The sequence below is a fragment of the Sinohyriopsis cumingii genome, chromosome 11 (genome assembly GCF_028554795.1).
Source record: "Sinohyriopsis cumingii isolate HCF-2022 chromosome 11, ASM2855479v2, whole genome shotgun sequence".
Lineage (NCBI taxonomy): Eukaryota > Metazoa > Mollusca > Bivalvia > Unionida > Unionidae > Sinohyriopsis > Sinohyriopsis cumingii.
The window spans coordinates 58,174,557-58,318,735 of record NC_142971.1 but is presented as its reverse complement, the minus strand read 5'-3'; the positions used below and the strand labels follow the sequence as shown (position 1 = coordinate 58,318,735).

At 37.0% G+C, this 144,179-nt stretch overlaps 2 protein-coding genes across 7 annotated transcripts in view; both read right to left on the bottom strand.

Moving 5' to 3' along the window:
- Nucleotides 1-30,431: 30,431 nt before the first annotated feature.
- Nucleotides 30,432-112,811, bottom strand: LOC149788519 (uncharacterized). 2 transcript variants are annotated; one of them, XM_089974524.1, is made up of 5 exons: nt 112,646-112,811; nt 68,875-68,970; nt 61,856-61,882; nt 37,524-37,630; nt 30,432-34,938 (listed from the first exon to the last, which is right to left on the bottom strand). In XM_089974524.1, the coding sequence occupies exons 1-5, from the start codon at nt 112,737-112,739 to the stop codon at nt 34,738-34,740; spliced, it is 525 nt and encodes a 174-aa protein (XP_089830650.1). In that variant the 5' UTR covers nt 112,740-112,811; the 3' UTR covers nt 30,432-34,737. The 2 variants fall into 2 exon arrangements, with proteins under 2 accessions (XP_089830650.1, XP_089830651.1); XM_089974525.1 differs by lacking the exon at nt 61,856-61,882 and having other exon boundaries at nt 32,877-34,938; nt 112,646-112,807.
- A 30,140-nt stretch (nt 112,812-142,951) lies between these two features.
- Nucleotides 142,952-144,179, bottom strand: part of LOC149788518 (uncharacterized) — a 47,254-nt gene continuing 46,026 nt past the window's right edge. For all 5 annotated transcript variants that reach the window (XM_089974521.1, XM_089974523.1, XM_089974520.1 and 2 more), the window contains one exon: nt 142,952-144,179. This exon is cut by the window's right edge and continues 456 nt beyond it. The gene's annotated coding sequence lies outside the window, so the exon portion shown is untranslated.

Genomic DNA, 144,179 nt, shown 5'->3' with positions numbered 1-144,179 from the left:
GGGTATCTCACCTTACTACTTTCCTCCCAAGTATCCGTATACACAAAAATGTCCACAAAGCTATCAACGCACACTTAGCCCTTTAGTAACCTGTTCATCAAGCGACAACATGTAGAGATCGCTCTTACCAATCCGAATGGCATCACCTTTAATTGGTACATCCCAAATTGTTTAATTGACGAAAATCAATAGAGAAGCGACTAGTACCGTCTTTTTTCTAACAAGGTCATCGGGAGATGAACATGGCGAATTAGACGGTTCATTCAGCCCCAAGTGTAGCATTTTGCTAACCTCTTCATCCACAGTCTCTCGCGCATTAACTGGAACTGGAGAACCCTTAATCCTAATTCGATCAGATGTACATAGCTTTATTTTTAGCTCTACTAGAGTCGTGCACTCTGGTCTATCGGTGAAAACATCAAAATACTTGCCTAGGAGCTATTTGATCTGTCTACATTGATCTGTGGGCAACTCTGCACTTAACTCACCTGATCTATCCCTTTACTTTCACTGTGTAAGGGATATTCCAGTGGAGGATCTATTTCAAGTTCTCCCATCACCGCATAATCTTCGATTACCACTGAACACACTACATTTAAAACCTCTTTTTCTATCGTGTCTTCGCGCCTTTCTATAGGGTGTATGGATTTGACAATGTCCACAGACATTCTTTAGAAAGGTGCACCGATCAAGGGCATTTGAACTAGGGGAACACGTGTAACTCTCCCCTTAAACACATTGTTCTAACATACGTCATAATACCGACAAAACCTATTAGTATCACTATTTACACTCTCTTGGTAGTCTTTCCCGTACGCAGATGATCTGCCATGTGTTATTCATGGGCTACCCTCAATACACAAGACCGGTATTTTTCAGGTACCACTAATTTGCAAATAATTCTTTCCCCCCTTGTGTAGTACACTCCCCATGAATCAACCAATTTCTTTCGACAAACTTCAAAGTACCCCCTCCTTTACAACGTTTAATGTAGTTATAGGCGATTGTCTCATTAATCGAACTCGTGGATGCGTCGCGCTCCTGCTCCAGGAGGAATTCATCACGCCACATTCCTTCGATTGATTCGGGGACAGTTAACTTCCGTAAAGCGTATTTCTGCCGCCGTTTTTGCGCTCGCGTCTTCACGGCTAGAGCTAGGGGTGTTTTAAAACCTTCCATAATCGGCAGACGAGACCCTTCAACGTTGCCGATTGTCAAATCGTAAATTGGATTATACATACAGAGCTCATCACCTGTTCCGATCAAGAAATTAGTTTCAATCCTAACTTTCAACAGGTACGCGATCGATCGTCTGAGCGAGTAGCATGCAGAGAGTCTCTGTCCCCAGCATTTGGTTATCCTTCACGAGACAACATTTGATAATCACACCTGTACAACTGGTATCACGTAAAACTGTGACCGCCTGACCGTTAACAGTACCTTTCACTGTTGGTACACGCGCTTCCGGGAACATACACGTACATAAGAAAGGAATATTTTCATGAAATCCATCGGAACCGTTCTTGCTGCCTTATTTATGGGACTATTTCTTTTAGGACACTTTGTGTATATATGGTCCCATTCGTTACATGCATAGCGTTGTACACTTTGAGTTCTTGTTTCTCTATCATATTCACCAATCTCAGATGGTTTCGCTGGCTGTCTATTGAGTCAAACCATTAGACTGATTCCCATACTTATCTTTCGAAACGAAGATTTGAGTTCCACCATGTGCTTCGGCGCAACAATCTGCCTGCTTAGCCATGTATTGAACATCTGTGAATTGGTTTAACTCCCGCCCTACTTTACTTAATTACTGATCTCTGAGCAAGAAATCCACTAAACCCTCAAACGTTTTGTCAACCTTAGCACATTCAATCCAGCGTTGGAAGTAATTATATATTAAAGCGATAAGGTTTCTCCCTTGTCAGGTTTACTTTACCTAAACATTTTCCGGAAACCTTACGCTGTCAATTCATACCGTTTTAGTAGTGTTTCCTTTAGAGCGTCGTAGTTAAACAAATAACTACTAGGAAGTCACAAGTATACATTGAGAGCTTTACCTTTTAACAAAGCACCGAGATGAAGAGCCCAATTATATCGCTTCCATTTCTGGTTATCGGCATACCGCTCGAACCGATGCAGATAACTATCCATGTTATCTTTTTCATCGTCAAAAAAGGTAATTTAGGGCCACTTAATTTGTTAGAAGCAGAATATTGTTCTCCTTTTCTAGCGTTTGCTTACTCTAATTGTCTTTCGTACTTTCTTTTTTCTAACTACAAAATCTCTAACCTTCCCTGTTTTTCTAATTCCCCTTCTAATACCAATCTTTCTTTTTTCGATTTTCCTTTTTCCTTTTTCAGTTGTTTCTTTACCGATCTTTCCCTTTCTAGTTGTTGTTCCCTTTCCAATCTATCCCTTTCTAATTGTTGTTCCCGTTCCAATCATTCCTTTTCCAATTCCCGTTTCTCCTTTTTGAGCTGGTGTTCCTTTCCAATCTTTCCTTTTCTAATTTCTTTTCTTTTGCCCGTTCATCCCTTTCTTTTGCATGTTTTTCACTTATGAATTTCCCAAGATTTGCCCCTTCATACCCCAGTTGTTTTCCCAATTCAGCTAGTTCCTTTAGCGAAGCCATGATTGTTTGGGTAAAAGAACTAAATACAGTGGTTTAGAGGTTGCAAACCACAATTAACAATATCTTAGAAAGCAATGCAACAAAAACTAAACAAATTTGTACATGTATGAAACCCCGCACCTACAAAAAAAAAAAAAAAAAAAAAAAACTCACTTGTCAAAAAGTCCACGACTTACAGCCTGCCTATGGTTTAAATATAATGTATTGGTAGTCCATTCAATCCAAAGCATCCCACTTCTGACACTAATTGAAACAGGATAGACCTGAATGGATGCTTGGATCAAAAGACAACACAATAAAATGTGATGAAAGATGGAAGTTTATTTATCATTCATGGATCCACTATGCGTACAGACATACGTATAGAGACATACGTACACACAGGCACCGACAGGTACAGACAGCATCAATAAAACCAAAATGGTCATAATAAAAGGTACGGAATTAAAGTCTATAGATGCATGCTTCTAAATTAAACCCCTAATAGCAATTTGTAACAAATCAAAAGTTCACAACGTTTCAAATCCGCATAGTAGTAAAAACATCATTTCACGATACGACATTAAAAACTGAATATGCTTCACATATCAAATACAATACAAATGCAAGTCTTACCCCTATGGCAAGGGATCAAAAATGGAGAATGTTCACTTCTTGACAAGATCCAAAGACCAGTGTGTCAGTTAGAAAACAAACTTGCCTTAAATCTACAGGAGTGTGAGTATTGGTAAGGGTAGAACATCCATGCATACCGTGCTTTTAGTGTCTCCTGCCGCAACCGATCAGCGACGAGATACATGCTAGTTCAGTTGCTAACCTAGAAAGACAATTATCCACCCTAGGTTACGTTGTAAGCAGGTGCGACGAAAATAATCAAATATTTCTAAGGTGAAACCAAGTTATTTCTTCCCTTATTATGTGACACATTTTAAACGAGCATGGGTTGTCACGTAAGCCGCAATGATGACATTTCCAAATTCGTCAGCTTCTACAAAGTTCAATTCTTTTTCGTAATTGACTAGGTTCAAATCCTCACGAAGGACATCCACGTGTTTCATGTATTTTGATTTGTCGTGAAGCATATGGAGGAGGCGGGAAGGTTCTGTCAAATACTCCGTCTTGGGTAAACACAGTCGTTGTGCCATTGTGCCCCACAAGCAGTACCGGATTTACCATTGTGCTTAGGTGTGCTGAAGCACAGAACCCCGTTGGCCAGGGGGCCCCATCTTCCTGGCCAAAAAAAATTCACGATGAATTTTTCAAATGTTTTTCAACCCATAACTTAACTAGCACAGGGCCTCATTTGTCCTAAATCCGGCACTGCCCACAAACAATGAAACATCCCTTTGACAAACGATCGCTTTCCTTCATTTTTCTCCACGTGGTTTAAAGTGGTGCCTTCCTGCTCCCAGTATTTCTCTTTGAATTTCTTTTGGTCTTTGGGAGTCTGGCACCAGGAAGGATAGCCGCTGGCTTCTTGTTTCAGTTTCGAAAAGGTATCCACGTAATCCGCACAAACGCATTTCTGAGTCTCGTCACCCTTATGGTATTTTTCTGTCTTGGGAAAGAAGTAAATTTCGTACAGTTCTAACAGTTGGTATCCGAAGTACAGAGCTTTAAACAATTCCACGCTCACCCACGTTCCCGTCAGGGCACGTTGGTAGTGAATGGGGGCGATATAGGGACAATGGGACTTATCATTAAAAACATGGTCCCGGCCCTTTGGGGACTATGTACATTTAACATGGGAAATACCAGCAAGGCATTATAGGGACAATGGGAATTTAAAATGGGAATATATTTTGGGCCTGTCTAGGGACAAGGGAAATGGAACAGGGGAATATAGTTTGGGCCTGTCTAGGGACAATGGAAATGGAACAGGGGAGAGGGATAGAATACAAACAATAGACAACAGACTTTTTAATACAAAAAAATAAGTAGGCATGAAAGGGAATCTCTTTTCGAGACCTATGAGTGGCCCTGAAAAGGGCCTTTGGGTTTTTTCTTGTTGTTGTTCTTCTTCTTCTATTTCCTCCAGTTCTTCATCCACCCCCTTATCTTTCCTAATAATCCCTTCTTCTTCTTCTTCTTTATTTCTGACTCTGGTAACCAATCAAGATGGCATAACGCTCTGAACTTGGTCTGTATCTTCATCCAATTCAGATTGAGCCTCTCAAACTCTGCCTGTTTCCTTTTGTTTTCCTGATCTTTTCTTTCTTTACTCCATGTCTCTTTAATCTTCTCTACTTCTTCCTCTATCACTTTTCTCATCAGATCTTCCCCTTTCTTCATCTTGTCCAACCCCCATTTTACATTCCTCCACTCCGTCCAGTACAATATCTTTTCTAGGAAGCACTGGACTTGGATGACATGATCCAGTGCTTCCTTCAAACTTCCCACTCTGACATAAGGTGGGTCAATGAAGCCTCTTGACGTATTGACTTCTTCTTCTATCATCCCTGCTATGAGATCTCTGGCTGCCTTTAGACCTTGAACTTGACTGGTTACCAAGTCTTTCATATCTCCATGCCTCCATTCCTTTTCTATTCTTTCTACAACATATTCTACATCCATTATCTAGAAATAGATGTCTCTCAATAGATTAAATAAAACTGATACTTGAGTCATTTTGTCTCGGTTATTCCGTAGAATGGTGCGAACGACGAACGTTGTGGGTTCTTATATAAAAAAGCGCGGACGTGAAGGAAAACACCCCCTACTTTTCTCTTCTCATATTATCTACTATCCACACTAACGTAATGAGACAGCAAAAACTTAACCATAATCTACTATCCACACACGGTAAGCAGTAAAATCAAACCCAAATCTGCTATCCACACACACACACCCTAAGCAGCAAAAAAGAAATCAAAATCTACTATTCACACACGTTAAGCAGCAAAATCAAACTCTAATATACTATTCACACAAACTTACGTCAGCCCTTACAAAACCCAATAATCTACTATCCACACAAACGTACGTGAGCGGTTACAAACACAAACACATACACTCACACTAGGAAAGGAGTGAGTGTTTATATTCACACTACTCCACATACACACATTGTCAAATCGATTACTATATCTTTTCTAGAGTATGGGGGTAGCCCTGAAAAGGGCTGTTTTTTTAACTCCACAGACACCTGTTAGTGGTTGCACCTCCCTGGCCTGGCACCGCACACGCATCTCATACTCCAGTCTCCTTTCACTCTTTTCGCTGGGAGTGCAGAGGCGGGATGAGTGGCTTCAGAATCCCAATCTTCTGTCTCTGGGATTCTGAAATTTCCTTGTTGTGGCTGTGATACAGCCATACCTCTCTCCTTTTCCTCCTCTTCTTTTTGTCTTTTCTCCTCCTCTTTCATCCTTCCTTCTTCCACTATAGCCTCTGCGGCCAGCTCATTCAGTATGAGCCTGGCATATTCCAGGTGCACATGAAGTTCAAGAAGTTTCGCTAGCCGTCTGCTCATTTTGCTGTGTTGATCAGTCAACAAGGGTAGCTAGACTGCTGAGCGGTTTTCAATTTATACGAAAAGCGCGGACTTGAAGGAAAACATCCCCCTAAGACCCAAAACTTATGTTACCTAGATCATGACCAAAAAACGCGCGGACCTAAAAGAAACACTCACTCACTTTTTTATACTACCCATCACTATTCTAAAAAATGTTGACAAGCCACTTAAAGAAAATACACACACACACACACACACACACACACACACACACACTTTCCAAGCAAGATAAACAATTCATGCGCTTATACACGCACTTCTATTTTTTAACTTATTATAGGCAATCGATTGTTATTTCTTTTCTAGCGGTTGGGGTAGCCCTGAAAAAGACTGTTTTTTTTTGTGTGTGAACTTGAAGCTATGGCAATCTTTTAGGTTCTAAGATTGCGGCATCCTCTGACGATAGGCTTTCTCCCAGGATAAGGTCTGCTTCTTTGGAAAGAGAAGAAGAACTCTTTGGTATCGATACGACAGTCGACAAAGCCTCTGTCAGGTTCAGGTTGCTGCTGCTACTGTTGTTGCTGTTACTGCTCTCTTTGCTGTTTCTGAAGTCTGTACTTCTCTGTCCATTCTTCTTTCTCCCTGTTAATTTCTTCTCTGAAGATCTCTTCTATCAGGTCTTCAGTGACTTTTAACACTCTAACATTCTCTATCTCTTCAGGCTTCGGTATCAGACTGGGATGAGAGCAGTATTGTTGCAGGAACAAGACAAGATGAAAATACATGTAGCCTATGCCAGTAGGGAGTTACTGACTATGGAACAAAATTACTCAGTGATTGAGAAAGAATGCTTAGCCGTGGTATGGGGGATTGGTAAATTTCATGTCTATCTTTTAGAGAGATTTCGTTCTATCAACCAATGTTGCATTTAAACAAAACTAAGGTCGCTAACGCCCGGATGATGGGTTGGGAGGTAACACTTCAACCATATCGTTTCCGAGTTAAGGCAATCAGAGGGGTCGAAAACGTAAGTGCGGATTATTTGAGTAGGATGCAAATAGAAAATCCGAATTACTGTGTAACCAGTGTAAATATTGTAAGACAGCATTAGTAGTTATATTCTTTTATTCTGTGGATAGCTAAAAAAAATGTGTACATTTTTCTCGGGGGTGGGGGGGAGGTATTGTCACAGAATATGCAAGAAATAAATTGGTTTCGTCCGAGAGCGATTTGATCATTTTCGTCGTACTTGTGTACAAAGTTTCTCATGGTGGATAATTGTTTTTATAGGAAAACAACTGAACTAGAATGTATCATCTTCTCAGATGGCTTGCGGCGAGAGACGCTAAAAGCTTATCCAGAACTCATTAGGATTTGTTTTCTAAATTCTAAGACTATTTTGGGATTTAGTTCGCATTGCTGTAAGTTCTATTTTTATATAATAATACAAAACTACAAAAAAAGACTTTCACTTTGTATTCTAGGGAAATAAACTATTTGCTGAATTTTACAAAACTTGTTGGTTTTCGCTTTTTTTTCTTTTCTTCTATTACTTTGTCTAAAACCGTGGACTCGTAATTCCCCATAAACCATTTTGACCCTATAAACCCATTTATATGTGAAACATATGGACCCATTTCAAATAAGTTTTTCCGTACTTGTCTCCAGAGGCACTTGTTCATGTCACTGCAACACTGCTACTACGTGTCCCCAGCTGAGGTTAGCCACTTGTAACGCGGTTATCATTTTAACCTATAGGTCTACTCACGTTTGACCCTATTCTCTCCCGCATATACATGTGTGTGTGTGTGTGTGTGTGTGTGTGTGTGTGTGCGCGCGCCAGCTAATTCGCAGTGTATAATTCTAGGACTCAGTATGCCAATGGTTTGGCACAAGGTTTGTTAAGTTTTTAATTTTTGTGTGGTTTTTTTTGGGGGGGGGGTGTAGGTGGGGGTTGTATTTTTTGTTATTTTGCTTCTTTATCGGCCCTTTCCAGGATTGTGAATATGGAATGGCACTCACGTGAATACCATACTATAGTTATTGGAGTGCAGGATTTTGAGTCTCAGGTTAAATTAATCAAGCAGATTTTCTCTGGTAGAACCATTTGTATAGATTGTTTATGTACTTTTGACCTTGCTTCTTATGGTTGACCTTGTTTGACCCGTACTTAAAGCACCCCTGTTGGCTGGGAACAGGTTATGCCTGAAGGGCCTCTTGCATCTCTTGATGATAGTCCTGGTACGGTGAGACAGGTTATTGATTGACAGGTTATTGATTGAGGTCCTTTACGAGTATTTCAGGACGGGTTCATTACTCCTAAGCTCGATTGGTGGTTCCCGTACTTTTAGTTGGAGTTCCTGACTACATGTGCCGTCGAGTGCACTGGTGCACATAGTTATAGCTTAGTTTTGTATTTGATATACTTTATAAAATTATAATGTTTATATATGACATCCAAAATCTATTTTCGAACGAAATAATGTCTTACATAATGCGAGAAGTGCGTTCTAGTCCGCGCCGCTCAGCACCCCACCCCCCATATGTTCCCTTGAGATTCCAAAAGAGGCTAAGGTCCTGTCGACATCTTCGCACTAGTCAGCTATATTTACCACATGTAAGTAACTCCTCAAAGAGCAGCCCTTGACGTTCTTGCAGTTTTTCAAATTTAATTATGATACTGATTACACGATTTTATATGAACTTTATTTAGCGGTGAAGAGACGAGAGAGTGAATGAGAGTTTACCATATCATTGTCAGTGTAACAGACATTAATATCGATAATTTATCGTTACAGGACGAATTTCAACCACATCATATGTATAATGTTTACGACACCAACGACAGGGGTATGATTAGATATATTAAAACAAAGAAGTTGTTGGAAATATTAGTAATACCCAATATCTGCAAATTGTCATTCGAGGAACTAATACTAATCGAGTTTGCTGCAAATTGTCATTCGAGGAACTAATACTAATCGAGTTTGTTGCAGATCTCACAGGTTTGCTTACGAAGTTTTCATGGACCTATCCCAAGTGGTTTTGTTATCAACCACAAAAATCGAATTAAGGTCGATAAGACACTTGAAACTTTGGAACGTGTTACTTCGAAAGAAAACACACAAGGTAATGTCGGAAAGATTAATAATTTTAGAAATCCTAGATCCGTTGTATCAACTAACTCAATCTCAGGTGAAGAAATGTCGATTCCCTTTATTACACCAGCTTCAAAATATTGTTTTGGCATTCAGTCACAATCGATCAAATTTATCGCCGATGGCATGTATAAATCAGCATTATCGAACAAAAACATAATGTAAGAATCTTCTTTCGTTAAGAATAACATGCTATTTAAACTATTTTCGACGTTGATATTCGTTAAGCAGAAATGGAGATATTTGTGTAAGGTTTCCTTGCCGTATTCGACAAATCTTTCCATGTCGAAGTATGTGATCAAGTTCTATACTGCTTAACAAAATCAAAACAATTCTCTTTCTACTTCAAAGCGAGCTACCACGTTATTATCACCACGAAACATATTTCTTACAGTCTCTTACAGATGAAAGGGATTTATAATATTAGCTCGAGTAACAAATATGTCCATATTTGATAATTAATACAAAATTAGAGTGCAAAGCACTCCACAGCAGAACTGTTCAGAGATCAATTTTCAGAATATCTTTTAGATTTTCTCTCGTCAAATAGCAGTGAGCCCATTTCAAAATAGTATCTCTATCATGTCTAACAAATATCTTGTTTGGTATTTCTCAAGCTCTGATACCAACTAACTTGTCAGTAGCATATCAAACGCCGAGTAAGGATCGTATTCGGCGAGAAAATTTACAAACTTTTTCTGTTTTTTTTTTTTATCACTCCTAAACAACTTGACAGCGTCGAATATTTAAGATTTTAGCATTGACTATTTTCGTCCGTCATTTTATTACAGTAAATTAGATAAAGGTCTTATCATATAAGATGTCTCAAATTTCTTGTTCGCCAAAAGACTGTTTGATTTTTACGCCGATATTGATCGTGATACAGCGGATCAGTCAGCGAATGAGAATTTGACAAATTCCAATAACGGGCAGCACGTAAAACACCAGGATTCGAAGAATCCCCAGTTTGATCTAGAAACATATATATTTCCTGTCCATGAGGATAAATGTATAGATGAGCCAGATATAGTACATCAAGACGAGCAAGTTTATTTAGCAGCAAAATCGCGGTAGACTGTCAAATATCACCTCGCTAAGAAGATAAAAATGTTTAATTTTACCGTCTCTGGGAGCTGTTAAGGCCGTTTATGAACCGTCGACAGTTAGAAGTTTATGGCCGCTGAAAAAATATAAAATTTGATTTTCTATTTTTTAAGATTTTTAACTTGAATGGAGAGTGCACACTAGCAACATCACCACAAAGACAATATTTCAAATCGTTGTGCAGGCCAGTGAAATGTAAGTCGGTCCTTTTGAAATACAACATTATTTATTATGACTTGATTGCCAGCTACTTAATTAAATATTTTCGATCTCACTGGTTGGTTCCCAACTATTAAAACTCTCTCCATAGCCTCTCCATTTGACCAAACTTTTCCTTCCTTTCCTTGTTATTACTTGCTCTATCCGCTCTATTCGTAGAAACGTCCAATAATTTTTTCTCCGTGATTATTATCCCGCGCTAAATCTTATAGCTTATACGTAACATGTATTGTTTTTAAAATTTTATCCACAACGAATACCTTTTTCGGACAAAGTAGGAGTGAATCCTTTTTCAGACGTTTTCTTCACTAATGAAATTCTGACTATATCACCCACGTTGAACTTTTGTCTTCTGTTCGTATTTTCGTTCGCCAGTATTTGATTTACAGCTTTATTTGTTAACATTCTAATTTGTTTTAATGTTTTGTGTTATTATAATCTGACATGATCTTTCGCAGATCATCGACGTATTTGTTAGTGTTTTGGGCTGTAAGTTGCTTGTAAAGCTTCTCTTTTAGCGTTTGATTAAATCTCTCGGCGACGACGACACTTTTTACTTCATTTCCTGTGATGTATTTGGTGATGTTATTTTGTTCCAGAAACTGTTCAAAATGCTTATTAAAAACATTGCTCCATGATCAGTCCATACCTTATTCTGTTTTCCTTCTAGAATGCTGGAAATAATATCTGTCAACAAGATTGTTATAATTTAATCGTCGACTAAAATAGTATTATGCATTCTTGGTATTACTTGATCTCCATGTAACAGTGAATCACATTTGAGAAACATGCTCTTTTTTCGGCCACAGGCAGCACAACTACTTTAAAGCAATAAGCAGTCATTTTAATATTTTGCTTGTTAGATAACATTGCAATTTTGTCGTTTTCCAGGTTTGGTTTAGGCGCAAATTGTAATATTAATTTCAGAAAATCACCCCGTAGAGCGCTTTGCACTCGTTGACATTTGTTTGATAAATATAACACATTAATATGCACAAGCTTCAGTTCCTACTTGCTGTTGTCGCTCAGACGAATAATTGATTAATTTTTTTTACGTCTGGGACGCTAGCACGTACTGTTTGATAATATCACTTGGTGGAAGCCCAAACGAATCCAAATTATTGTTTTTATAAAGAGCTACCCAATGCGCACCAGAACCATAGTTAAAATTATGGATATTAATTACACAACTTCTCCCTCCAGGTTGAAGTCATTGGACCGCTAGTAGTAGGATTCTTTGAATCCCGAACTCATCTTTAGAAAATACTCCTTGAAATTCGCTATCATCTTTCAGTTTATCTAGAATCTCAAAGTTGTTCAACGGATGGATCACAGAGAGATCTACCTCTCTGTACTGGGTAGCATTAAACATCTAACACACCCTATTTCCAGCAGATTGGGAAGCAGACTCCCCACTGTTTCCGCTAGCAACGGACCTATGAATCCACCTTGGTTCGCTTTCCGGTTCGTCGTTCTTTTAGTTGTTTTACGTTTCTTTGTTGTTGTACGTTTCTGAACGCTTTCATGTTTTGGGCACATTTTTAGTTATAATCGTTAGACTAACTGTTTGATTCCATCGCCAGACACTGGGGTCTTCGTGGCCCCGGATACGGCGCCCGAGGCAGCAGCTATCCCGAATGTAAACAGTACTGGCAGTAATTTGGGTAGCACCGTTTTTGCAATAGTTGCCAGTGCTGGTCTCCGAAAACCACCACGGATTGCATGCGATCTAGACAATGCAGTAACTTGCGCTGCTGATAAATTTAAGATTAAAGGTTTTCCAGTCGTTTTTTTTTTTATCGATTAGACTTTGTGTTAACAAAAGCTTTGCTGGCGGCGGATCGGTCAGCGATCTTGCTCCCGGGAACTTTATCCCGGAATCTATCTTAAGAGAAACAGAATTTCGTTTGACAATAGCTTGCGATAGCTTTTTTAACTTATCCCGGCAATAAATTCACTTCAAGCACAATGAATTTCATTCTATAATAAAATTTATATTGCACTAATTTCGCCGCTTGTTAGAGGATCAATATAATCTGTGCGCTTTTCTGATAAAACATTTCAAGTAGTGTTTCTTAATCAGAAAATCAGTACATTCCAACCGCACGCTTGCATGTTAATGTTATGCCCCAAGCACTTCACACTTGGCATTTAGACTTGGACGGTCATTCTGCCCTTGGTATTATCAATCTTTATCGGTAAGAATCTATCAGATACAATCAGGTCGTAAACATAATACACAATATCTGGAGCAGATCGAGCCTGTCCAAGTGACCACGTGACTTCAATGACAGAATTCGACCCGATAGCTCGTTCTCTATGCTTGCTGACGTCAAAGTGAAATATTGGATAAAGAGTTCTAAACTCTTCTTTGGAAATTTGAGATTTACTGTCAGCATCCTTATACGTCTCCGTCAGCTAGAGCTGCGGTTCCTTTAGATCGCTCATTTTGGATACTGATTAGAATTTATTCTGTGAACTATTCGTCTGACATTAGGAATATCAAATACAGAACGATTTTGAAGCTAACTTCCACGTCTATTCTGTCGTTGAAACACAATAAATATATTCCTTGGTAACTGTTCGCTCGGTAATGTTATTCTCCATGTGTTATTGATCGAATTCAGTATTGCGGTTTGATAAACTTTATTTTGAATAAAATGTATTTTTTAAAATGATGTTAGCATCGTCTCAAGTTCTATTGTTTTGTCAATAGACGGAACTACACATGGCATCCACAAGGCCAGTTATGAAATTACGAACTGAGCTTCATTACCACCAGCTCGCATCAAACAATCGCTTTGATGAGCTCGGTCAAATATAAGTACATGTTTTATACCATGAAATATATTATTATAGTCTGTACAAAATCAGAATAGTGTGCTTAAGTGGCATCATCATAATCAGCATATCCTTTGTATTACACTGGATTTATAATATTTATTATATTTATTATTCTGTTTAATATGGTTAACATTACGGTTCCATTAGCATCAGCAGGTGGTGCAGTAATTCAAAGAAAATTACAAGCTGCTGTCAGAAAAGTCCTTGTAACGTCAGCATCTGTGTCTGCAGCTGGTGCAGTAATTTTAAGAGATAAAGCGTTTGTGATAAGAAAGTTCTCACTAAAGCTAGATTATCAGCAGCGTCAGCTATAATCGTATTAAGATAATTAAATTATTTTGAAATAACATCTCCAGTTCCAGTATCCTTGAACCAAAACATATTTGTAGCGAGTAATAGTCGCTAAACGAAAATACGTAAAGAAGAGTACTTGCAATTGGTAAGTGCATATAAATATATTTTATTAGCTAGTTGATATATGACGCTTGTAAACAAACTCCAACCCTTATTAACAAGAGTCATTTGTGTACCGGCAGGTACTACTGCACCAGCTGGTGTTTTTACATTTCCTCGTACTTCAAGTACGGCTTTGTGTGGTAGCGAAAACACGTCTTCGTCTATTGTATTAAAAGTTCTAATGCCAGTTTTGTTAGGTTCGTTTGGATTTTCATCGAGATACTCAACATATTCAAATTCTATTGTCGTCGAGTCGTCTGTTGGCATTTCCTCGGTCAGGTCAAGGTAATTTTTATAAACATTCTTTATATGTTATTGCTAGACAAAAATTAGAACGCCGCAATATGTGGTTGACTGGGGTTTGTTTTAGTTACTAGGTTTTTTTTCTTCTGATAATTTCTTCATAAGGTGGAGATAGCATTTTTTTGTGTCGTTTCTTTAACACCGCAGTAGGTTGCTTAATATTCCTATCGCTTAAGATAGGTGTTCTCGGTGGTCCACCTTTAATTTTATTAGTACTGTTATGTCCAAAAGCTGAGTCTGCAGAAGACGCTCAGGTGGCAAAAGCTTTAGATGCATCTAACGCGATAGGCGTATTTTTGTTCTTGCAATTCTAGGTACATTTTCAATTATTTTAGATAATATATTTCCAAAGAAACCTACGATATTGCTGTGAATATTATTTTTGTTGTTGTTTGATTTTGTTATACAAAACTGTCCAATAATATTGACTCTGATCAGCATAGCTGTGGTGAGCTAGCACGGATCGGTTAACCGTGGTGAGAAGAGCTCACTGACCTCAAGTGCAGATAATATGTTAAAATTTCGTTATTGAGATTTAGCTGCCGGCTGGATTGATCAGTCCGTGTCATCGTGATAGCATTCTTAACGTTACATTGCAGAGAGAAAGAAAGAATGAAAAAAGCCGGAAATGTAGGAAACCATTTTTTGGTTCTGTTTTTTTTTAAAAAAAAAAGGTATTGCAGGACAATGATAATTAAGACAACAATATATTCTATGTGAGAAATTTTCATAGACAATTGTTTTCATTCTACCATAACATTTGTTGGATATCCTAATTGAGGAAATGTCGTGTTTGGCAGCACACGCTATAAACAATGCGGAAAAGATTCCAACAAAACTAAGGACATTACCAAAACAAAGTGCGGTTCTGCTGCACTTTTAAGCAACGGGGAGAAAAAATAGGACAAACATTGTTACATTTTCTGGTTACATTTTGGTTTTATAATGAGAGTGTACCATAGGCATGGTCATTATTACGTTTGCTCAGCCCCAGTTAGTAAGTCGTGTATAAACATAGGTATTATTACAATCCATGGTTTGAGGTCTCAACATAGCCGCAGGCTAGAGTTAATCTCTTACGCATGGTTACCGTGACCAGAGCGAAGCGACTTCCCACCTATGTGTTACAAAGATCAGAGGAACCCGCGAGGGACGGGGCGTGTTCTTTATTCGTCTCCACGTGGTCAGATAGCGAGAAGGGCATTGTCCGCTAAGTTTGATTGGATCGGGTCAAAGTGACATCCAATCGGAATTGAGACAGAGGGTGTGATACCAATTTCGATACGAATTATAACTTCTAACTAGCAGGCGAAAATTTATTCTCGCCTAGGAAGATTGCTGAGGAATATAGGGTTACTCCGAGAGAGCCACTAGTAATTTGGCGGTAAAACTTAGAAAGGAGATTTTAAAGAAAGACAAAGCTTCGTAAAGGTAAGTAAGTTACTTACTCGAATTTTGCAGAATATTAAGGCATTGTAATTGTAATTAATTACTAGGATCGTTTAGCTCGTATAATTACTAAATAAAGGTTTTCCCATTTGAGCCACCTCGTTATCAGGTTGATCAACAACTCGACCCAGAGGGACCAATTATAACAGCTCGAATTGAATTTGGTAACACTGAATGATGTTTGATCGATGCTTGCTCATGTGTCGCTGAAAAGTCAATCACGTTCAGATTGTACAAATATACTATTATTTATAATCATGGGTTTATATTGTGTTCGATGCAAGACGGTCACTGGCTCAAGTTTTCAGAAAGTAACCATGTTAAAAAAATACACGCCGGCACTTGCAGGTAAATATTTAATTGTGGCACACAAAAAATATAAGTTTGTGAATATTCCTGTCGCATAAAAGGGTGGAAAAGGCACTCGGAAAATACACGTAACACCATGGGCTAAGTATACTGGGGAAAAACATCTTCCAGGATATAATTATTGTGGTCTTGGAACTCGCCTTGATATTAGACTTGACGAAAAAAAATCACGCCAAACCAGGCGAATTTCTGGTAAAGGCGATTGAACAAGTGTGCCATGTTCATGATGTCGCGTATAAATTAATTTTTTTTAAATCTACAACAACAACATATCATGGATGTCAATTCACTCACTGAATTCGATAAAGAATAAAACTTATGAGAATTCTTCATGAATTGGTTGATAAGATTCGCGATGAAAAGTAAAATAATGTTAGGAGCGGCCAATTCAACGCCAACATTTATATAATGGAGTCGATTTATATTAGTCCAAGAGGACATTGCAGAGGTACGGTAATTTAAAAACTCGCCGATGCAGCAGATATTACACTAGCTATTCAGCAGATGTCACACGAGCCACTTAGCAAAGTTATTTTCCACATCACAAAATGATTCAACATGGACGGTTTGATGTCAGCACACCCAACGCAGGTCATCAGGCAAATATCTTGTTCTTACCACATTACGTGTATAAACGACGCACATACAAATACGCAATGACTGACGTAGATGTTGCAAGCAGATACAAAAAGGCTAGTAAAATTTTAAGGGACACGGGAGCTTCTCAGGAGTCCTTTATTGCCGGGTACTTTGCCTCTTTCTGAGAAGTCTTCTTCTAATGAGAGTGTTATTATTCAGGGAGTAGAGTGCGGCTTTGTTAATGTTCCTCTCCATTGTGTAAATTTGTCATCAGGCTTAGTTTCAGGACCTGTGACAATCGAAATGGTCTCTGTTTTACCCGTTGAGGGCATTGGTTTATTACTAGGCAACAACCTAGCTGGAGATAAGGTTGTGGTTAATCTACTTGTAACTGACATGCCTTGCTTGGATCAGAAAGTCGATCGAATTTAAAAAGAATTACCTGATATATTTACAGCTTGTGCAGTTACTAGAACTATGGCAAAGAAAGCTCTTGAGAATGATGTTGATAAGGAATATTGATGAGGTCACTTTCACTCCTTGTTTCGATCAAACAGAAGGTATTTTGATCAAGTGATCCTCTTTTAACGACCCATTCTCTTTAGTCTATTCAAGGTGATAAACGGCAAACACTTGTCGTCGAACAGGAAAAAGATCATGAGATCTTCTGTTTGTTTCAGAAGGCCATTAGTGAAACTGAAGCTTCTAAAGTTCCTGTCTGTTATTTCATTAAAAATGGAATTCTTATGAGAAAATGTAGACCTCCCAAGGTACCTGCTGATGACGAATGGTCAGTGTCCAAAACCAGATTAAACTTACGTGTGCTGATTATAGGAAGGTGAACAGTGTGTCAAAAACAGATTCGTTCCCAATATCAAGATCCAATGACTGTATTGACAAGATTGGAAATGCCAAGTATGTCACCAAATTTAACCTTCTGAAGGGATTTTTGGCAAATTCCACCAATAGAAAGAGCAAAGGAAATTTCAGAATTCGTGACTCCAGATGAACTTTACCAATATAAAGTAATGCCGTTTGGGATGAAAGGGTCGCCATGTACATTTCAACGCCTCATGAATATAATTACCTCTGGTCTAAACAATTGTGATGCTTATATTGATTATGTCATCATCTACAACGACACTTGGAAAAAACATTTAGCAACAATTCGGACATTCTTTGACACACTCACAGATGCATGTTTGACAATTAATTTATCTAAAAGTTAGTTCTGCCGTGCAAGTGTATCTTTTTTAGGACATATCGTGGGACATGGACAATTTAAACATATAGATGATAAGGTCAATGCTATCCCTGATTTCCCTGTGCCTATTAATAAAAAGCAACTTATGCGATTTTTGGGTATGGCCGGATGCTATCGAAAATTTTGTTCCAATTTTTCTAACATTACTGAACTCCTGACAAATTTATTGAGTAAGAAAAATAAATTCCTTTGGACTGAAAAATGTCAGGAGGCTTTTGACAAGTTGAAAGCCATACTACAAAGCGTGCCAGTTCTTACAGCTCCAAATTTCAGCCAATCTTTAAAACTATCTGTTGATGCAAGTGATATTGGGGTTGGAGCAGTTTTGATTCAAGAAGATGAAAGTGGTATTTATCATTGAGTGTGCTATTTTTCCAAGAAATTAAATAAGCACCAAAGGAATTATTCAACAATCGAGAAGGAATGTCTGGCTTTGATATTGGTATTACAACATTTTGAGATTTACCTTAGTTCAGCTACTTCCTCGACTGTTTATTTAATGACCACAACCCCCTTACTTTCATCGGCAAAATGAAAAATAAAAACCAAAGGCTACTAAGGTCGAGTATGTTGTTACAGGAATATAATCTTGACATCAGGCACATCAAGGAAAAAGATAATTTAATAGCAGATGCACTTTTCCGTGCATAGAAGTGTATTATTTCATATACACTGTTTGTAATTGATAAAAGTACTCCTTATGCTTTTCTTAAAACTCGTGTATTAATCTATGGTAAAAAGAAAGCTTTATCATATAAATCTTTCCTTTTTATGGGGGAAGGTGTTACGTATATCTGTATTAATTCATATTTATTTTAATTTAATTGTTTGTCAGTTTTAATTTTTTAAATTCTATTATATGCTATTATAATGTAAATTTATTCACTGGAGATGATATTTTCCCAGAAAACTGGTCGACCTGAATCATTCTTTTCATAAACACCAGGTGTTGGCCTGGTTGCTCACCTTCATTCAAAATTAGTAAACAAAGTTCTATTTTTATTGTAAATATTTTTATTTTAAAACGATTAGTTGTTGTCAAGGTCATGATGGGGCTTTGGGTTAAAGATGTAAATAACTTTGTATTGTTTTTTATTTCTTAGAGAAAATTACTATCTAATCAAGGCCATATTCTATGTACGTGATACAAACATGATCACGTGACCCCCCTTCCGATTTCGCAACTTGGGGGAATTTCGAAACTGCGTCTTATAATACAATATAACTTTTGTTTTAGAGAGAGGGAGATCTCAGTTTGGGGCTTTTTATACTGATGTATAAGTTATTTTGTTGTAGCCAGATTTTGAGTTATACATTTCTTCAGAACAGTTGGATTTGAAAAGGATTAATTCTTTTTTCTCTGGAAATATTTGGAGGATTGCTCACACAGAACTTTTGGAAAGACATTGCTTATAAATTTAATTTGGATTTCCAACACCGTAGTGCCATTTTCTGTTTCTACAAGGAACTGTAGATAAGCACAGTACTGACTACAGCATATGTCATTGTCATCCATCTTGGATTTTCCATCAGGAATCGAACTTGAAATTATTATAACATTTGTTACTAGGATTTTGCAAAATAATTCGTGGATTATTCTTAGATTATTTTTCTATTTGATTCTTGAAACCGTAAGTTCTCCTTTTATCATTTTTACAGAATTTTCCAGGAAAATAAATTATTTGATAAATTTAAAAAAGCTTGTTGTTGTCACTCTTTCTGTGTTACTGTTTATTTGAGCCTAAACACATAACAAGATGTTGGTATCTGATATTGTTAATGCCTGAGACGAATGAACTGATATGCATATCCCAGACTCCAGCATGATGAGTTTAACCACAACGCTTATTGTACAGCGTCTACGGGAACGTCGACGTTATTATTAAGAACGAGTTTTTGTTTAGTGTCCGTTTCATGAATGTCAACGAGTATATTTTGTTGGCGTGTATCTGTTGGTCTATAACATGGCGAGACTGCTGAGTTGGAAATTTGTCCTTGTGAAGCTCTAATAATTTACCCTGAAGTGAATCAATGACGTTTTACCTGGACACAATCATTAGATCATTATTGTGCCATAAGTTTTATAAACCCGACACTGGAGTCTCAAAAATTACGGTACGTAGTTTTTCACACTGAATTTTGTCAGATTTAAATCTGATTAACGATTTTAGTTGTCGTAGTTACTCTTCCTGTGATCGATCGTCGTACAGAACTTCTTCATAGTGGCTAACATAGTTGATCAAGCATAGTTGATCAAACAGTCTTGTGGTGATTCACATGTATACGGCGGAGGCTGTCCATGATCGCCACACACACACATAATATTTGCAGTAGATTTTGTTGATAACCAATCAAGAAACATTTCTAAAACATCTTTGGATACTGTACAAATCTCATCCCAGATAAGTATTCTCTGTATATATGTATCACCCATTCGCTCGGGGGTCCATGCATCACCTCGCCATCTAAAGAAACTAAGATACGTGCATGAGCTGACACCACGTTGTCTCGTCTCTCTGGCAAGCCGGTGAGTTGGCGTCAATACAATCATGTCAGAGTTTTTAAATAATTCTATCGCACGTGTTGTTTTACCAGAACGATCAGGACCATTCAGATAGACGGTGCTATATCTCGGGACTGGGTCGTTTACTGACGGTGGTGATGATAGTTCTGATAAATTATCGTTGCGATAATAAATTTTGGGTGTTTAAACGTCAATCGATTCTGAATATTTATTTGTTTGCTTACGTTTCATTCGCCATGAACCCCAACCAGCATCGCTGGCATTATCTATATATGGCTCAAGAAAGTTTATCCTACAACGACTAACATAAAAAGAATATGTGGCGACACTAACAGATCATTGGGAAATCTGTTGATCATCAATAATAGGTTTCTTGATGAGTATACCAGCAAAGATGATCTCATTTGACTAAACTGAGGGGAACTACCCTCATAGTAGATAACTATTGTACCCACGTTTTGTTTTCATCTTGCATGGTTTCATTTATCCGTGACACAAACACACAGCGCCGCTGTGTCGTTGACAACAAAATCTATTTCCACTGGATATATGATCAATTTTGAGTAACGACGTTCATTATCAGATGATGAACCCTGAGTAAACTTACCGATACTTTTTCTGCAGATATCTTTGCCGTCTCGTGGAAACCAGACATTTTTTGTTGTAATTTGTATGAAATTATCGCACTTACAGTCAAAACTGTGAGAATCTTAGTTTCGAACATCATAATAGCACTATTGGAGCTCAACCATGCTGATTGTTTGCACAACAGTCGTTGAGATTGACTCTGGTATCAGGTTTATTAAAGTATTTACCAAACCAAATTTGTATCACAGGGTGAATACTTGCTGAAACTCGAATGATTCAATTTCGGGAAATCCAGTAAGATCGATATTTGGTAGTGATCCGTTTCTTGCAACTCATGTCATTTCGTGAGTTGGGTGCCCCAATCGTTCAAAATAACGATGACACTCGCCAAGTCCAAGAAAAGCCGCCGGATAATCAGCGACATTGTCAACATAAATCATATCAGAGGAATTATAGTTTGTGTTCCAAAGACCACCATATCCAAACTCAATACAAGATTGTGATACATCATCGAAAAATTCTTTTGGAGTTTGACGCCATTTATTTTTTGTTTGGCTATATGTGCACAACAGATGACGTTGTAAAACAGTTAACGAGTGGATCCTCCTTATCTATGTTATGTTTTACCAAAATGTGTTTCATATTTTGCTGGAGTGATTCCTTCCGATAAAGAGTTCCAGACGGCAGAAGGAACTGATCAGATGTCGATTCATCCGACTTGAAGTCATCTCCGTGAAATATCCAGACCGATACAGGGTCACGCTTACTTATGTTGTAGATTTCATCGTAGATATCGCCATAAAATCGTATTATTCTCTCCCTTGGAAATTTGTTACCGAGTCGGTTCATGCATGTGAATTATGGTCACAATAGTTATTGGAGCACCTTATCTACAGTATTTATTAGAATTGTACAAAATCTCATTGGTTATTGTTTTACAATTATTAGAATCTTCATCAGTTTCTCTAAAATAACCATGTCATTTATTTTTCTCCGTTAATAAGAGAGTTTTCCCAATTATTTTTTAATTCTTGATTCTGTAAGTCCCTTTGCTCGTCTCGAGTTTGAAAATGTTCTCTGAGACGTTGAGCCACGCAATATAGCTAACCTGTTTTCATCGGAGCAAGAGCAGCTATGTCTGGTTCATTTAAACGATAAAGCGCAATAACATGTGCGAAAACTGGATATGCCTGCCTTATTGTAGTCAATAAGTTTGGTTTGTCTATTTCGGTGAAAATACCAGCTTTAGAATTTGTATCTACTATGTTCGAGTTTATCACGAATAATCCAAGTCGGACCGTCATCGCTGATATTTTCTGCCATACATTTTATTCTGAATATGTTGTTGTTGTTGTGTGGTTTAACGCCATTTTTCAGCACACGATAGGCTATGCATGGCGGCCAGTATTAATGATGGAGGAATAACCCAGGAAAATGCCCGGGAAGAACCACCGACCCACGAGAAGCTACTGACAAGCTTTCTAACATATCCACATTAGCCGAATCCTAGACTCGAACCCACGCAGACGGAGGTGAGATGGCAGTGATCCGTAACGGAGAGCGCTTTAGACCACTCGGCCACTCGAGGCCCCCTTCTGAATATGTACTTGTAATCAACAAGATTATTAATAATAGCAGCCGGTCGTTTGTCATTCATGGTCGAGTCAATTAAAATACCATCACATTTCTATCTTAAATGTTGAAAAAAGCATGAGACGCACCATCGTTGATAAATTTGTTATTCGCCATTTTGATAAAATCATGCAACTGTGTGTATTTCTTATGTCTGGTTAATCTGTCAAAATCTGACTTGATGATGTGCTCTGGCTCAGTAATGAATAATCTTTCTCGTTCTCGTTAAAAAACTTGTCTCTGCTCTTCTTCGGTTCTATTTTCGGTAATCTCTCGATTTCACTTGCGGTTAATAACGATTTTATCTCACACCGTAATTTTTCTTGTACAATTTTCGACACTGGGAAAGCTGTTTTTCCCCCCGGTTGGACCAAAATACTGTTCTTGTAGTTGTTTTCCAACAGTAGAATTAGTCATCAAAATATAATTAGGAAAATTAAATCCAAAAATAATCCAACAATTTATAAACACAAGTCCTATCAATGAAAAGTTCCAAGTGAAGCTCAGTTCAAATCCAGTTGAAATTCAAGACGGAAGGCGATGACGTCCGTTAATAACCTACAAAGTGCAAATGTGTCAACAGTCTCTTGTTGAATACAGAAATATTATTCCAGTTTTGAATTCAGTATAAATTCCAGTTAATATATCTGTCCAAGAATGATCAGAACACTTTTGTATTTCCAGGGAAAACAATCACTTGAATTCAATGCTTTTAGCCCAACTGACAATCCTTTATAAATTATTGGTGTGGTCCCTCTCAGATTTACATCGTAGAGCAGACCCCCTAGTTTCTAAAATTAAATGGTTTTTAAGTGTTGTTTTTTTTAAAATTTTCCCCCATATGTCTTTTATTGTATAATTATGTTTTATAAATTTCGATTTTATTAAATTTTGTTCTAGAGTTTATTCACCTCCCTGACTAGTGTATAAGGGTTTATTCACCTCCCTAACTAGTTTATAGTTAGCCACTCCTTGACCTTGGCTGGTCTTAGAGTTATTTACATAAGTGATCCGTGCCAAGGATGAATATTTTTCGGTGATTGCTATATGATTTGCGCTATATTGTTAAGTATGTTATCCCTTGTACTTATGTTCAAACTGGCTTGTAAAGATCAAATTTCTTTTGAGTTATTATTTAGTTATATTAAATTTAAGTTTTTGGGAGCAGTTTGGTGTAAGTACTGGAGTATTAAGTATATGTATTTGTTTTGTATAGAGAGAAATAAGGAAATACTTAGCCGAGTTGTTATTATGGTCACCTGGGATTGCATAGCGCATGCGTTCAACTCGGAGTTGATTAGTTAATGCACGTGCAGCACTTGCGTCCTGCAGGAGCTAGTAGCTGCTCACGCTAGCACGTGTGCTGCAAGTTTGAGGTCAATTAATAATTCAAGAAGTTTCAAATTATAGCATTGGTAATTATATATAAAAATGAATTCAAGGAGTTCAAGTTCACGTTATAGCATTGATAATAAATAGCATCAATTCAAGAAGTTCAATTTATAACATTGATAATAAATTGTTAAATATATATAGATATTAATTCAAGAAGTTATAGTTAAAGCATTCCGCGATAGTGTGTTTCATTTTTGAAAGCGTTTCTTAAGTACAAATAAGTAAATAAGTGAATAATGTTTCTAGTGTATAAGTTTGTTTGTTGTTGGTACAAAATTAGTGACAATTCTGGCAAATTTCCTCTTTGTGGTGTATTCCATTCGTTAAATTCAAGTTACAAGTTATGGCAATTTGGTAGCAGATCTTTTCTGTTGAGAACATTTAAGAAACTTGTTGAAAAAATTATAAAACTGAAATACGATATCTTGAAGTAGTTATGTGGTATGGTGTTTGCATGTTTGCAACTAGATTAGACAGTTGTAGTGAGTGGTTCAGTAATTAGCGAAGTAGAGAAGCTTGTAAGTCTGTCTGTTCGTCCATTAAGAATTTCCGTTATCTGAATCTTGTCATATACATCAGAATGTATTGCTAATTGTGTTTTCGAGTTGTATCCCTCAAGTCATATACATGAGAATATAATGTTAATTGTTTTCGAGTTGTATCCTCAACTTGTATTCATTTCTAGCATTATAGTACACTTATTGTATACATCATACTATAGAGTTAATCGTGTTTTCGAGTTGTATCCTCAACCTGTATTCATTTCTAATAGTATAGTATATTTATTGTATACATCCTTTTATATTGCTAGTTTTATTATCGAGTAGTTATTCAGTTCTACATATTGCAATCCGTTATTGAATCATAGCCCTGTACATTCAAAGTCATTTCCATAGTGGCATACCTTTACATATATTTCCTTAGAAATACGAAACGTCCTTTATTTTTTTATCCTGAATTCTAGTCCATGTTCATTCCGAGTCGTTTCCTGTTTCGATATTTATCTCGAGCTGTATTCATGTATAAATTGTAATATACTGTTTAAATATTATGATTCATTCTACGTGCCGTTCAAGGTTAAATAGTGTATATCACAAGAATCATCGCGAGACGTTAATCGCAATAATAATCGCATGACTCCAACCCACAAGAATGAGTATCAGAATAATAATTACTGTATCCGTTGTCTTGAATCCTAGTCCGTGTTCATTCCAAGTCTTCATTTTAGTGTAGTGCTAAGTATATTTTCATCGTCTTATATCCAAGTCCATGTCCGTTCAGAGTCATTTCCTTTGTAGTACACTGTTTCATATCCTCCAAGTTGCTTGATTAGGAGGCATTGTACTGGGTTGTATTGAAAAAATGTGCAAGTCGTTAAAGTTGACCGCTCGCTGACAAGACGTTCCGTAATCCTTTATCTAAACGCGAGTTATAAGACTAACTAAAACGCAAAACATGTTCCCGGATGAGGGTCAAAAGTTCATTCTTTGGGGAAAAAATAGAAGTTTGTTACCAATATGCACACTATTAGTATCCTTTCCGCGTACCTCATGACGGGTTCTTCACGTTTAAGCCCGAGGGGTGGTTCCCATGCTATTATTTGGTGTTCCTGATCATGTGTCTTTGAGTGCACTGGTGCATGTAGCTAGAGCTTAGTTTTGTATTTGATCTACTTTCTTTTATAATGTTGAGTCGGCCGAGGCATATATTTGGCATCCATAATCCATTTTCCAACGTGCGTCCAAGCCCCCCCCCCCTTTTTTTTTTCCCTTCAGGCTCCTCAAGAAGCTAAGGTCCTGTCGACATCTTCTCACTAGCTCAGCTATGTTTGCCCCATGTAAGGTGTTCCTCAGATAGCAGCCTGTGACGTTTTTACAGTTTTAAATGTGGTGGTGGTGGTGGTGGGGGTAAACAGTACTCCAGTTATATTGCCGGGTGCTAGTCTGAAGCCCCATCTATCTGCTCATCGATCAATCCTATCTAGTCAGGACAGCAGTTCGCCCATCACAGCTTCACTGGATGGATTACCCGCTCTCACGATTGCGCTCGAGTTAGCAAACTGCGATACGTCCAGATGGGACTTATTTACCGACTGTTCCAGGTGGTTAATCACGATGTTAAATGGAATGGGAATGTAGCAGTTCAACTTCACAATTAATCCTTGTTTCCAGATAAGATCGTAAGATTTTCAAAGATCAAAGAAAACTGCAGTTAGGTTTCCTTCACATTTCTTTTAGCACTGAACAACAGAGTCCATGCGTACAAGTTTATCAATGGTGGATCTTTTGTTGCAGAGTCTGCATTGGTTTTGGGATAAACCGTTCTCTGGGACATTGTTATAGTCCAGTGCATCGTCCCCCGAAAGAGATCTTTTGGCTTTTGCTAAGCGTCTTTCTCTCTTCATGGATTGTAAAGTCGGCGTTAATGAGGCTTGCCCTGTATGTGGGCACATGGGGTATTCTTCTTCAACTCTGTTCTGGTGATTTGGGAAATTGGTAGAATGGCTGTAATTTCTGTTAATGATCTATTTCATTAATAATTATAAAAGTAATTATTTACTTGTAAAAACAGCACAAAAGAAAAATATTTCTCCCCACAAACTGGCTATATTACATAACACTGGACAACAAATTTTTGCAAAAGTCATGTTACTGAAATAAAATTAGTCAATTCTTATCAATTTTTATGTGCTGAACACGAATATGACAGTCAAATTGCAAAATTGGCTCTAGTTTTTTTGTAATCTGCAAGAAATTAATGTTTACATAACGAAATGCATTCCAATAGTAAAAGGTCAACTGTAATAGCCTACCTATAAAAAATCAAGTCATTGACTACATCTTAGATTTCTTCGCCTGTCTCTTGTACAGCTGTTCGGGAGCATCTCTGAGGAGTGTCCAGCAGTAGTCAGCCAGCATTGTAGTGGACCATTTTCCCTGGTATCTTTGTTCCATTGTTGCGATATCTTGATGAAAACGTTCGCCGTGTTCATCACTAACAATACCACAGTTGCTAGGAAAGAAATCCAAATGGGAATGAAGGAAGTGAATCTTTAGAGACATATTGCAGCCAAGTTTCTTATACTTCATCAACATGTCTTCTACTAGTTCCTTATAGTTTTCTGCCCTAACATTTCCGAGGAAGTTTGTAGAAACTAGGCGAAAAGCATTCGATGCTTGTTTCGCGTCACCTTCCAGCAAGTTGTTGAACCGGTCATCTTTGAAAAGCTCTCGAATCTGAGGACCCACAAAAACTCCCTCTTTAATCTTTGCTTCGCTGAGTCGAGGGAATTTTTCATGCAGGTATCGGAATGCTGGCAAAGTCCGGTCAATGGCTTTCACGAAGTTCTTCATCAAACCTAGTTTGATGTGAAGGGGTGGTAGCAAGATTTTCTGAGCCTCAACCAGAGCTGGGTGTTGGATATTCTTCTCTCCAATGGCTACATTCTGCCTGTGAGTCCATTCCTTCCTCATGTAGTGCATTTCCCTTGCTCGGCTATCCCACTCGCATAAGAAACACATGTATTTTGTATATCCTTGCTGCAGTCCCATTAAAAGGGCAACTACCTTCAAATCACCACAGAGGTGCCAGCTGTACTTGTTATACTCAATGGAATTCAGTAGCTGCCTTAAGTTATCGTATGTCTCTTTCATGTGGACAGCATACGCTACTGGAATAGATGGAAGAATGTTTCCATTGTGCAAAAGCACAGCCTTGAGACTCAGTTTCGAAGAGTCCACAAATAGTCTCCATTCTTGTGGGTCATGAGTGATTTTTAAAGCATTCATGAGGCCCTCAATATCGGAACAGAATATCAGATTACTTTCCTTTCTGAAGAAAGGCTCCAATTGCTGGTGGCGCTTTCGATATGCAGTAATTGTGACATCTTCTTCTAGAAGATTCCATTGTTGGAGTCTTGATCCTAGCAATTCTGCCTTGTTCTTTGATAAGTCCAAATCACGAATCAGGTCATTTAGTTCTTCCTGTGTTATTCTGTGTGGGGTTGATGATGCACCACAGTGAAAATCTGGATCACTGCATGCTGATGGACCAGGAGAAGAACAGGTCGACTCACCTTTGTCTTCGTCAGATGAATCAAGAGAATATTCTGCTGGAGGTTCTGGAATAGGAAGTCCCTCACCATGTGGAACTGGTCTCAATGCAGACGGAATGTTTGGGTAGACTATTCTCGACTTCTTTCGCTTCGTTATTCCGCCGGAAAGAGGAGGAACCAAGCAGAAGTAACAGTCATTTAGGTGGTTGCTTGGCTCTCTCCACACCATTGGGACTGCAAACGGCATTGATGACCTTTTGCAATTCAACCACAGTGAAAGCTGTGTTGTACATGTAGCACAGCATATATGCGGAGCCCAAGGCTTGTCTTGGTCACCAACCTTGCATCCGAAGTAAAGATGATATGCCTTCTTCACTTGAGAATTGATACTTTTCTTCTGGTTGGCAAATGTCACTTCCCCACAAATATAGCAAAAATTGTCCGCGGTATTAACACACTTTCGAGGCATTACTGTTCTTTATTGTACGTAAATGGATAAAATAATAAGTTTTATGTAACAGTAGCTTGAACTGTCTCGCACAACGTCTAAAATATTTTAAATGCTGAACCTATCTGATTGGGCTTTATATAGTACACTGCTTACGTCAGCTTCAGCAGCCGCCTGGCATTAGTATAATAGGCCTACACATGTATAGTACACTGCTGACGTCAACTTACTTCAGCAGCCGCATGGCATTAGTATTGCATTGCATCAGAAAATGATGCAATCAACTGTGGATGATGTGAGCATGATGGTATTATGCAATGTTACATCATTATTCCGGATGTTGCTGCAGTCCTACTGGAGAAATTTACACAGTGAAACATAGAAAATGAGGTATATGAATATCTTCAAAACGAGAGCCAATACAAATTTTTCACGGTTATATTCGTGTTCGGCACACCGAAATACTACAGATTAGGGCCTTTTCAAGTCAGTAATGATTTCACTGTTGACCAGTGTAATCATAGAAATATACATACATTTCAAAGATTTTTGAATATGGTTTTATTTGAAATATTCTATTTACTGCTTTTTCAATTTTCTAGGATATCTATATCTTCCAGTGCTTGATTACTTCTAAAGGAAGTAAACAATAAAGTGAACAAGTGTATCAAATGAATGATTTTCCAATTACATGGGCATTTCAAACTTTTATGTTAAAATTTGTCATCATTGTTTCAATGAAATTTCTAGGTTCATTTCAATTAAATGGACAGTAACTGCTAAACTTTAACGCACAATAATTTTTCAAAAATAAGGATCTTCATTTTGTGTACACAGGTGTCTGATTAATGTGCGTTTTTGGGTGAGTGGGTGTTTACTTATCATTTTATATATTTAGTTTGTATTGTGTGCTTGACCTTACTTCATAACTAAGGATCGAGTTTTAGTGTGTACCTGAATTTTGTCATGTAAGTTATAAATAGATGATTCCTTGGATTTGAGTTCATGACTTAGTTTTGCCTTTAACTTTAGAATGATGTAGTAACAACATGTTTACAGTTTAGGTGTAATTTTCCAATAAGATGATTTTTTTCTTCTTCAGAAAATGTTATTGCAACAAATTTAATTGACTGTATATAAGGTTGAGATCAACATGATTATTCACACCCCTCTTAATTTCAGTCTGTAGAAGTATTTACTGTTGTTTTCAGATATAATTGGAGAGGAATTATTTATTTAAATTTATTCTACTGGAATTAAAAAGTGATTATTAACTTTTTGACAAAAACATTACTTTGGGATTACTAATTCAAAAACATTCTGGATTATATCGTTGTGATACATCAAGACTATTGCTACATCATCACATTCAGGACTATTGGTACTTCAGCACATTTAAGACTGGAATTCATTTGGCCCACCACTTGAATTCACTTACAACACACTATATTTTTGGTCTTGTGATATAACTTTTAGTATTATTTGGGATTTATTTCATAATACGGCAAGTTCCTTTAAAATGTTTACTTCGTTTTCAAGAAAAGTAAATATTTGTTGATATTTACTAAACTGGTTAGTTTTGCTTTTCTATCACATGTACTTAGTTTAAGACAACAGAGTTGTAACATTATATTCTGATGTCACTGTTTACTATAGTGTAAGGGAATACTCACCTGAACATTTATGCAAGAGGTAACCATGGAAACTACTGCCTGGAAAGGTCCATATATTCTTAATTATAATAATGGTATCCTATGTACAGATTTAGTCTCATATCTGAATTTAGGGTTTCTAGCTCAATCAAGAGTTTCCATCTCAATCAGGTTTAAAGGAAGAATCCAGAGCAAACAGTGCAAAGACTGGTTCCACTTTTGAACTCCAAGATAAATATTTTATTCATAAATTATAAACAAACTTATATTTCTAAAGAAATTGTGCAAACATAGAAAAGAAACATTTTATATCACAATTTTTTTTATTTTTCTGATTATTGAAGAATACATAGTATTTTATAAATCCATTGTGTAAACAACCTCACAATATCCATGGTAACAGAAAATTTGATATCATGCAGGTATTTCTGGCTGGGTATCTATTTCTTTGACTTACCAATTTCTATGATTCAAAGACAGAAAAATGGATGTAATAAAGGAGGAATATGATAAAGAATTAATTCTGAAACTATAACTTAAGTCAGCTAAATCAAATATAACAGTCTTGATATAAACTGTAGACATGTCAAGTTTATACAGAAAATTCAAGTGTTAACGAACTCTGAAGCAGGATTAAAACAAATTTCTTCCAAATAGACTTTTACCTGTGTGATCACTTTCATTTCTTCCATATATATTTTTACCTGTGTAATTACTTAAATTTCTTCCATATAGATTTTTACCTGTGTAATCACTTGATATGTACATGAGATTTTGATCATGCAAGTGATAACAATAAGAAAAACTAAATTCCATCAAAAGTATGGTGGATAGTAAGTAAAAGCATTTTGTGTCTAATTAACATGCGACTGTCATCAACATACTTTATGAAAGCTCTGGCTAATAAGCATCAATACATATGCAGTAGGAATGTCCAGGCCAATAAAAACTCTTGTATTCTTTGCTATGTCAAAACTTACAAATGTAGGATTTTGCAAAATGTTTCTATAGCAACACATATCATAGCCCTCTAATCAACAAGTTTTAATTACTAAGCACCAATATGATTACCATGCCATTCATTTTATTGTCTGATGGTTTTCTCTGACATTAAAGTCGTAGAAAATAATGAAAATAAAATAGATATTCCATATAATTGACTTTCTGAAGACAAAATAATGGGAAAAAAGAACCAAATTCTAATACAACAAAACAAACCACAACAGATGGACATCATAGCCGATGCTGTACATGGCTGTTACACTGAATAAGAACATGTGAAGATGTTTAAAGACAGAATAGCTTGCCTGCATATACATGTATTTGTACTGGTCAAAGTCCATGATGGTCTGTAATGAATTATGATCAAGATGAACAAGGTGGTAAATGTAGGTCACACTGACCTCTTGGTATGTTACAGTACTTCAAAGGATGCATGCAGATATTAAGTATCTTGACTGTATATGCAACAGTTGGAACGAAACTGACATCAACAGAAAACATTGTAATTTAGGACAGAAACAATTGCAACAGTAACCTAGTTTTGGACATAAACAAGTTTTAATAACTGTCCAAATCTAACCTAAAAAGATACGAACATAGTTATTGAAATGTGAAAATTTGGTCAAAATGACTTTTGTTTGGTATGCTTATGCATCCATACATCAAAATGACTTTTATTTAGTTTGCTTAGGCATCGATATATCCATACATCAAAATGAGTTTTATTTGGTATGCTTAGGCATCCATACATCCCTACATCAAAATGACTTATTTAGTTTGCTTAGGCATCCATGCACCAGCATTAGGAGGACTTGTTTGGTATGCTTACATATCCATACATCAAAATGACTTTTATTTAGTTTCCTTAGGCATCAATGCACCAGCATCAAATTGACTTATTTGGTATGCTTACATATCCACACATCAAAATGACTTTTTTTGGTATGCTTACATATCCACACATCAAAATGACTTTTTTTGGTATGCTTAGGCATCCATACATCAAAATGACTTTTATGTGGCATACTTCAGCATCCAAAAATGAGCTGTTTACTGATGATATAAAGGTTACACTGCTATGTTTTGAATCAAGCAAACTTTATGAATATAAATTAACATTCACCCAATGGTAATATGCAGCGAACACTTAACACAATCATACATTACAATGATACAATGATAAATGGGTGAATATGATTCAAACTTTTACTTCCATTATTGCTAACTTGCTTATTTTATAGAAATCATCTGCAAAGTGAACAAAACTTTCACTGTTGTTACTCTGCAAGACAATCCTCATAAAGTTTCCACTGGAACAAAGAATTTCATAAAATTTAAGTAACATGATTCCTGACTGTAATTGTTGTACCTTTGTATAGCTATAGCTCTTCTGACAGAAGTATACTGACAGTAGATGAACATGTTGTTAAGTGTTCCGCATGTGTAAAACATATTTTGTAAGCATTTGTTTATTCTCACAATTTAGATTAAAAAAGTCCAAGTTCAAATAGAAAATGTAGAAAATTTGAAAAATGTCCATAATTATCTAAAGTTCTAATCAGATTATATCTACATAAAGTCGCTTAAATTTCATTTTTCTACTTCAAGTGGTCTTTGCTTAATCTGACTGGGCTGCCTCAAGCAGTCTTTGCTCAAATTTCATTTGTCTGCCTCAAGTGGTCTTTTCTTAAATTTAATTGGTTTATATGAAGTGTTTTTTGCTTATGCTTAATATGGTTTTTGTTTAAAAAAAAATAGACCAACTTCACAAAGTGAAAAACTGATGTAATGGTCTGAAAAAATAATATACCCATGACTGGGACAAAGTGTGCAAACTTTCACAGTTCTCAGTCAAATGACTTTTGTACTATCATGTTACAATGAATGCATGGATATCAGTCCAGTAGCTTTTGCACTATCATGTTACAATGAATGCATGGATATCAGTCCAGTAGCTTTTGTACTATCATTTCACAATGAAAGCATGGATATCAGTCCAGTAGCTTTTGTATTAAAATGTTATAATGAATGTGTGGATATCAGTCCCATAGCTTTTGTACTATCATTTCACAATGAAAGCTTGGATATCAGTCCAGTAGCTTTTGTATTAACATGTTATAATGAATGTATGGATATCAGTCCAATAGATTTTGTACTATCATGTTACAATGAATGTGTGGATATCAGTCCAATAGATTTTGTACTATCATGTTATAACGAATGTATGGATATCAGTCCTGTAGCTTTTGTACTATCATTTTACAATGAATGTATGGATATCAGTCTAATAAGTTTTGTACTATCATGTTATAATGAATGAGTGGATATCAGTCTAATAGATTTTGTACTATCATGTTACGATGCATGTATGGATATCAGTCCAATAGATTTTGTACTATCATGTTACAATGAATGTGTGGATATCAGTCTAATAGGTTTTGTACTATCATGTTACGATGCATGTATGGATATCAGTCCAATAGATTTTGTACTATCATGTTACAATGAATGTATGGATATCAGTCCAATAGATTTTGTACTATCATGTTACAACGAATGTATGGATATCAGTCCAATAGGTTTTGTACTATCATTTTACAATGAATGTGTGGATATCAGTCTAATAGGTTTTGTACTATCATGTTACGATGCATGTATGGATATCAGTCTAATAGGTTTTGTACTATCATGTTACAACGAATGTATGAATATCAGTCCAACAGATTTTGTACTATCATGTTACAACGAATGTATGGATATCAGTCCAATAGGTTTTGTACTATCATTTTACAATGAATGTGTGGATATCAGTCTAATAGGTTTTGTACTATCATGTTACAACGAATGTATGGATATCAGTCTAAAAGGTTTTGTACTATCATGTTACGATGCATGTATGGATATCAGTCTAATAGCTTTTGTACTATCATGTTACAATGAATGTATGGATATCAATCTAATAGCTTTTGTACTATCATGTTACAGTTAGAGTTAACGTATTTTCAATCTGAAAAGCATGCTATCTTCTTATTAGGTATGGTATCAAAGTTTCTGAACAGTAACAGCCGATTAACACATGCTGTCATGTACAATTTATTATCCAGCACCTTTTGCTCCCTCTGTTCCTTATTACAAAAATACACTTCACCGATTTCTCTGAGCACATTTACCTTACAATAATGTATGACCTGGCGTAATCAATTATACAGTAAAACAACTATGGTAAAACTTCTCTAAACAAGTCTCTGCTAGGACAGAAATATACCTGGCTCTTTTAAATGGTTGCTCACTTAGGGAAGGTGCATTGTAATTTCCAGTCATTGTTTTAGTTTACTATGGCAGCAAGATATATCAAATCCAAACAATTGTCTGCAAACACCATTTGTATCACTCATTTGCCTGTTCTGTTTCCAATGAAATCTGATAAGTAATGGAGGCGTACCAGTTGCTCCTTGGAAGCAGTTACCACAAAACTTATTTATTCTTGACTATTTGTATTTTTTGTGTGAATTTTTCCTTATACCAGTCTATAAAATGCTAATGATAATGTGATAACTGCTTCTGTGCATTACCTAGTACAAACCCTCTAATGCAGAGCTCTTGAACATTCATGATTTGTGTCTGCAAACCAGGACAGGCACATGAGAATGATGCAGTACATAATCACTAACACTGCCTAGGAGGGTGCGTCTAACTGTTCCCATCCCCCGGGTCCCAATGATAACCGCAGCTGCTCCCACCTCTTCTGCTGCCTTACAAATGCCCTCTCCTGGGGAAGAAGCATGGACACTCTTGACTGTTCCATTTATCTGCAAGTAATTGCAGGAAAGATATATATATATATTTTATTAATCTCAAGAGAAAATGATTAATTACCTAATTAACTAATAACATAAACAACTCTCTTCAGACATTTTTTATGATTTGATTCAATGTTTTTTTTATCTCAGAAATAGAATGTAACCAATGATTATTTTAAATTTTCATAGATGTGAGCAACAGTATCTAATCATTTGTTACGGAACATGAAATACAAATAATAAACCATTAAAGTGATCTTAACAATGAAATGTTTACTCATTCAAAACTATTTTTGATTTTTGTTGCTTTCTTTATTTTATATGAATCTGTTGAGTATGAAACTGATCTCTGATTTCTTGAGAAACTCTAAGAACATAAACTTGGTAAAAAAAAATATTTCCTACCAAATTTTGTGCTACCATGATCACATCAAACCTGTAAGAGCAGTATACAATTCTCTGTTATGACATTTAACCTTGAACCTGATCCCATGGACAGAAGGTCACTGAAGTTCTCTTTAACATATACCCACATGCCAAGTTTGGTAAAATCTAAAATTAATATTTCTAGAAATAAAAGTCTTTTAAATTGACCATGTTCTACTAGGCAAAAGAAATTTCAAAGAAATCAAAGTAAAACCATTTCTTCCTTTTAACTGCTGAGTGTTAAAACTCTCTGAATTTTAAGACGGTCTTTATGGTAGCCATATTGGATGTGTGACTGGTAACATTTTCATTTAATATCAACACATTAAGTCTTTTAGTGAAAAGTGTTTTGATAAGACCATTCATTCAGGAGTGGTGTTGATAAGATTTTCACATCATGTTGGAAATCAGATCAGTTCATTTTCCCCTAAAGGTCCAACCAGACATCATACTAAGTATTTTAGAATAAATCCAATGTTGATATGACCATCCATTCATGAAGAGTATTGACAACAAGATTTTTAGGATGACTGCTGTGGCAGCCACATTGAATGTCCAAGCAGCACCATTTACTTTTGGGTATGAGGCAAAAATGGCCTGTGGGCAAGATCATGACTTGGTTTTATTTTATCCATTAGTTTACATCATAAGGTGTGGCTCTAAAAATCAATCATCTGGTTAGCACCCTGATGGAAGTTGCCCATGTCTGAAATTCTTACATGCCAGTACAGCATAGACAAAGAATCCTGGGTTGAGACCTTTGACCTTAAAATCAAGATGAGTGCTGTCTATTAATTTGTTTACTGGACTACAACTAAATACAAAGCTGGTTATAATTCTCTTCTATAAGTACAAGGTGAGCTAAAATTAAGTATACATTTTGACCAAATGTCCTCATGAAACACTAGACATTATCAAAGTGCAAGAGTGGTACACAGTGATTGACTAAATGTCCTCATTAAACATTGGACATTATCAAAAGTGCAGGAGTGGTACACAGTGATGGCAAAGATTGTGATGTCACACTTACAATCCCAAAGTAACAGGGAAATATGGGGATCACAATATGGAACAGGAAAAAAGGAAATATGGGGATCATAATATGGAAAAGGGATAAAGGGAATTATTTAGATGACAATATAGAATAGGGAATAAAGAAATATCTCCATCACAATATGGAAAATGGGATATGTGGGGATCACAATATGGAAAATGGGATATGTGGGGATCACAATATGGAAAATGGGATATGTGGGGATCACAATATGGAAAATGGGATATGTGGGGATCACAATATGGAAAATGGGATATGTGGGGATCACAATATGGAAAATGGGATATGTGGGGATCATAATTTGGAAAATGGGATATGTGGGGATCACAATATGGAAAATGGGATATGTGGGGATCATAATATGGAATAGGCAGAAAGGGAAATATGGAAATCATAATATTCCAATTATGAAATAAACTGAGTGAAGAGTTATTTAAATACTAGCAAAACTCTACCAAAAGGTGTTGTACAATAAAACCATAACCCATGGAGACAAAACAGAAAACAGAAATTTGGTATCATATACTATTACAAAATTTTATTAAACTGGACAAAGAAAATCAAACAAAATATAAGGAGATAGAACCAAAACTAACCAAAATGTCTCCTACATATTGATCCCATTCCCCGCCCCCCTCCCCCCCATCAGGGCATGACCCAGGGATAGGAGTAGTAAAATCCATAAGGTCAGTGTGTAATCATGTTACATTCCAAACAAGAGTAAACTGCTTATGGAAATACATTTTAAGAAAAAAAAAACATTTGTCAAAAATAATTGTACTCGTATGTATCCCCCATTAAAATTCTTGACTCCTTGTTTGGCACAAATTGTCAGAAGCTAGTGTCAGGACTGAATGTCTTTACTTATTGTTTGGCACAAATTGTCAGAAGCTAGAGGCAGGACTGAAAGAAGAATAGTATGTGACAATGCTTTATTCCAAATTAGGAAAGGGGTTACTAAACCAAAAAAGGTACACACACCCCCAAAAAATGTGTAAGCAAACACAAACATACATCCAAAAATGAATTCCCATCTTTTCAAATATAGACCATTTTGCATAGCATGATACAGAAGGAATGGTCATAGAAATATAGTCTGAAGATTCAAACATACCTTAGTAGCTCGAAGCCACTCAGCATAACCCTCCAGCTTTTGTCGAATCTTTTCTTTCTCTTCCTCGAGTAGCTTCATCAAAATATCTTTGTCAAAAGAGTACGGTGCTGAAACAATTAAAACATTCTTTTAAGTCAAAATTGGGGTGTGTGTGTGTCAAATAAAAGTAAGTTCTGTCTGCTAATTACCATTTACCTGCAAGTATGATCACCCACTACACCAATGGTAACTAAAACAAGAAAGATATTGTATGACAGCCCAACTATACAAGTATATGACCATCATACCAACATCTATACCAACAGAATTTTTTTAATTTGTACTTTAACCTCACAACGGGCAACCACGATGTAAAGGCATGTTGAAAGTACAATGAGATTGATTTTCCGATTTACCGGTAACAACAAAAAATATGGCTAGCAATGGATCAACATTATGTATATATGTGCATTTAAAGGTTTCATTTCATCGGAACATAAATTTGATGGGATATTTGGGACGGTGGAACAAGAAGTACCTGTGTAGGACCATGGTACTCCTTCACCACCAGGTTACAATGTGTGTGTGTGTGTATGTGTGTTTCCTTTTAATGTACCTAAAGTATTGGTACATCAAATTGCTTTCTACCAACACTTTAAAGCCATGTTATTATATATATATATATATATATATATATATATATATATATATATATATATATATATATATATATATATATATATATATATATATAGTTAGGTATATTTAATTTGCTTGTTAGTTTTACATTTATTACATGTTATTGTAATGTAATATTGTATGCTGGACTTGACCTTGTCCAAAGCTGATTATTCTCTGTGTATGAGCTTATTGTCAGGATTATTATTCAGGTAAACATGGAGGAAATATGTTGATCAGGGTCAGGGTTTTGGAGATTCTCATATGAATTTTATAGGTTATTGTGTTGTAAGTAAACAAGGCTCATTAAGATCATTCTAGAAGGTTATTTTCCATTAGGTAATGGTTGTTTTTAGAAAATGCTAATGTGACCTAAGGTCAAGCAGAGAACTATATTATCTTGTGACTGAAGATTTTACCAGTCATGTTTTAACATCTAGCACTTTAAGCTCTATTATGTTGCGACCAGTTTGGGCTGAATGTTAGTTTCTTCAAATTGAATTCAAGTGATTATTTTCTCTGGAAATACAAAATTGCTCCGATAAAAATTCTTGGATAAAGATATTCATTGGAATTTATACGGAATTAAAAATGGAATAATATTTCTGTATGTCAATAAGAGACTTTACACATCAGCACTTTGCAGGCCATTACACACATCATCTTCAATTTTGGATCTCTTCATGACTTGAACTGAGCTTAATTCAGGACTTTTTATTACTAGGACTTGTGTCGCTAATCTTGGATTATTCCTGGATTCAATTCGCAATACCGTAAGTCCTTTTGACAGACACAGAAGTTATGAAAAGGATTTATGATCTATTTCTCCATTATACTCATATCTTACTATGGGTAATTGTCACAGAACAATTAAATATTTCATCATTTCAGTTTTTATTTCCATAATAATTTATACCTATTGGTGTCCAACTGGTCACCATCAGACATCCATAATAGTTTATACCTTACGGTTTCAAACTGGTCACCATCAGACAGTCATAATAATGCATACCTTAGGGTTTCAAACTGGTCACCATCAGACATTCATAATAAAGCATACCTTAGGGTTTCAAACTGGTCACCATCAGACATCCATAATAATGCATACCTTAGGGTTTCAAACTGGTCACCATCAGACGTCCATAACAATGCATACCTTAGGGTGTCCAATTGGTCACCATGAAACATCCATAATAATGCATACCTTAGGGTATCCAACTGGTCACCATTCAACATCCATAATAATGCATACCTTAGGTTTCAAACTGGTCACCATCAGACATTCATAATAATGCATACCTTAGGGTATCCAACTGGTCACCATTCAACATCCATAATAATCTATACCTTAGGGTTTTAAACTGGTCATCATTCGACATGCATCCTTTATACTGGTAAAATTCAATACTGATTTTTGGGAATTCCGAAACCTATGACCCATTCCCAGATATGCCATAACAAGGAACATAATTCTACATAACCATGCAATTTTCTGACATAGATGACTTGTATTTATTGTTTGATGAGTCTTACTTTTTATGATGCACTGTATAATGATTCTCTTACAACCATCAGCCAAAGATGCTGGTATTGTTAAGCCAAGAAGTATGTTAAAATATAACAGATCAGTTTTAGTTTAAGATTTTAACACTTTTTATCAGTCATATGGAAATGCAAGAAACTATTGCTGTGGTTGAACAGACCCAGTGATACAAGCTGTCGTTGTACAGGTCCCCCTTTTAGTTGTCTCCCATATGCAAGCTGTCAATCTACAGGTCTGTCAGGTCCCCCAAAGAAAGAATCTGTTATGCCATGCAGGATGCCTCAAAAGCAACCACTGACCTCAAGTTAAAGAAAGGTGAGCCACTAGAAACTGAACGTGACCAAAACACCTGAAAGGAACTGAATATGACCAAAGCATCTGAAAAAAACTGAATATGACCAAAACACCAGAAAGAATTGAATATGACTAAAACACCTGAAAGAATTGAATATGACCAAAACACCTGAAAGAAACTGAATAGGACCAAAACACCTGAAAGAAACTGAATAGGACCAAAACACCTGTAAGAACTGGTGGCCTAGTGGTTCGAGTGTCCGCCTCAGATGTGGGAGGTTGCAGGTTCGACATATAAAAATGGTGCTAACAGCTGCCGCACTAGATGCTCAGATTAAGAGGTTAGTGTTAGGACTGGTCAGCCTGGTGTCAGAATAATGTGACTGGGTGGGACAGGATGCTACATGTCTACAGGATGATGCCCCAATGCTACACATCATAATAAACTGCCACACTGCAGACATCGTAGCAATATGACATAAAAATTGTTAAATCTACATTAAAAATCCAAATCACAGACACACACACACATACACCTTAAAGAAACTGAATATGAATGACCAAAACACCTGTAATGAATACCTGAAGAGTTAGAAGAAATTACATAGATACAGCAATAGATAAGAGTCTTAAAGAAAATATATCGAAAACTTAGACTTTCTTCTGCCTGGCAAAATGCAAGAATTATCTGTTGTCAAATATAGAGTAGGAAACTGTATGACAGTTTCAGTTTTACAGGTCAAGAAATGTGGTACTGTAAGGCAAAAGAAAAACAAAAAATTCCTTGATGGGACTGATTCTCTACTGTTAAAAAGAATTTCATGGAATCCAAGATAAGACCCATCTTTTTAGATGCTGTGTACTGAGGTTATTGCATATATTTCAGGGATAAAATGATTGTCAAAATGGCTGCTATGGTGTCGTCATACTGAATATCAGATTGTTTTGGATTATGAGAGGGTAGTCATTTAAAGTGTGATGATAATATAATGACCCACTCAAAGTATGATATTTCATTATATTATGTTCTTGGCTTTTGTTAGTGACTGAGGGTAGAGTTTTGACCTACCTGATTTAACTAATTTTTCTAAAAGATGTTTACTTTTATTTGAGTTTGATGCCCAGCCATATTTACAAACTTACAATGTGCTGGAAGATAACTTGTGACCCACATCCTGATAATTTTATTGTGTCTCAGTTAAAGAGAAAATAGTATATAACAATTATGGTAACAACATTATTTATTCCTCTTTTAAGTTTAGTCTGTAGAATCATTTACAATTATGTTTAGATATAACATGAAAGGAGAGGAACCAATTATTTAAATTATTCATTGGAATTACAAAGTGCTCATTGGATTTTATGGACTAATACACTATTTTCGGATTGTTTTTAATTGATTCAAAGACATTTAAGATTACATCATAGCAATACATGAATATTCTTGGTAGATCATCATATTCATGACAACTGGTTCATTAGCACATTCAAGATTATTGGAATTAATTTGGAACATTCTTTACTTTTGGACTTGTGATAAATAAATATTTAGGATTATTTGGAATTTAATTCACAAAACTTCAAATTCCTCTTAAATTTTCAGAACTGTAAAAAAATATTACTTGTTGAGTTTTAAGATGGCCATTATGGCAGCCATATTGGATGAAGATTGGTACCATTTGCATTCAGCACATACCATATACCATAAAGTGTTCTGGTAAAATCCCAATGTTGATATGACCTTCAGTTTAGGAGAAGTAGCAAAAACAAGATGGCTGCCATAATGATCATACCACACAAAGTGTTCTGGTGAAAACTCAATGTTGATATGACTTTTAGTTTAGGAGATGCAGAAAACAAAATGGCTGCCATAATGATCATAATGGACATTAAATCAGTACCATTTTCATTTATTACGAACTAGACAAAATGTTGGCCATATTTGACATTAGTCTGACACCATGTCTTACTTAGAACAAACTTGACATTGCTATTATTAATGTCTTCTGGTGAAAATCCAATGTCAATATGATTTTTCATTTAGACAATAGCAATAAAAAGATTTTCAAAATTATTACTATTATTATTTTGTTTGTTTAGCAGCCATACTTGAGGTCAGATCAGCGTCATTGTCAATCAGAACCAATGCGATATCAGTCTTTTGGTTGTTGTTGTTGTTGTTGTAGGGTTTAACGCCATTTTTCAGCACACGATAGGCTATACATGGCGGCCAGTATTAATGGTGGAGGAAGAGCCCGGTAAAACCCCCAGAAAGAACCACCGACCCACAAGAAGCTACTGGCAGGCTTTCTCACATACCCACATTGTCTGAATCTGTGACTCGAACCCACACAGACAGAGGTGAGATGGCAGTGATCCGTAACGGAAAGCGCTTTAGGCCACTCGGGGCCCCTTCAGTCTTTTCGTGAAAACCATGTGTTGATATGACTTTCCATTCATGAGAAGAAGCAATAACAATATTTTCAAGAATGTCTTATGTGGCGACCATATTGGACATCAGACCGTTCACTTTTTCATTTAGGATGAACTTGACATCATACATTGTAGTTAACTAGTTAAAACCACAAGTTGAAATAACATCTATTCAGGAAGAGAGTAGCAATAAGATCTTCAAAATGGCCACTGTGTGTGATTTGGATTTTTAACATGGCTTCAACAATTTTTCAGTCATATCGCTATGATGTCTGCAGTGTGACAGTTTATAGCGATGTCTAACACTGGGGCATCATGCCGCAGACATGTAGCATGATGCAGCGGCGTCGCTAGGGTTGGTGTCACCCAGTGCGGTAAACTCATGGTGTCACCCCTCCAGACTTCCACCATGGATTTCTTCTTCTTAAAATAAGTCCACAGTATAATATAAAAATAAGCACCAGACGCTCTGCAGACTGCATGGTGGCACCCTGTGCCTGCTAGTCATGTATTTAACTATGATCGGTTATCCGCTTATGAAATCCGACTAGACCGAGCAGTGTGTGCTCTGTAAAATTTGCAATTTTTCATTTTGGTGTCACCCCTCTGAGATGGTGTCACCCGGTGCGGTCCGCACCCCCCTAGCGACGCCAATGGCATGATGTCCCACCTAGTCACATTATCCCGACATCAGGCCGACCAGTCGTAACACTAACCTCTTAATGCTGAGCGCCAAGCGAGGCAGTCGTTAGTACCATTTTTTGTAAGTCTTTGGTATGTCTCAGCAGGGAACCAACCCAACACCTCCCGCATCTGCGGCAGACACTCTAATCACTAAATATGGCCACTGTGAAGACCATATTAGATTGTCAAGCTTAACTACTTTCTTATAGGCCCCAACAGACATCATATGAAGTTTTCAGGTGTAAACCACATGTTCATATGACTTTCCCTTCCCTTCCAGATGTAAGCCTTATCTGGCATCACATAATTTCGTATCAGTTTCTTTAGTGAAATTATTGTTTGAAAATTGGATATGCAAATTCCCCCCCCCCCCACCCCGAGTTAAAAGTGACGTTGACAAAAATGCAGTTTCAGTTTTTACACCAGTACAACAAATAATTGTAATAAGCATCAAAAGTGTCCTTTGCCGAACAGTGTATTTTTCAATTGTAGATTTGTTGAGAAGAATATGACACACGGTACTAATGGTATGGAAAAATGGAAACCAGCCTAGAAATGGGTGGACATATATATATATATATATATATATATATATATATATATATATATATATATATATATATATAGGTTAGGCTGACCATGATTGGTTAATATTGTAAGTTATGTTGTAGGAAAAAGAATCTTTTGAGAGCTTATCCTAGTTGTAAGTGAAAAAAATATAGAGACATTGTTTTATTGATGGAATGTCAGTCCTTTAACAGTCTTGAGTTTACACTCATTACTAATATTAGCACCTGACTCTTTGGTGCGGAATTGAAAGCACATGTTTCAAACACATGCAGGTCCAGAAAAAGCCGCGGCTTATATCCTTTCCTCTGACATCCAGGTTTCATCTATACTGACAATTATAGGTTTGATCATGAGCACTCAAAAATTTTAAGTTATTGAATTTTAATTTAATATCAGTGGACAAATATTGGTCCAATGAGAAAGTTGCAGTTGAAATTTCGATATCGTATATCGAGAAATCCAATATCACCTGTTGGATCAAATTTCATGTCCTTAAAGTTTCATTTTCAAGATCGAGATTTTAGATTTTATATGTTGAATTATACAGTGGTGGTTTAAAGTTCTATTTCCTATGTCGACGCTTTACAGTGTATATTTTGAATTACACAGCGGTGGTTGAAATTTCAATATCATATGTCGAGAATCCCTAATTCACACGTTGTATGTAACTGTGATGAAAGTTCCATTTCATATGGCGAGCATGTAGATTTCATCTGTTGAATTTCACAGCAACGATACTACGCAGCCTCCTTGTTTAAAAATAACGCGGTCCGTTCACGAGAGCGACGTCTAGCGATGAAATTCATAGTAATTCTCGACATGGAAATGGTACCTTTCAAATTGTAAATGCATGAAATGTAATGGCGCCTCACAATTGAATACACGAATGATGTATCTTAATACTTGATATTATTTTGAATTGTTAAAGTGGACATTGTGTAACGTTACTTTTAACACGAACACATCATTTCACCATATAAAGATAACAATTCTAACAAGCACAATAAAATGTCCAATCACCGCTGTGTAATTCAACAGATGCAAATATGAAAACAACATACGAAACGGAAGTTTAAGCACAATCAATATGATTCACAGTGTTTAACTGAAAATCTCGACTTATGACATTTAAATTTCAATAACCGCCGTGTAATTCAGAAGATACAAACTAAACACTCGACATTGGACATCGAAGTTTCAACCAGCGCTGTGTAATTCAACGGATGAAATCTAAATACTCAACATATGAAATGGAACTTTCAACATAAACTCTTTCAACCAATACGTAAATTGGGAATTCTCGACGTATGACGTTGGAAATTTTCAACCACCGCCGTATATTCAAAAACGACACAATCCAAAACCTTGACATAGAAAATATAACTTTCAACCACTACTGTTTAATTCAAAAGATACATTCTAAAATCTCGACCTAGAAAATGGAACTTTTAAGGACAAGCGTTTCTGATAAAACAAGTGAAATTGGAATTCTGGACATACGACGTAAAATTTCAACGGCAGCATTCTGAAGTGTGCACATTGTTTCAGATCACGAAGAGCACGCGATATCTGACCACCTCCCTATCCTTACTTCCCTTCGTACAGTGACCTGTGGGAGAGACTTCAGACAGTCTATGAAGAGAAACAACATAGCCTGGAATAAATTAAACGCTGATATCTTGAAAAACTATCAATCTGAGCTGGACCTTCGCCTGAAAACTTTAGATACAGATACTATTTCGGACAATGTTGATAGCTTTTACCAGCACATTGTTAATGCAATACAGCAGTCAAGCGACATCGCGCTTCCAAAGTCTAAATTCAATTATCATGCCAAACCATATTGGTCAAATGAACTCAAAGAAGCACATAAACTTCAAAGACAAGCTAGGTATACTTGGATAAATGAGGGAAGACCGAGGGGTAGTCAATTTAATTCTTACAGAGAATATAAAGATAAGAAGAGAGACTTTAGAAACGTTCAAAAACTGGCTGTGGAAAAATATATGGGGGAGGTGTATGAAGAAATTGAAAAAGCACATGAATGCGATGTAAGACACTTTTGGAAAATGATCAACATTAAGAGAGGGAACAATACAAATTTTTGTCAGGAACTATCAACTGATGGAGTTTGTGTCCGTGATGATGATTCCATCGCAAATGGCTTTGCTAGATACTATGAGGACATTCACACGCCGAATTTAAACCATAGTTTTGACGGAAACTTTTATGAATTTACAGAGAGAGAATTAAATCGGGGTCTACAGGACGAAGTAAGCCATATCGAGGCCTTACAGACCAGTATCAGTTTAAATGAAGTAAGAGAAATCATTAAAGGTCTAAAGAAATCAAAAGCATCGGGCCATGATCAAATTTGCAATGAACATTTGATCTATGGCAGCGACTACCTCATCGAGTGTATGACAATTTTATTTACTCGGATGATTGATCAATCTTACATACCTGTAGATTGCAAAAAAGGGTTAGTAATACCACTGTACAAAGGTAACAGAAAATCAAAGAACTCCCTCGAAAGTTACAGGCCTGTTACTTTACTGCCTGTTATCTACAAAACCTTTGAGAAAATTATTCATGAACGTTTGGTAACTTGGCTCAAAGATACTAATTCTAGTATACCCAGTTCACAACAACATGGTTACCAAAAAGGTTTAGGCTGCACAACAGCGAGTTTTGTGCTGTTGCAATCAGTACAATATAATGTAAACATGGGTTCACGGGTTTTTGCTGCTTTTCTTGATACAAAAAAGGCATTTGATACCGTGTGGCACGAAGGACTGCTTTTTAAATTATTCACGTTGGGAATTACGGGTAAATCCCTTTTGATATTTTTTAACATGTATACAAATTTACAGAGTAAAGTTCTTGTAAATGGGCAATTTTCAGATTGGTTCTCAATCGGCCAAGGAGTGAGACAAGGGGGTGTTTTGTCAACCTTGATGTACACAATATTTATAAATGACTTGCTGCTACAGTTAGAAAATAGTGGATTTGGAGCAAAGATTGGATCCTTAGCTGTGGGAAATCCAACCCTAGCTGATGATATTTCACTTTTGGCTATATATCCTAGCAATCTACAAAAGCTGTTAGATATAGCATACGACTACAGTAATAAGTGGCGATTCGAGCTTAGTGTTACAAAGTCATACATTATCATTTTCGGACCCCAATACAAGAATTTTATCAATATGAAATGGTATCTTGGCCCGTCATGTTTGCCGGTCGCCGATTCGGCAACACACCTGGGTCACCGGATTAACTCAAAGCTGACGTCGCATGACGCAATACTCGATGCATGCAAGAAAGGGAAAAAATCTTTTCACGGTCTGTTTGGTATTGGCATTAAACCGAATGGTTTAAATCCTTTGGTTGCTGCAAATGTAATTAAAAAGGTAATTTTCCCTTCAATGTTTTATGGAAGTGAATTATGGTGTAACATTTCAAAAAGTGACCTCGCTTTATTGGATAAAACTCTGAGGTATTTTGCCAAACATTTACAAGGTTTTCCAATACATACAAGATCAGACATTGCCCTGGGAATGCTAGGATGGACATCAGCGCAGTCCGAAATTGATAGAAGAAAATTGATGTTTTTACACAGATTGTGTTTGATGCCTAACAATGTACATACTAAACGTGTGTTTAACGTTGCGTTATTTCACTTCATTCTGAGCGGATGCATGTCAAGCTGCGGGTTAATTTCAAATTTATATTATACCTCAAAGAAGTTTGACTTGCTCGGGTATCTAACTGATTATTTACATCATTCTGAAATTCCAGATAAACATAATTGGAAAGAAATTGTAAGGTCAAAAATTGTTGATCTTGAAAATAGCCTCTGGAGAGTTCGTATGTCTAATCAAGCAGATTTTGATAGATTCTCTTCGATACACGAATACTTACGACCTGCCTCAGTGTGGCAGTCGGCTAAAACTAGACAACACACTAAGGTATTTACATATGTAGCTAAACTATGGGCTGCTGTTCCACAAACACAGCTTGATATGTGTATTAGATGTGGGAATGTTTATACAGACTTGATACTTCATTGTTGTGTTAGTTGTCCTTATATGTCGAACTTTCGAAATTCTTTCTGGGATTTCCTTACTGATAAATTTCCCCTGAGCCTGCACATTACGTTATTTAATGCAGAAGATGAGCTGCAACTACAATATCTTTTAGGTAAAAGGTTACCATCAGGAGTAATCGACAAAGAAAACTCCAAGCTATTCGTCCTGTATGCAGCATACTTTGTCATGCAGTGTGCAGCTATCTTCTGTAAATAAGGTACTGAAACTTGCAACTTATGAGTTGACGAACACTTTGTTGATTGATATTGTGTAAGAATTTGTATTCCAATATAGAATATTTTTTTTTTTTTTTTTTTTTTTTTTTTTTTTATATTTATTGATTGTATTCAGATGATTTATTCTTATATCATGTAATCTTTCATGGAAGGAAATAAAGATGATGATGATGATGAACGGATGAAATCTAAATACTCAACATATGAAATGGAACTTTCAACATAAACTCTTTCAACCAATACGTAAATTGGGAATTCTCGACGTATGACGTTGGAAATTTTCAACCACCGCCGTATATTCAAAAACGACACAATCCAAAACCTTGACATAGAAAATATAACTTTCAACCACTACTGTTTAATTCAAAAGATACATTCTAAAATCTCGACCTAGAAAATGGAACTTTTAAGGACAAGCGTTTCTGATAAAACAAGTGAAATTGGAATTCTGGACATACGACGTAAAATTTCAACGGCAGCATTCTGATTGGACCAGCTTTTGTCCGCTACGGCGCCTCATACCACTTCTTCCTATTGGCAATGAAAGCATGTCAGTCGAGATTAGATACATGTTTGACCCGCGTATAAGGTATATGTTCCATCCAGACGGATCCAGTGTTTATCACAAAGTTTTGAAAAGTCGAGGCGCTGTAGCGGACAAAAGCTGTTCCAATCAGAACGTTGCCATTGAAATTATATCATATTACCAGAATTCCAATTTCACGTGGTGTATCAAAAATGGTTGTCCTTAAAGTTACATTTTCTAGGTCGAGATTTTAGACTGCATATGTTGAATTAAACAGTAGTGGTTCAAAGTTATATTTTCTATGTCAAGGTTTTAGATTATCATGTTTGAATTACACTGTGGTGGTTGAAATTTCAATGTCATACGTCGAGAATTCCTAATTTACGTATTGGTTCAAAGAGTTCATGTTGAAAGTTCCATGTCACATGTTGAGTATTTACCGTATATACTATCGTATACCACCGTTCGCGTATAAGCAGACACCCCCCCCCCAACAGGTATAAACTCTAAAAAGTGCATGACCCGCGTATAAGCCGACTTACAACTCCGAGGCAGTTCAAGATGCACTAGGTAAGTTATAAATTCATTTACTGAGGCAAACTTGTATTTTTTTAAAAAAATTACATGTATGCTTATCTCGAGGTTGGCGTGCATGAAGTGGTATAAACTTGTTTGAAAAGTAATTTATTTAATTTTCTGTTTTCTTATTGTTTCTGTCTGATTTAGATTTGTGTATAATTTGATCGAACGATAACAAGAATTTAGTAATCGCGAGTTTCTGTAACACTACCTCTTCCATTTGACTAGATTATTGTTGGATTATGCATTATCGCAATGGACATTTTATATCAGTGGTAATTACGTTTTTACTTTGCTTTGATATTGTAAATACCTAAACTCATTAAAATGTAATCCTGGTTTGACAACAAAACGAACAACAACATGGTTCGATTCAACGCTCGCAATTAGGCTACTGAACGTATTTACATAAAGGCGCCACCGCATGTAAATTGTAGGTTTGATTACGCGCTGAATTAAGTACATCCCTTGGAGTCGAATCATGGGTACCATTGCGCTCAACATTTGTTATCATCTCCAAAATATAATAAATAAGGTTTCGGAAATATTGCTTCGAAAATTATGCTAATACCGTAAAAGCTGAGTTGTAGTTTGCTCTGATGTAAGCGACCTTACACCATACCTGTCAACTTTCACGCCGGGAGGGGAAACAAACTCATGATTTTTGGGTCGCTCCACGCCTACCTATTGTATTTTTGCAGAGAACTTACGATTATTACATTATGTCTTCGATTTTCATTTCTTCTAAACAAGAAATGTCCTACATGTTCTGTTATATTACCTGTGAATTATTGTTGTGACGAAATAATTATTTTAGTTTAAAGAATTCGCTTCTTCACTAAATAGAATGTTAAGTTTAAACATTATTCACGTAAATTGATGATTTTTTTTATCACTACAATAATACCAACAAAAATAATAGACCAGAACAAATAAGTAAACCACAACAATAAAATAGTCCACAATTAATTTCAATCCCAAGAACGATCACTACGAAAGCTTAACTCCATATGCTATAGCTCCATTCCCACAAAAGAAACTTACACGAGTGAACACCTGGCATTTTTATACGGTATATACCAATGTTAAACTGGTAAAGTTACCGGTAAAAATTCCCGCTTATCACAAGCCAGTTTCAGCGTTTTTAATCATTAACTGGCCTGTACTGCTGTCGCAAAACGAAGGATAAGTTCACAGGCTATCAATATAGGAGACACCGAAACATCTTGCGTTCCACTGTGTGGAAAGTTATGTTTGTTCAGCTAAAACACAAAACTAAAATTGATTTATGTTGATCTTAGTTGATCTCTATGAGAATTATAGCCTTTAGTATTACCTCTGTTCGTGAACATGTAAATTATGATGGTTATGTGCCTTGTACAAATAAACGTGCGTACCTTTTTAAAAATATTACCTCAATTTGTAGGATCGCTTGTATCATTGAAAATAAGTAACTCGTGAGCGCGTGATTCCACGTAAATGAAACTTCTATTAAGGAGTAGCCAAAACGTTATCTGGAAGAATGCAATTTGATTGAAACAATGAGTAAATCAAATTCTGCATCTATGTTTGGGAATAAGTAAGGATTTAAGTGAGGCTATGCACGCTTTGCACTGTGTAAGTACTGTACATTATAGTTCAGCATGGTCTCCCTGGCAAACTCAACCGGCCCGCGAATTACGAAGTCTGTATTTATCTTTATTTAACTTCGTGTTGGAGAAATCCGAAAATATGCACATACAAAATAATAAGAAAATCAATCACATTACTTTGTAACAGTTTAATAATTGTCGGGTCACCAAAATTTACTTATTTTTACATGCCTATGTATTAGGACACGGAAAGATTTATTGTTTCGTGTCCCAAGATTTACAGCCATTACAGTAGTCAACAAAAAGACTAAACACTGTCAAGTTTACACATTGGCCCGCGAATAAGACGACTCCCCCCTTCTTCCAGGCCTTTTATTTTGTGTAATGTTACTTTTAACACCAACACATCATTTCACCATATAAAAATAACAATTCTGACAAGCACGATAAAATGTCCAATCACAGCTGTGCAATTCAACAGATACAATCTAAAAACTCAACATAGGAAATGGAACTTTCAGCACAATCAATGTGATTCAGCATGTTAAATTAAAACTCTCGACATATGACATTAAAAATTTCAACAATCGTCGTGTAATTCATAAGATACGATCTAAAAACTCGACATTGGTCATCGTGTAATTCAGCAAATAAAATCTACCGTCTGTACTCGCGTATAAGCCGAATAATTGGAAAAAACAAAGGCGGCCGTGCATTCAATTGTGATGCGCCATTACATTTCACACATTTACAGTTTGAAATTTAACATTCCAGGTCAAGAATTTCAACGCATTTCTTCGCTAGAGGTCGCTCTCATGAAAGGACATAGTTTTTTTTTAAACAAGAACGATGCTTCTCGTTGCTGTGAAATTCAACAGATTATATCTAAATACTAGCCATACGAGATGGAACTTTCATATTTGCATACAACGTGTGAATTAGGGATTATCGACATATGATATTGATGCTGTTGTTGTTTTGGAGTTTAACGCCATTTTCAGCACAAGATAGGTTATACATAGGGGCCAGTATAAATGGTTGAGGAAGAACCCGGGAAAACCCCGGAAAGAGCCACCGACCCACGAGAAGCTACCGGCAAGCTTTCTCACATGCCCACACTGGCCGAGCCCGAGACTAGAATCAACGCAGAGAAAAGTGAAATGGCAGTGATCCGTAACGGTAAGCGCTTGAGATAACTCAGCCACTCGGGGCCCCCACATATTATATTGAAATTTCAACCACCGCCTCATACCATTGGGGAATTCTTGTCAGCCGAGACGATCATGGCACTGGGCAACGTCTTTCTTCTATCTAAAAGGATGCTATATCCTCCATTCAATGGCGAAGACACGACCCACACTTCATTAAATACATCATTCCATCCTCTGGAAACAGCACCAACGTGTTATTCACCAAACGTATGTGGCATTGCCAGAGTCAATTATGAAAAGATGGCATGTGGTATTCGGTGAACCACTTCGCAACCGTTGTCAGGGTATGTGCACCAACTACCAGAAAATGAAAAGATCCATAAAGAAAAAATGAAGTATATTCATATCAGCCGTTGAGTGTGACTTGTCAACCGGTAATATGTTCTAGTGTCTCTCTAGTTCATCCATATCCACTTATGATACCCGTGACTCTGACCTTGATGGTGATGAGGATACAGCACACAAACCAAGCAAAATAAAACCTGCCAGAAAAATGGGTAGTGTTATGTCTAATGACAAATTTTTGGACATTATATTTAATACAGAACAGAGGCAGAAGTTTGTCCCTCCTGTAGTAAGGAACAATGTTTTTTTTTTTGTAGTGACCGAAAGTAATGCTAAAATAAATGGAAATCACGACTTCCCGGATGACTCTGACGCGTGAAATTGGAAATCAGCTATAACTGTAAATCAAGCCTTTTCATCAAAGAAGAAACAGGGCACACGCTAAGGAGCGTTTATCTATAATAAAAAAAAATAAAAAAAGAAGAAAAAAAACGAACAGTACTGTAATAAAAAAAAGCTGTCCAAAATAAAGTAACCTACGAACCTCTATCAGCACAACGGCAGCCAAGAAGCGTGATGCCACAAACAACGCGTCACAACTATCGTCTACATCCAGGAGTTTATGACATAAATAAAAACTTCGCAAAAGTGGAGTTGTATGGCACCATGCCAACGATTAAAAAACCCCAGGATAACTCAAATGCCCTAGTCAATATATGTGTGTATGTGTGTGTTTTGATTTGTAATGTAGCTTGAACAATTTTCTATCATATCACTGCCATGTTTGCAGTGTGGCAGTTTTACAGTGATGTCTAGTATTGGGGTATCATGCCGCACACATATCCTGAAACCAGCCGACCAGTCAAAGATTAACCTCCTAATGCTGAGCGTCAAGCCAGGCAGCTGCTAGTACCATTTTTTTCAAGTCTTTAATATGACTCGGCCTGGATTCGAACATGCAACATACCGCATCCGAGGCGTACGCTCTAACCATTTAAGCACCAGAGCGGTGAATGCCCCAAAGAATCTTACAGACGGTCGAACCCAGTCATATTAAAAACGGCCGCCGAAATGGCAAAAGTTGATAAAATTACCAGTGTATTTACACAATAATCATGAATATAAAAAGCTAACAAACAATAAAGGACGAAACCCCAAGTTAAACATAGCAGACGATGCAATTACAGTAATTAGTGGGCTGCACACTAATGCGTGTATCGTGGAGGTCATCCTAGGACACACACGATCATGTCGTTCTTATTTACTTAGACGACCAGATGACAGACATGAGACGTAATTGTGTGGGAATTAACATGAGTGTTTTAGGTATAGACATGGCTTTCAATTTATGTCGGTTTTATGTTACAGCCTTTTCTTACAAAAACACACACACACCCCAAAAAAACCCACAACAACCAACCAACCAACCAAACAGGTGTGTCGCTAGTTGACGAACCCATCAGTTCACCCTTATTACGGGACCTTGCATTATATAATTCGACGCGCAGGGTCACACGTGTGTAGTTTATCTTCCGTGCCAGTGATACGATTGGAAAGGGTGAATTCGTCAGTGCTGCAGAAAAGCGCGTAATAAACGCGCGCAAGTCAAAATTCCAAAATGTTAAATTCATTCTTTGTTTCAAACATATCAAGGACAGTATTACGGGGTATTTGGTGCTAAAGGTGACCTCAGTTCGAGAAAGAAAAGATTATAAACGTTATCCTTCATGACGATCTGGAGATTGTATTTGCCAGTGACATAGATTGTATTTGCCAGTGACAATGTTGAATTTGATACCAGATGTTTAAACTTGGACATTCATTTCGCTAAAAACAACCATTTTAAAACGTATTGGGAAATGTATCTTTTCTGAAACTTTTTAAATCGCATGCATTATTTAGGGATTATATACACTGCTGTCGGGCATTTCTGCGCACCTAAGGTTTTCGTTTCCAATATTGAAGCAAAACGCATACCGAATTCGAGCGATTGACAAAAATAAAATACAGCAATGCTTACCATTTGAAAAGATGCAATTGTCACCAGAATATTCTGTTCAAAATAATATTAATTTTGGACACAGAGGATACCACCCCCCTGTTTTCCTGACTCGCCATATGTCGGCCTCTTCTGCGCACAGCTTTGAAAGGATGCAATATTAATCTATCGTGCAATAGAAATGAAATGTATTACTTTGGACTGTCTTTGTCAGCAGTTCAGTCGAGTAATTAGGTCAGGTTTATAGATAGTTTTACAAAATTCAACGTACAAATGTCAATAAATGGCAAGAGATATTGAGGTAACTAAACCGATCTTGTAAAATTGTTAGGAAAGTTCAACATTTTATGAAAAATAAGCTATAACATGGAAGAGAAACAACAGTGAATAGGATGTAATGTGTTTACAACGTCTTGTTGATGGGGACAAATTACTACAGAATTTATAAACAGACTTATACGCCAGTGAATTTGTTAGAATTTATGTTTTAGCGGCAAGTAGACACGTTGAGTAGCAGACAATTTTGTACGTGTGGGACAACTTCTTGCAAAATTGGAAACTTGGATTAAAATACAGTTTTGTTTTAAGGTACACATTTCCATCTTTTATATAACGTATTTATTTGTATGATTCTAAAAGATCGAATTTTCTGGGTTACAGGTTCAAGAAGGTCATGGACTTGGTCTTCACGTTGTCATTTAGAAATCACATTTTTATGTGCATTTCGAGTCTAAATTTAGGATATTTTTGTACACTTTTTGAATATCACTTTCCTTAATTAAAGTACGATCGTTCTTTCTTGATACAAAATTGATTTTTGAACCAAAATAACACGAGATCCAATGTTTACAGAAATGACGTATCATTGCGCAGAATTACCCGACGCGCAGAAGTGGCCGACATGGCGGTAGTAAATAACGTCTGGACAAGCAACAATAGCGAATCAATGAACCACGAAATCAAATCAGCAGTTAATTGGAAACGGTCTAAATTCCCAGAACTAATCGATAATAGAGAAAATTATAAAAAATCAACTTCTACACCTACTTTACAGAAATGGTGATTTAAATTACAGTGATAATGTGCCCTACGCTGTTGTCGCGTCGAACTGACACGATACGTCACAGAAGTAAAAAGGAAAAACAAATAAAAATGTTACCCGCATCGATACCCGAAGAACCAATAAGAAACTGAAATTTATTGACGTTACGAACGCAAAGTTGAAATTTGTAAAAACAACAAACAGTGAGGGGGAGGGGAACCTAGTATACGAATACGTAGGGCGGCTGAGAGAACAACACATGTCGTACATAAGTGAATACATTATCATCAAACGTAGCACTTTTCAAAGCTGGAACTGGGTTAAACGGTCCCAATCTTTCTCCAAATACTTTTTTGTGTTTCTTATTCACCTTGAATGTCTAGGATCCGTGTTAATTTTGTTACAAACGCACATATATTATACTTGCATGTTCTTGGGATCTATCCTATTTTAATTCATAAGGTATAATGTTCATTCTTTATTTCAATTAGTTTTCATTCTGATTAAATATGTTGTACATTTTTCCAACTTATTTAACTTAATTTCCTTTTTTGTATATGCACTATGATTGCATGTTCGGGGGATGTAACTGTTTAATTTTTGTATATGCACTATGATTGCATGTTCGGGGGATGTGGCTATATTTGTTTATTTTGTATATGCACTATGATTGCATGTTCGGGGATGTAGTTATATTTGTGTATTTTTGTACATGTACTAATAGTATGTAACTTAACGGCTATGAGCACATTTCCATACCTTTCCATCGAGCAACCTTCCCCAAGAACAACTAGCAGGCTGCGGTGCAGTCAGAAAAAAGTGGCACATGCACAATTGTGCGCACGCCACTATAATTAAACTCAACAACAACAAAACCTTTATTTCCGTCTGCAAACCCTTGCATGTTCATTTTTGTAGTGCTGTACATACAAACGGGGATGCTTTAAAAAAGATAGTATCAGTTGACTGTGAAAACACTTATAAGAACAACAATTTTTTAAAATTGTTCGTTAAAAAACAAAATGCTGACTTGTTTGGTATTTAGCATTGCTCAGCCGTCAAGTTACATACTACGGGAAAAAAAATGACTACAAACATATTTTAAAATAAATATAATAACATTATTAACATGAAACCTTTAAACAGCAAAATTATAATATAATTTTATAGTTGTTATTATTTCTGAAATATAATACTATTTAAAAACAATTTTACTAACAATGTTGTTTTACAAAACAGTTAAAAAATAAATTTTACTTGTTCGCTATGAGAAAATTTTATATTTTCAAGTGAGTTATAAGATAAAGCTGAAACAAATACTTCAAAATTAATTTTGATTGTTGGTTTTTAAAATGTTAAATTTTAATTAAATAAGATGATAAAAAACCAAGAAGAAGAATAGAAAAGATGTAAAACAGTAAATCTTCTGTTTTGTAAAAAGCAGTTTTCGTTAAAAAAATTGTAATGGTCTAGTTGGTAAACAGTTCAACAGGGATTAAAGAAAGAAGTATTTCTGCTATCGAAGTTTGTGGGTTTTTTTTATTTTATAAGGAAGAACTTCTCCTTCAGCATAATAAACATTGTATCCACCAACAGCAAAAACAACAATGCCAGATGAGGATTTTGTTGTGGGGTTTAACGCCATTTTTCAGCACACGATAGGCTATGCATGGCGGCCAGTATTAATGGTGGAGGAAGAACCCGGGAAAACCCCGGGAAGAACCACCGACCCACGAGAAGCTACTAGCGAGTGCTTTAGACCGCTGTCATACGGGGGTCACGAAAAAATTAAGTTGTCGAAAGTCAGGAGAAATTCGTTTCTTCCCTCTTTTGTACTTTATGTAACTGCCAAGTAATGAAATGGCCTCAGGCATACTTGTGAAACTTCAAATTTGGTTTTCAAAAAAGAAAAATTATACTTCAATTAAAATGTTCAAAGGTTAGGTGAAGTATACACAATTAGTGGATTCTGACATTGAAACTAATTTCATGGACAGAAAATCATTGAATTAGCATTGATACTCTCAACATTCATAAATTGTGACCTTGAAACCAATGCCATGGATAGAAAATCATTGAATTCGTCTTTCATACTCTCAAGGTATATCCACATGCTAACACTGGTTGAACATATAATTCACATTTATATTTACTGTACATGCTGGCAATTATGGTTCATTAACCAAAGGTAATGAACATTAAATTAGATCCATGTAAGAGTTGCGTCATATATATCAAACAAACTTGGTTTTAAAACAAAAATTGCATTCATTCTTGTTTGTGTTATCACAGGATATTAACCTGAGCCACGGCCTTGCCATCAAACTGTTTACTGAAACCGATTCAAATACAAACATTCTTTCGTTCATGCACTAGTCACTGGATTGATAAGCTCAATGACCTTGGACTTGACAAGGTCATTTACATCAGATTGTCCAATTCTGTAACAATAGTGTGGTCATATTTGTGGTCGGATACACACCATTTTCATCTGACAAAGTGTTTCTGGGGGAACGCCAGGTCGGTGAGACGATCCTTTCAGGAAAACAGTGATAAGAAGAGAGAGAGGAAAGATCACAATGATTTTCGTTTAGGACCAACTACAAGCTGTAATTCTTCCTCCACCATTAATACTGGCCGCCATGTATAGCCCATCGTGCTGAAAAATGGCGTTAAACCCCACAACAACAACAACAACAACAAGAAGCTGTAATAGGCATTTTTTTCCAAGTTGCTGGGATCATCTGTTCATTAGAGTATCAAGAATGTCAAAATGTCCAGGTTGAATTGCCACTCATGCCTTGTTTAGAACAAAGCACATATCGTATGAAGTATTTTGCAAAAGTTCAAGGTAGATACGAACAAAGCGCATATCGTATTAAGCATTTTTGAGACGGTTCAATGCAGATACGAGCAAAGCACATATCGTATGAAATATTTTGTAAAAGTTCAAGGTAGATACGAACAAAGCGCATATCGTATTGAGCATTTTAGAGACGGTGCAATGCAGATACGAGCAAAGCACATATCGTATGAAGTATTTTGTAAAAGTTCAAGGTAGATACGAACAAAGCGCATATCGTATTAAGCATTTTAGAGACGGTTCAATGCAGATACGAGCAAAGCACATATCGTATGAAATATTTTGTAAAAGTTCAAGGTAGATACGAACAAAGCGCATATCGTATTGAGCATTTTAGAGACGGTGCAATGCAGATACGAGCAAAGCACATATCGTATGAAGTATTTTGTAAAAGTTCAAGGTAGATACAAACAAAGCGTATATCGTATTAAGCATTTTAGAGACGGTTCAATGCAGATACGAGCAAAGCACATATCGTATGAAGTATTTTGTAAAAGTTCAAGGTAGATACAAACAGCGCATATCGTATTAAGCATTTTAGAGACGGTTCAATGCAGATACGAGCAAAGCACATATCGTATGAAGTATTTTGGTGATAGTTCAATGTAGATACGAACAAAGCAAACATTAAGTGAAATTTCAAGGAGCAAAGCACATATCGTATGAAGCATTTTTGTGAAAGTTCAATCAGTATACTTCTTTTTATTCAGTAGCACCGATTAAAGATTTCTAAGACAGCTGCCGTCTCATTATCCCTATCCATGTATAAAATCAAGGATTTACAAAGTATAATAGCAATATTTTATACTGAGCGAGATAATCTTTTTATCATATTGAATTAGATAATCTTTTTGGAGGAAAGTACTGTGGATGCAAATAATTTTGCAATCAGTTCTCTCTGCCATTTCGCTATGCATGCAAATTTATTCATATATTGCCTGATGTCACGAGAAAGGCATCATCCAGGCGAATTCTGTGACTATTGTTCACAACACAGGAGCTTGCATGTCAAAAATTATTAACTTTCCGATTCAGAATTCTTGGTTCATCTAATAATAATGGCTGGATTTAAGTCTTTGAGGATGCGATTTGGTTGTGTTTGTGTGCTTGGAATAAACCCAATTTGTATAAAAGCAAAAGGTCCAACTAGTTTTGTATCACTCCAACTTGTGTAAAAACAATTAGTTGAACCAGTTTTGCATCACTCCAGCTTGTAAAAAAACAACCATCCCAACTAATCTTGTAAACTCTAAGACCATCTTAGACCCCTGCTACACATTTTTTTAAAGACATATTTTGTCTTGAGTTAGCACATATTGGCAGTTTTGCCAAGAGTTATTGGCCAAGTGTCTCCAATAACAAGGTTTATTGTTTGCATTGTACTTTTATTTGTTTGATTCGGTAGTAGGTTCAATAAATTAAAATCAGAATTTAGGTGTGGTGATCACTAGTTATTAACAAAGTTCAAGTCGCACAGAATCTATCATACAAGGCTTGAATAAGCCATCGTGGATCCAAGGAAACTAGTAAAAGGTTTGATTGAGCCATTATGGAACTATGGAAACTAATATAATGTTTAAAAGTCATCATGGACCTATGAAAACTCTCATACAAGGTTTGAATAAGCCATCATTGACCAATACAAATACAAGGTATGAATACGCCATCGTGGACCCATGGAAACTAATACAAAGCTTGAATAAGCCATAGTGGATCTATGTAAACTCTCATACATGGTTTGAATAAGCCATCGTGGACCGTTGGAAACCCTCATACAATGTTTCAATAAGCCGTCATGGACCTATGGAAACTAATACAATGTTTCAATAAGCCATCATTAACGAATGGAAACTCGTATAAAGCCTGAATAAGCCATCGTGGACCTATGGAAATTCATTCAAGGTTAGAATAAACCATCATGAACCTATGGAAACTCTAATACAAGGTTTGAATAAGCCATCATTAACGAATGGAACCTGATACAAAACATGAATAAGTATCGTGGAATTATGGAAACTCTAATACAAGGTTTGAATAAGCCATCATGGCCCATGGAAATTCTCAAACAAGGTTTAAATAAGTTATCATGGCCCAATGGAAACTCTAATACAAGGTTTGAATAAGCCATCATGGCCCATGGAAATTCTCAAACAAGGTTTAAATAAGTTATCATGGCCCAATGGAAACTCTCACAGAGGGATTGAATAAGATATCAAGGCCCCATGGAAACTCTCAAAGGGTTTGAATAAGCCATCATTTTACCAATGGAAACTTTCATACATGGTTTGAATAAGCTAACATGGACTAATGGAATCTCTACTACAAGGTTTCAATAAGTGATCTTGGACCTATGAAAACGCTAATATAAGTTTGAATAAGCCATCAAGAACCTACATAAACTATCGTACAAGGTTGAATAAACCATCATTAAATTATGGAAAGTCCAATACAAGGTCTGAATAAGTAATCCTGGACCTAAAGATGCTAACGGGTACCCGGATACACGGGTACCTGCCCGTTGATAATAACCTGGATAATAAATGGAGAACGGGGTACCCTCTTAAAATAAAACAAACAACAAAGTTTCTAAGTTCAGATCGAGACAAAGTTCGAGGCTCGTGTCGTGTGCGCATTTATTCATCGTCACAGGGGTTCATAACGTTGCTTACAATTTACTTGTCATACATGTACTATATAATAATACAAGGAAGACACTTCTCTACTTTCTCGCCCAACCAATTTAAGAATCGGCGCAGATATTTCAAGCTAGATTTCGCGTTTCGCGAAGCGTAATAACTTTTGGACTGATCCTTAGCTCAGGCATTAGACTTTGTATGCCTGTCCAAAGTTTGGCTTACTATCATACCTTTAAGGAATGCCAGACCATTTTCCCACGCTACCGCCAGACCACACTGCCATGATCGCGTCCGTTTAATATGCAAGTGCAACTCGCTGAATGGAATACTTTTCACTCATTGGCCAAAGGAAAATGACGTACTGCACATGTTTACAACTTACTTTTGTTTTATTTTATAGTACAATATATGACAGATCGTTAAAGTAGAAAGAACGATACTACCCACTGTGTTAATCATTAGACCTTCATATTTCTGTATTTTCTGCTTAGAGTATGTACATGAAATAGTTCCAAGAAAACAGACGTTTTTTTTTAACGTGAAACTACGTGTCACAGATTCATTCTATGTTGATAATACATATGTAGCGGACAAGTTTAAATTGAAAATAAATGGCGCCAGATATCAGAATAAACGGGCTATATCGATGTGACTGTTGGACGTTACATGTCTGAAAATGTTAGAGGAGAGGGATTTTCTAAAACTTAAAAACACACTGCATAAGGAAAATGATAAATCATTAGCACTTTAAAAAGTTTAAAATAAGAATTCGACAGTGATGAATAAACCAATCATTTGTGGACTTTATACTATTCGTGAATATTACTGTAGACATATAGACTAGTTAAAGTCAGCGTTAATCATAAATAATGTATCAATTCCTTCTGTGTCTATACTCTTATACTAACTCTAATCCACATGGATTCATCCGATTTGTGAAAAAAAAAATTAACTGCATATCCAGATAAATAGCAAAAATATATAAACGGTTGTCATACGGTTTTTTAGTAATTATGGTATGCAATATATAAATTGCTCTTTATATGTCCAGATTACGCTTTTCGCCAATTATATTAGTAATATTACGTTTATACCTCTCCTGGGGGTTGGCACGTGTGAACCTGCAACAAAGCAGTTCAGGTTCACATTAAAAATAATTTCACTTTGATCGGGTACCCGGGTAGAAGGAAGTAGTGTAGTGGGACACCCTAGCGACAATGGAAATCCCAGTCAAAAAATTCGTGGGCATATATAGCGACAAGGGGAATTTAGCATGGGGAAATTTAACATGGGTGGGACTATAGACGGACAAGGGGAATTTAACATGGGGAAAACTGATGGGACTGTTTAGCCTCAAGGGAAAATTAACATGAGGAATATTGCTGGGGCTGTTTAGCCGCAATGCGAATTTAACATGGACAAAACCGCTGCGACTGTTTACGGACAATGCGAATTTAACATGGGAATATTGCTAAGGCTGTTTAGCGACAAGGGGAATTTAATATGGCGAATATTGGGGTTGTTTAGCGACAAGGGGAATTTAGCATAGTTTGGGTTTTGTATAGGGACAATAGGCATGATAACGTCACGGTACTGGACACTGGCAACAATGTCCGCCAGGCGTTATATAAAGTTATATGTCCCGCTCCGCTAGGTGTTATATCAAGTTATATGTCCAGCTCCGCTAGACGTTATATCAAAAGTGATATGTCCCGCCCCGCCAATCGTTATATCAAGTGATTTGTCTCGCCCCGCCACGCGTTCTAGCAAGTTATATGTCATGCTCCGCCAAGCATTTTATCAAGTTCTATGTCCCGCCCCGCCATTTTGATTGATTACTTGGATTTACGTCACGTGCGCCCAAAAGGGCACGTGCGACGGGTTTATTCCCGCATAGCGGGATGCTAAATGTCCCTGTGGGAAGGAATCAGTGACACATCCCCCAGGCGTTTATGTGCTCAATGAGCACTGCTAATTTATCCGTCAGGTCGTAGGATTATATGTCCCTAACGATCCGAATGAAGGGGTTTCATGAGTGGGAATGGGCCCAACACACTCATGTTGACAAAGAGTTGATTTCAGTCCGTTCTTGACTGTACTAGGTGTCGACCCAAGCAGTATGTAACGCCCGTTGCGATTGGTCGCAATGAAAACTTCAGATCGGGACACCTAGCTTTAAGCGGGTGGAAATTGTTCACATCTCCGCCGTTATACGATGTCCGAGAGAGGCAAGAATGCAAGGAACTCGGCAAGCCAGCCATGGATGTCGTGCACTCCCAAGAACGCCAGCACGTACTTAGTCAAATTTAGTCTAGTTGTACTAATGGACAGTAAGAAAAAATGTCAATAATGTCTTAGCCACCTGTGCAATTAGGTCAAATCAACAGTAAGAAAAAATGTCAATAATGTGTTAGCCACCTGTGCAATTAGGTCAAATCAAAACAAGTTGTAAAATTTTCCTGCGTCCTAGCAATCGTAAAAATTCTAGTAAATAGTGTACGTTGTCGATGCCCTACAATTTTTTATAACTATTATATCTGAGCGACATATAAAAAGTTTGGTCACTGTTAGGTCATAAAAGGTTTGAATTTTGAAGCGGTGGATTGAAGGATTAAGTTATTGTACATAATTTTATCGAATCGGGATACCAAGCCAAAATGGTTCCCTGGATAAGAGGCAATATTGGTAGCCATTAGAAGGGCCTTTTAAGCAAAAAAGTTCCCCGTGTTTTCTGCTTCTTTACATTTCTCCGCAGTCCTTTTTCCTCTCAGGTAATTTGGGGAAATGGTAGCTGTGTAGCGTAGAAATGTAGTTAGCTGCTTCTGCTATCTGCTATACTGGGTAGTTCTTGTAGGCTTCTTGATAGAGTTGTGTAAGGATTCTGACACCATATGGCCACTCGCTATTCATTTTTTTTTTTTTTTTTTGCTTTTATTTCTGTTAGGTGTTTCATGCGCGCTTTGCAAGCTTATTTGTGTCCGACTGAGGCAAGGGAGGAAGTGACCAGGAAGGTAAGCGACCATCTGCAGGCAGGAGTCCGCTCATTCCAGGGTACCGGTCTAAATGTATGTACTTGCACGAATTATGAGTTTTGGTTCTTGTGTCCGAAATTGTTCTAAAGATGAGCTAGGTTGAATTGAATGGAAAACTCTGTGCTGCTTAAGTGTTAATATGTTAGCGTTATAGCTTTTATTTATAGTATATTGGGTCTGTATAGCGACAAGGGAAAGGAACACGTGGGGTGACATCACGGTACTGGACATTGGCAACAATGTTGCATGAGGCCGACTTAAATTGGGCCAAACAGTGACAGCGGAAAAAATCTATAACGTCTGGCGGGGCGGGACATATAACTTTAAGGACATAGGATGACCTACCAAATAATGCATAGTGATGAGAGTGCAAATCTAAAATTTTTTGTTTTATTCAAACGAACACAGTAACACATTATCTACTATTGTGGAGAAGGAAATTTTTATCTACAAAACACACCATTACCTACAATCACCTCAGCAAAAGAGTTAGCGGTTATGGTCACACTACTCCACATTTATACAAAACAAAAACATTGAGCAGGGACAAGTTTTTTTTTGTTAAGGGAAAGAAACAAACGTTTGTACGCTCACGAACAGAATAGACACACAAGCAAAATACACACACAAACGAACGCGTGCATTCAAAAACATACATACGCGCATATACATATACTTTTTTGTTAAGGGAAAAGCCTTTTGTTTATTTTGTTTGTGTGCGCGCGTACGTTTGTATGCCTTCGTGTGTTTGTTTCGTTCCCTTAACAAAAAGCTTATCCTTTAATAAAAAGTATGTGTGTGCGTGCATGTTGTTGTATGCAGGCGTTCGTGTGTGTGTGTGTGTGTTTTGCTGTTGATGGATAATATTTTTGTGGTGCAAGGGATAGTCTTTTTGTGTTCTTTCCTTACATTTTAAGTTAACACAGGGCGTTTAGATAGTATGATATAATGGATTGTATAGTGGGTGTAATGGATAGTATTTTAGTGGTGTACGGGATAGATATTTTATGAGATTTCATCTCCATCTCTTACATTCTGAGCGGACACAAGTCATTTTGTCTGAACAAAAAACTTATCCATACAAACAGAAAGTAGTCACTTTTTTTGTTTGTGTATGTAGGCGCGCGTACATTTGTGTGTATGCGTTTGTTTTTTTCTTAACAAAAATCTTATCCCTTAACAAAAGTGTGTGTGTGTGTATGTTTTTGTATGCACACGTTCGTTTGTATGTGTGTATATTTTGTTTGTTTGCGCGCGTACGTTAGTGTTTGTTTTTTTCCTTGACAAAAAAACCCTTGTCCCGGCTAAGTGTTTGTTATGTGTGAATATGGAGTAGTATGACCATAACCACGAACTCCATTGTTGAGGTGATTGTAGGCAATGTGTTTTGCAGATAATAAAAAAATTCCTTCTCCTTAATTTCTTGATAGTAAATAAAGTGGATTTTGTTAGTGTTGTTTTGTATAAAAATTTATTTTATATTAGCGATCTCATCCTTGTTTTGCCCGATTGAGGTCATCCATTGTTGCCAAAGTCCAGTACCGTTACGTCACCCCACATGTTCCCTTGACCCTCTACAGACCCAATATACTATATATAAAAGCTACAACTCTTGGCGAGGCGGGACACATAACTTGATAGAATGCTTGGCGGAGCGGGACATATAAGTTTATACAACATTTGGCGGAGCGGGACATATAACTTGATATAACGCCTAGCAGAGCGCGACATATACATGTAATCTGATTTAACGCCTGGCGGACATTGTTGCCAGTTTCCAGTACCGTGACGTCATCATTCCTATTGTCCCTATACAAACCCAGCATATATTAAATTCCCCTTGTCGCTAAACAACCCCAATATTCCACATGTCGTTAAATAGGCTAGCAATATTCCTATGTTAAATTCCTCTTGTCGCTAAACAGCCCCAGAGGTTTTGTTCATGTCAAATTCCAACTGTTCGTAAACAGCCTCAGAGGTTTTGTTTATGTTAAATTCCCAATGTTCCTTTAATAGCCCCAGACGTTTTGTCCATGTTAAATTCGCCCTGATGCTAAACAGTCCCAGCAAATTCCCCCATGTTAAAGTCCCCTTGTCCTTCTATAGTCCCACCCATGTTAAATTCTCCTTGTCGCTATCTTTGCCCACGACCTTTTTGACTGGGATTTCCATTGTCGCTAAGGTGCCCCACTACACTACTGAAGGATCGACCGGTGACCGGAAAAAGCTTCCTAACACTATGGTATCTCTACTTCGACCTATGGAGACTTTAATACAATGTTAGAAGCTAATGAGGACCTGTGGACAAATATGTCTCAAATACACAATGGCAAGAGTCTGGTTTGTCGAGAAAACACGAGAAAATCGAAACAAGAAAATGATTTCGATTGATAAATTATATATCTCGTACCCCTAAACTTAATACTGCTGTTAATCTTTACGACTCACATATAAATGGAATTCGTGGTACTGAGGGAAACTGAATTACATTTTTAGTGGAATTGGCATACTGAATTGTATTTTAAGTCGAATAGGTATCTAACATTGTATTTTTAAGCAGAATGGGTATCTAGCAGTGGAATAGGTATTTAACATTTTATTTTATGTAGAATAAAATCATCTTAAAATTAGTACAAGTATCTAAAATTACATCGTTAACATTACACACTTATAAAAGGCAGGCCTCAGAAAGCTGGAATACGTATACGAGGTCACGGCTAGAATGCTAATTCCACAGTATGCACTTGACACTTTCAAATAATAATCTACGACTATGCCAAGGTGCGGTACACATCAGAGTTTACGTAGTTTATAACTTGTTTGCCGCTTTATGTTCAGACAAGATGTTCATAAATTCAATATTTAAAATGAGTTGGACAGGAGAGTCCAAATATTAGAAAAATAGGTCAGCATCGTTAAGTCTTAAACAAGTATATTCAATTTAAAAAAATTAAATATTCATACACTTTTATTTTAAAATACCAACCGTGCCTCACTCTCTACCCATCTCAAATATGTTGCTAAAAACTTTGTTAAAAGCCAAGTCCCTCTAAGGTCTGGCGATCTATTAGCTAAAGAGATCCCATTACAAGTTCGTTTCGCCTTTCTTTAAAACTAACGGTCATGATGGATGTAAAATCGGTACCATTTTCAACTGGGAACAACTAAACATCATAAGAAGTCTTTTTGTGAAAAACTTCAACAAGCAGATCCTTTCAGGATGAATAGCAATAACAACATTTTTAAAATGGCCGTTATGGCGGCCATATTGGAAGATCCGCGCCATTTGCCCTTATGAAAACCGTATGCCGATATGACCACCCATTCAGAGGGAGCGGTAATGAGATTTTCAAGACACCCTGGTGGTGAACAATAACGCTGGAAATACATTTATAACCAACAAGACACATTAAAAAGCTTCTATTTTGTGAGAATCCCATTATGATAAGACTTTCAGTTTAGGAGCAGATTTTGAAGTCGGCTTCCATGGCGGGCATATTGTATTTTAGATCGGCACCATTCTAACGTCAGATAAACAAGAGAGCCTAAGAAACCTTTCAGTAAAACCTCATTTTGATATGACTATCTGTTTAGGACAAGCAGCGATAGCAAGGTTTTCAAAATGGCCGCCGTAAGGGCCACATCTGATATCCGTGGGGCGTAGTTTTTCTTTTGGACCAGCAAGGCCTTGGGATCAATGCGTCTATGTTTCTGTTAATTTTCTAGCAGATTGGAAGTAGTGACAACAAACTTGTGCCTGTATGAAACGGATGAAATATCGTCTGTTCTATAACCAGCCGCGCTAAAAATCGCACAAGATGTATTTCAGAAAAATATTGTCAAATGTAATCCGCTTGTGGATTACAGATTACATGAGATTACAGCATATGCTGTTGGAATATATGTACTGACACGACAACAGTTTGTGGGTGTAAAATGAGAATAACAACTTGGTGTCTAGGGCTGGTGATTGAATAATAACTCCGCGTGCACTATTAGACAGACTGTACCATATGGAATCATTAATCGTTAATTGTATCTTTTGTTAAAAGACATGCTGTCTGACCATATAGTGATGACAGACTATTGGGTTTATTGACAGAGAGATGTCAATGAAATATATGACAAAATCAAAGCTGCGAGAGGGAGATTCGAAACTCACGACCTTAAATTTGGAAGAAGAATAAAAAAGGAGTTTTTTACACTAACTTCATTTCACTCTATGTAACTGGTTTTTGAACTGAAAGTTGTAAATATCATTTTAATATTTACCAGGAAAAATCGTATTTTAAAACTTTTTTTTTTACATGTTTTGGCTCCATAAACAGAAAGTGCTATTGTGGGTCACTAGATCAGTGCATTAGAGTTGCTGGTCAATTCGCCCTTTCTAAATCTGTTTACAATAGAATAACCTACCATTAAAGGAAAGTACACAACGTTGGACTTCATTGACTCTCGGAGTTAATGCCCTTTCACAACCGACTGTTTCAATCTTGTACAATTAACAAAACTGAACTTGAGATTTCATAATGTTTGAATCTTAGCGGTTGCTGTATTGTTCTCGAGAAAATTATGTCAGAAAACACTATGAATATTGGATGGAGGATGATACGTAAGCGTTACTACATGTCTCACTTTTACAGAACAGCCTAAAGGAACATCTAAGCAAACGTGATCAATGACTGGTCAAATATCTGATGTTCAGTTTTGTTAATTGTACAAGACTGTAACAGTCAGCTGTGAAAGGGCACTAACTCCGAGAGTCTATAAAGTCCACGAATATCTGCAGAAAGACATTTTTGAAACATAGTTATTGGTGGCATTATTTTTTTAATATATATGCAATTAAATGCACATGTCTTTATAATGTAGTTTAGTATGTATTTGTAGATTTGCTTCCTTAGTAAATAGTTATTTTCAAGTGAGAAGATATATGCATATATACTTTATTGTAAAGGACCTCAAGGGAGATTAATTGAATTTGTCTGAGTTACCGTCTTTAAATAAAGACATTATTATTATTAATTATTATTATTAACTATTATTATTATTAGTAGTAGTAGTAGTAGTAATTTACTTACAGTTAAACCACTGCGATGAATGCAGAACTTCGTTGACTTCTACAGAGTGTACCAAATACACCTTGTCTCCTGTCTTGTGAACATTGTCCACGTAAACTGGAAGAAGAAAAAAAAAGTTTAATAATAACAGTGTCTTTATTTAAAGCCATGCAATGCCAATCCTATCCGGATCAGCAGAACCCATATCCAGCCAAACCCTACCCGCCCTGTCTGTTTCTCCCCGCAGAGATGCTGATCAGCATGCGCCATCTTGGTGACATATCAAATATTTCACTAATTATGATTTTGTCCGTAATGTAAGAACGCTACCCTATCTAGACTCCCGCCTTTTCCTGTCAATTTTACCCCTTTTCCTGTCAATGTTACTTGTTTTCCTGAAGTGTGATCAAAGTACCTCAAAATACCAAGGACTAACTAACATGCTGAACTTTCGCTCGGAGTCCAGCTCAACCAAGATGTTGATGAAATAGACTTGGTTAAAATGCTTTACTGAAATATGAGAAATAGTTTCGAAAAGGAAACAATACCAGCCATTCTGACAAAATATAACCAATATTCATAGATCACACATATAATAGAACCTGTCAAAGACAATGATGTGCTGGGCCTATTTTTACAACGTTTGTTAAAAACTCTACACATGATAAGTCTCTGGCGAGCTACAAGTTCAGCTAACAGGACGCAGTATCACTTCATTCAAATACATGTATACTCTCGTATTAAATCTCGTCCCACGTCTTAATGCATCTTTACCTAGTCTGATTCATCTTCGCTAGCCAAAGTTCCGATGTGTTAGCCCTATCTACATCTTGGCGGATGGTACATATATTTCAGAGCTTTGTCCTAGAGAACTCTATTGGATCGCATGAGTTGTTTCCCTTAGTATGTATTACCAACTAACCAACAGCGTGTAACAGCGGAGCGTTGTATGTCTGCTAAAGTGGTGGCGGCCACTAACTCAAAAAGATACTTTGTAAGTTAAACATCGGAAGTATGACTATATATAGAGAGAAGCAATTACATGTGTATTTGAGAGAAAGGACGTATCTGTACGAACACGGACCGGCAGTGGAACATTGCTTATTTGCGAGTCCATTCCAGTTGTTGTTGTTGTTCTTGTTGTAGGGTTTAACGCCATTTTTCAGCGCACGATAGGCTATACATGGCGGCCAGTATTAATGGCGGAGGAAGAACCCGGAAAGAACCACCGACCCACGAGAAGCTACTGGCAAGCTTTCTCACATATCCACATTAGCCGAATCCAAGACTCGAACCCACGCAGACAAAGGTGAGATGGCAGTGATCCGTAACGGAGTGCGCCTTAGACCACTCTGCCACTCGGGACCCCCCATTCCAGTTGTGTGCTCCAGCTGCCTCGATCTTGTAGGAACAGTGTTCAAATCTGAACAACTTGAACTTGATTCACAGACCCGAAGAACCGACATACCTGAACGATCTGCCAAGATGAGGATTGGGTAAACGCATTGGAATCTTGGCTAGCGAAGATGGAGTTCCATCAAAACTGGGTCAGAAATCTAACGTCTCATGCTATTGGAAGCTCAGTCACCTCACTGCTATGCTTAAATCTCCCTCATAATAAAACTAGATTTGCATCTTCATAACAGCCTACTTAACAAGTTGTATCAAAATCGTACAATCTATGATCCCAACAGTGTTAACAAGCTCAACAAACAAGATGCATAATTTAAATTCACGTATCCGGCACAAGTGATGCCTTGAATTTATATTCCAGGTTCAAAATGAGTCTTTAGAAGTGACTGAGGCTCTACTAGGCGAAAAGAATTTCCTGGAATTTAATATGAGACAATGTCTTCATTTTAACTGTCTAGTGCTGAAAACCTCTGCGATATTCTTCCACAATAACAAGATCTTCAAATAAGCTGTTGTGGTACACATACTGGATGGCACATTAGCATCATTTTCATTTAGAACGAAGCAGACCTCACTATGTCTATTGATACAAACACCATTTTATAACGATTCAAAGGGAATAGTGACAACAAGACTTAACACAGTCGTCATGACAGCCATACTGGATGTACGATTGGCACCATTTTCATTTTAGAGCAGCCAGGTATCATAAAAAGTCTATTGATGAAAAAGACCACTATCATAGGGATATCCATTTAGAATGGAGAGGAGATAACAATATTTGTAAGATTCCATTAAGGTGTATCAATAACAAGATTTTCAAGATGGCTGCCTTGGTGGCCATAGTGAACGTTAGATCGGCACCATTTTGATCTACCACAATCTAGACATCCTAAGCAGACTTGCTGTGAAAATCCCATTTCTACAATGACCATTCTGAAGAAGTAGCTATAACATACTTTTCAAGATGGCTGCTGTGGGGGCAATATTATTGTATGTCAGATAGGCACATTTTACATTTACGATCAACTATATATCTCGAGAAGTCTTATAGCGAAATCGCAGCGCTGGTATGATCATCCGTTCAGAAGAACGAGCAACTGCATGGTTTTCAAGATGACCGCTTCTGCGGCCATACCAAACGTCAAATAATGACCTTTTTCATTCAGAATCTACTATACGTAATAAGTATTTTAGTTAAAACCCCGTGTTTACGTAATAAGAAGTAGTTTAGTTAAAACTCCGTGTTGACAAGACTATCCATTCTGGAAGAGTAGCCACGGCATACTGGATGTGAGATAGACACAATTTTCACGTAAGACCAACTAGGTCATGCTGTGAATGTGAGTGTAAATCTGCAAGGCAGTCGTCCAAACAGCTTAAGAGAAGTAGCGATAACAAACGTGTGTCAATGGACGGACAAACGTCGGGCAGCAGAACATCCCGTAAGCTGCTTTGATCTATGACCGGTAAAGATAATAACACATAGTGATGTCGGATCATCCCCAAACCCTTTGACGAATGGCCATTCATTAAAGAGAAATAACCCAATTTTCAAGCTAGCCACCGTGGCAGCCATATTGGAACCCAGATCATGACCAAGTTGACATCACAAGAAGTCTTTTATTTAAATCTCATACTTATAAGACAATCAATTCAGGATGAGTAGCGATGACAAGATTTTCAAGATGGTCCCTTTGTATCCATCGTATTACACATCTGAAGGGCGCCATTTTCATGTTATACCGACTGGATTTTGAAAGAAGTCTCTTGGTGAAAACCCCATTCAGTGCAACATTCTGCTGAGGAATGACGATAAGATTTTCAAGATGGCTGTGATGCTACCATTTTGGACTTCGTATAGTCACCACGTTTACTTAGGACCAAGCAGACATCATATAAGGTTTTTAGTGAAAACCCCAGGTTGATAACGAATATCCATTCACAAAGGAATAGAGATAACAAGTATTTCAAGATGGCTATTATGGCGGATTTAATGAGTAAGCATCAATCTTTTCATCTGGAACCAACTAGTCCATGGGATGTGTGTGTGTGTGTGTGTGTGTGTGTGTGTGTGAAGGTTCAGGGGAATCTTCCAAGCAGAAACAAAATAAACAAGCTCAACCAATCCGATACAAGATCACCTCAAACACGTGCATGAATCTCGCCCATTATCGAATTCATCCAAGGACTCCATGATACAAGCGAAACAAATGCGATCAGACATACAGCCCACAAATAATAACAAGCCATTGTAGACAAACGGACTGAGGTGGGACGTTGGGCCATAACACAAGCTCGGTTGACCGTACGGTCAGGGGACCTGAAAGCCCATCAGAAATGGAAAGTGATTCTTTGGGCACTCAACAGTTAAAGGAGAAGATACTATTTGAATTCACGAATAAAAATGTTATCACTACTTTGGCTTTTGTGTCGTTTGTAATTTACTGGGGTGGGGTGCGGCCAGGGAATGTATCCGCACGGCGCCGTCATTAAAGCTGCATTCCTTGCCCAAACCTATTTTGTGCTCTATTATCATTTATTTTACCTGTATAACAGTGTAAAACAACTGTCTTGCCATCGAACTCTACGCGGATTGTCCCGTTTGACGTTCTTAAGTTTCGGGAAACCGGCATCGCTCTTGTTAATTCTGATTTGGCTCATGTGACCTGACGAATTGGGATGGTTTCCCTCGTAATGAGAGTGTGTGACGAACGAAGTCTTGAGAAACGGGTCACCTTTTCAAAAGCTAAATTGTCTGTCAGAAATGTTAGATCCCTTCTCGCATTCCCGTATTCCCATTTCTTTTATGCTGATTTTAGGAAATACATGTTCAAGATATTTATCACCAATATCGATTGGGAAAGCCACAAACACGCTTTGTATCATTATTTCCAATTATCTGCGAGGAATGCAGCTTTAATATTAACAATTGATGAGACGGCGCACTTCAAGTTCATTAATTTCCAGGTGAAATTGAAGTTTGAGAGTCCTTTACAAGTACGCACACGAGTGGACACATATCATAACCCTCCGAAACCGCGTTCACCGTCAGCCACTCTAGTATCTTGTGCGGCAAGTAGTATTGGATTCAAGAGTAACATCGACGCTAAGGGCAGTTAGCTTACATAATTAAGAGCTACTTGAAATATCGGCAGACTCGATCATTCTAATTGGGAACCGACATTTAGAATCTGGAATGGTCTTTTAAGGCCGACGCATTAATAGCACAGTAACGGATTCAGTTTTCTCAGTCAATTATTCATCGCATTACCAATAATGGACGTAACCTGTCTGTACCAGTAGAAGTTTAATGTGTTTCAATATTGGTTTGCAAATGGTTTCGACAGTAGGCGGAAAATGCAAATTTAAGATAAAATGGCCTATTGTTTCTTATGAATTCCTCTTGCTTTTTTCTTTCTTTTTGTATGCTTTCAGCTTTAGATTGGATTAGCTTCATAAATTTCAACAACAGTTAATCTGAAATGCCGTATTTCGTCTCTAAAACAATTATTTAACACATTCACGAAAACCCTGGTTTCAATTTAACATATCTGTCTCCAAATTACAGGATTTATTAGGACAGAACAAACCATTTTCCTGACAAAGCTGACAGAATGGCGACAGTATCTCTCTATTATGCCTCAGATGCTGAGTAAACTAATAACGGAAAGGAGAAAGTCGATAATGTACACAAGTATTAGCCTGAATCAATAATGATTAAGCCACAAAAATATATTTAAAAACAATCATCGAAAGCTCAATGCAACACTTTCGAAAAATAATTAAATTACTTTAAGTGGTATGTACTGCTATCAGTTTTCTGGTTTATCTTCAACGTATGTCACTAGCATCTGGCACAACGATTGGTTGTATGGTTCCTACATCACTTGCCACTGTGGAAGATAAGGACAAGTTCGCGTCTTCTTAATTCCTAACATGATACAGCACTTTCAAACTGTTGGCTTCGGTCAGAAAACATCCGATGAGCTTCTGCGACATATCGTCGACAAGCGTGACAATCTCTTGCCGGAAATGGAATGGCAGTCTTTTGGGTGCGACTCTCTCTGATCGGTGCGGCATTACCTGGCTTTCCGGGAGTGCTTGTATAAATGTGTTCTAACCATATCATCATCTTTAGCAAAAACCACAGGTGCTCGACGCGAGCTTAATGTTGAGAAAAAAAAAAAACAATCTAAAGGAAAAAATCATCCAGAGTGACAAAAATACCTTAGATTACCCCCATTGCCCCATAGGACCCTCTCTATCATAATATATAAGAGAGAAGGTACGGAACTTCCAAATACTTCGCTCCACCCATGACCCTCGATTTCCTTCTGCTATTTCCGTCTTTAAAGGCACACGACCATACTATATGGCTTGTTTTACTCCTGAGATATTTTTCTATCTATCAAGCCATCATTGACGTTTCAACGTTGTACCAAACTGAAGTTACGGGCTTTTGGTGAGAGATTTCAATCACTTTGATTCCAAATAAAAAGCGGTCCAACTGGTCTAATCATTGGTAAAAGGTTAACGTTCAAAACGACCCACATTTAGGAATCATCCTCTGTTAAAACATCATGCTACATGATCTCGCTACATGTCTGCAGCATGATACTCAAGTGCTAGACATCACTATAAACTGCCACACTGCAGACATCGTAGCGATATGACTGAATTTTTTTAAAAGCTACGCTAAAAATCCAAATAACACACACGCACACGCGCGCTCACATGAACAGTTGTTGTTGTGGTGGGGGTTTAACGCCATTTTTCAGCACACGCTAGGCTATACATGGCGGCCAGTATTAATGGTGGAGGAAGAAACCGGAAAAACCCTGGAAAGAACCACCGACCCACGAGAAACTACTGGCAAGCTTTCTCACATACCGACATTGGCCGAATCCAGGACTCGAACTCACGCAGAGGTGAGATGGCAGTGATCCGTAACGGAGAGCGCTTTAGACCACTCGGCCACTCGGGGCCCCCTCACATGAACAGAAGAAATAAAGTGAGATTTCAAAGAAGCTTTACCTTCCTAGGGTACGCGTTTTCCTTCCAGGTACAATGTCATACAGCCTGACTTTAGTTTTGGAAAAAAATAAAAATCCAACAAATAAACACCAAAAAGCTATTTTAAAAAAAACCGCACCGCTACCATCAGAAAATATTTCTTGTAACATGCAACAAGTTTCTAACCGAGGGAACTAAAATATGCGTGTCTGGCTTGCTGTCAATGTTTTCGCTATTTCTAAGGATTTTAAGACAACATTTGTATTCGACTGCTGGGCTTATAAACGCGTAAAATACTGCAAATAAATTTCTCTAATCGTCAAATAAACACACATAAATTTATACATTTATTTTATTTTGCTTAACAATTTGCATCACCCATGAAATAGCCCTTCCAAGTCGAAAATTGGCACTTCAAGCCATGCACCACAAAACACGACCCTAACACCTAACATAATGAATTATTTCAATCTTAAACTACTAAACACACATAATATAAAGATAATTAAGAATGTTAAACAATGGCCTGAACTAAACTAGTCCATGCTACCCCAAACCTTGTGTACTCCACATGATGACGTATGCTCCGAGAAATTGGCTAATTACTCAATCTAAGAAATATCTTCCGAACACTGATAGCGCTATATTCAAATCATCGACACGTCGATGACCTTAATCTATAGTAATAAATTACATGTTTAGTCATTTGAGTTGGGAATAATTCTTTATGTTAGTTGTTGTACCTTGTTTTGTTTGTCTTTGAAAGACCCAAATACAAGACAAGTCAGATACTAGGGTTTCGTGACTTGTGCTCATTAGGTGATTAGTGCGAAGTTATCTAAGTCTTGTCCCGTTTAAGAACCCATCGGATAGTTTACAACGACTGTTGTCTCGAGGTCTTTTGAAGTAAGGGGAAAATGGACTTCAAGCCACACTCACGCAGGTGTTTGATTCGCTCAGTAGTGAAACCCCCATGTGCGTAACTGTTGATATGATCTATTTGCGAAATGTTATTTTAAGATTTTGAATCAAAGCGATCTCGGATGAAATAAAAAAAGATACACGTTCTTTCCGAGAAGTGCTATGCACTAATTATATCCCTGGATGTTTAGTGCTCCAGGAAGCTTTGTTGTGGTTTTTTTCTTCATTCCCCAATCATCAAAGTTCGCAAACAAAGGCCAACCGTCCTTTTGATCTCTCGGAGTTGGAACATCCATCAATTGTTTAAAGGTGTGAATACTATTTTCGTGCCTAATTATACCATCTGTCCGATTATACAGTCAGTCGTGAATATTGAATATCATGACGTATACTCCCAGATATATATACACTATCCTCCTCTTTGTTCCGGAGATCTGAAAATGATTTATCCACTGCTTGTAACTTAGCTCAAAATGATCTTAATGGGTGCTCTAAACCATTATTTTGATGAATGGGCGTGAAAGTAAATGGAATGATATTCTACAAATATATAATCTCACTTAAATGATACAGTACCCCACTTGAGTCACTGACAAATCGATGACTTCAATCGATCACATGTATTCTTCACATCCTGAAACAAGCAGTTAACGACCGCTATCCAAAGCCAAACTACGTATTTCTATCTGAGCACGTTAAAAGCCGTTAAAAAAAAAACACATTGAAATTGTATATTTAAAAAAAAAGGAATGAATCAGCTAAAAGGGATCATTATTGACGACTGACAATAATCGTGACTACAAAAAATAAATAAAATGGAAACAAGTTCCTAACTTTAATTCAAGTTCGGACGTTCATACTAGTACAGAGGGGGTGGCCGAGTGGATCATTGCCATCTCACCTCTGTCTGCGTGAGTTCGATTCTCGGGTTCCTCCAGTGTGGTTATGTGAGAAAGTTTGCCAGTAGCTCCTATTGGGTCGATGGTTCTTTTTGTGGTTATCCCGGGTTCTTCCTCTACCGTTTATACTGGCCGCCATGTATAGCCTATCGTGTGCTGAAAAATGACGTTAAACCCTACAATAACAACTAGTACAGAGACATTGGAAATTTACAAAGGACCGAAATATATTTTTCCACATCATTAACTTCAATATTTGGATAATATTTTCTTACATAAAGATTTGTCGCTCCATTCAGATTTTGAAGGGTGAAAAGTCCTATCTCGTACATCTTTCCCAAACCTTTGCAAATGTTTTTAAGGTGATGCTGATATTCTGGTGAAACCTAATGGCACAAAACCAACATAACTCGATGAAAAGTATTCATACAAAAATGCCCTCACATAGTTGGTTTGGCTAGCAGCTATATATTAGAAAAGTAATTCGAATCAATATAGATTTTCTCAAAAGCGTTACATCGTGAAATATTTATGAGAAGAAAAAACTCAAGGCACACAAAATCAATGAAAAAAGTAATTCTCTTATCTAGTGTCTAGTTTGATTCTTACAAACAAGAAGGCAACTGTGGTCAATGCTACGGATTTTTCAGTTCAAACATGTTATCATAAGATACAATAGTGTATCTTACTGTCACTATAAGATACAATGGGATATACTTTACTGTTACTCTATGATACGATGGGATATTTACTGTCACTATATGATACAATGGGATACACTTTACTGTTACTCTATGATACGATGGGATATTTTATTGTCACTAGTGAAATATTTTACTGTCACTATATGATACAATGGGATATACTTTACTGTTACTCTATGATACGATAGGATATTTTACTGTCACTATATGATAAAGTGAAATATTTTACTGTCACTATATGATACAATGGGATATACTTTACTGTTACTCTTTGATACGATGGGATATTTTACTGTCAATATATGATAAAGTGAAATATTTTACTGTCACTATATGATACAATGGGATATACTTTACTGAAACTCTATGATACGATGGGATCTTTTACTGTCACTATATGATAAAGTGAAATATTTTACTGTCACTATAGGATACGATGGGATCTTTTACTGTCACTATATGATAAAGTGAAATATTTTACTGTCACTATAAGATACAATGGGATATACTTTACTGTTACTCTATGATACGATGGGATATTTTACTGTTACTATATGATATAGTGGAGTATTTTACTGTCACTATATGATACAATGGGTTCTTGCACAAGTTCTAAGAACTTAATAGCCCACTTCCTACATGATACAAGCATTTCATCATTCTGTTGACAGGCACCAATCGTGGAAAAATCAAATAAAGCGCGTGCTGTGTTATATCCTCCAGATAAGCCTTTTTAAACTAATCGTCTTCCTATGTATCCTCCAGAATCGATGCTAAAAGTGTTACCTAATGTATTTACCTTTGCTTCATTATAGTTGTCGCAAATTGGGAATTGCAATGCTATTAATTTTAATCAGATAATTAAACCAACAACAAAATAACCGAACCGCTAAAATTGTTTCAAAAGACTCTCCGTTTTCACATTTATTCGTTAACTTACAGTAGTTAACTGTAATTATATAAGTTCTTTACTGCTATTGGTTGTTATACAAATTTGTTATAACCTCCTTTCACAGTACATCAATTAACCCCTCAAATTCCAGCTTCCACTATCCATTCATACAACATCCGGTTTGTTTTGAATTCTATTATTCATTTGCCTAAACTCAACACGAATCTACAAAACATCTTCAACAGAATCAGTGTCGTGAATGACCATTCACAATGAGATTAAACTTAACAAGAAACAAAATTTAAATCAAAACCTTTTGCTCAATATGAATCCTACTCGTATCAACGACACTGGCTTATTGGTCATTATATATATATAGTGTTTCCCTACATTCGTCCTGTACTTCAAATAGTCCATGAATAAATCCCAACTTAACGCCTGGCAAGGTTGGTCAGCTAGTCCAGTAGACATGCAATTCAAGCAGGCCTGAGTATGTTTGCCATATGCAGTTAGCTAAAAAATAATATGGTCATTTGGAAGCTGTCGATATTTCTTTGAATGATGTTGACTATGTAATGTTATAAAAAGTTGTTGTTTCAATAGTTTCCTTGATGTTTTCTTCTTTTTTAAAATAAATCTTCAATAAACTGCGTGAACCTCAACATCAGGTATCCATGTCCAACGTTTTAAGGTCCATATGACAGGATTCTGTCAAATTCCATACGACAGGATTCTTTCTGTCAAATTTGTAAAATTCTCTTAATGTGCTTTTTAAACAATGTTGCTTTAATCTTTTGCGATGTTTAGGCAGAGTAACCATATCAGACTGCAGATGAATCTCAGTGAGAAACTGAAAGGCGTTCAAGCAGGAAAGCCTTCTGTAAAATATTGATTTCTGAGAAAAAAATCTATTGAAATTTTTCTGGTTTTTAGTAATGTCTGCCTATTTGACAACGGTCTGGCATCATTTGTACAAACTTGTAAGACCTTCATGCCAAGGTGCTTGCTGTCAACGTTTGTTGTTTTTGTTTTTCTTTCATAAGAAATAATTATTTTTCTGAGTAGCGGGTTAACATTTCTTTCAAGGTTTCCCTGGCTATACTAACGGCATCCTAATTTGATGGCAGACCACCAACAGTTGTAAAAGAAACTTAAGTCCACAATGCCAGGATGCATACTCAATTTTTTCCGATTCTTATTACAGCTTGGAGAATTTATTAAAAAGATATTTTGCCTTCAGTAACGGCGGACATGTCTAATAGCCACTTGGCGCCATTTATACCAAACTGAATGTCCTGATACCTGGGTGTTTCTGTCAAATTTGTTCAGTTCAGTTCAGTTATCAGTTATTTGGAGAAGTAATTCAAAGGAGTTTACACTTTTAGTACCTGCAGGCATATCTGATTGCGAATGAACATTATTTGTACAGGATGAAATTGCTCCCTACCACAATGCTCCTTTTAAATTCTATTCAGAAGTGTTTGAAAAGCCATTTCCGAAGGCAGACCGGTACATTTCTGCAAACTTGATGCCAGGCTGCTTCCTGTCAAATTCTGATAATTATTTCAAAGCGTTTTTGTTTAGTAACTGCGCGCCTATTTTATGACTGATCGTCAAATTTTCACTAAGCATGAAAGGCCATTTTTCCAGAATACACAAAATGTGGATACAATTGGTTCGTTCAGTGGCTGCCGAGAAGCTGAAAGCAATGAATGATGACCGACCGTCGACAACACGGACCATGAACGATGGACACTGGGTCCACCATAGGTTCAAGAGAAAGACAAATGAAATAAATTTTTATATAAAAAAAAACAAAAAAAAAAAAAACAAGATGGTTTAGCGATCAGATCAATCCTTACAACAGATGAACTGCGAATTTTAATGTGAAAATAATATAAATTCAACAAAGATGATCTCTGGAACAAACCGTGAAGGAATCTTAAGTCAGGTTGTGTTGTCAACACAAAGATGCAACGACCGTATAAAAAGAATCAGTTTTTAACTGTGCTGCGACGAAAGTTAAATTTGAATGCTTGGCAACGATGCATGAATGTATGTGTTTGGTCTTCTCAAAACGGATATTTAGCAGAGATGAAGTGTGACAGAATTTCACCTTTACAATCTTACAAGGTATACTTTATTCTTGAGTGCTAAATATTAGCTGTAACAGAAAACACGTTTGTCTAAAGACTTTAATATCTAATCACGCACTCATGTATGCTAATTTAATTCGGAACAAGGCCCCAATATCACTAGACTTTCATCATGGACGTAAACTTTGTTACACAGAGGGAAAAAAAACTTAATTGCATCAACAAGCTATAAGGTCACAATTCACTGACGAACCTTAACTGTATCAACAAGCTAACAGCCCGAAATTCATCGACAAACCAAACTGATGGTACCAATATTAAAATTAGCGTAACTGTGGGTTTATAACACACACTACCTGTTTTCGAGGACTTAAGAAGAAATGATACTTAAGCTAGGGTACATTTCCTAATTCAATAATCTGATGATGGTTTAATATTTTCATCCCGACCCATTGTTTTCGATACATCTAGACTATACTATAAATGTCATCGCAAATGAGATAACGATTACTGAAGATGCAGGCTATGTGAAAGGCCATCATCATCACATCGGTGCTAGACTTCATTCATTTTACAATGCTAGTTTACCTAATAAATGTCCAGACGTATGAAGCATATCCATGAAAATTGTGTTCGTCTGCGGAGTACGCATTTAACAGCATGATGGATAATCAATACAGTAGTGAAAAGACTGGCATCCTGATGACAAGTGGCCCTATAAGTAACAATATTAGTACACAGTTTACAAATTTAAAATCCTTCACTCGTCTTCCTGTGAAAAGTTTAAACGTACAATACATTCAGGAAGAGTAGCTATGGCAAGAGTTCCAAAACGACCGCTGTGTGACGTTCATATTGAATGTCAGAGCGGCACCATTTTCATTTAAAATCAAATAGACATCAAATACCACTGGTGAAAATCCCACATCTATATGACGTTCTTTTCAGCAGGAGCTGTACTTTCAAGATAACAACTATGAGGCTATACTGGACTCCAAATCAGCACCATTTTTATTCAGTTTCAGCTAGACATCATGCTGATATGACGATTCAAGTAGAATAAACAGCGATAAGAAAAGTTTCAATGGGAAACATTTTTATTCAGGTGCAGTTGCACATGAAAATACGTCATGCAGTGAAAATCCCATGTTGATATTCACGGGGAGTAGCAATAACGAGATTTACAAGATGGCTGCCGTGCCGGCTATACTGGATGCCAGATTGGCACTAAACTAAAAAAGAAAAAATGATCAATAATTCCAGGGGAATGTGGAAGAACATTAAATATGGACTCGATATATTTGCAAAAGAAAAACCAATTTCGCACCAATTTTATGGCAGATAAAAAATGGACATCAGTCAGAGACCTAGACACGTTATTTCTTTCAAGATCCCAGAGAAATGACAGAGTCTAGGGCGTTACGATAACATTGGATGACTACAGTCCAAAATTATTAGACTCTAGATTTAAAGAAACTGAATTTGCTTCTAATGTGCAGTGTATCTCAAAGCCATGCTGATACGCCAGTTCAGACTGCTTCTAACGTGCAGTGTATCGCAAGGCCATGCTGATACGCCTGTTCAGACTGCTTCTAACGTGCCGAGTATCTCAAAGCCATGCTGATACGCCAGTTCAGACTCTGCTTCTAACGTGCCGAGTATCTCAAAGCCACGCTGATACGCCAGTTTAGACTGCTTCTAAGGTGCAGTGTATCTCAAAGCCACGCTGATACGCCAGTTCAGACTCTGCTTCTAACGTGCCGAGTATCTCAAAGTCATGCTGATACGCCCGTTTATACTGCTACTAACGTGCAACGTATCTCGAAGTCACGCTGATACGCCAGTTTAGACTCTGCTTCTAACGTGCAGTGTATCCCAAAGCCATGCTGATACGCCAGTTCAGACTGCTTCTAACGTGCAGTTTTGTTTACACGTGTAAATGATATCGTTTCATGTTAGCGGCATAAACGTTCATAAAACTTGCCTTCCATTTAAACGAGAAGTAAAACGCTAGACAAAATGATGTAACTATGTATCTAGGTCTTATACAACATGGCTTAACGCAATCGTTGCAAATGATATCCCTTTTGGGATGCCAGCGACAAATGGAAACAGATTTCGTACACCTGGGGTAGCTAAGGTACGATGACCAACCAGTTGAAGCATATAGAAAAGTCTCTTAAAAGTGAGCACATGGATCCAGACAACCGATTACCGGTACACAACAGCTGTCAAGTGTGTGCACGATCTCTGACGATTCAGTATAGTCGAGACGAATAATTTTAAAAGCTCTGTGCTAATTTAAACGGCCCTTGTACAAATTACCCGGAAATACAGCAATCGTTTCTGTTTAACATGACTAATTATACTTGAGAATATAGTCTGAGACGACCTCCTTGGCTTGAGAACCAAGTAACTGACATTGTTAGTACGGAAAAATGCGATGCGGCGCATATTATCTTTGCATCGCAGTTAATACTAACTTACTTACATACATCCCAAATGTTTACGAATAATAAGTGAGAAAATTAAGAAATTCTATAATTTGTCTCGTGTGTGTGTGTGTGTGTGTGATTGGATTTTTAACGTGGTTTTAACGATTTTTTAGTCATATCGCTATGTCTGCAGTCTGGCAGTGTATAGTGATGCCTAGGACTGGGGCATCATGCCGCAGACATGGAGCATGATTATCACCCAGTCACATTATCTTGACACCAGGCCGAACAGTCCAACACTAACCTCTTCAAGCTGAGCGCCTAAAGAGGCCAATGTTAGTACCATTTGTACAAGTCTTTGGTATGACTCGGTCGGGGTTTGAATACGCGACCTCCCGCATCCGAGCTGGACTATAACCATTAGGCCACTAAAGCGGTCAGTTCTTCTCTTGTAAATTCAAGGTGTTTGAATTTGCACGTTTCTCGTTTTGTCTATGATATTCACATTATACGGCTAGATTGGAATTATTCTAGCCATTGGAGTTTGTTGAATGCTTAGAAAAGGATGACTGCTAAGGTCCCAGATGAATCGATTCGATGAACCGTTTGCAATTTTCTTTTTCTTTTAGGAAAATAGAAATAAACTGCCAATTTTAAACATGTCAACAAGGAAAGAAAATATCATGCATACTTTCTGGTTCTCAATACCATTTCATCGCAATTTCTATATTCTTATAAGTACATTTTACATTTTCTTCTGTAAAATCAGCGTTTGGTACGGACAAGCTTCCAATTCGTAAGTCTATTTATACGAGAAGACAGAAGTGTTTATTCCTCTTGGCAATGAGATACGGCTGCAAGCAGATAAATAACATAAGCTGTATACAGATTTTCGTACTCTTTTGACATACTGTACTCGATGCCCAGCCGATCTGCAATAACTTTTTGGAATAAACAGGCCGGACTTTGATACCATATACCTTTAACTTTGCATGGGCGAAGATGAGACAAGATAGGTTTATCTTTACGTGTGCGAACATGAGGTAGCATACCTCTACCCTTGAAAATGAGGTAGCATAGGTAGCATTTACGTATGCAAAAATGAAATGTACAGTTGTGTTACATTTTATTACGTTTAATGTCCAAAATATATACTTCTAACACAACAAATCCTATTTCCACTGAGAGAATATCAGAGAATTATTGCACACATTCGCAAATCTTTATATAAAGGTAAATTGTTCTGTGCTTAACCTTTCTTAAACACTGTAGTCCTCAAATACACGTTTTGTAATTTTTGGTCTATAATTGTAGTTCTGATTTTTATAAAATGCATCTACCAGGACAGATCAAACTCGGCTGGGTAATGAAGTTTAATTTTGATTCTTGCTGTAATATGATAACAGTATTGCAGTTTATGGAATATCTAGAATTTCATAGCAAAGAGTCAGACGATATTCCGTAAGATACGTCGTATTTCTGAAATTTGTAGATGGGTATAATGGTCTCTGTTGTCAAAATTCTAACAGTGACTTACATAAACTGGTCAACAGTCCTATTAAGCAATATGAATTATTGTGTGAAAATACTTATGTTCGAACTTAAGTCGACTTTACTTTTTATATCAATAACTTAATGAAAAGACTTTCATTTGCCATGATTTGCCAGTTCTGTCGTGCAAGCGGAGTATGCCATTTTAAACGGAATCGATTCCTATTCCACTGGTCGTTTCAACGTTTACAGTTGTTTGCGGCACTATGGACTTTTGATTTATAAGGCTTAACCTCTTATCTCGACTTTGCCTCTTTCGGCACTTTTCAATGATTTTCCTTCCTTTGAGGATGAATTATGCAGGTACACAAATAACGAACAAATCTATATCTAGGCTGAAGACATAAACCGGATTCTCATTCGGTGATGATTTAAGTGTCTTGCCCTGAAATGATTTAAAATCTTCAACAAATAACGTGCCTCAGTTTTAAACTACCCAAAATGGCTTCCAAGCTCTTCAACTAAAATGGTGTCCCAATCAGAAGAAGAAAAAAACAATGCCAATAACAATGCAATTATAAACCTAAGAACATAAATCTACGTTGAAGTTTGGGAATCATCAAAAAGTATTAAAACATTTTGTAGTTCCCGTGTATTACTCCGCAGCATGCGAGTTTGATAAGTCTTATTTATAATGAAAACACAACCTTGATTAAATATACTGAATTTACTAATAGTATCGACAGGCCGTACTACAACCTATATTAGACGGGTCTTTTTAAATAAATAAAAAATACACCACATAATGTAGGACATGAGCTATTTTTTGTCCGTTTGATAATGAAGCAACTATAAGGTACTGCATATATATTCTGTTCCTATATGCTCTGACCTATTAACGCGTGAGAGGTCAATATTGTTTGAAGCGATAAAGGCCTGTGTGGATCGACACCAAAACTAACCATAAATTTAATGTCTCACCAATGACGAAATTTAGCTATAACGTTCAGGATACATTGCACACGCACAGTAAATGTAAGCTGGACCTTTTAAACGGACTTTTCGATCATACTGGTGTTCCATCTACTCACGTAAACTTTCATCCAGAAGAAGAATTCATCCTCAGAAACAAAAAATGTAATTTTCCTTACTGCAAATGTTTACCAAAGCTAAAATTAAAGTACCTAGATACACTGACCATGAACTTTCGATCTGCCATTCATATGGGGGCGCTCTACAGATAATGTGAACTTCTGTGAGAATAACAAGTGCAAAGTTCGTTGCATTTGTAACTTGCACAATATTGAGAACGCTGCCATACCTCCTATGTTTATTTCATGTACTGCAGATGAAATTTCTTTGCCTAGTATAATAGCGAATTTTACATGAACTATGCGCGAAGCTTACCAAAATAGCTGGCCCAACGTGCTAAAAAAATCAGCCTAATTAGTCTATCTTCAGCATTTATTAAAATAGGGAATACGAATTTTGCCAGAGACAATACCAGCTTCCGAAAGCAAAATGCATGAATTACAAAATATATACAAGTTGTTTTTATAAAGTTATCGTCTCTTGATTGTTTTTTACGAAGTACCTCTTAAGTCCAGGAAGTGAAAGTGATAGGGCCGAGCTAGCATTTTCTTTTTAAAAAAATTCAGCTGCACGTTTGAACTAAGGAAAAACAGTGCACTCTATAACGCAAAGCACACCCAGGAATCATAAGCTAACATAAAACAGAATTAAAAGTTCTAGCTAGTATAATCAGTGAAAAAACCAAGGGAAATTATTTTTCTTAAAAACCTATCCCAATGCAGATTCGTACGTTCCTAACTATATTACATATGACAGTGCATCTTATGGTGAAAACAACACGCAACGTTTGACGACTTTATCGTGTGTTACAATCAGATCAAAACACCTCCACCATTGATATCCCCCACCACCAATCCTCTTGAATTTAACCTTTATAGCCAGCCGCCTATCCTAATTGTTCTTTTCTTGTCCCCAGGTAGCAATCTCTGAAGACGAAACAGGAAACAGTTGATGCCAGCGAGGACAGACCTATGACAGTCCGACAGATACTGTGACAGCTGTGTCCCGCCTCAAGCACAATTTTCTCACAGGCGAAAGAAACAACGAGTCACTCGAAGCAACTGATGCCCTAGCAGGCAAGATAAGACCATTTTTTTGTAATGTCTCGCGTTCAACCATATCCAATAGTCTTCTGCGATAACACGATTTTCAAACAAGCTGCTGTCCTACAACTATTTGGTTTCTGTTAGGCACCATTTTCATTTAGGACAAATTAGACACCATTAGAAATCTTTGGTGACAAAAAATCTCATGTCACAATGATCAACCATTCAAACAAGTAGTCAAAACACGATTTGTAAGATAGCCGCCGTGGCAGCCATATTGTACGTACGAATTTCACCTTCTATAATTAGGACTAAGTATCATAAGTCTCTTGGTGAAACCCAAGGTTGATACATCATCCTTCTGGAGAGGAGTAGAGATACCAATATTCTGAAGATATAAACTTCCATTCATGAGGAGTAACAATAACGTTTTTTAATGGATGCTAGGGAGACAATTTTGGACGTCATATTCGCAGTTTTCATTTATGACCAACTGTACATAAGAAGTCTTCTGGGGAAAACCACTCACCACTTGACATTTTTTCTTTCAAGTATAGTTATGATAACAAGAATTTCAAGATGGTTGTCCTGGTCAACACAAAACTGGATGTCCAATCAACAGGTTTTTTTCTTTCTATTATTATTTAGGATCAGCTGGGGTTCTTAAACAATCCTTAACTGAAAAACTCCATTTTGATAAGACCACCCATTCAGGAGGAGGAGTGACAAGATTTTCAAGATGACAGCCCTGGCATCCATACTGGATGTTAAATTTGCATGTCATATGAAGTAGACTTTCAGTGAAACCCCATGTTAATATGAGCTTCTATTCAGAAGGAGTAGCGATAAAAATAGCTTCAAGATGGCTGCTGTGACGACCATACTGATCATGCTTAGCTTGCGCGCGCGCGCGCGTGTGTGAAAACATGTATTCTTAGACTGACTATATTCTTCTAATTTGCTTACATTGTGTATGGATTAAAATAAAATAAGAAATATGTAATGACATTAAGTTTGGTAAATATTTTCACTGACACTGGGGCCCCCAGTGGCCGATTGGTCTAAAGCGCTCACCGTTACGGATCACTGCCACCTCACCTCTGTCTGCGTGTGTTCAAGTCCCGACTCGGCCAATGTGTGTACGTGAGAACGCTTGCCAGTAGCATCTGAGTTCTCGTGGATCGGTGGTTCTTTACGGGGTTTTCCTGGGTTCTTCCTCCACCAGTAATACTGGCCGCACCGTGTAGCCTGTCCTGTCCTGTACAACAACAACACTAACGCTGACACTGATAAGGGTTTAATTGCAACATATCATACACACGCGCCACATGTAATTACATGAAGTTTGGTGAATATTTCACTGAGACAGATAAGGGTTTAACTATGACATCACACACACACACACACACACACACACACAACCATGTAGTGCCATTATGTTTGGTGAATATTTCACTCAGACAGATAAGGGTTTAACTGTGACATCACACACACAACCATGTAGTGCCATTAAGTTTAGTAAATATTTCACTGACACAGACACGGATTTAACTGTCACCCCACCCACCCACCCCACCCCATTTAATGACATTAAATTTGACTGGCTTGATATTTCACTGAAACGGAGAAAAGTTTCCCCATGCCATGACATTAAGTGGATATTTCATTTAGACAGATTGGGTTTTAGCTGACATAACACCTGACAAATATTTCACCGAGACGGATATGGATTTAACCGGAACATTCCCCTCCCCCATTTAATGACATTAAGTTTGATTGATATTTCATTGAGACGGATAGAGGTTTAACTGCCATATCACCTGGTAAATATTTCACCCAAACACACACACGCACACTTAATGACAGTAAGGATGCTGAATACTTCACTGAGACGGATAAGGGTTTAGATGGGACATATCACCCCCACCCCACACCCAATTTAAAGACATTAAGTTTGCTGATCACTGAGATGGGTAAGGGTTTAGGGTGCAAGGGACAGTTTTTATGCACAAAAGTAATGTTGCATACACCTGCCTAATATAAAAATTCATAAAAAAATAAAACACGAGTGAGGCCCAAAAAGTCCATACTGTTGGATAGGTATTTTGAAAAAGCCAAACACAAGAATATTATTCACTTGACCTGACAAGTCAGTGGAAATTCAAAGAATACAAAAATCGATGTACCCACTCCCAAATTTATACATGCATTTTTCATGCCCAAATGCCATTTCTGAGAGCACGTGTTGCTCACAGTGCAAACACTAGTCCGATAAACCACCCCCGAAATCTATGTTGATATTGATGGACGATATGTGAGTCTGCTGTGACATGTTCATTAAAATGTGCAATTATGCTACATGCAAATCTTTCCGGAACAAACCTGCATACACTTGAGACACATACCGGTAATTGGTATCAGCCATATCAAGCGCGAAATTCAAAGTCATCAAACGTATGATGTGCTCCGGAAATATAATGTACATGTCACTAAAAGAACTCTACAGCTGACTGTAGCTGCAAAGCCACGAGAAATACCGGTAAGTGTATAAAATGTACACCGATATGTGCAGCCACATTTGAATGCATATAATTGCAGCTTGTAATGAATAGGTGATATCAGCCTCTCACCCAAAAATCAACATCATCACGGATGAAGAGCTGATTTATCGGCCTATACAAACACACGCTGTTCCCCCTGGGAGATAATTTAGAAAAACGCTGTCTACTTAATTAGTTTTATGCAATTAAAAATAGTTGTCATCCAGGCAGTTTTTGAGATATTCTACTGGCCTTGAACCAACGTGTCTACTGCTGTAAGTGGTTAGCTCTGCTTCCTGTTCGATTATTGATATTTCACAGGATAACTATTGTGCAGTGACTGCAAGAGGTGTACACGCCTCACGTCAATTTCAAGAACGCCAGCTGGAAAGAACAAATTCACAAATATATCCATATCTATAATTATTAAACAATACTAGCTAAAAACGTCACACCACAGCATAAAGTTAAGAAATTTGCCACGGACCAGTTTACGCAACTGTCCACTGCCACCTTAAATAAGACATATTACTCCCAACCTCAACCCCCATTTAATGACATGACGTTTGGTGATATTTCACTGAGACGAATAAGGTTTTACTGAGACACATCACCTAGCAAATATTTCACTGACACCGATATGAGTTTAACTGGGACACATAACATGGCAAATATTTCACAGTCCGATATGGGTTTAACTGGGACACATCACCTGGCAAATATTTCACTGAGACCGATATGGGTTTAACTGGGACACATCACCTGGCAAATATTTCACAGTCCGATATGGGTTTAACTGGGACACATCACCTGGCAAATATTTCACTGAGACCGATATGGGTTTAACTGGGACACATCACCTGGCAAATATTTCACAGACCGATATTGGTTTAACTCGGACATATCACCTGGCAAACAATTTAGTGAGACCGATATGGGTTTAACTGGGACATCACCTGGCACATATTTTATTGATACCGATATGGGTTTAACTGGGACATCACCTGGCACATATTTTATTGATACCGATATGGGTTTAACTGGGACACATCACCTTACAAATATTTCACTGAGACTGATATGGGTATAACTGGGACACATCACCTTGCAAATATTTCACTGAGACTGATATGGGTTTAACTGGGACACATCATCTGGCAAATATTTCACTGAGACGATATGGGCTTAACTGGGACATATCACCTGGTAAACAATTTAGTGAGACCGATACTGGTTTAACTGGGACATCATCTGGCACATATTTCACTGAGACCGATATGGGTTTAACTGGGATACATCACCTTACAAATATTTCACTGAGACTGATATGGGTTTAACTGGGACACATCACATTGCAAATGTTTCATCCGAGACCGATATTGGTTTAACTGGGACACGTCACATGGAAAATGTTTCACCCGAGACCGATATGGGTTCAACTGTATGGAGAGTGAAGCGTAATAAGAATGTTACACATACGACAGCTGATAGCAAATATTCAACAGTGTCAAATAATACGTGTATTTCATAGGGAATGGGTGCTAATGGTAGCCAAATCTTCAATTCTGCAACTGGAAGCGAAAGAAAGGTGGTCAAAGTAAAGTGACCTAAATTTAGTTCTGTAGGTTGGAAATCCTAAATATGCATGTATACTTCAATTGTTCAAGACATGGAACTAAACATTGCTACTGGAATGTACAAACTAAGTCAAAGCGATCTTTCTTTTGATTGAGAAAATAAATGGTATTCTTCATGATGCATGGACACAGCTTCATGGCTGCCCCACACATGCAACCTTATTCAGAAAAATGGTGATAAACAACAAAAAAAAAAGAAAACAATGCCAGTATTTTGTTGCTATGTGTCAAGGCAGGAACAAGATAAAACAAAATGGAGAATTCCAACCGGCAAAGGACATCTCAAAGCCACTTGGTTAAACAAGAGTCCCTCGAAGGGACCGACGTTCTTATGGTTCAAAAGCATATCCATGAATTCAAGATAAGACAATTTCTTCTTTTTAATCGCAGAGTGTGGAAACAATCTTTTATATTATTCAGCGATAACATGATTGTTAAATTTGCTGCTGTGCTACACATATTTTATGGCAAATTGTCACCATTTTCATTTAGAACCTACCAGGCATCACAAGACGACTTCCGGTGTAAACTTTATGACGATATAATTTAACGTTAAGGACGACTCGCAATAACAAGACTTTGTGACGGATGCCACGGTGGCCATATTCAATATCAGACTGGCACCACTTCTATTTAGTACCAATCAGACAGCATAAAAAGTCTTCATGTGAAAGCACAATGTTGATATGACCAGTCATATAGATGAAGTAGTAGTGACAAGAGATTTCAAGATGGACATTGTGGCAGTCATAATAGAAATCGGATCGGCAACATCATACGAAGCCTTTTGGTGAAAACATCATGCAATTATGACCATTCATTCAAGAGAAATGATGATAGCAAGATTGTCAAGCTGTAGCAGGCATGCTGAAAGTAAGTGGCACCATTAGGTCAAACCAGACATAATATGTATCTGGTATATATAATATATAAAAAAACATGCTTATAAGACCATTCATTCTGGAAGAGTACTGACAATAATTTCAAGATGCCCGCTGTAGTGGCTATATTTGACGTAAAGTCGACACAATTTTCACTCTGGATCATCTACGCATCATTGGCGGGGGGAAAAAACCCTATGAAAATTGATTTTCAATCAAGAGAATTTGCAATTTAAAAAAATGTCAAAATGACCATGGTGCGGCCATATTGAACACCAGATCCGTATCGTTTTCATATATGACCAGCTAAACATCACAAGTCTTTCAGTGAAAATCACATGTTGAAATGGCCATCCAGTCAGAAGTAGGAAAATCAAGATTGACGAGACGGTCGCTATGTTAGATGTCCGAGCGGAACCATTATCATTTAGGACTAAACTAGATCATGGGATAAATGTGTCCAGAGTAAAGTAGTCTATGAGACGTGGAAATTACAAAATTGTGCTAACAGACGGATGGACGACCTACACCAGACCATCCCGGATGGACGACCTACACCAGACCATTCCGGATGGACGACCTACACCAGACCATCCCGGATGGACGACCTACACCAGACCATTCCGGATGGACGACCTACACCAGACCATCCCGGATGGACGACCTACACCAGACCATCCCGGATGGACGACCTACACTAGACCATCCCATAAACTCTTCTGGACTATGGCCAGTTGAGCTAAAAAGAAAAGATTCCGAAGCTGCAGTTCCGATATTTTTTAACAGACAGGTACCTATTGCTACCCCACCCCTTTCCCCCACACCCATGGTATTAAATGTATAAATGAAGGAGATGATCTAAACAACGTAGTTAATTCCCTTGTGCATACATATGTGAATCTAAATTGGCATTCTAACAAGGTTCATAGTTTCCTGGATTTTCCATGATAGTACAATCTGTAGGCAAAATGTACAGAATATTAAACAGTCTGTATCTGTCGCAGTCTCGCGATTTCTTATCGTGTGATTAACATTTGCCATTAACCAAACGCATCTGGCTGAACCTTCCCTATCAAACAATGAAAGACATGCTGATTGTATAATCAGATCCAAAATTTTATAAAGGTACCCCAAGTCTGACAGCGTCCATAACAAGCTAATTTCCACTTGAATTACAAGATAACTGTCACAGAAATATGAATTTATAGGCATATTTAAAAAAATAAAAATAAAAAATAAAAAATTCAGTAACCGCACTTGCAGCTAAACTGCAATTGGCAAACTACCAGATTACCACTCACCCACCCCAGAAAAGAAGTCTATATCCCGTGGTTTTTCTGTGACTGTCATATAGTCTCCTAATTTTAAAATTTACACCGTTCCCCCACCCACCCAGATGGCAGTGGCATCTTGCTAACCAATGGTAAAATAAGCTCATGCAAAATAATCGTTCAAGCAAAAATGTCAAGAGTCTTGTGTGCGCACTGTGTTCAACAGACATCTAAAGACAATATTTATGTAGAAACCTTATTTGCTATTGCAGTCAGTATATCCACTACCTAACCGTACTTTCTGGTTTGCTTTATAATGCCTTCCAGCCAACAACAAATAAAAAAAGAAAAAAAAAGGGAGGGGGATCATTGGAATCTGTGTAGCGGCCAGAGATTCTGCCAAGGTTGCGAAATTACCGGTACTTTGTACCGGCAAGGACAGATAAAGTCGGTACAAGGCCAAACATGCTAAACAGCCAATAGCATACATGCATGGTTTATCATTTGCGTAAGTAGGGATAATTATTTTGTAAAGAGTACCCAAGAGAAAAACTGAACTCAATGCATTTCTGACCTTCTTGAATTGCATTGATAATAGATGACGTCACAAATCAAAACCATTACAGTAGGTTAAATCCCTAGTCCGAGTTCCTCTGACCCCTCGCATCCCATTTTTTGATGCTTGCACATTTATGTTGGAATGTGAGGTCACATACAATGGCCTATCGAAACGATGGAATTCGCCATCTTGACACACTGGCGGCATAGGGTAGCCACTTAATACCGGGCATAGGAAATTTAAACGACCATACGTGCATGAAAGTGACTGGAAGACGATTCTTTTATCAAAAATTGCAATTATAATATTCGTTGTGTCTTTATTCTTCTGACAAACAAGACAAATCTACAGCATTGCTTTGGGGCCCCGAGTGGCCGAGTGGTCTAAAGCATTGTCCGTTACGGATCACTGCCATCTCACCTCTGTCTGCGTTGGTTCGACGAGTCTCGGATTCAGCCAATGTGGGTATGTGAGAAAGCTTGCCAGTAGCTTCTCGTGGGTCGGTGGTTCTTTCCGGGGCTTTCCCGGGTTCTTCCTCCACCATTAATACTGGCCGCCATCTATAGCCTATCGTGGGCTGAAAAATGGCGTTAAACCCTACAACAACAACAACAACAACAACATCAACAGCATTGCTTAAATTTGACCTGGTATTCGCCACTTGCATCGCTAGTCTAATGATTACTGAAATATCGAAACCCACATGCCCATGATATCACAGATGATATTAAGAATAAAACTATCTGCACTGTTGCACAAATACTACAAGCCACATTTTTGTAAAAAGTAAAGCACAGTTAATTAGAAGAAGAAAATCTAGCGCTGTCGCAGCAACCGGGAGAAAACGAGATTCGCGATGCAGATAGCACATGTCACAAAAAATAATATCGTTGGCAAATGTTCTAAGATTTATGAATATGGGTTTTTCCAGGTGGCAGCGAATTCCAACTTGGTGAATAACCTATTGGCTCTGACTCTACAGACTAACATAAATGTTGTTGTTGTTATTGTTGTTGTTGTTGTTGCTGTTGTTTGGCTTAACGACATTTGTCAGCACAAGACAGACTATACATGGCGGCCAGTATAAATGGTGGAGAAGAACACGGGAAACCCCCCAGAAAGAACCACCGGCCCACGAGAAGCTACTGGTAAGCTTTCTCACAAACCAACATTGACCGAACCCGAGACTCGAACCCACGCAGATAGAAGTGGGATGGCAATGATCCGTAACGGTGAACGCTTTACATCACTAGGCCACTCAGGTCCCTTGTAACATAAACGTAATATCTAAGATAATGTGGGAAGGGTCAGAGGAAATTCAGACTATTCCCATTCCGCAATCCTCACTGTCAGTCAAGCTGATCAACACAAAACAAACAACTTTCGGTCTAGGATCCACCTATAAGTAAATAGTTAAGGTGTTTACATGCACCGCAAAAAATGTCTTAATTTTACGGTTTTGGTTCCAGTGAAAGCCTTCAACTTGTAAGATCGCAAAACTTCGTCCATAAACAGAAAGCGGAAAAACCAAACCAAGCCGGTCCCTCAGCAAACAAGTATGTGGTCAATTTTTTTGTTGTTGAACAAAATAAATTAAAGCTTCGAATTAACATTTATAGGGGTTATTTAAATTTTACTGCGTCGTGCACCAGCAACTAGTTGCACACCTGACGGAGACGGCTTATCAATTGACTTGCTTTCAGGCGTCATTTTGAGAGCAACTGTACATGTTGACACTGGCTTCTTGGATCCTCATTTGTTAAGATGAAGCTCCAATCCAATAGTATGTTTCAGTATTTTGATGATAGTGGGAACTCCAGCCCTACCTGTAATTTATCTATTTCAACAGATTAGGGTATATACCATTACGCCATCTGAACCCGTCATACAGATAAGCTGACTCTTCTTCTGGTGCGGTGGAGCTGATGTTGTAAATCAATGATCAAAGTCGCCGGGGGATATGGGACTACAAATGCGTGACAAGAAAAGATCAGCTTCTCACAGACTTAGATGTTGCGGGATCTGACTTAGGTGGCCCGGGACAGTTCGTAAATTGGCCCCTGGAAAATTTCTTAAGGCTATAGTGTGACTTTTTTATATAGCTATTATGGTGTAATAATTTAAGATATGGATATATTTGTGAATTTGGTCTTTCCTGATTGTCTTGTTCCAGAAACTGATGTGAGGCATTGTACACCTCTTGTGGTCATTGTACAGTATGTAGCCAGTGAAATACCAATAGTCGGCTAGGAAGCAAATCTAGCCACCCACAGCAGTATACACATTGGTTCAAAACAGGTATAATATCTATAACAAAAAAAATGCCAAGATTACAACTATTCTGAATTGCATCAAAATAATAAATAAGTACAGAACAGTAATGTTCTTTTTAAATCATCACACCTAGGGAAATGGCTTGAACATTACGTGCTCTCAAAAATGGCATTGTCAGATCAAATGTATATTCTTATGTTTTACTTTATTATACTTATCCAAAGATACAGACCTTTTTGACCTGGCTCACGTTTTTATATTTTATGAATCTTTATATTAGGCAGGTGTATGCAACAGCAAATTTGTGCACAAAAACTGTCCCTTGTACCCATAACATATTTTACAGTATCTCGATACACGAATACCGACAGTTCATCTTTTTCAAGTACATGGATATATTTGAGAGGTAAAACCGGCATAGAGCGGTGTAATGGAATCTCCGGACTAACGGCTTAGCAGTAAATGGCACAAAAATACCACCGGCAAAGTAAAACAGTCCAGCGCAGGGACGTGTCGCTATATGGATAACTTCATCTTAGAACATTGTATTGTAAAATATTGATTTAAATTATATAAATACAAGACAGTACTTCAAATGTGATCATTACTTAGTCCTTTTGAATTATACTCCTTGATATGCACCGCCACAAACACTTCACTAATGAGCATCAAGGAAAATTCAGCTTACAGTCACTTTACCTACGACTTGTTGAAAAATGTTAATGAACTATATTGTTTATACTACCAAAACGTTTTGCCGTTTCACTACTAAGGTGCAACTGTGTAATGGAAAATGGATCAAGATAGTCACGCAACGGTGACTGATTGTCTCGTCAATTATTGTGACAACGGGAAACAATTTTCTTTATTTAACGGAAGGCCTGTAATTTTTCCGCCTCAGATCGATTTTCTTTCTTTCTTAATGCTCTAATTCAACAAGAGTCCTTCGAGGAGACAGGCGCTCTAGTGACGAAACATTGATAGCTTAGTGGTGAAACCCCAGTGTGATATTACTAAGTAACAAGATTTTCAGACTTGCCGCTGTGGCGACCATATTGGGTGTTAAACTAACACCATTCTTATTCAGGACAAACCAGACAGCATGAGAAGACTTTTAGTTAACACCCCATGCCAATCCATTCAGGAGAATTAGTGACAATATTTTCAGTACGTTTGTTGTGACAGCCATATTCAATGTATGCGGTGCACCCCTTTCATTCAGGACCATACACATATCATGAAAAGTCTTCTGGTCAAAACCTTATGACAAGGCTCGAAGTTACACCCTTTTTAACGCACATGATCACCATAATACAATGTTTACTGGTCTGGACAAAATCAAACAGAAGCCAGATCAGTTTCTCATTCAAAATTGACCATATGTTAGCATCAGCTCAAAATAACAAGATCCGTACTTTAACGACATGACTATTTTTTTTCTCCATTCGTAACATATCGGTGAATCTTACAGTCGATCCAACGGCAGAAACTACCAATGCAGTTCTAAGCCTTTCTAGCAACATAATTTCCGGCTAATAAAATTTTGGATTTCTTTTGTAATTAATTCGTTGATATACATATAAGACATTGTAGTACTGAAGAAATATCCGAGGTAGTTTCCGAATGATACCTCCTCATGTTTATAACATTCACCGCACAGTGTATTGAATATTGATTAAACGCGTTGCTTGGTATAATTCTGATTTGATCAATGAGTTGGCGAAAGCGACCTTCTCCGTCAACGTTATAATCAGTAATCAAATCACTGCTTCGGGATACTAAACCAAGCTAGTTCCTTGTGCGCTAATCATACTAATTTACTTGATGAGTGGCGTGGCGAGTGGTTTTAAACCCGTCCATTTGCACTGCGAGCATTTATTATTTACCGCGCCAATTGCTGGATGTTGGTAAGTACTTTGGCAAGTCCGGACCCATAAATATTGTATTATGGTGATCCTGTAGGTAACACAATAAAAATATCAATTAACCATTAAAGATAATGCCTACAAACTACCAAGCCTTAATTGCTAAGATAGAGACCGGCGGTAATTTTCAGTTCTTAACTGTTAAGATAGTTGACCGGCAGTAATTTTAACTGCCCTAACGGATAAGAGATTGCTGAGTTTTACTGATCCGCCGACAAAACCAGTATCCGCGGAATATCAACTTAACGTTAATTTCGAATCCTGCTACGTTGATGTCACCTTAAATTCTTAAGGAGTTGCGATGGCGGCCACGGTGGCCGTATTAAAAGTCAAATGGACTTCTTTTTCCATTCGGACCAACTAGAGAATGATACACGTTCTGGTGAAAACACCATGTCGTGATTACTTTCTTTTTAGAAGTAGAAGCGACAAGATTTTCAAGCTGATTAGTGTAGCGGACACATTTAAGGTAAGCTCAATTTTATTCTGTATGTCCACCTATTTAAGACAAGTAGCCATAAAAGAGTTTCACGATAGCGGCCATAATGCATGTCCGAGCAAAACCGTTTTCATTTGGAGCAAACTAGATGTATTAGGTTAGGAACTCTTCTGGTGAGAACCCAATGTTGATATGATGTTCTGTTCAGGAATATCAATAATACTATTTTAAGAGAGCTGATGTGGCGCCCATACTAGTTGTCAGACGATACATTTTATTTCCTGACCAAGCAGATAACATACGTACTCTTTTAGAGCAAACTCCGTGTTGATACGTCCATCCGTTCAGAATGAGTAACAAGATTTTCAAGTCTGCTGACGTGGCGGCCATGCTGGATGACTAAGCAACACCATAGTAAGTCAGAACTAACTAGACATTGGGGTGAATGTGTGTGTATGTGTGTGAAAAGTTTCAGGGCAATCTTCCTAGAAGATTAACAGACATCCGACAAGTTCTTCTGGAAAATGACGAAGAGAGCTAACAGCAACGACACTGCATCTTCTCCATCTATAACTCAATCTCTAATGCTAGTGAAATCTTAAAACCCGTTTTATCTTCCTTTGGCGGCAACACTGCAAGGCTAGGTTTGATGGGATTCGTAAGATTGATGTGTTGTTTGTCTGTCCGTCCTACAGGGCAAAACAATTTATTTGTTTGTTAATCTGCCTGTAGTACCATGTCGAGTTAGTTTCTATCAAACTAGTCAAAAAATGATTGTTTCATGCAACGATTTTGACAATATTGATGTTGCTGGCGAAACAATGTTCTTTCGGCCAATCGTTAAAGTTGATTGATAGGGTGTCCTAATACCAAGCCAGTGCAGTCTGGAGAAATTTAAAGTCACAGACTTTACAGAGACATCTGCCCCATCCCCACCCCAAAATCCACCTGATAAGTAAGGTGATAGGTAAAACCAGCAGTACTTGGTGTGACATGGAGCAAGGGAAGAACTTTTCTGTGCGTCAAAACACTTGCTGGTTTGGGGTGTTATGGCCCATGTTATTTGCGTTTACATATTAAGACTACGCAAATGTGAATAACACTATTTTTGTCTGTTATCTTGTCTTGTTTGCCTGTGTGTGTTTACAACTATGTGTTTAGAAAATCAGCGAATAAACGCATAAGCTTGACCCCAGTTCAAAAGACTTGTTAAGCATGTCGTCGAATGAGTCGTCTTAATTTTATGATTCATCCAAAATGTGAACAAAATATATGAATGGTTTTAGAATATATTAAAAAATTGGAGAAAATAAATGACACTAATAGTTCCCGACACTACTACCATGCCTTCGTAACTACCCGCAGTCCGAATTTGAGCGTAATTTTGTCTACCCGGGCAATTCTTACGTTTTGGGGCCTGCTTCTTCAGTTTGATCCGGCACAAAACTAAACGACGGATTAATGAATATGTACATCTGTTGTAAAATGACCATAAATTAGATTTATATGACCGAGTGATATCATAGGCGGGAACAGCGACAAAGAGAGCAAGGGTTAAGTGGGGAACGGGGTGTGTAATTATAGCTTGAACGACGTAGTCCAGTGCGGGAACGGGTCTCGTCTGTTATCTGAGGAACTTTCGTCACTCGGTATAATGTTTCCTCGTTCAAGCTCATGCTTTTTTTTTACAATAAGATTCTATCAGCCAAATTCTAATCAAAATACTCGAATCAAATTTTATTTTTAATATCATGTAGAGATTAATTACTCAAACTTCGTCAAAAAATATTTTGATTCTCAGTGATTTTGATTCCCATCTAATACTTTATTACCCATAAACCCCCACTCTTCAAACCAGGATGAGGTGAGCTACATGACTTTACACTTATTTTGGTGGTCATAGCTTAGTTTCAATACAAATTGACCTGTGTAACTAATTACGACGCAACAACCTACATCGACAGTGCCATCAACGGAGCGGTTGAGTTTCTATGGCAACTGCCTTTGATAGATTCGGTGAAATCAAAGCGACAGATCACTCGGGTCATTCTAATCTAGCTAACACTTCTCGGCTAGAAGATCGTACTTGCCACAGACCTGTCGTTTTCGAGATTACTGCCTCTTTTTGGCACTACTTAAACACAAGAATCGCTAACGTTATTGGGGATCCATTAATGGTACACCCACGAGATTCGTTTCAATGTGGATTTTTAGATGAGTAGTATAAAGAAAATTTTATGAACCCTTATAATTCCTTCCGAATCATAAATGTGTCTCTCTAGACATCGAGAATAAAATTTCCGTTTACTGGGGTTGGGGTTAATTACAAACATGCCATTTAATTTAAATTAAAAATGTCATAAATCATAATTATTTAATTGATCTATGGTAACTGGGGCAATCAAAGATCTTAATAAAAAATAATGACTTTAATTTTGAAAATCTGTATTAAATGTGTTGTATTTAATAGCATTCAAAATGTTATTTCTCACTTTAATACCATACCACCGACGGTCACTGTGGGCGCACTTGATTCCCCCTTAATAATTAGATCAGTCAGCGCAGTGTTACTGATTGAATAAGGTCAAGTGCAAGTTATAGAATTAAAAGATGGCGTCATTCAAGCGAAACGTGATGACTTTTCTATGCTTGATAAAGATTAAGCATGCGATAAAATGGTTTGAATAAGAGTTTCTGCCTTTTCATGCAGTTCCAGGTCTTTTACGCAAAGTTTTTAAATAAGGTTAAGTACCCAGCAGTATGCTACTAACTGGCATAACAACGTTATCTGATAGGCTCTGATAACGGTCAAATATTAGTCCGTGTTTGTTGTTGCTGTCTGAATATAAAGATAACAGCCACCAAACACTAACTATTTTCAGATACAAATTATCTTCTAGTACAATCAGGTTTTGACTGCACTGAATAATTCCTCATATTAAGGAAGATATAGCAAATTTAATTTTGGCACCTCAACAGCATTTGGCCAAAACTGCGCACCCTGTACAACACCAGCACTATGCACTTTCTGGGAGCGGTCACACACCTTGTTTGCAATGTGTTATGGTCTATGGGGGCACCCGATTGGCCGAGTGGTCTGAAGCGCTCACCGTTACGGATCATTGCCATCTCACCTCTGTCTACGTGGGTTCGAGTCTTGGGTTTTGAAGCAATGTGGGTATGTGAGAAAACTTGCCAGTAGCTTCTCGTGGGTCGATGGTTCTTTCCGGGGGTTTTCTGGGTTCTTCCTCCAGAATTTATACTGGCCACCATGTATAGCATTTCTTGTGCCGAAAAATGGCGTTAAACCCTACAACAACAACAAAAAAGAGACTCTATGGTCTTAGTGTAATAGAAAAGAACGAAAACCATTAAGTTTTGCAAAACATTAAACATATAATTCATTTCCCTATAATACAAAGTCAAGATTTAAGAAGAACCCAGTATTTTGAAATAAATCCATTTAGTCCTAAAAAGTTCTATCCGAAGTCCATATGTATAGAATTCTAAATGAATTCCAGTGGTGATCCGAATTATTTCCAATACTGAATGTGATGATGTGCCTGTAGTCTCGAATGTGCTCATTTGCCAATGGCCTGGAAAGTGGCGATGTATCAATAGTCTTGATTTAACACAATAATATAATCCAAAAGGCCCTTGAATGAATTCACAAATATTCGAAAACAATGATTTAGTCCGAAAATATTATTGAGCACTTTGTAATTCCAGAGAATAATAATTTGAATGTATAAATACGACTAAATTAAAAACGGAAAACGTCAATAAGACTGATTCCACTTCGGATGTTAAGGCAGAAATGAACAAATCTGAAGCAAACAACCTTAATGACTACGCTAAGAAAAAAATAACAGACCCAGGATTTAGGTCAGTTTCCTTTCCAAATATCCTAAATTGTCAACAAGATCAGGAATTACGAAGTGATAATCTAATGTTATAGACTTTGTTTACGTCCACTAATACTTACCTGAATATTTAATCTATAATCAGAGAAATATTGGCTATGTATTACGTTGTTTAAAAAATAAATGGCACTAGTCAGGTAGATCATCAATTTGATTTTGGACAAAGGTCAGTTACGAACTATAAACATAATTATCGAGATAAGCCAACATACAATACAAAGTAAATATAAGAAAATTCAAAAATTATTCTGTCTAAAGTTACATTAGGTGTGATATGCAAACACAAAACTTTGACTAAAATTGGCCATAAATAATTTAGTCACATAATATTCAGATCTCAATTGGGTTTTTTTCCCCGGTTCAGTAGCCACAGATATAGTCCCAGTCTACTTTTTGAGCATTTTTTCTTTCTCGTTTTGGTGGTGATACAGGAGTTAGATTTAGACATTTTGGGTTTCTGTTGATAATTCTTTCTTCTAAGAATAGGGCGCACAGTGAGTAACAAGGCATAGACATTTGTGGCCCATTGTACGTTACACTGTTTACAGTCGAGCCTCTCAAAAAATATTCCAAGAATTTCACTGAGTTCTTTTTAGAACGCCTTCCGTCATAGGTGACTTCGGAATACCCGGTACTCTGGCAGACTCGTTCCTCGAAAATGAATATCATATACCACGGCCAACCAATAGGAATAAAATGAAATAGTCACTTCGTTATTTTATAAACAGTAATATGGTAAATAGGACGTACCGGCCTAAAAGGAATTTAAATTTTGCAAATTCCTCAATTATTTATATAAATATGCTATCAAATGTCAAATGGTATGAATCAGGGGAAAACTAATGGTACAAAGTACGTGAATAACACCAGCAGTTGGGAAAAATTTGATACGACCGAAATACTACACGTTGTTATCGTCTTCCTCATTTACAAAATCAGTCTCAAAAGGATTACATTTTTTCACGCTTACAAAAGGACAAAGTGGAAGGTCTGTCCTAAGAATAAACCGACTTGAAATTCTGTAGATGCCACATCTTGTCTCCTTTGCTGGTACATAGCTATGCTCAAAGCATTTTGGAAAACGCAGGTCTCATTATTACATAATTATGTACCCAACAACCCCAACTATATAACTTTGACATTAACTTTAGGAATGGATTTTCAACTTAATTCGTGTCAAGCTGGATTAACAATGCTTTATCCTGGATTACTTTGGAACTACCGTACTGGGGGGGGGGGGGGGGCGAGTGGCGGCGTGGCCTGAAACGCCCACCGGTCCGAATCACTGCCATCTCACCTCTCGTCTGCGCGGTTTCGAGTCTCAGGCTCGGCTAATGTTTGTACGTAAGAATGCTTGCAAGTAGCTTATCATGAGTCGGTGGTTCTTCCTCCACCAGTTATACTGGACGACATGAACAGCTATCCTGTGCTGAAAATGATGCTAAACCCTACAAAAACAAACGTCCTTTTTGTCATGCTACGATGGCGGGCGGATGACTAACATTGTTATAGGAAATTTATGACTTGTAAAACTAATCTGAATGGCTTCGAACAAAAAAAATGGACGAATGTTTATACTGCATCTCTACCGACCTAGAGACATCCTTGCTCTGATACTCTGCAATTTACTTAAAACAGTGATAGTATTTGAAAGGCGTAAGCTTCAACTTTTTCCCACTGGTGACGAAATTCTTTTGCCGTTGTCAACTGACCTAAAACTGAGCTAATATTTCGCACATGTAAGCCTCCCAGGGCATATGTGGATAACTGTCGTCATACATGGACGGCCGACTAAGAAGTGACCTCGGTCAGTCGTCTCGTGTTGTTGCTGTCAATTTGCTGGCGAAACTAATCGGCCGTGTATAAAAATCAGTGAGTCAGGTGACGTGAATCGCCGCGAAAAGTACAGAACCTACAATCCAGTTAAAATCTGATCGACACTGTCCTACGTGCAGAACTGACAGCGACCTCTTAGAGGTCGTTTTCTGGTGAAATTTGAATTAACCAATGGAAATAAAGCTTTCGCAAATTTGAAAGTGAATCATATATGTATGTATGTATAATGGTGCAAAAATTTTTAAAATAATTTATGTAGAATTGTCGTGGTCTGCATGATACGTACACATCAGGTATGGGTTAGACTCGCCATAAATTGTTGACTGCGAGGGATGGAATCTGTTCTGCTTGAGGCATAAATTTAATTTTAATTAAGGGTCACTCGATTAACGGTAAGAGCTAGACACAGTGCAATCCTAAACGCCGGGTCAATAGCAGTAAAATGACGAGTTGAGAGAGAGAGAGAGAGAGAGAGAGAGAGAGAGAGAGAGAGAGAGATTTGGATTTTTAACGTAGCTTTAACAATTTTTCAGTCATATCGCGGGGCCCCGAGTGGCCGAGTGGTCTAAAGCGCTCTTCGTTACGGATCACTGCCATCTCACCTCTGTCTGCGTTGGTTCGAGTCTCGGATTCGACTAATGTGGACATGTGAGAAAGCTTGCCAGTAGCTTCTCGTGGGTCGGAGGTTCTTTCCGGGGTTTTCCTGGGTTCTTCCTCCACCATTAATACTGGCCGCCATGTATAGCCTATCGCGTGCTGAAAAATGGCGTTAAACCCTACAACAACAACAACAGTCATATCGCTAAGATGTATGGAGCGTGGCAGTTTATAGTGACGTCTAGCACTGGGGCATCATGCCACAGACATGTAGCATGATGTCCCACCTAGTCGCATTATACTGATATCATGCCGACCAGTCCTAACACTATCCTTTTAATGCTGAACACCAAGCGAGGCAACTGTTAGTACCATTTTTGTAAGTTTTTGGTATGACTCTGCCGGGAATCGAACCCACGCCCTCCAGCATCCGAGGCGGACGCTCTAACCACTAGGCCACCGACAAGAGTTGAGACGAACCAACGAAAATTTTAGTAAGCCGTGGGCCATTTGAAACATTTGTCATAAATTATATTTTCCAGAATAGTTATTAATAAAGGCATACTACAGATGATTATTCTGACTTCTATCGGAGTGATATAATTCGGACTTGCTAGGCTAAAAGTGGATATGTCTGTTCCCAGACGGAATTTATGGTTTATAAGCAATCTCCCTCGCGATATTAGGCAGTCAGCGTTATTCTGCCAAAAGGGAAAATCTGATGGTCTCAGCGATCAATAGAAAGTACTGTTCTTGTTAAATAAATCGCCCAAGGGACATGGCGATCTAAAACTTTTAGAGAACTGGATCCAGACAAGAGATAGAGGGAATTATCTGATGATAAGCGAGCGAGGGCTAGTGACGGCAAGGTTAGTCTCGATTACATACATTGCTGTAGGTCTGTAATTATTTGTTTTAGTCATTCATTTTAAATTCATACCACCATTTTTCTCGAATTCAAAATAATTGTGTATGTTTTACGATTTGTGCATTGTAAGAATGCCATACAATATTTCGTTATATGAATGAGTTCGAATTCAGTTGTTTTGTCTGTAATGGAAATCATTTAGTGTAAGATTTTATACATTACTTTTGATATAAACTGTGAATATGTATGCTAGGTCTTAAATTATTTGTATTATTTATGTTGATAATTGATTTGTCTATATCTGAAAATATGTCAACGAATCGCGTAGTTAAGACAAGGGATGAAGCTTATTAATTCGTGTGTAATTAAGTTGTGAATTGTCTTCAACTTGGAATCGAGGAAAGCGTTCCACTGGCACAGTTTAGCTAGTAAATTTATAGCTAGAGTAGGGCAGTAACTGTACCTGTGATGTTTGATTATGTCATGGCCTTACTAGTAATACAAGAACAGCTAAAAAGACATAAATTCACTATTAATGTGGCTGTGAGTGTGTATTAGGCATCGAAATCAACACAGCTAGTTCTGCTGAATGTCGATAGACATCGGACGCAGAAGAGTGGGACTATTAGTTGATCCCACGAACAGAAGAAACCTTAAACGTCTTTAGGTTCGAAACTATATATTTATATTTTAAGGGCAGACTAACTCTATACCTGACTGCACAGTGGACATAGAGCTCTACCTACAACCAAAAGGCTGATGACCCGAAGTGGCTAAAGTGAGAGAGATGAGAAAAGCATGGAAACGCCGACCTGGCACCAGCAGTTATTTGTACTGGACCGAAAATACCAGGTGATGCTGTCATGCCGACAATCTGAGTTCGATCAGTCACTCGACATATGATGAAATTTGTTCTGTCAGAATATCAGAACGGCTAATTGTATTTGGCATAACTTTGTAGCTCCGTTTTTCTGAGAGAAAGTGAATTATTCACATGTCATGCTTGATTTCACTTTGTTTATTTAGTTCATTAATTCGTTGTCTTTTATGTAAGGAAGTGGCCGAGTGGTCTAAGGTGCTCTCCGTTAAGGATCACTGCCATCTCACCTCTGTCTGCGTGGGTTGAGTCCAGGATTCGGCCAATGTGGGTATGTGAGAAAGCTTGCCAGTAGCTTCTCGTGGGTCGGTGGTTCTTCTCGGGGTTTTCCTGGGTTCTTCCTCCACCATTAATACTGGCCGCCATGCATAGCCTACTGTGTGCTGAAAAATGGCGTTATACCCCACAACAACAACAACAATTTATGTAAGGGGGCTCGTGTTATTATATTCTATAAATCTGCTCATTGTTATTCCATCCCATAATTTCGTATGTTGTTTTACTGTTTACTCGATCCGAGAAATAACACCGTGGTCGATCATCTCTTAGATAACGATAATTAAAAACCATAAGGAGTGTGTGTGTGGGGGGGGGGGGGATCACACATCACCACCTCCGTATGTATGTATGTATGTATGTATGTATTGGGTTTAACGACACGTCAGCACATTCATGGTTATAGTGACGAGGTAATTTGCAGAAATTTAAAGGTAAAATGAGGCAGACAAAATAAATTTGAAAAATACACCCTTCGAAGTAAACAAACATTTTATCCTGCAAGAAAAATTACGCAATATTAAGCTCTTCGCGATCTTTGAAAGGTATATAAAACAAAATAAAAGATAAAGGCAAAAAGAATTACCAAATTTATAATACAGATTTTAAATCTGTTACATAAACCGCGTTCATTTTCTCATCATCAAAAACTTTAGTTCACATTTTAAAAAGTCTTTCTCATAAACAGGAAGTTGATACACCCTCAAAGAACGTCTTCCACCGTAAGTGGACACTTTAAAGGTATGCCCTCTGGTGAAGGGTCATTCTACTGGTGAAATGCATGGAGAAAGCGACGATACTGATCAAGGCATGAAATGCAAACCGGGCACTGTCAAATTAAAAGGATGTAAACCTGTGGCTGATGGTAAACTTCCACTGCCCCATTATGATAAGGTTTTGAAAACTGACATGTTTGACAATGCACTGTAAAGGCAATCTTTTATGAACACTCAAAGCAAAGCGCATACAGGCATACTTTAAGTCGCGTACATTATGGAAAGGCGGAATTGATTACATCATCTGAGAGAAACGTATCTTTGAGCGATATTGGTTAACTCTAGAACCGCACTGTACAAAAATGAGTCTGTACTGATCTTAAAAGCAATATCTAAAATGTAAACTGAAGTTTATCTCAATGACATAGTGACGGTGGTGAAAACCCGATCATCCCGGGTAAATTTTCAGCTGGCATATACCATTACACTGGACAACAAATTTTTACAAAAGTCATGTTACTGAAATAAAATTAGTCAATTCTTATCAATTTTTATGTGCTGAACACGAATATGACAGTCAAATTGCAAAATTGGCTCTAGTTTTTTTGTAATCTGCAAGAAATTAATGTTTACATACCGAAATGCATTCCAATAGTAAAAGGTCAACTGTAATAGCCTACCTATAAAAAATCAAGTCATTGACTACATCTTAGATTTCTTCGCCTGTCTCTTCTACAGCTGTTCGGGAGCATCTCTGAGGAGTGTCCAGCAGTAGTCAGCCAGCATTGTAGTGGACCATTTTCCCTGGTATCTTTGTTCCATTGTTGCGATATCTTGATGAAAACGTTTGCCGTGTTCATCACTAACAATACCACAGTTGCTAGGAAAGAAATCCAAATGGGAATGAAGGAAGTGAATCTTTAGAGACATATTGCAGCCAAGTTTCTTATACTTCATCAACATGTCTTCTACTAGTTCCTTATAGTTTTCTGCCCTAACATTTCCGAGGAAGTTTGTAGAAACTAGGCGAAAAGCATTCCATGCTTGTTTCGCGTCACCTTCCAGCAAGTTGTTGAACCGGTCATCTTTGAAAAGCTCTCGAATCTGAGGACCCACAAAAACTCCCTCTTTAATCTTTGCTTCGCTGAGTCGAGGGAATTTTTCATGCAGGTATCGGAATGCTGGCAAAGTCCGGTCAATGGCTTTCACGAAGTTCTTCATCAAACCTAGTTTGATGTGAAGGGGTGGTAGCAAGATTTTCTGAGCCTCAACCAGAGCTGGGTGTTGGATATTCTTCTCTCCAATGGCTACATTCTGCCTGTGAGTCCATTCCTTCCTCATGTAGTGCATTTCCCTTGCTCGGCTATCCCACTCGCATAAGAAACACATGTATTTTGTATATCCTTGCTGCAGTCCCATTAAAAGGGCAACTACCTTCAAATCACCACAGAGGTGCCAGCTGTACTTGTTATACTCAATGGAATTCAGTAGCTGCCTTAAGTTATCGTATGTCTCTTTCATGTGGACAGCATACGCTACTGGAATAGATGGAAGAATGTTTCCATTGTGCAAAAGCACAGCCTTGAGACTCAGTTTCGAAGAGTCCACAAATAGTCTCCATTCTTGTGGGTCATGAGTGATTTTTAAAGCATTCATGAGGCCCTCAATATCGGAACAGAATATCAGATTACTTTCCTTTCTGAAGAAAGGCTCCAATTGCTGGTGGCGCTTTCGATATGCAGTAATTGTGACATCTTCTTCTAGAAGATTCCATTGTTGGAGTCTTGATCCTAGCAATTCTGCCTTGTTCTTTGATAAGTCCAAATCACGAATCAGGTCATTTAGTTCTTCCTGTGTTATTCTGTGTGGGGTTGATGATGCACCACAGTGAAAATCTGGATCACTGCATGCTGATGGACCAGGAGAAGAACAGGTCGACTCACCTTTGTCTTCGTCAGATGAATCAAGAGAATATTCTGCTGGAGGTTCTGGAATAGGAAGTCCCTCACCATGTGGAACTGGTCTCAATGCAGACGGAATGTTTGGGTAGACTATTCTCGACTTCTTTCGCTTCGTTATTCCGCCGGAAAGAGGAGGAACCAAGCAGAAGTAACAGTCATTTAGGTGGTTGCTTGGCTCTCTCCACACCACTGGGACTGCAAACGGCATTGATGACCTTTTGCAATTCAACCACTGTGAAAGCTGTGTTGTACATGTAGCACAGCATATATGCGGAGCCCAAGGCTTGTCTTGGTCACCAACCTTGCATCCGAAGTAAAGATGATATGCCTTCTTCACTTGAGAATTGATACTTTTCTTCTGGTTGGCAAATGTCACTTCCCCACAAATATAGCAAAAATTGTCCGCGGTATTAACACACTTTCGAGGCATTACTGTTCTTTATTGTACGTAAATGGATAAAATAATAAGTTTTATGTAACAGTAGCTTGAACTGTCTCGCACAACGTCTAAAATATTTTAAATGCTGAACCTATCTGATTGGGCTTTATATAGTACACTGCTTACGTCAGCTTCAGCAGCCGCCTGGCATTAGTATAATAGGCCTACACATGTATAGTACACTGCTGACGTCAACTTACTTCAGCAGCCGCATGGCATTAGTATTGCATTGCATCAGAAAATGATGCAATCAACTGTGGATGATGTGAGCATGATGGTATTATGCAATGTTACATCATTATTCCGGATGTTGCTGCAGTCCTACTGGAGAAATTTACACAGCGAAACATAGAAAATGAGGTATATGAATATCTTCAAAACTAGAGCCAATACAAATTTTTCACGGTTATATTCGTGTTCGGCACACCAAAATACTACAGATTAGGGCCTTTTCAAGTCAGTAATGATTTCACTGTTGACCAGTGTTACCGACAAACTTTTATAAATGCATTTCTGCTATTGTGATAACAATGTTCCCCACCCATAAGGTATACTCTTGCGAAATGACACTAGACGGAACCGTCTGTGGGTTCAGCTGTTGCATGGATGAGAATTTCTCGCATGGGCATTTATTTTCGGTAAAGGGGGAGAGCACTGGTTAGGATATTTTTTTAACTTAAATTTATGGCTCTCAAATAGCTTGAAAACAAAAATCATGTTTTAATTTATAGCAACCAAAATAAATAAAATAATCCATTACATTAATCAATAAATAATTATATCTAGTTAGATGAAAAGAAAAAGGGCTCTGTGAAATAAAATTTAACACCACCTTCCACCCGAAAATTAAATGGTCGCTTTCTTATCTCTATCAAGAAGGAAAGATAGCAATTTAGCAAGTGGTCTTGTTAGTCGAATGACGTATCAAGAAATGCCGCCGTCGGATGAAAATTTTGGGCTCCTGCTTGGCATCGGCAACTACCCTCCCCCACCCCCTTATTCAACCAGTTTATGATGTGGAGAATCAAGTCCCATGCAACAGAAGCAGGTGTGGGCATTTTGGGGTGGGTAGCTATTGTAAAACCCCATTGAAGATTGCCTGTGTCTCTGACTAACGAATCTAGATTTCAACAACAAAATGTAATCACACTATTTACGTGCAAACTATCAGTAGCCAATGTAGAAGAACATTGCTTGTGTTAAATATCACTGAGCTTTATTGTAAACATTTTTACATCAGAGCAGTGTTTGAAAAACTGTGACAAACAATCCATGCTTTTGTACACGTAGGCATGTGACGCAGTAAAACTTGATACGGAGAAAGATGACCTGTTGGTTGATAACCCAACGCTTACCTTTTGTATAACATCTAACCGAACATGCTAGTGTACCTAGATAGGCCCTAATGACTCTCCAGATGTTTACAACTCTCCGAATATCGATTCATATTCAGATGACCCATTTATGTCAGGCTTATCTCTGGGATATTTGGCAATAAAATTACCAGTAGATGTATGTATATTTGGCATAAAAAAATTGCCAACAGATGCGTCTATATTTGGCAATAAAATTACCAGTATATGTATCTATATTTGGCAATAAAATTACCAGTACATGTATCTATATTTGGCAATAAAATTACCAGTACATGTATATATATTTGGCAATAAATTACCAGTATATGTATCTATATTTGGCAATAAAATTACCAGTAGATGTATCTATATTTGGCAGAATCAGTTATTTCCATCATGTTGGACTTGGTAATATTTCACTTGAAATAAATAATGCACATTACACTACTTAATTTTGACATACGACTTCGACTGAATACAGCATAAACCTTTATATTGTAATGAATTCCAAGTACAGGTAGTACTAGAGTACATGATAGTAAATGCTGTTAGGTAACAAATAGTTATAACTGTCATCAGGTGTTTGTTTCTTAGCTTCACTTAAAAATGACAAATTTCAAAACATATCAGAACAACCCCTATAAACGTGCACAAATTCTCACCATTGTGGTCATGCATTCCAAACAAAATGGTCACAGCTAGTACTGCTATGGGCGTGTATCGAATATATCGGTATTGATATACATGTTGAACTGGTCGGTTAGAAAATGAATGATAACGTTTTGGTCTTAGTACTACTGGGGTTGTTCCATGGGCGCCCTTACATAGGGGCAAGAGGAGAGGGGATAGGCATTTCTCCCCATTTCACAGCCAAACTGTTCGGGCCTTCTTCAGTAAAACTCAATTGCTGACCACTACATGTCTGCCCCCACCCCACCCACCATTGAAAATAATTCCGCTGGCGCACCTGGTTTGTTCTGTAGTTGGCTTAACCGTACATTTAACACACTATTGGCTATAGCATAGCCGACAAAATGAAAACTCAGCACACCGATGCAGTTGACACTGGTTGATAGGTATTAAACATGAATCCCTTCAGTTACAAGTGTAGCGCTCCACCAACTGAACTACCATGAAGCTTTAGAAACTAATAAAACAAAATAAAAAATACTTGTAAAAAACAAGATTGTTAATTTTAGTGGCAATTAATTAAAATAGCTTTCCCTTATTTATAATTACTATAATGCAATCTTGACACTACCAGCAGTGCAAATGCATTATCATTGTACAAGTTTCCTCTCTTCCCATTCTATGTCACATACCATGAAACGAACGTGTTACACGGCCGTAGACACTTGACCGTGAAGCAACACGTTGACCTATCGTTACACTGACTTTCATTATTGTACTTACAGTCGAATGCATATCTTGCTTGCTCGCTACCATCCACTGCAATAACAACAATCCTTTCTCCCTCTGCAGTTTTTTGTGTTTCACTTGAAGCCATTTTGCGTACTTCTCTTCGTTTTGTAGGTCAACTGACTGAGTGTGCAATACAAGTCCTCCCAGTAAAATAGGTACACGTAATACACAATAGAGTTATCTCGCTTGCCACCAGCTGTTTGGGGATCCTGATGGGGTAAATACAAAATTTCAAGTTTCACTCCATGGGAGGATAAACGCAAGTGAATATATGTAGGTAGCCAGTATATCAATATGGATCTTCATCACAAAAAGGGTCTATGAAGGGACAAGGAATCCAGCGTAGGGAGCAAGAAAACATTTTGAGATTGGAAATTTCATGAATGTCATCATAACTATAATATTTTATAAAGTAAGAAAGTTAATACCTTCAGTTATTGTTGCATGATGTATTTACTAGCCAATAAGCAACATATTAGTATTCTTTTTTTTAAATACTTACCAGACAAGACTGTAGGGTGGTAGTTCCTAAGGGAGAATGAAATAATATATACTGTATACATATTACATCTTTTGACGTCATATAACGTCGAGGTGTGGTAATATTACCCGCTTGAAAAAGATATAATTCCTGTAGCAAAGGGGAAATGCAGAGTCTACTAAAATAAATAATGCAGTTAGCCAATCGGAACTCGGGAATGTAGTAGGAATATCATAATATTTAACACACACACACACACACACACACACACACACTGTAGTTCTGAACAAAGAAGGTGAATATTGTGTATCTTTGTCTTTCTTGAAATACGCAAAGTAAACAAATAAATAAATAAATAAAGACTACGTTTTACAATGGGTGATAATATCTAGTTTATTGGATGTCCTCTTACTTGTTAAAGTGTTTTGGGGAAAATGTAAAACTAGTGTTACTGGGAGCTAATACTCATTGTGTGTATTTGAGTTCTACAAAGCTCTCATGACGCATGCAGCTTTATTCACACACTTACCAGCTTAAAATTAGTATGACACGTGCAAGTTACCAGCAATTTGAACGTACTAACCTGACTTGTTTTCATCAATGATTCGTGCTAGGTACGAGATAACAGGAATTGAATTGATCAGTATAGGCACATAGCGTGCTGCCTTGACATGATGGGATCTCCTCCACAAAAATTTGCATAATTAACATTTTACTCCACCTCCGTAAGTAAGATGGAAAAGGCTATTGGGAATCCGAAAAAAAAATAATTCAATTTTCAAAATTGAAATCGGGCTTTGTTGTGTCAAAACAGATTTTTGTATGTCTTAGAAATGCGCACAAATAAACTCTCCATTCAAATTAAACTCTCTTCTATACGAGTCGACATTAGTAAGTAAAGTGGTTTCGTGTATTGGGGATTCCGAAAAAATATCTCCGGACTGAATGGCGGCTTTGCTTAGGCTTATGTAAACTACTTGGTCATTACACATTGTTTTTCTGGCCGTATGACTTCCAGTGAGCACATCAGAAACTATACATTGTAATTAATCCCGGCCAATATGACTATCTGGATAACAGTAATGTACTTACAACTGGATATAAATATTTAATCAGCTTAAAACAAGCTATTTTTTTAATTATGAGCCTCTAAAACATCACCAGAAAATGAGAAACCCTAAAAGATTTGAAACAAGTGGTATCTGATGTGTGTGTGTGTGTGTGTGTGTGATTTCAATTTTTAACGTAGCTTTAAAAAAATTTCAGTCATATCGCTACGATATCTGCAGTGACATTTTATAGTGATGTCTAGCACTGGGGCATCATGCCGCAGACATATAGCATGATGTCCCATCCAGTAACATTATCCTGACACCAGGCCGACCAGTCCTGACACTAACCTCTTAACGCTGAGCGCCAAGCGAAGTAGCTGTTAGTACAATTTTTTTAGCAGATTTTGGTATGACTCGGCCGGGGATCGAACCCACGACCTCCCGCGTCCGAGGTGGACGATCTAACCACTAGGCCAAAGGAGCGGTGGTCTCTGATGTTATGAATACGTAACTGCAACTTTACAAATACATGTTAAGCGGATTATTATTAATTTTTGTTTGTTTGTAAGAAGACGTGAATGCTTGGACGTTACCCATTTAAAAATAATAAATTGGTTGTTCCAGTTGCAGTTGATTAACTATTTGTACCTACTGTAACAATGTAATAATGATACTCTACTAGTCAATATAAATTACAATGCAGATTTTCATATGGCTAAAATATATATTGTAATGACCAGGAAATGCATGTAAACCTTACTAGAACCAGGTGTTTTCTGTATGCCACTGATGCACATCAATAATCTTCACCGCACACTACCTGTACAGTTTTGTAAAACTTGCATCCTTCACTCATCATGTTCGCCATCAGTGTTTCCGGGTATATTTCATTTCGTTACATGAACCATGAGTTTTCACGTATTTCCATGATTTCATTCAACTAATACACGACAAAAACTGATACTCTCAGATTTAATTGTGTCCGTCTTGAGTTTAGAGTACAGATACTTGTTCTGTGGCTAAAAAGGATCAGCAGAGAGGGTCAACAGACCACTTGCTGGACGGTCCATTTTTTGAAAAATAAAGTTTCATACGAAAATTAAAAATATAAGGTCAATAACGTCAAACCGAAAAATCTAACTGACCGAGAATTTCTCTAATTGGGTTAGTTGTGTTTCCCCCACCCACCCACCCATCCATCTTTGTCATTCGTGTTTTTCAAAAGGTTAATGTGTATTTGTGTTTACTAACCGTGACACTTATTTGTGGTCGGACCCTCTCTGCTGCTGTAATGTGTGAGTAATTAAATCATTATTATATCAATAATGAAATATCACACAGCTAGTTTAGCCCGAGAACGACTAGAGGCAATTAAGAAATATATCCCTGGTCGTGATGCTGTCAAGCAGCAACTACAAGCGCGTCAGGAGTCTCAGGTGGAATTTGCAGAAGCTACAAAACAATTATTCAAACCAATTATTGAACCAACCAAGAAAATTGTTACAGCAACTGAGGCGTCTCAAAAAGCACTTGAGACATTGCCTGTTTATATTGCTGTCCGTCTTCAAGCAGCACCCCCACCCACCAACAAAATCCTCAGCCACAACCTGAAGTTCAACCACAACCTCTACCAATAGTTAGAACTAACATTACAGATAAATTTACGCCTGAAGGTATTGACGCTATCAAAGACCCAAACAAAATATTTGATATTTCTCCGTTTGGATATCATGATAGAGATAAATATGTAAAACCCGAATATGTTAAAACTTTAAAGATTTCTGGTAGGATTAGGGAAGTACATCGCATCGCTACTATTACTCAACAAATCAGATCTGAGGAAGATGTTAATAATTTGAATATTTTTAACCAGACAGTAGATGAGCGTATTAGAAATGAAGTTGCAACTTGAAAAAGCAAAAGCAGAAAGGAAACAAAGGGAAAAAGAAATAAGGTCGAAACTTAAGAGGATGAAAAAGAAAGGAAACAAAAAAAGAAGATTTGCAATTTGAAGATATTAGACGATGCAAGAAATTAAATTCTTCACCAAGAAGGAAAGAAGCATGCTATGTAAATTTTATTCAGTTATATATGATTTAATATATATTTATTTCAATTTAATTGTTTGTCAGTTTTAAATTGTGGTTTGTTTTAAATATTATTTTTCATTACATGATATTGTAATGTAAATATATTCACTAGAGATGATACTTTTTTTCAGAAAATAGTTTGACCTTGACTGTTAGTTTATAAACACCAGGTGTTGATCTAAATCCTGACCTTGTTTCAAAATTGTTGGTAACCACGCAAACAAGTTCTGTCTTTATTTTAAAATGATTGGTTGTTATCGAGGTCATGATTGGACATCGTCTTTAAGATGTAAATAATTTTTTTCAATTTTTTATTTCTTAGAGTAAAATGATTGGTTTTCGTCTAGGTCACACTGGGTGTACGTGACCTTTAACAAGTACTTGCTTTCTATAAACTTCCAGAAGATTATCACGGGACCCCTTGTTTACGTTTTAGGATAAGATATACCTTCTATTTTGGAAAATTATTCTCAGTAGAAGCTGGGATGTTAAATTGGAAGTTGTATGTTGTGCTGTTTTGAGTTATTTCAAATTACTTGGATTCAAAAGGATTAATTCTGTTTCTTCTCATGTGAGATTCTTAATCAAAGATAGTTCTATTAAGAAATTTATTTTAATTTCCAAAACCGGAGTGATAATTCTTGTTTCTACGAGGAACTGTAGATTTCAACACTACATATTTCACCATATGCCATCGCCTTCCATCTTGGATTCTTCGTCGGGATTCGAACTTGAAATCAGTAGAACATTTTGTTATTAGGACTACTAAAATTTTGTTCTTGGATTATTCCTGAATTATTTTTGGATTTGATTCTATAAAACAAGTTCATATTTTTTCACTTTTACAGAATTTTTCCATGGAAATAAATAACTGTATTTTTTAAAGCTTGTTTTCACTCTTGTGTTACTGTTTATTCTTTTTTTTTGGGGGGGGGGGCGGGGGACCAGACAGATGCCAACCTATTTCTCGAGAAAAAGGTGTTTTATTGTGTTTCCACCAAAGGTGTGTTGTTTGTTTATTTTATAAAATAATTTTGATCAAAAATTGATTTAATTTAAATTTTTTGATGGGATATTTATAATTATCCCTACTGTTCTCTTTAGAACTGTTCATCCGAGCCAGGTTTCTTTCACGTTACTCGAATTCCCTCCCCTTGATTTTGTGTGTGTGACTTTTGCCAGAGGTCTCCTACGTCCCGTGTTTGCATTGTGTATTTATGCTATAATGTGTGTATGTTATATAGTTTTTGTGTAGGGACAGCAAGATTTATCAATTATTTAAGTTGTCTTAGTAGATATTTATATATGGATCTCACTGGTCCATTTGTTAATCATGATAGGATTTAAAATTAATTTTATGATTTAGAATTTTGGCGAGTGTACTATAGGTGAAAAATAAACCTATTGTTTTATATGCGTGACTGTATGTGTCGTTCCTCGCATTAGTTGGTGTATTGAACGAAGCAGGCTGTACTCGAGTGAGGGTCTACACTTTATTAGTTGTATGTCTCCCTACTCGAGCTTGGCCTCCTCTTAATTATTTAGACTTAAATTTAAAATTTTACAAAAGGTTTTGAAAGGAAGCTATACAGTAAGGGAGCTTTATAGGTGACAGAAGGGATATAGATATTTGCTGGATTCCTAATATCCTATTTCCCCTGTGTTTGTGTATTAGTGTTCTATATGGGGTGTTTTTCCCAGACTATTTCATGGGCCTGCCCACTTCGCGTAGCGCCATATGATATTGCCCCATGACGGTATTGCATCGTACTTTCCCCCACATAGATTCCCTGTCCATTCTTAAGTTTCTTAATAAATTTTAACAAGGCAAACAAAAGTTATTCCTATAATTGATAAAAGTTTTACATTTTAGTGCTTATGGGAGTTCTATGTAGTTCCGGGTTGAGGGGTGAGGTATGGGCTCCGGCCCGGGCACTGGCGGTATCACACCCCTAATGGGTAGCAAACCAGAGCTTCCCATCCCACCCACCCCTTCCCCTTTTAAACCTCTCCAAGCTGAAATACTTATCTTATTTCAGTACAATTTAAATTCTCTAATTTAACAGTTCTATTCAAATACTTTATATTGTCCCTGGGTTAAAATTTGGTTCCGAGCCAAGGGATGAGGGGAGGGCTCTGGCCCGTGCACTGACGGTGACACACCACTGATGGGTAGCAAACTAAAGCTGCCCCTCCCTTCCTCCCTCTCATATCCTCTTATCCATTTACCAGGAAAGTATAATTCTTTAGAGTTATACGGTGTTTATAAAACTAGATTATTTTTTTAGAGATATCAAAGGAGTTCGTGGTTGACTTGCATTCGTCATGTAATTTGAATTTCTTTATTTTATGGATTTTATTGACGGCATGTGTTAGTTATTTTTTTATTTTTATTACTTGGCCACAGGCAGTCATTGTTTTTGTTACATAGTCGATCATTTTAGTTAATAAATTTTATCGAAATTCCCATTTAAATGAAGGATATGATTCCTTTGGTATACCTCTCTCCTACATATGTCTATATTTAATAGGATTATATCGTCTTTCCTTTTCTCACACTGAGCAATTACGTGACATTTGGTGAAGTTTGCTTTTTTACATAGTGGGCATTTTACTTTTTGTCCGTATCATTCTTCTTCTCAACGCTACCTCTCCAGTTAACCAAGCATTGTTGAGATATTTAAACATTAGACATAAGAAGTAGAAGAAACAAGTGAGGAAGAAGGAGCAACCGGAAATGATCTTGTTACACGAGGAAGTGATCTTATTATTCCATGTCCCAGTAATGTCCTTGCCGATGTTGAACTGTTAGAAGTTTTGATTGGCGGAAAACGAGCCGGTAATAATTCGCCAGAAATCATTAATGACGCAGCTGATATTTATGAACGAGTTTTTACAGGTGGTATCATGGACATTAATATTTATCGGTCTCTCATTGATGAAATCGATGTTGATTACCGCATTGATTGATACAGTTAGATCAATGACAAGAAAATAAGATGGTCGTGCATAATGTTCAACATGGACCTGTAATGGTCAGGGTGATAAATGCACGTTTACCAACATACGGAGATGGAAGAGGTGATATTGTTCAGTGTCTATTTAGAAGGAAAGCCCCAAACGCAATATCGATTGCAAAACAATTATCAATTAAAGCTACTGACGTTGTTCGTGATAAAGGTATTGGTGATGTTGCTAGTAAAACATCCTTGGCAATCATGGATAGACTGGCATCATTAATACGAAGATAACCTCAGCCAGCAAAATTACCCAGCACTGAAGTTATGCAAATGTTAGTAAAATCAAGCTGCAAATAAAAAAAACTAGCAGAACTGACTGGTGTACCCATATCAGAAAAAGAAAAAAAAATATAACGGCAAGTTTAATAGGAGTAAATGGCCTTCGTGTTAAGCTATATCAATTATAGTAAAAAGTTCAAACGTGTATCTGATCCAGCATTTGACATGGATGCGCCAGTTCGCAAAGATGAATCTGTACGTGATTATCAGTTGTTACATGTTTAGGCTCAAATAAACAGCAACAAAAGAAAGAGTGAAAACAACAAGCTTTGAAAAAATTAACAAAATAATTTATTTCCCTGGAAAAATTCTGTAAAAATGAAAAAGATAAGAACTACGGTTTCAAGAATAAAATCCAAAAATAATCCAAGAATAATCCACGAATAAAATTGTTGAAGTCCTAATATTGAAATGTTCTAATGATCACAAGTTCGATTCCCGACAAAGAATCCAAGATGAAAAGCGACGACGTATGCGGTATCCTGTATTATTTTGTGGTCTACAGTTCCTTGTAAAAACACAAGAAGTAATCCGGTGTTTGAAATCCGAATAAAATTTTTAAGAAATGTCTTTATTCAAGAACTCTGTATGAGAAAAAAAAAATCTTCCAGAGAACGAATTAATCCTTTCGAATCCAAATGATTCTGAAGAGAAAATTAACATAAAACTCTAAAATTGGATACAACACAAGGAAACAACTTGACATCAAGCGTTTTTTTAAGCCCAGAATGGGAGATCGCTCTCTCTATGCATCACTATTAATACTAAGTAATGCGCAATTTTTGCAATGCACCATTGCGAAATAGAGGATCACGTGATCATGTTTATATATATATATATATATATATATATATATATATATATATATATATATATATATATATATATATATATATATATATATATATATATATATAAATCACGTAGAAACCAATATTTTACTCCGAGAAAAAAGTCGTTTACCTCAATAAAACTATTTACAAGCTTAGGGTCACATATTCAATACAGCCTCACTATTATTATTCCCACAATAGAAATAAATTTAATGAAAGAACTTGTTCACGTGGCTGTTACTAATTTTGAATATGGGTCAGGAACTAGGTCAGCTTTAAGTGTTTACCAAATAAACTGTCACGGTCAAACTATTTTCTGGACAAAATTTCCAAATCACGTAAACAACTTTATATTATAATAGCATGTATGAGAATAAAAAAAATATTTAAGCTGACAAACAAACAATAAAGTTAAAATAAATATAAATTAAATCAGATATATGTAATACAGTATTATTCTTATGACGCACGTGTACCTAACGCACGAGGAAGAATCGAGTTGCAAGTTCAAGATACAAGTAGATAGTTTTTAACTGCTGAAGTGTTTATTAAAGTAGAACGTTGACTTTTTAAAGTAGATGATACAGCATACGGACTTTTAGATCGACTTGCTTTTGTTAACATTGGTGTTATGGCATTTTTACCAGTATTATATATATGATTGAGGAAGATAATATTGAATCGTGTCTCGAAAATGATGATATTGCTACGACGATATTGGGTCTGACAAGATACAGCGAAAGTTATTCGAGGTCAGCTGGTCTGTCAATGATGTTTGCAAAAGATACCACTGATTATCCCGAGAGTAGCAACGTGAGACTAAATGCAGCTGTGGACGCAGTTGCATCGAAGAATGACAATTTTAACTTAGGATTCGCAGCATGCAGACAAATGTTAAATGGAGAAGAAAATTTTTCATATCACATAAATTTGGATTTTGTCGAAATGTTAGAAAAGTTAGATTTGGCACTAAACAGACTGTGGTGCTTGTAACAAAAGCCACCGACAATATACAATCTGGCGACCCAGCGCAGTTGATAATAAGGTATAATAATATTAACAAAACTGTCACTGTTGATGCCCGTTGATGTAGAACAACGATTGTTATCTTTCATGGGTCAAGGCGGTAAATCAACATTGTCATGGTTGACAATGACTACTGATAGCATTCAAAGTAATGCTGTAGGGTTATTCACTTGGCTGATAGCATCACAGCAGGGAGTGTCAGCACCATGACATATATACATCGCATTTTCGAAAAATGCCAGAGTAGATTCACAGGAAAGAAATCCAATGGTGTTTGACGTGCTTGGGGTTAGTGAAGTTGCTTTGAGGATAAACGGACATCAAGAACATTCCGAAGTAGTTTTGCTAAATTTTGATCAAAATCATGTTGCACATTTGTGAGGCGTGATCAGAATGTTGATTCTGGTTTACATATATCTCAGCGGGATTTCACAACATTATATCCAATCTAATACTTTTCGTTGAAGCATTTATATTTATTCAGGCAATCTGTGGTTGATATACAGTTCCGAACTGTGTAGCTCGACTACCCGCTGGGGGTTACAGAGCAATCGCTGTTATACTCAGCGATAAAATAATGTTACTTGAAGGTGTTGGTGGACGAATGAGAGTTATTGATGCCCCAGTATAAAATATGTAATTCAATCGGTCATGATATTATAAATGTCATATCATCATGTTAGTGTCAGTTTAACTCCTGGTCACATGAAAAAGCTTCAATCAGTATCAAAAACGAAATCTGGGATAAAATTAACATTAAAAAAAATCAGATCAGAGGTGGTCAAAATAAACTATCACTGACTGAATGTCAACTCAAGCACTTCAATAACACCAAATGACAAATCACGTGTTTAATTTGATATTTCTGTGGATGCCATTAAAGACGTAGTTAAAACAGGTGGTATATTTCCACTTCTTGCAGCTATACCAGCGTTAATAGCCGCTGCGGCTTCAGCTGTTGCAAAAGCAGCTGCACTTAGCACTCATGGAACTGCTGCTGGAATGGTATTAAAGAAAGCAACAAGAAAAGGAGTAAAGACTTCTACAAAAAGGAAGGGTCTAAGATTGCCAGGAACCCCTTATTGGTATGGAAAAGGTCTGAAACTTCCAGGAACACTTCGCTGATTCTTCCTATGTTAAATTTTGATTTACTTAATACTGTTAAAAAATTAAATATCAAAAACATCAGAGGTGTTTTTATGCGTGACCATTTACCAAAACAAACAAACAATATTGAAACAGGCATTATTAATCTTGATAAAAGTTCCGGTCCAGGTACTCACTGGGTGGCATACGAAATTGATCCACGTGGAATTGTTTATTTTGATTCGTATGGGTTGGCTCCACAAAAATATTTTTTTAAATTACGTAAACACAATAAAACCTACAGTCTGGTATTCAACATTACCAAAACAGTCGATAACAGATCCGCTGATAGGGGTGAATGGTACTTAAATTCATGAAAAATCAGTCAAATTTTATAATTTGATGGGGTATGTATTACTTATGATCAGTCAGATGTTAAAACTTGATGGGGTATATGACTTAAAATAATGAAAATCCTAATAAAAACATAAAATTACATAATGAATATTATTATCAGAATAATAATAATAATAATAATAATAATAATAATAATAATTATTATTATTATTATTATTATTATTATCGAATGATCTTTGTAAATCCGTTTAAAAATGCTGATTTTCGAATGGTCAAGCCTCAAGTGCTTTTCTAATTGATTTTGATGATTTGTTGATAAATTCTCATGAGACACAGACGGAAGTAATGTTTTTTTAAATCTGATTCTGATTAAATTTCTACTAAAAAATGAACAAAATTAACACGCTTTTTATTTTCTGTTATTATTATTGTCAGTCTAGATCCATATTATTTATTATATTTGTATAACATGGATGTCATTGATTTATCAGCGACACGAAAGCAAGAACCAGTAAAACAATTTTCAGCATTACCGAATTCCATCAGAATGGTAATACTAGGTCCATCCGGATCGGGTGAAAAACAATTCCTGCTTAATCTGATAATGAGATGGCTCAAGTGGGATAATATATATTTAGTGGCACCATCATTTGATGATCAGAGATGCTACAATGTACTTAAAGCTTTTAATGAAAATGCAACATTTTGGAACGAGGGCGACAATGATATTACTAAGCACAATCTACCCCACACAGATTTATCACGATAAATTTACATGATCCTCGATCACAATATCGTGTAGTTCTTGATACAATCTTTGGTTGAGAGACAGATATAATAATGATTTAATTACTCACACATTACAGCAGCAGAGGCGGTGTTACCACAAGTGAGTGTCCGACGAGTAAACAAAAACACGCATTAAAATTTAGAAAAACACGAACGATAGAACTGAAGTAACAAAACAAAGAACGAACCCAGCTAGAGAAACTCTCGGATTTAGTTAGAGGCATCGGTTTAACGCTATTAACCTTTATATTTTTTCATTGTTCTTAGGAAGCTTTATTTTTAATAAATGGACCTTTCAGCAAGTGGTCTGTTCACCCTGTCTGCTGCTAAAGGAAACATCATACACCCCCTCTATGCCTTAAACAAAGGAGACTAACTCGTGAGGGCCATCTGAGCCCCCTGCAAACTAGGTACTAATTTTTCCATACCTTCGACTCATGTCTACATTTCCTAGAAATCCGTTACTTCGCGTTTTTGCCTATTCTGAACAAAGTTGACACGTATATTATTGAGGATTGCGTGTGTGCGTGTGCGTGTGTGTGTGTGTGTGTGTGACTTGGATTTTTAACATGGCTTGAACTATTTTTCAGTCATATGGCTACGGCGTCTGCAGTTTGGCAGTTTATGGTGATATCTAAAAATGGGACATCATGCCACAGACATGTAGCATAATATCCCAAACAGTCACATTATCCTGTCACAAGTCCGACCAGTCCTGACAATAACATTTTAATATGGAGCTGCTTTACAAGTTTTTAGTATGACTCGGCCGGGGCTTGAATCCGCAACCTCCCGCTTCCGAGGCTGACACTCTAACCAATTGGGCCACCGGAGCGGTCTTGGCTTAAATATAATTAAATAGTATGCTATATTTCAAATTGATGATGATTGTTTGCTCTGGACTAGAACAAATACAATTTCTCCCCGCAAGAGTTAACACCTTGTGTTGTTGTTGTTGGGTCTAACGCCATTTTCAGCACAAGATAGGCTATACATGGAGGCCAATATTAATGGTGGAGGAAGAATCCGGGGAACCCTGGAAAGAACCACCGACCCACGAGAAGCTACTAGCAAGCTTTTTCACATACCCACATTGGCTGAATCCGAGACTCGAACCCACGCAGACAGAGGTGTGATGGCAGTGATACGTAACGGAGAGCGCTTTAGACCACTCGGCCACTCGGGGCCCCTAATCACCTTGTGTAATGTAGTGTAAGAAGAGTGAATTTTGTCAATAGTTTCACTCTTCTGCCGGAAGAAAAAAAGGATTGTGGTTCACAGGTTTACTTTTATTTGAATAATTGACAAGCTGGTATGATTTACGAATCTTATATTACGCAGATAATTTAAATGTTACGATTGTTATGTATATCTGATTTCATTCATATTTATTTTAATTTAATTGTTTGTTTGTCAGTTTTAATTTTTTTTAAATTCTAATACATGCTATTCTAATATAATAATCTTGTTTACGTAATTTGGAAATTTTTCCAGAAAATCCGTATAACCATTGTTTTAGAGAGATAATCTTACTCTGGGCTTAAAAAACACTTGATGTCAAGTCGTTTTCTTCTATTGTGACCAGTTTTCGAATCATTTGTTAATTTTTCTTCAGATTATTTGGATTTTAAAACATTAATTCATTCCTTTGGAAATATTTGAGTGCTTATACAGAATTCTTGGACAAAGACATTTCTTACAAATTATATTCGGATTTCCAACACCGGAGTATTATTTCTTGTGTTTCTAAAAGGAACTGTAGACAACATCACTGTCAGGATTTTCATCGGGACTCGAACTTGAATTTATCTGAACATTTCATTACTAGGACTTCTAAAATTTAATTCGTGGATTATTCTTGTAATATTTTTGGAATTGATTCTTAAAACCGTAAGTTCTTTATTTTGTTTTACAGGACAAAACATTATTTGTTAAATTTTTCATAGCTTGATGTTTTCGTTCTTCTTGTTACTGCTTATTCGAGCCTAAAGACGTAATATAAGATAAATATGTTGGTTGTGTGAAAGCCATGTTCTGCCCAGACCATCGTTGTGGGATCTGATTAGTAAAAATTTTTGATACCATGAACTAATCCAAAGTCATGGTGGCTGATGGGTCAAAACTTTACAGACATGACCTAGCCCAATGTTGTGGGATCTATTTGGTCGACAGCCGTGACGATGCTATCTAGCTCAGCTTCGTGTGGTCTGATTTGTCAATATGATTGAGCCAAACGTCGTGTGGTCTGATTTGTCAATATGATTGAGCCAAACGTCGTGTGGTCTGATTTGTCAATATGATTGAGCCAAACGTCGTGTGGAATGATTTGTCAATATGACTGAGCCAAACGTTGTGTGGCCTGATTTGTCAATATGACTGAGCCAAACGTTGTGTGGCCTGATTTGTCAATATGACTGAGCCAAACGTCGTGTGGTCTGATTTGTCAATATGACTGAGCCAAACGTCGTGTGGAATGATTTGTCAATATGACTGAGCCAAACGTCGTGTAGTCTGATTTGTCAATATGACTGAGCCAAACGTCGTGTGGCCTGATTTGTCAATATGACTTAGCCAAATGTCGTGTAGTCTGATTTGTCAATATGACTGAGCCAAACGTCGTGTAGTCTGATTTGTCAATATGACTGAGCCAAACGTCGTGTAGTCTGATCTGTCAATATGATTGAGCCAAACTTCGTGTGGCCTGATGGGTCTACGTTTTGATGACACGCTCTTGCACTCCGTAGGGTAGTCTGATTGCTCAACATTTTGGTATCATTATGAAGCCCTCTGCTTAGCCAAATACATCTCAATGCTTTATTTTGAAATTCTTCCGTATCATTTGAGTAGCAGTATCTAATGTATGCAATGGCATTAGCAGATATATTTTGATAAATTTAAATGGTGTACCAGATATAATTCTGATGCGTCTGAATGTCATAGTTCTATGCTAATAGCAGAGCAAGTGAACCTCGTTTTTAGTATACTATGTTTTCCAGAAAGAAATAATTCAGGTTATCTTACAGTAGAACTAAATAATATGGAACGCGTAAAGCGTACTCAGTCTTATGAATTTAACATCTCAACTTCTTTCGCAGTAACCATATAATGAATAACGCGGGGTAGCGTCCTTTTATTTTCATAGGTGGCAGAACTGTACAAATCTGTTCACCATTACTTTCGGTTTACTTCCTGCTTTACACACAAGTAAATAACCGATAGCATCTTAATCATGCTTTGAAAATGTATTAGTCTTAGGTATCATGGAAATTATTGTCTCTCAGAGACGAGTAAATAAAAAAACAACAACAACAACAAAAAAGAGGTAAGTTAACTGGGAGAAAGAACGAGTTAATCGATCAGTAAACAAATATTAAGCATATTCGTTGTCTAACATGGAATAACACATTTTCTGATAGCTGCATACAATGGATAACGCATTATTTTCACATAAATACCCTTTTCCTTTTCTATAATTTTTTTCAACAGATGCATTTCCTTTTAAATTGTATGATGCAAATACCATAAAAAGAGTTGTTGTACAAAGTATGTAGATATTTAGTGGGTGGGATAATTTAGAATTTTTAACGTGTCCAAATTTTTACGAAACTATTCATTTTCATTTTTTTTTAAAGTTTGTGTGTGTGTGTGTGTGCGTTAACAGTTTATTTTTCTATAATGTATCAGGCATTGATAAACATTAGAGAAGGATTAGTTGATATTTACTTCATATTCAAATTAATAAGCTACGACTGCTTCCTTTGTGTAAAAATAAGACGAGCATCCCATTTTCTTTACTGCTAGACCAACTACAAACCTTTGATGGATGATCAGTTTTATTATAGAGATTATTTAAATGTTAAATAATCTCAGTAAATATAATTTGTGCATGGTCAGATTTGATACTGCGACTTTCAATTTTTATGTTAGATCTCAATAATTTTGGTGTTTTTTGTTCAAAAATAAGTTATTTTATAATGAGATGAATAAATGAATATGCATAACAATGTTATTTCATCACGAATTTAAAGAAAAATGTTTACAGTGGTAATGTCCCAAATCAGATCATACCCACCTACTGATCTCCATCATTGTCCCAAATCAGATCATACGCACCTACTGATCTCCATCATTGTCCCAAATAAAATCATGCCCACCTACTGATCTCCTTCATTGTCCCAAATCAGATCATACCCACCTACTGATCTCCATCATTGTCCCAAATCAGATCATACCCACCTACTGATCTCCATCATTGTCCCAAATAAAATCATACCCACCTACTGATCTCCATCACTGTCCCAAATACAATCATACCCACCTACTGATCTCCATCATTGTCCCAAATACAATCATACACAACTACTGATCTCCATCATTGTCCCAAATCAGATCATACCCACCTACTGATCTCTATCATCGTCCCAAATCAGATCATACTCAAGATCGTCATGTCGCCTACGTCCTCGACCATGATCCTATTTCAGGTCTACAACGGATATCATCATGTAGTTGCGGATGATGACTGACCAGCGAGTAGGTGACTTTTGTGCAGTTGGACAACACACTTTTTATAATGTCACTGGGACAAATCCTGGAAGAATTTGTAAGCAGACATAAAACAAAGCAGAAGACCACTGAATGGTATCAGCTGATGGATACACAATAGGAGGTTCGGAGGTAGCCGTTGTCATGGTCTTTTTATTAATGCTGATGATCATCATCATGAAGAAAGTTACTATGCAACAGTTTTTAACAACGCCTTTCTTTTGTTGTGGCAGTTTGCTTGAGCCTGTATTTTGATAATACACAGAGCCGTTTCTCAAAGGCACTGTTGTTGGAATATATCTTCATCTTCAAAGACATGCCCAGATTCAGATACAGCCCGGGTGGATTTATTGTTACTGGTAATAAAATTATTTAGCCTGAATTCCAAAGGATTGTCATTACCGTGACTTACGCTCCTAAAAGACTGACCCAGCTGTGATTGACATTATCGTGTTTTTGGGCACAACAAATGATTTCATCGACCTCGCTTTGTCCAGCGAACCAAAATATCAGCTTTTATCATTATCTGCAGCAGCTAGATCTCTTGGATTCCAGGTTACTGAAGAATGCACCTAAAAACGAGTTCGCTTTGTTTTTTGAAGGTGGGGATTTTCCAGCAAGTTTTGATGATTTGAGTGGTACTATCGCTGCAAATGTTAATGATTTGATTAGACTATTGCTGCAAGTATTGATGATTTCATTAGTTTATCGCTGCAAGTGGCGTTTATTTGGCTGGTCTATCGCTGCAAGTGTCGATGATTTTATTCTTCTAGTGTTGACATGTTGATTGGTCTATCACTACAGGTGTTGATGATTTGTTTGGTGTGTGTGTGTGTGTGTTTGTCTCTGTGTGTGTGTGTGTGTGTGTGTGTGTGTTGGATTTTAACGTAGCTTTAACAATTTTTCAGCCATAACGCAACGATGTTTGCAGTGTGGCAGTTTATAGTGCTGTCTAGCACTAGAACATCATGCCGCAGACATGTGGCATGCTGTCCCACTCTGTCACATTATCCTGACACCAGGCCAACCAGTCATAACAATAACCTCCTAATACTGAGGGCCAAGCGAGGCAGCTGTTAGTGCCATTTTTATAAGTCTTTGGTATGCTTCGGCCGGGGTTCGAATCCGCGATTGGTATACCGTTGCAAGTGTTGTTGATTTGAAAGGTCTATTGTGCAAGTGTTGTTGATTTGAGAGGTCTATTGTGCAAGTGTTGTTGTTTTGAGAGGTCTATTGTGCAAGTGTTGTTGATTTGAGAGGTCTATTGTGCAAGTGTTGTTGATTTGAGAGGTATATTGTGCAAGTGTTGTTGATTTGATAGGTCTATTGCTGAGAAAAATCTAGATGAGGATACCATTGCCATAATGCTGGTCAAGAGAGAATTGTAGACGCGGTCGTGGTGGCAGTCGAAACATTAGCCCGGTATAACCAGTAAGCGGAATAAAGATTTTAACAGACGAGCAGCAACAGCTTTTATCATTCTCTGCATCAGCTAGATCTCTTGGATTCCATCCATCGATTATTAGATTATGCTACCTTGGCATACAGCATCTTTCGTTTTCTGCAGTGATTCGCATTTTCATTTGCAGTTGTGAAAAACAGAATATAATATAAACAGCAATCATGTTATTGTTTTGATTCAAGTAATATCCTGCGAGGTTTCCGGAAGCCGAAGCATCATAATGTTTTTTGCCAGTACTTGGATACGCGTATAACTTTGTCAAGGACGCACTGAAATCGATCAATGCGATCGGGGAAGAACAACCGAGGTATTCTGAGCATTGCACACAGTTACCTTCGTACTCGAATCATCACGGCGATTAATCGATGCAGAGTTTGAATAGCGCAAAGGTCAGCCATCGCCGTAAGATTTTGATCAGTCGCAATTCTACGGTTAGAGCATTTTCTTTCATACATTTTCTGGTATCGTGTAATGATGATTGGTGGCGGTGTCGTCAATCATTTGTAGTTTCTTGGTAAGGTCTGACATTACAAATAAACCACCACGCAGGCGTGCTCCGATTTTCTTGAGTATTTTTGTTTACACAGTAATCGCGTACATCGCGATATTTTATAAAAAATGTGCAATGCAGCTTGGGTTTTCTAGTCCTGCCTGGAGAATTACACCAGCTCCATAAAAGATTGGAACAGTTGTCATTACTCAAAGGTGCAATTGTGCGAACTATTGAAGATAATTTCACAGTACATTCTGTCCTGGTCAGCATAACACATAAACATTAAGTTGAATGTATGGAATAGGCTCGCAATAAATTGCTGACTACAGTGGATGGGATCTGTTCTGTTTGGGGCATGAATTGAATTTTAATTAGAGTTCGTTCGATAATTGTGTGATCGATGCGTCATTGTAAGGACAATATTGAAAAAAAGTTTGGACAAAACAGAGCAAAAATGTTGGGAAATCTTGGCCGATTTGAAACAGATGTCATAAAATGATATTTTTCATAATAGTTAATAATAAAGACTGTCTGAGAGAATTATTCTGACTTCGACGTGAGTGTTACATATTCTGGCGGTTATAGAGAATAGTCCTCGTTGGCCAAGCTAATAGAGGTTTTAAAAAAAGAAATTATCCTCTCGAAATTATTTAGTCTATGTTTCTGAGGCAAGCTTGAATTTATCTACGGGAAAAGAGTATTTCTCATTAGATTGTCCAAGGGACATATGTAGGAAAGTTAAGGACACGAAAAGATAAAAATTCGGCTGCATAGTAAAAGCGTGTCTCAATAAAGCACAAGGTTAGCCTCAGTTGCATACAGTATGTTAATTGATGAACGTTTGTAATTATTTATTGAATTTAGTCGTTTAAATTCATTCTTCAGTTTTTCTTGAGTTAAGAAGTTAATTGCTTGTATGTATTTTGTCTTGGATGTTATATATGACGCATGGATTATATGGATTTGTTCGAATTACCTCGATCAGGTATAATAGAACTCGTGTATCATACGAATTTGATGCATTACTCTGATACGAATTGTGAGAATTAATTAATACCTTAAATGATTCTGAGTATCTATGCTAAAAATAGATTTTTCTATACATGGAAATCTGTGTCAATGAATCTCTAATCAGCAAAGTAACGTAGTTAGGACAACGAATGAGGTCCATTAATTCCTTGTGTAATTAAATTGCTAATTCCTTTCAACCGAGAACCGACGGTGCTAGCATTAGGAACGTGTGTCGACTGGTATAGTTCAACCGGTGAATTGCAGCTCATATGGACGCAGCTATAGTTCTCATAAAGGTCTAATTATGGTTTGGATCCAGTTAGCAATGAGAGGTACAGCTAGAAAAGGTATTATATTAGAATGGTATGGTGAAAATGTATTAGGTTGTGAAATAACCATATCTTAGCTCTGTTAAATTATGATGGACGGTATCTAACCTAAAAAGAGCGGGGAAACTGTTTGATCTCAGGAAAAGAAAAATCCGGACAAGTAGATAGGTTAGGTATTATCCTATATGAAGGGATAAAGTAGCTCCTTATTTGTACTGTACAGTTGAAAGGAGTGAAGTCTACAAACAAGACGGTCGATGGTCCGAAGAGGCGGAGAGAGAGAGAGGAGAAATAAAAGCAATACGGCAACGCTGACCTATCACCATCAGTTATTTGGGCATTTTGAATTCGAGCAGTGGTCAGAAATTTGTTTTATGGTTGTAAAATAATGACTGACTGAATTTCATCTATGATTTGCACGTCTGTCCTGTTCACAGTTTTGCACGTCTGTCATGATCGTGCTGTTTTATTCCATATCTCTACTCGGATTTCTGTTATTTCAACCATTAAGTTCGTATAGCTGCTTGTCTTTTTTTATTTACCTTTCCAGTTTGCTTTCAAGAATCGACATTGAACTCCACAGACGTGACTAAACTGGCCAAGGCGCACAAGATCTTCCATAGAAACAGTTTCCCTTTTTGTATTCCATATAGTCATACGCATCAGCAACAGACTATTTGTCATCGTATGATTATCTTTGTAGCGATACAACTATTTAAATGCCACAGCAAGTTTTTCTACGCTGAGATTTCTTCCCCCCCCCCCAGCCATCGTCTTTTACTATGAATTAAGTCCTTTATATTTATGTGTTTTCATGATTTCATGGCCGTTTAGGCATATAAAGGACGGAATTCCTTTTGATAGATATAAAGTAGTTTATACTTTATCACTCCTAATTTGTGGCGCTCGATCTTGTAATTTAACGCAGGATCTGCCTCTTGCGGATCACCAAGGTACCTGCCTGGCAGATCGTTATGTACTCGAGGTCAGTGTCTCTGAACTTAATCGGCATTTTTTCTCTAGCACATTAAAACTTTCGAGATATTTTTATGAGGCAGCAACAAAACCAGGATACAATTTTTAGTAATCGTGATATCATTTTAGTATAAATAAGCTTCAACTTCTTTTCTTTTCTGCGTTAATGACATCATCAGGCTCGTCTTTATCATCTTTTTATCGCTTCTCTGGTAGTGACATGATCTTGAAAATATTAGGTAAGTACACATTTTTAAAGAATAGATGCAGACCAGTATTTTCCTGATTCTGAGACAACAGCTGAAACTTTACAAAGGCCAAGAGAGCTCTAGAGTTTGTTATTACAAACTGTACTTATTGGCACATCGCGTGAAGTCTATATTTCACTGTCAGTAAAACAAGGTGCTAATTCCGCTATAGTTAAGGAACGTTTCTTGAAGGGATATGACTTGGCACCTGAGGCATATCAGCAAAGGTTTAGGAATTGCAGGAAAGCTACTGGACAAACTCATGTCAAATTTACAAGGGAATAAAAACAACTCTTTGATAGGTGGTACTCAGCCATGAAGCATGATAAAAATATGATGACCCTAGACAGCTTTTATTAGTTGAAGAGTGAAGAATTGCGTCCATAGTGACGTCAAGACCAGACTTGAAGAGCAAAAGGTAGAAACTTTGGAAGATTCTGCTCATACAGCTGACGATTATTCCTTGAGTCATAAAGTGTCATTTATCAATAAATCTTCCTATCAACAGGATATATATATATATATATATATATATATATATATATATATATATATATATATATATATATATATATATATATTCCATCTCAGTCTCATGTGAGGACTTCCACATCTCAGTCACAACTTACAGGAATCAAACTTTTGATACGAATGATCGCAAACTAGTGTATCTTAAAATGGGCACTTGTTGCAAGGAAATAGGGCACGTTATTCATGCTTTGCTGTATGTTAAGAAATAAGCAGCATAATACATAGTGAGTTATTCCAAATGCTTTTATTTCTAAGGGATGCTATCATGGTCTTGTATTAAAACCAATGCAAACATTGGGTCAAACAAGCCTTAGTATGATTTTATTATAAACCATTTATGTTTTGTATCAATTGTTGATGATTCTGCCAAGCCAATCTCTATTTAAATATTAAGGAGCAACGAGGATTTTAGTGAAAATATTCTTATTTAGGTAGCGGAGTGGAGCCATAGTGATTCTCCTTTCCATTGTGTAAATTTGTCATCAGACGTAGTCCTAGCACCAGTGACTGTCGCAGCAGTAACCTTTTCTCTGTTAAGGGTATTCCTTAATTGCTTAGGAATGCCTTTGCTTGATACAAGGTTGTGGTTACTCAACTTGTAACTGACAAGCCTCCTTTGGATCACAAACTTGATATTATTGAAAATGAAATCCCTCATTCATACCAGATTGTATATTTACTAGAGCCATGATAAAACAATCTCTTAAGAATAATTTTGATCAGGAAATTATTCCTTTAGCTGACACTTTCATTGGTCAATCTTTTGATGAGGTCACTTCTTCGCCTAGAGTTGGTCAGTCAAAAGATATTAATCTCAGTGATCCTCGTTTACCACTTATTATCTAAATTTTAATCAGCGTGACAAAAGATAGTTACTCATTGTCTAACAGGATCAAGATTTGGTTTGTTTTAGAGGGCTATTAGCGGAATTTAAGCCACACAAGTACAGCTTTATAATTTTTGCAAAAATGGAGTTCTTATGAGAATTACTTTTTGTCTTTACCAAATCTGTCCAATCCGGTCAAGGGTCAAATTTCATGTCTGGAATTTTCCAGCAAGTTTCGCATGAATTAGGCATGCAAAAATGCATGTCTTCTGCCTATCACACGGAAAGTCAAGGGACGTTGGAAAGATTTCATCAGTCATTAAAACTATGAATCGGCTATATTATTTTTATACCAGAAAAGATTGGGACGAGGGTCTTCATTTAGTGTTGCTTGTTGTTAAGGAATCGGTTCAAGAATCGCTAGGTTTCGGTCCTTACAAACTAGGTTTTTGAACATACTGTCCGTGAACTATTTGAGCTGAGAAAAACTTAATTCGAACGAAGAGATTAATGTTCTTGATTATGTCTCTGATTTAAAATATAAGTTCTCAAAGGATTCTGAACTGGCAATAAAAAATCTTCACTCAGCTGAATAAAAAATTAAATTATGGTATGACAGAAATACAGAGGAAAGGACTTTTCTGCTTGGTGAAAAATAATATTTTTCTGTCTCTCTTGGCTATACCGCAAAATCCTCCTCAGGCTAGGTATTACGGTCGTCATCAAGTTACAAAGAATGTGAAGTAAATTATTTAATTAACAATCATGGAAGTCAACAACAGATTAAAACTTTGCAATATAAATATGTTGTTAACAACTCTTTGGTCTTCAAGGAAGTAACAGAAAAGTACGAAAACCTACAAATAATTTTTTTCCCAGAACGTAAATTGAATATATAAAAATAACTTACAGTATTGCAAATTAAATCCCAAATAGTCCAAAACATTATATCACAAGTCGAAAATGAATGAAGTTCTAAATGAATTCCAATGGCGTTCCAAATAAATTCCAATATGGAATGCCGTGATGTACATTTAGTCGTAATGTGTGCTTTTGGCATGGAATGCGGCGATGTGTTAACAGTCTTTTGATGTATCACAATAATATAATATAAAATATCATTGACTTAATTCTCTATAATTCCAAATTAATGCTTTCTTATTAGAATATTATTGTGCAGTTTGAAATTCCATTGTATAATAAATTGAATAAATAAACCCAATCAAAGTAAAAACTGAACACATCAATAAGACTGATCCCGCTACGGATGATATAAAAGCTAAGACACAGTAATAGAGCCAGAATGTAGGTTAGTTTCCTTTATAAAACATTCAGTTGTCAACAAGTTTAGAAATTTCCGAGTGAAAAATTAATATTATAAACTCAGATTCAAATATATATATTGGTTACTCTAATTTTCAGAATTCGGAAATGTTAAAGACTCTGGACCAAAAACTTTCACATCTAAAGCGACAAAAAGACTGAATCAAAACAGATGGCATGTGACTATGAGCACTTGTTCCAGATGTTCCAAACATATTAAATCTAGCGTAACGTTAAAATTGCAGAGTGCACACCTGTGTAATAGCATCCTTATAGGATGAAACCTCTCAAGTAGGAGTGTTTAAAAAAGAAAATACAATATTTCATGGACAATGATTTTATTGAACCAAGTAAAAGTAACTGTAATTCGCCATGTATTCTTGTGCCCAAACCAGATAATATTTGCAGAATGTGCTCTGAATACAGAAATGTGAACAATGTGATCAAAACAGAATCATTTATATTGTCAAGACTCAATGTCTGCATTGAAAAATTGAAAAGGCATGATTGTTCACAAATTCGAGCCTTTGAAACAATCTGGGCAGTTTTCACTCAGAGCAGAAAGAGCAGAAGAAACTCGGCATTTCCGACTACATATAGAATTCATCAATATAAAGTGATGCCATTTGGTATGAAAAATTCTCCCTCAGCAATTGGAAATTCTTTAATAATCTCAGTGATGCAAATTTGACAATGGATTTAAGCTATAGTTAGCTTTCTCGTGTATATGTCATATTTTCAGGACTTATTGTGGAAAAAGGTCAAGTTAAACTCGTACAATTTAAGGTTGAGGCCACTCCTAAATCCCTGATACCTATAGAAAAAGCAACTGATGCGATTTCTTGTGGTATTATTGGATATTATCAAACATTGTGATAAATATTATCTATAATTGCTGAACCCTGGCCAATTTGTTCAGTAAGAGAATCAAGTATTTCTCGCCTGACAAATGTCAGGAGGTATGTAATAAATTAAAGACTATACTATCTAAGGCATCAGTTGTTTGAGTTCCAGAATTCAACCAATGATTTGAAATGCTCGTTTATGCAAGTGACGTACGGTTAATGGAGTCTAAATTCAAAAGGTTAAAAATTGTGTGGATGATCCAGTGTACTATTTCTCTATATATAAAAAATAAGCACCATGGGAATTATTTCATACTGAGAAGGTCTTTTATATTGGCTTTTCAGCAGTTTAACGTGTATGTTAATTTGGTTCTTTCTTAGATGTTGTATCTAGTAATCACAACCCGCTTATTTTCATCAAGAAATTGAAAATCAAAAATCAGATATTGTTGACAGAGTGTGATACGACATTGATATTAAGCAATTCAAGGGAAACTATAACCTGATCGCAGATATATTTTTTCACGTGTATAGGTGTTCTATATTGCTTTATTTTGTGTATATATTAGGACAGAACTTTAAGTACAAGCATTACGATTGATATTTATTCTAAATTGTATTAAAAGTAATTTTTCATTAATTTATATTGAAATTAATGTTCCACTAAAATATATGGAGATAAAATTTACATATCTGTGAAATATAACTGTATGTTATTTTATAAAGATCGCACTTTACAAGCAGGTGCAGAAGTCCATACAATAATACAATACATTTCGCTCGTAACTAAATATCAACAATTGTCAGCACAAAGTATACAATACATTTCGCTCGTAACTAAATGTCAACATTTATCAGCACGAAGTGCATTTTGCTCGTATCTAAAAATCAACAATTGTCAGCACAAAATACATTTCGCTCGTATCTAAATGTCATCAATTTAGATTTGGAGGAAAGCTGCAGAACATGCAAATTATTAATATATCAATAGTGGATGCGTTGCGCAGATGGTACACACGATCGCCATGGAAAAGTTCCAAGGGCATGTTCTCACTAACATTGAGCAAACAAAAAACTGTATAAATAACGAATCAGGCTTACGAAGAATTAATTCGTTGCTCCTGTCAGAACAGCTATGTCTTTTCCTTACAGGTAAGAATCGTCTGCGTTCGCAAACTTCTTTAAAGAATGTGTACTTTTTAATATTTGAGACTTTAACGGTAAAGTTCATATTTTCCAACATTTTTGTGAGTTCTTATATTTTATATTATAATATAATGGAATGTTTAATTGTATTTATGGTATGTATTATTGGAAAAGAAGAATTCGCTACCAACTTCATGTTTAGATTTAATTTGCAAATAAAAGATTCTTTAAGTAATATTGAGTAATGTTTAGTAACCTATTCCAAATTAGTATCCTATTTTAGCACGATACATTTCTTCAAAATGATCGTTGCATTATTCGCAACTATTAAATTTTATACTCATTGGATATCATAAAGTTAATTGAGATTTAAATATCGATATTACATTCTAAAAGTTACCAATTAATATATACAATGAAGTTGGTAAGCACGATGGGAAAGTGTAAGTTTATATGTATTTCTTGTATTTTAAATATAAGGCTTTATATATGTATCTTTAGAATTTAGCATTATATATATATCAATAAAGAATTCGTTGCTCCAATCAGAACAGCTCTACCTTTTCCTTACAGCGATTCCGTATCTCATTCCCCAAAGATGTAGTCGTATCTTCACGATTATTTGTGACATCCTTGTTATGATACAAACGCATGTCATAACATATATCTTGTGTCATTCATAATAAATTTTTCTGTGCAGTTTGATTGTTGTATTCTCATATATATCTGTGTTTGACTATAATATAAAAGAAAACCTCACTGCATAAATCTTAGTTATTCATTATGAGGGGAGATGTTGTGGAATCTATAGTGTGTCGTTTACTTTTGTGTGTGACTGTAGATTGCATATGACCTACAAATAGGTATTTACAAATCGTTATTGTTGTTGTGGGGTTTAACGCCATTTTTCAGCATACGATACACTATACATGGCGGCCAGTATTAATGGTGGAAGAAGAACCCGGGATAACCCCGGATAGAACCACCGACCCACGAGAACCTACTGGCAAGCTTTCTCACATACCAACATTAGCCGAATCCAAGACTCTAACCCACGCAGACAGAGGTGAGATGGCAGTGATCCGTAACGGAGAGCGCTTTAGACCACTCGGGGCCCCTTTACAAATCGTAAAGACAGTCTTAATAATAAACCTGGTGGGTTCTGTTGCAATGTGAGAGTGTGAAATATGTCACGTGGGATGTAATGCATCTGATATTGAGCAGGAAAATACCGTAATGTAGAGCCGGAGTGTGTTTATAATGCGAAGAAGTGGAAAAACAATTCATTCCTATTTTTCTGTTTTGTTTTAATATCAGTCAGCAGATGGATTTAATGTTGTGATTAGATATAATTTTAGAGGAACATTTTGCTTTGATTATTCATAGGAATTACAAAATGATCATTGACTCGGGAATAAAATATTATTAAGAAATTGTGTGAATTCATTCAAAGGAGATTTATTTGGACAATACCATTGTAATACATCAAGAATGTTGACACTTTAACACATTCATTGGTACTGGTATGTCATCATAGTCATTACCTGAATTTGGAACACTCAATTATTTTTACACTTTTGTATACACTTTTAGTGATTTTGGATTTAGTTAATAAGGCTGTCAGTTCCTAATAAATTATCATTTTATAAAACTGAGAATTAAATTATTTATTTAGTTTTATAAAACTTGTCCGTTTTGCTTCTTTGTTTTACTTAATTTAATACCATAGAGTCGTAACAGCATCGCAGGTGCACATTTAAGTTTTCCGATGTCTTCGTATGCTGTATTAGAGTCATTATCTAGTTCTGATACTTCGATGCTGTGATCAAACAATATTCGCACAGTGTCTCATCCAACTCCGACTACTGACATGCTATAAAACAACGATAGACAAAATAGACGAGAATAGTCGAAAATACATCAAACCTCTAATTAATGGCACAGCAGAAACACGATACAATCGATACACACCGTAAGTTGTTGCTGTGACGTTGTTAACACGAAATCCAGCGTTGGTGATCGAGTCATGGTTGTGTTAGAATGCAGTGTTGTCCAGGTAGATCCAGTCTGAGTCTGAGTCCTGGCCTTCAAACGCCAGTTGTTGATCCGCTCAACATCGCCCATACATCGACACAAATGAAACTTCCAGATCGCAAATTCAAACCAGCATTGTTTCTAAATCCAAAACTTCCTGTATACAAGAAAGGTAATGCACACATTATTTCTAGCCAGCGCGTTAAACACATAAAACGCAGAAACCTACGCTGAGTACTCTGATGACAGAGATGCGATAAAACCAGATCGATTGCCGATGTTGGCTGTCAACGAAATATTTGTTTCTAACTCACCTGGCAAACACAAAGTCTTTGGTAACAACCTCGATTAAGAACACAATAATGTTGAACAGGTGTATAACTTTATTCTGACGTTGTCTTCGTATTTTGGTATCGCCAGCTCGGTTTATCGTGTTGTCTGGTTGCTTGGGATTTTATTATTCTGTGGCATCAGCATTGTGTCGATTCCAACTACCAGATGTCCGTCTATGTCAAGATCGCATACGTTCCTTCGTGCCACCAGCTTGGTTTACCGCATAGTCCTTGACATGCTTGTAATTTGGCGGGTAGGTATCAAGCGGAGTCTCTTTGGTATGCAAGCAAATTATCCAGTTGTTCATAAGGAACCACTTGGTCACGTTAATGACTTTTGGTGCAGCATGCATCACATGACCGTGGTCCCAACTGAATACACGCAATCCTTTCTGAGAAAATTGCGTGAACGGAGAGTAACTCCCACTACAGTCTCTGTCGATATAAAGATTTTGGTGCATTGATCCTAACCCGTACGCAACAGCGCGTTTGTTGTTTAGATGATCTTCGACGCCAATTCTCTTGAGGTCAGATTTCCTGCAGTGTCAGGTGCAGAAGATGTCACGATCAGATTTTAGATAATATTTAGCCAAGGACATCTGCCTGGATATATCAAGATCACTGGTGATAGTTCCGTCTGTCTTGGCAAGCTTATTTCCCAGGCAGACTAAGCTGAGGATGACTCACGGCTTGGGTTGACGATATTTCTCGAAAAACGCTGCTGTCTGAAGACCAAGCAAAACATGCCGCCTATGAGATTTCTTGTCATCATTCTACCTATCAGTGGAAATTTGTGTTTGTTGTCATATATGATGCCACAAAGCAACTGAAGCAACATCTTGTTTTTAAGATTTGTAATTTAACTGCCATTAATATTGATGTTGCCTGTCATTTTGTCGCCAGACAACCACAGCTTTGTTGCCGTAGATTGTTTTATATTATACAACGTAGCCATGGTGGTATCGTCTGTTGTATATGCGGCGGACATGTTGATGACTCGTTGTTTGCCATGTTGAGATCCACTGCTATCGTTTCGCCAGACAACGACAGCCTGGTAACAATAGCAGTTTTTACATAATACAACTTATCCTCAGTACTGTCATCAGTTGTATCAGTGATTGCCATTATGACGACTCGCTCTGCACTCATGATGAGATTCCATGTCATCGTGTTGCCAGTCCGGTCTACTTTGTCACTCGTGTCAGTTGGCTCAATGCAATACTATTATTGTATATACTTAAAGCAGGAATGAAATAATCAGCTTCGACTAAAAGCATGTGACTAAGCCACGACATGATTCCTGTTACCAAACTGTCATTATGTGATAATCAGGCCAACGGACGCGTAAAACATACCCGGTGATGAACATGTTGCTCAACAAAGGGCTCATCTACTAGGCAACAGTGCATATGCTCAGCTCTAGAAATGATAAGTACTGGACGCTCTCTGATTTCAATGAGACTCTGTGTGGAGATGTGATTATGATAGAAGATAATATTCATATCATGAATGTTGAGCTGCCAGACCGCGATCATGATTAGGTGGCTGCGTTTGACGACATCGAGAAACAGTTACAAGTCCAGCGAATATTTTTCGTTGGAAATAAAAGATCTACATGGCTCGGTCGTATTACGATGTGCTCAAGGACATCAGACGCAATAAGTTAGGTTTCGTGCTATTTTAGGAATTGACAATGATGACATTGACTTGATTTCGCGTGATCACTGCAAGGGAATATCTGCCTCTTATTTTAAGATAGCATACCAGGAGGCGACTCCGACCAAATATGATCATTTCATGTTTTATAGAGACTGATGAAATCCCCGTGATATAGAGGTTTCTATTTGATGAGTGTTATGTTCCTGATGAATAATTACGTTTTATCTTTAGTCAGAGTATACTGGGCCATTTTTAGAAATCACTTCGTGTCGGGACAAGACAGCGTTGATGCAACAGCTCATCGTGCAGCGTCAGCAATTACGGCAAACATATTGGAGAAGAAAACTGTTTCAGCTAGACGTTGCCGTGCTATTGTTTACTCCTGTGACCACTGCTGTTAAAATATCATCCGAGGAAACGGAGACAGCAGTGGAGAAAGCAATAACTGCAGCTAGTGCTATAGCTACTGCAAATGATGAAAAATAAGACAAGATTATTGGGATATTAGGCGCAAAATGATGGTAAAATATAATGAATTACCAAAGAAAAATCGGAAGCGGATACTTTGGAAGACGCATCAAGGCTAGGACAAATAGAAGTAGAAACCGAAGAAGAATAAGCATCAAAAAGGCAAAGATGAAAGCTGAAGCGCGTTATGCAACAAAACACACCCCCCCCAAACAAAAAAAAAAGACTAAAAAGCAAGTGAATTGAGTCTCTATTGCAGAAGTTAAGGAAGATGCTAAATATCGTGTCTCATAATAAAACCGAAAGGATTATAAAAAATGGAAGCGATTATTGAAGATTTTTTTGTTATTTTCAAGGTCTTTATACCACTAGTACAAAAATATCTTTTTGGCGAAATTATTAAAGTAAAACATTATCTTCAAAAAAAAATGCAGTCGAGGTTATGTATAGATTTAGAAAGAAATATTGATAAAGAATTTTAAAAGTTAAGTAGTAAAAGAATTTCACCATCATCAGGAACTGGCATTAAAATATTAGGAATCTCAGTCAGAACTCTGCAAGCAGCAAACACAGGAATCAAGATCGACAATGAGATTGTGGAAATTCTTAATAATTTGATGGCATCTGGTGCGCTATCTGCAGCGGATGATCAAATGCAGTAACTTGCTGAAAAAATGTATTGCCACGCTGATTTTGTTAAGCAAAGTGGTATAAACATAAGATACTGACCTGCGCAACATTAGTATTTGACTTCCCAAGGCATCGACGACAACTTACTGTTCAGTAAGGTAATCCTATCCCGCTTGACAAGAAATCCAGGTATGAAAATGCATTGGCATTTTTATGTAGTTCACCACTTGTTATGTAAGGTTGTTGTTGTTGTTGCTTTTTGAATTATATTTATTGATAGTCACACTCAGATCGACAGAGAGAGGAACACATGTGTCATTCTGGCCACCATCTGCGGAGGTGTCAATCCGGCGATGAGGGTGTTCTTGAGGGTGTTGTTATATCGCTAGGGTGCGGAGAGGTACAGGGTTGGAACCGCAAGAGGCGCTCAGAGTCTGACACATACTTTTTTATTTTTATTTAAACATTAGAATTACACATGAATCATGCATATAATATACTTTATCCAAAGCTTACCAACTTCATACGATTCTAAAACCTTTGTTTTCGAGCTTGCTTACATAATTGCATATCAAGCAACGTAAAGACAGACAAAATTTGCTAAAATATAGTAGGAATTAAGTATTTCTTACCAATACCTTAAACAGTGAAAATGTATTAAATGTTGCGTCTTATCTACCTAAATGTCATATTTTGTACTTTCTACGGTATTTCACTACTTAATCAATTACTGTTGAGCATGAAGTTGGTAACAGATAGTTTTAACAATAATTGAAACTACAATTTCGATACATATAATTCATATTAAATTCAAACAATTACAATACAAATAATTCATAGTAAATTCATACAACTCTTACGTATAATTCAAAATTAATTTTATAAAAGAAAAAAAAAGAAACAGAGGAATACAACATGTTTCAAGAGAAAACTAAGTTACTTTCCATCATGTTACTAAAACATAATTAAATACATTGAGATCCTAATATAAATTTTAGACTGTAATACAATCTGTCGTTCTAGCCTGCTGAGAAGACAAGATTCTAGCGACATAATACTTAGTCTAGCTCATTAAGTTGCGTATTTATTCAACACACCTGTGCTCGTAAAAACAGAGTTTGTTACATACGCCTTTAATTCTCACAACTAGTTATTCAATTCGATAAACATTACGCCACCTAATTCCAGATATTTTGATCTCCATTACACTTGCATACAGTTACAGCCTACGCATAATGTGAATTCATGTTCTGTTTCCTAATAATGTTGTATGTTATTACCCATGTATTGATTGAATACAATGCTGATACGTGCAGTTTGAAATGCTGTTTACATACAGCTGGAAACTATAATAGTCTTCTATAATGTGAAACACCTCAGTATTCATTGAGAATAAAAGCGAGTTTAATTTTACGGAGAATAAAAATTTACATTGTAGAAATATAACATGTATTTTATTTATTTTTTTAAGTTGAAAATTTAATCGTTACTTAAGAGTCTAGATATGGAACGTGTATTGAAGTGTGGCCGTAAACAAGTAATGTGTTTTGTTATCGAATTGAGACCAACTATTTATGGTTACCGCAGGGGCCTACAAAGTCGTAAACAGATGCCCTGGAAATATATAGAAAGATAACAGAAAACGGACACAACGT

Bases quoted from the DNA above. Each gene is read 5' to 3' on its own strand.
- LOC149788519 (XM_089974524.1), bottom strand. From the start codon at position 112,739: ATGGCTTCAAGTGAAACACAAAAAACTGCAGAGGGAGAAAGGATTGTT. The intron at 61,883-68,874 runs GTAAGTAAATTA...GCTTTGTTGCAG, and splicing joins TTCATCGCAGTGGTTTAACT to GTTCACACGTGCCAACCCCC. The intron at 34,939-37,523 runs GTATGTTTGAAT...AATTACTTGCAG, and splicing joins AGTGGCTTCGAGCTACTAAG to ATAAATGGAACAGTCAAGAG.